Here is a 136948-nt window from a genome sequence, read left to right on the forward strand (position 1 = left end):
CCTTTTTTTAACTGTCTTTATTCATTTTTAACATGTCTGAAGATTTGCAATTACCCAGCACTCAGCTCTAGATTTCAGAAAGAAGAAATAAATAAATGTCAGGTTGGTGGAAGTTGGGGAGGGGGCGCGCATGGGAGAGAGAGAGAACCACGTTGATAGTTTAGAATCAACAAGGTGGCAATTCTCTCCTCAGCGTCTGTTTACTACCACCATCCCGCTGTATTAACCCAGTTTGCAAATGCAGCAGAAACCACGGGCCTCTCCCATTGGCTGCCTCCACCTGCCACTCAAAGTGCCGGGCATCTTTGAGTCCGGCAATATGCTATATATGCGAGTGAGCCGGAGACGGAGGGGGGGCAGTGTGTGAATGAGAGCGAGAGAGTGAGAGAGAGCGCGCGCAAGAGAGGAGAGAGGACCAGAGCATCTTTCTTGGAGCATCCTTAGGGTACCATCCCGGCGCCATGAGTAAGGTGAGGGGATGCGGGAATCCGGAAGGAGATGGGATGCAGAGGGTCTTCTGAGGAGGGTTTGTGCCAGGAGGGGGTTTTTTGGGGGGTGCCTGCCCCCCAAGGGATGCCCATTTGGAGGAGGAGGCTTCTCGCCGCTCGGCATCCCCTGGGCAGACTGCGTGGCGGAGGTGATCCCCGGGCACTGGAGGCTGGGGGTGGGGTGGGGGGAGCGTGGACCAAAGTGGAGAGAGACAGAGAGACAGACAGCTTCACTGTGTGATGCATTTGGGGTGCAGGGAGGAAGGAGGGGGTATATACAGAGAGAGGAAGACAGGCTCTGCTGTCACCGTCTAATCCATCTGGCTGCGTGTGACCCGCACACTCTATCCTCTTGTGCAAACAGCTGATTGCGTCTGGAAAGAAAAGGAGAGAGTGTGTTTGTTCAGAAAGGTTAGCAACCTGCATGGCTAAGGGGTGTGTGTGTGTGTGTGTGTGTGTGAGAGAGAGAGAGAGAGAGAGAGAGAGAGAGAGAGAGAGAGAGAGTATAAGAGAGAGAGAGAACTCACTTGTATGTTGATTTTCGTAAGTTTGGTGTGTTTGGTGTGTGTGTGTATATGGGATGCCTCTTCTTCTTCTTCTTCTTCTTCTTCTTCTTCTTCACCATCATCATCATCTTCTTCTTCCTCTTATTCCTGTAACCTGCCCAGATAGGGACAAACCGCTAAAATAAACAGAGAAGTAAGCAAACGGTTCTCCAGCAAAGGGAATTTCAGAGAGTGCAGGATTTTTAATCCACCCTGAATGAAAAGATGGGGGGAATCTCCTCTTCCACACAACAGTCAGAGATACAACAAGCAACCCATTCCCGTTTTGCATCTGGTTCGCCATATAGAAGGGTGCCTATGTGAGAGAGTGACAGGGGTGCAAAGAAGACCCCTATCCTGTATTTATGCCAAAGTGAGATACAGCTCTGTGCATGCAGGAAATCGTGTGCGTGTATGAGATAGAGAAGACTATAAAGTGTGTGTCTAATACAACCCCATGTCTGTTAATCCACAAATTCTATCTCTGGGTGGAACATAGGAAGCTGCCTTATACCGAATCAGACTGTTGGTCCATCTGTCTAGCTTTGTATTGCTTACACTGACTGGCAGAGTCTCTCTAGGGTTTCCGACCGGGGAAATTCCCAGCCCCACCTGGAGAGGCCAGGGATTGAACCTGGGACTGTGTGCGTGCAAAGCAGATCCTCCAAGCACTGGGCTACCTCTTCCCCCAACCCATCTCTCTCTTTCTCTGCACACATACACAAACACACACACCGATCCGAATGCATGTGCATGTGTTAACTCTGAAGCCTGAATTAGTACCTACCGTGTGTGTAAGATCCAAATCTGGAAGGAGGAATCCCCAGGTCTGGAGCGGGGTTGGGGGGGAACCCTGACAAAAGCCATGGGATTGTGTGCGATGCGTAAACACACTGTGAGCTGTGAGAAGTGGGCATGTGCTTATTTATTTTCTCCCTCCTTCTGTGATATAAGGACTCGGGGTGGGGTGGGGTGGTCACCCCACAAAACTGATGAGCAGTACTTTAGGCATTGTCTGACAAGGAGCCACTTCTCTCAAGCAATCTGGCATTCATGTAGGGAATTCTCTGCCCTGCGAAGCGCTGATGGCTTAATAAATAAATTAGGCAGATTTAGGAAGGCTCGCTCCCTCGACAATCCTCAAGGGTATTTACTTGGAAATAAGCCCCAGCTGCATTCAGCGAGGCTTACTCCCTAGCAGATGCGTTTGGGATTTGCAGCCTCGAGGTGGTGGCTAATCTGGCTAGCCTCCACCTTCAGGAATAGCCTATCTGTGATTATCAGTCGCTGGGGGAGCTAATGACTGTTTGCCTCTGTTGCTCATGGGCATCTGGAAGACAACCATTTGGCCTTACCTAAGGTAAAGGTAAAGGGACCCCTGACCATTAGGTCCAGTCGTGGCCGACTCTGGGGTTGCGGCGCTCATCTCGCTTTATTGGCTGAGGGAGCCAGCGTACAGCTTCCGGGTCATGTGGCCAGCATGACTAAGCCGCTTCTGGCGAACCAGAGCAGCACACGGAAATGGCGTTTACATTCCCGCTGGAGCGGTACCTACTTATCTACTTGCACTTTGACGTGCTTTTGAACTGCTAGGTTGCCAGGAGCAGGGACCGAGCAACGGGAGCTCACCACATCGCAGGGATTCGAACTGCCGACCTTCTGATCAGCAAGTCCTAGGCATTGTGGTTTAACCCACAGCACCACCTGCGTCCCCATTGACCTTACCTAGCTGCTCTTATATTTGTGTCAGCTACGATAGACTGCCTCTGCCTATGGAGTTTCCGTTTAGCCATTGCATACATTGTGTAAATACTTTTTGTATTCGTAAAGAACTGCCTTGCAGGATCAAACCAAAGGTAGCCCAGCCTCGCGACTGCAGTGCCAGAGAACCTGACAGAGAGGGTGTTGATGTTGTGGTTAGTGTTGGACTGGGGACAAGGGTTCAGAGCCCCACTCAGCCATTAACCTCCCTTGGTTCCCAGCTTCGGCTGGGGAGGGCGGGATATAAATAAAATTTATTATATATTATTATTATTATTATTGGGGTGTGTGTGATCTTGGGAAGGGGTAAGACAATCATACTCTCTTGGTGTGGCCTACCTCACAAGGCTGTTATGGGGATGAAATGAAGGAAATGGGGAGCTTTGCGTACCCCCCCCCCCTTGAACTCCTTGGGATAGAATTGTAATCATAAATAACATTAATAATCTCTGGGAAGCCCACAAGCGGGGCAGGGAAGGAGGCGGCGGGCGGCACCCGATATCAGTAGACAGACTGTCAATCTCTTTAAGCTGTCTCTGAAGGCATCACAAGTGTGCACCAGAGGAGCGATGGGCCAGACAGACTGTGAGCCTCATCCTATGAGCTCCTCTCCTTAGCAAACTCATTCTGCAAGCGCCACTTGTGAAGACCTCCCAGCTGTTCTGGGGCACTCTGGGCTACAACCCCTATTGGAGGCAGTATGTTTAGGAAGACCAATTTCTGGAACCCCTGGGAGTGAAGTCCTGTTTGCGAGCTTCCCATAAGCACCTGGGTGGCCGCTGTGAGAAACAGGATGTTGGTCTAGATGGGCCACTGGCCTGATTCTGATGTTCTCCTCTTTGTGTGGTCGCCAGGGCAAGGCCTCTGGCTAGCCCAGGTGCTCGCGATACTTGCCTCCAGCCACGGACCTCTTTTCCTGAGGAGGAAGAGGAGCAGGAGGAGGAAGAAGAAGACGCAGTTCGTGGAGAGAGCCGTTGAGGCGCTCTGTGCCTAAGCGGGGTTGACAGGAGCTATTTAGGCGTGAGCAGGCAAGGGCTGATTCTCTTAATCATGGTTAATTGCCTCAGAGAGCCCGGCAAGAACCGTAGCTGGTGCTTTGGGCTCAAGGCCGGGAATTGGCACCGCCGCCCCATCCGTCCAGATGGACACAGCCGATTAAACCGGCTCACGCCAGGCTCTGCCAACTCCTCACACCCTCCCACAGCCTGATCGTCCTCGGGTGGGAATGCGTCTTCCACCACTGCAGTTCCTGCTGTAGACCAGTTCATTTCACACCAGCAAGGCGCCAGGCCCAGACTTGGAAATCGCCGGTCGCCTGTGGCGAGTCGGAATCTCCTCGTGGCGACTAGGGAAGAAAGCTTTTTTTTATTTTTTCCCCTTTTACCAAACAAGAGTTCTTCCTTCCTACCTTGAAGGCTGTGAATATGTCACAACTGACTGGTGTTTGTGTGTGTGTGTAAGCGATAACCTTTTTGTGTAGGTGTATGCACTAGTGGCTCGGCCGACTTAACTGCAGGAGTGCACCAGCTGCTGTGCAACGCGTACAGAATTAATGCATTTAAGTTGGGGGGGGCTAGTAATCTATTCTGATGAACATGGCTAAGGGGAAGAGAATGGGTTAGGCTTTGGTAAAGGACTAAATTTGGTAAAGGCAGAGATATGCAGAAGAAGTTCTCTCTACCACAAGCAACATCTACAGTTGTAATTTGTCCGCTGTGCAGGAGACCTTGAACCCCTACTACCCTGAGACCAGGTGGTTTGTAATCCTGTTAAGGGAGTCCCTCCTCGACTTTCCAGTTGAGGGTTCACAACTTGGAGGCCCTCCAGATCCGTACTGAACTACAACTCCCATCAGCCCCCAACCCACATGGTCAACAGTCAGGGAGGATGGGAGTTGTAGTCCAGCAACATCAGGGAGTGCACAAGTTTCCCTCCCCCTGGAAAGAACAAACAAGCAGATGAACACTTAACCGGAGGATAAAGCATTGCTGGCATGCTGGCAGTTTCATACAATGGTTAGCGTGCTTGGGTTCATTGTGGGAAACTCAAGAGTCCATTCCCTGCTCAGTTTGATGCTCACAGGGTAGCCTTTGGAGAGATGTCGTTCCCAGACTTAGTTGCCCCTTAAGGTTGCTGTTGAGATTAAATATTTGAGGAGGAGCAAGGTATAAAAATGGAGACACGAAGACAGAGGCAACTCTCTTGAGATGAGAGATATTGGCTGCATACAGACCATACATCTAAAGTACATTCTCCCGTCCCAAGGAACCCTGAGAACATTAATTTGTCAAGGGTGCTGGGAATCGTAGCTCTGTGAGGGATAAAGTACAATTCCCAGGATTCCTTTTTAAGGGTGTGTGTGCTTTAAATGTATGCTGTGTACGCAGCCTAAGTCTGCATCTAGAGAAGAGTTATGCGTAAACTGTAAGCCTACTACAGGCCTCTGTCCATTTCCCTCACTTCCTCCTCCTTCCATCTATTAGGTTGGTTTATTTTATTTTATTGCCTCAGCAAGTGCTGGATTTGCAGAATTAATTGTCCTTCAGCATGCATGCATGCCCCAGGAAACTGGATCCACTTTGCAAAACTCGAACACTAAAGCTGTTCCCCCCCACCCAAAAAACCCCCCCGTCCCAACAACATGAAGGATTGAGAAGAGAGAGAGGGAGGGAGGGAGGGAGGGAGGGAGGGAGAATACAAAGGCAAATACAAAAAAGGCACAGTTTTGTTTCTCTGCAAAGAAAGTAGCAGATGAAATTTGCAAAGGTATAAATATTCAGTTTTGAGGGAGGCGGGTGCAATGAAACAAGCAGCGTGAGACAATATCGGAGAAGAGGGACAATGAGAAATCTCTTTTCAGACCAGAATAGAAAGTTCATATCTTTTGAATGACTTCTCAGATTTTGCACAAGGACAGCTTTCTCCAGACTTGGTGCCACTCCAGATGTTTTGGGCTACAATTCTCATCACCCCTAACCATTGGCCAGGCAGGCTGGGGCTGATGGGAATTGGAGGCCAACAACATCTAGCAGTTGGGGGGCCATTTGGGGAAGACTGTCCTGGGGACTGAGCACAAACTAGGATGTATCACATGGTGGTTTTGGGAAATGTCAATCCTACTAAAACCTGCCAGGTGGTACCTGTGTACAGCTCTCCCCACTTTTGATTCCCAGAAACTCTTATTAGAACAGGGTAGAGATGATAATACCAATAATTTTCGCAGCATTTATGCAGTGATTTTCTTTATCTTTCTAAAGTATTCATGTACATATAATATTTCAACAAAATCTGAACTGAGGACTTCATATTTCCACCAGGCAAAGAACTTCAGTCATTTCACGTCAGAGTTGTCTATAGGGGTACTGAGTCAGCGTGAGATTGTGTCCAAGCAAGACTTCCATTTGGGGGGTAGAGTTGGATATTGTTATGTTTTTGCCTTATTAGGTGTTGAGAAAGAATGATCTCTGCCTTGCCTCCATCTCCATTCCAATTGGAACACGCAGCTTGGCTTACTTGCCTGAGTTGCCTGGAGAGGCAACTCCCGGTGTTGATTGACTACAACTCCCATCATTCCTGACCACTGGCTGTGCTGACTGGGGCTGATGGGAAATGGAGTCCAAATGTCCAGAGGACCACAGGAGTCCCTGGTTTAGGAGCTTCCATTGTGTTCACACACTTGGCCTCCTGTTAGCTTCCTGCAATTTCATGCAGTGCCTGTTTTTTTCTCAGTGGCTAATCTTGTAGCCACCTTAGTATTTTACAACCCTTTTCCATCTCTGCCCCTCAGGCTGACTGGTTGAATATTAATAGACTTGTTTATGTGGCCCTATTATTCCTTTCAGTCCTTTTTTAAGGCTTGTGTATAAGATTTGGACACAGTGCTGCTTCTGTTTTAATCAAGGCCTGGAGGGGCCTGACCTTGAACAGGAGTTATCTGGCCCTGCAAAGGAGTGTGTGTGTAGAACAGGGGTGGTTAACCTCCAGATGATGGTGGACTACAACTCCCATCAGCCTCAGCTATCATGGCCAATGGCCAGGGATGATGGGAGTTGTAGTTCAGCAACATCTGGAGTACCATAGTTTCCCCATCCCTGGTTTATGAACCATTGCAGGACCATGGAGAGCTCCCAACAAAGGCAGATGTTGCTCCAAGGCGGCCTCTGGCTCAACTGAGCTCCTTTTATACCTTGAGCAGCATCACATGACTAGCAGAGATCCACCCCTCATGCAAAGTTGCAGAGAATTTAAGGAGATTGTGTTGTGGTTTGGATCTTCTCAAGTGGTAGGACCATTGAGGAAACAAGCTTGGATGATGTATGGATTGCTCCTGGCTCCTCACTCTGGAGACATCCTTTTTATTGGGCATTTGTGATTATTTGTGCTCATGATGGTACAAAGGCAATTATATGCAAATTTTTCAATACTTGCTTGTGTCTGCAATAGTTTTGGGGTGGTTATACTGCTTTGTTTTATGTCAGTGCCTGTTTCTGTAACTTCTTGCTGAAGTCTTGTAACTTTTTATATCCTCAGTGTTCTCTGGGGAGGGAGAGATTATCCTGGTTTTGCTGTGCTGTAAGTTCAAAAGTGCCCCCCACCCGATGGAAATAATGCAGCAACATTGAGGTAGTCTTACAGAACAACGAATACAGAGGAATGGTGTGTGGACAGTCCAGCATCAATCCATCCCCCAAATGTGCTGCTATTACATCAGTGACATGTTGCAGCGTATGCCTGCAACACACCCGCAAAAAGCCCTGAGATCTGGAGACTTCCTCCTCCTCTGACAACATTTGCGGGACATCTCACTGAAACCCAGTGGATTTCAGGGCCAGGGCAAATTTAGTTCTACATTTTCAAAGCTGCCTCCTGGAAGGTGCTGGCCTTATTTTTAAAAATACTGATAGCACTATAAATCCGACCTGACCTCCTGTGTGCTTGTTCCTGCGCTGCTCTAAAATTGCACAGCTGAGGGAAAGAAAGGTAAAAAAAAAAAAAAATGAGTCTGTTTTCTTAGTTGGAAGTTAGGAGGTCTTGTGGCAAAGCTTGTGTTTCCTGTATATATCCTTATTTCTTTTGCCCTGGTGTCATGTCTGTTCAAGGTATTGAAAGCTTAATTTTCCTATTATCTATCTATTATCTATCTGCCTGCCTGCCTGCCTGCCTGCCTGCCTGCCTGTCTGTCTGTCTATCTATCTATCTATCTATCTATCTATCTATCTATCTATCTATCTCTATCTATCATTTATCTATCTTTTTTGGAACTGCCTAGCAGAAGCTGTTTGCTTGTGGCTGACCTGGTTACCAATCATGTCTACTGTTTACTTGTTGCTGTGCGATATCCCCCTTGTAAAATCAGCTAACTTGTGCAGCTGTAAATAAATAGATTTTTTTTAAAAAACCAAAACCCTAGCCTTCCGCAAAATCAACACTCCGCAGTGCTCCGTCATCCAAAACGAAGACGACACTGTAAGCGGCTGGGCTGGAATTTCCCACGGCCCAGAGGGAGCGGGGAGAGAGGAATCTGCGCCACTTTGCTTGAAGGCTCTGGTGCTGGATCGCTCTCTTACGTTTTGAGAGGGAAAGGACCGCATCTTGTGTGAGGCAGAAAGATTGGCAGCTATTCTGGAACACAAAGGAAAGAGAGAGGTGTTGTTTTTTTTCCTTGCGGTGCAGGTGCACCCTGCGAAGTGAAAGGGTCAAAGAGTCTTGTTTATGCCAGAGGGCCATGAGAAAAGAAGCAGGTGAGCTTCTGGCTGCCATTGGCTGGGCTGCTGTGATGCAAGAGAGGGTGACAGAGGAGCAGCCTGTGGAAACAAGGGAAGAAGACCGGGGAGGAAGGAGATGTGGAGGAGCAGGGCTATGAGAACTTTTTTCAGCTCAAGGGCTATATTCTCTCATGGGGACCTTCCAGGAGCCCCATGTCAACTGGGGTTGGGGCCAGAAGTTAAAGTTGTGGAACAACAAATGTAACATTCGTTTGGACAATCCAGCCACACAGAAGTCAGAGGTGTCTACACACACCAGGGCCGGATTTAGGTTTGATGAGGCCCTAAGCTACTGAAGGTAATGGGGCCCTTTATATGTCCAGCTGTCCTTTGTCAACAACAAATTGTTGCTGTTTTTTGTGTTGAATATGTGCTATAGGGTAATTTATGGACATAATAGGTATCTAAAACCATTTGCACATGTTGCCCTGCAACCAGTCCATGCAGAATGTAGGCACCCTATATGTGGAAAGGAGCAAACCAGTGATATTTTAGGGAGCAGGCTAGCAGGCAGGGGCCATGACTTACATCATAGGAGCCTACACAACACAAAACACTGTTGCTGTATGTAGGTTTTGTTTTATTTGTTTTTTATCCTATATTTTAGAAATGGACATCCAGTTTTTTCCACTTTAAATTTTTTTGGGGCCCCCAAGAGAGTGGTGCTCTAAGCTATAGTTTGTTTAGCTTATACGTAAATCCGGCACTGACACACACACACACACACACACACACACACACACACACCGTCTGTCATGGACATGTTGGATGCAGAGGGTGCGAGGCACCAGCTGGGGAATCCCAAAGGGAAGAAGGCTCAGAGACCAGGGATTGGTGGTGGGACAACAATGAGTGGGCAGAGGGAGAAGACTGGGAGAAGGTGTCAGGAGAGGAAGAGGCAACAGGGTTTAGTGAGCAGGAAGAGGCTGTGGCAAAGTCCAGAATCAGAAGCTGAAGCTGAAGCAAGAGAGGAGGGAGGCCAGGAGGCAGAGATAAGTCAGGCTGATGAGGAAGCCAGGTCTCTCCCTCTCCTGCTGCAACAAGCTCCCAGGACCAGAAGAGGTATGAAGAGAAAGGAGCAGAGACAAGCAAGTAGGCTGAGTGTCAGATTGCAGGGGAGATTTAGGCAGCTGTGGGAAGGCGATCTTCAGCCTCTGAAACTGCCTCATAGGGTGAAATATACTCGGAGTTGGTGAAATATACTCGGAGTCGAGAGTGGATTTCATGCTCTTTATTCAGCTCATAGTGGTGAGGAGGAATGGAATTTTCCCCAGAATGTCTGCCTTATATACATTATTTACACAATGGGCCCCACGTGATTGTCTAATTCCAGGATTCTCCTGTAAGCCAATCAGGTTGCTGATTCCCTTCCACCTGGAGCTGGATTGGGTGGCTCCTGCGGACCAATCAACTGCTGCATTCTGGATCCTATTGTTCTGTTGTTGTTTAGTCGTTTAGTTGTGTCCGACTCTTCGTGACCCCATGGACCAGAGCACGCCAGGCACTCCTGTCTTCCACTGCCTCCCGCAGTTTGGTCAGGCTCATGTTTGTAGCTTCGAGAACACTATCCAACCATCTCATCCTCTGTCGTCCCCTTCTCCTTGTGCCCTCCATCTTTCCCAACATCAGGGTCTTTTCCAGGGAGTCTTCTCTTCTCATGAGGTGGCCAAAGTACTGGAGCCTCAACTTCACGATCTGTCCTTCCAGTGACCACTCAGGTCTGATTTCCTTAAGAATGAATGCGTTTGATCTTCTTGCAGTCCATGGGACTCTCAAGAGTCTCCTCCAGCACCATAATTCAAAAGCATCAATTCTTCGGCGATCAGCCTTCTTTATGGTCCAGCTCTCACTTCCATACATCACTACTGGGAAAACCATGGCTTTAACTATACGGACCTTTGTTGGTAAGGTGATGTCTCTACTTTTTAAGATGTTGTCTAGATTTGCCATCGCCTTTCTCCCAAGGAGCAGGCGTCTTTTAATTTCGTGACTGCTGTCACCATCTGCAGTGATCATGGAGCCCAAGAACATAAAATCTCTCACTGCCTCCATTTTTATTGTTCTAGGACCAATCAAACTGCTGCATTCTGGATCCTATTGTTCTAGGACCAATCAGACTGCAGCATTCTGAATCCTATTATTCAACTCAGTACATAACATAGGGGCAAGACCTACCGAGAAGAGTCGCTGTGCTCAGTAGGCCTGGCTTCCCTGAGCAAGCCTTGTTTCTTCTAACAAAGAAGTGGTTTATTCCTGACATCCACTCCTGACCCTCTCTGTCCTCCATCCAGACAAGCATGAGGCATTGTCACAGTTCAAGAACACTTTGCAGTCAAGCAAAATCACTTGAGGAGGAGGAGGAGGTGGTCAGGGCTGGCGAGGGTCGCAAAGCTGGGCAGTGGAGTCTGGGAAGAAAGATGTTATTTATGATAGTTATATTTTGACTTTCCTCCAAGAAGCTCAAAGCTGTAGCCCCCCCCCCCCCCGCAATGCTGAACAACCCTGAAAGGTGGGTTAAAGAAGGAGGGAGACTGGCCCAGGCTGCCCAGTAAACATTGATGGCCGAATGTCAGTTTGGGTCTCCCCAGTTCTTAATTCAAGGCCAGGTACCTCACTGCGTTGGGACACGGGTGGCGCTGTGGGTTAAACCACAGAGCCTAGGCCTTGTCGATCAGAAGGTCGACGGTTCAAATCCCCGCGACGGGGTGAGCTCCCGTCTTTCGGTCCCAGCTCCTGCCCACCTAGCAGTTCGAAGGCACGTCAAAGTGCAAGTAGAAAAATAGGGACTGCTTTCTAGCAGGAAGGTAAACGGCATTTCTGTGTGCTGCGCTGGTGCTGGCTCGCCAGATGCAGCTTCATCACGCTGGCCATGTGACCCGGAAGTGTCTTCGGACAGCGCTGGCTCCCGGCCTCTTGAGCGAGATGAGCGCGCAACCCTAGAGTCGGTCATGACTGGCCCTGACGGGCAGGGGTACCTTTACCTTTACCTCACTGCACTGTCTCTGTAATAGTCCTAAGATAGAAGCAGAGGAGAAATCTCCAAGGACAAATGAGAGAGAAAATGAGAGAGTGAGGTTGCATATACACCATACATTTAAAGTCCACCGCCTCCCACCCCAATAATATTGAGAACTGTAGTTTTTTTGTTTTTGTTTTAAGGGTCCTGAGAACTGTAGCTCTGTGAGAATTGAATTACTGTTCCCCGGATTGTTTTGGACGGCATATGCTTTAAATGTGCTGTAAAAGTACAGTATGTACGCAGGCTGGATGAATGAATGGAAGCGCACAGAGTCGACAGCTGCAGACGACTTAAGTTCCATATATTGATCAGGAATAACCAGCCGCATTTTTGGCTGCCAGCCCTCCGAGACTGCAAGATCATGCATATTTATCTGGGAGTCTAAGCCCCACTGAAGTCAGTGGGACCTGGGACAGCTCCAGGCTGGGGGTGGGGGGCTGAGGCAAAGTGCCCTCTGCTGGGGGGGGTGGGGGGCTGGCTGAGAAGTAGCCATAATTCATGAGTCATTGTCAGTTCCCACCTTGTTACAGTGGTACCTCAGGTTAAGTACTTAATTCATTCCGGAGATCCATTCTTAACCTGAAACTGTTCTTAACCTGAAGCACCACTTTAGCTAATGGGGCTTCCTGCTGCTGCTGCGCCGCCAGAGCACGATTTCTGTTCTCATCCTGAAGCAAAGTACTTATCCTGAGGTAATATTTCTGGGTTAGCAGAATCTGTAACTTGAAGCGTATGTAACCTGAAGCGTATGTAACCTGAGGTACCACTGTATTATGCCTTTTCTCTTCACCCGTGTGCAAACATAGCAAATTCCCAGAATGCCCCTGGTGGTGCTGTCGCTTGGGGGCATTGTGGGAAAGCAAGAGGGAACCTGGAACCAGTTGCTCAGAGGGGCTGGATTAGTGGTAGGCACTGCCAAGGCCCCGTCCATTGCCCACGGGTGCCAGGGCTTGGTGCAGGCCCTAAAATAACTTTACCTCCTAAACCATTTGGGTAGAACCAGGGTGTCTGTCAGTTTGAACGGCAAATGCAGTCACCCGACAGACTCCTTTGCTTTTAACAGGTAGAAATCCACCAGGTGCAGTTCCCTTATCACCGCTTCTCCACGCTAGAGGGGAAGAAATGTGCCGGCACCTGTTGAATTTCTGTTATGCAGCAGCTCAGAGCACAAGAGCCCTACTCTGGGTGGGGAAAAGTCAAGTTGGGCAACGACTCCTAAATTGTATAGGACCTTTGTGTACTCTCCTTTTCCCTGCCCCCCCCCCCTTTTAATTTTTTTGGTTCCATGAGCTCTGATTCCTATTGAATTCTCTGATATATATATATATATATATATATATATATATATATATATATATTGCTGTGCTGATCCAATCCTTGTGAACAAAAACGGGAAAAAGCTTCTCAGCCCCCTAATAGCTTTCTATTATATTATCTCCCCCCGCAGCCTGCTGTTTCTTCCTTGGGAGATTACCCAGAGCATATGCCTCTTCTTTTCTTCTTCGTCTTCGTGTGTGTCTGCATGCAATTGAGATCATTATGGGATGGGCTGCAGTTGCCTCGGCAACAGCAAATGCAGAAGACCCACAGCCCCAAGCAGAAATATTCAAAACAGCGATAGCTTCCAAGACAATTGGTGCGGGTGGGGAGGAGAGAGGGAGCGTGGCACAACTGCGGTCTCGCCACCTGGGGGTGCTACAGAGAGCAAGCAGGAGGGGGGCAAAGGAGGAGATTTGGCTGTGATCATTTCCAGGTAGGGATGAGCGAACAGGTCCATTGTGTTTCCATTCCTTTTCTCATTCTTCCAGTCTTAAGGTCTGTTATCCACGTTTCCACAGTTCCTGAGATCTAATCCTCATAGAAATTCATCGGCATTTAAGTGTAAACTTCTAAAACACACATTTTGGGGATGCTGTTTTGCCTAATATAGACATTTTTGCAAAGCATGTTTTCCCTGATTCTTATATTTCCCCTAACATAATGCATTTTTGAGTGTCGTTTTCGCTAATAGATGTGTTCTTCCACACATTTTGTTTGCAATTTTGCCCATTAGATGCATTTCCTGCAAAGCTACTTTCCCTCACACGATACATTTTTTTGCCTGTTATTTTCGCCATCCTATGCTTCTATGCACAGTTTATTCTAGTATATATATTTTTGTCCATGTTACTTGACTGGAAAACTGCATTGCAGAATTCGGAGATGTGCAGATTGCGAAGGATGAAACTGCATTTCAGTTCTCATATTGATTCAGAGAATGAGAATTTGTCAGGTTTGCCTTTAAATGCAAACTTGAATTGATTTTCTCCCCTATCACTAGTGGGAATCCCAACATCTGGAAGGTCGCGGGTTCCCCGCCTCTGCTCTCAGTTCCTGGTGATAACAGAGTTTGGGGAGACCTTGTTAAAGTGTCACTTGAAGGAGTTCATGGACTTGGGTTCTTTTTTTTAAAAAAAGTTTATTATTACATTTATATTCCACCTTTTCTCCAAAGAGCTCAATATGGCGTACAAACTTCTTCCCAGTGCTATTTTTCTAGAAATAGAGGGGCCTGAACTCACCACGGACACCTCCCTCATTCTCTTAGAATGGCAATGGCGCCCACCTGAGAGGTGCGGAACTGAGTTCTGGCAAATTCTGCCTGGGAAGAAAGCCCTGTGTGCACAGTGTGAAGGAGTCTTCCCTCCTGTCTGTCCCGGATCTTCCAGATTTCATTGGCTGACCCCTCTGGGAGTTTTTAGTTCAGGTGGCGGCCATTTTGTGTGCGTTCAACTGACGCATGGCCGCTGATGTCCTGGTCCTTTTGGACCTGGAAGAGGGCAAAACAGGGGAGTAGTGGGGCATGGCGGGCTTATGCGCACTCCGCCAACGAGTGGGGGGCCCCTGCGCAAAGTGGTCACTTTACTGTATTACTGCAGTGGGGTTGCAGAGAGAAATACCCGCATACTACTAGTATCCTCCCTTGTGCCTGGGACAATTTAGGGGCCTGGATCAGTCTGTGTGGCATGGGGGGGGGCTTGTCGAATACACATGACATCACATTACACATGTGATGTCACATGGCATGAGTGATGCCACATTGCACGTCTGATGTCACATTGCATGTGTGATGTCACACATCTGATGTCACATTGCATCTTTGGAGCCCCAACTCTTAGTGTATGTGCTGCCGAAGCAAGCGCATGACCCAAACTCTTTATTCCTTGAGTGCGTCTCCCTCATGCCTGGTGCAGAAAAGCGGAGCGAGGGAGTTTTAGCAAAACCGCTTCCCTCTCTGCTTTCCGTTTCTCTGCACAGGCTCCAGCACTCTTTGTCTGCGCAGGGGCCCCCAGGCACTGCTGCCTGTCAAGCGGAAGATAATTTATCTTTCCGCAAGATGGAGTGCTCCAGTTGTACACTGCGCTCTCTCTCTCTCTCTCTCTCTCTCTCTCTCTCTCTCTCTCACACACACACACACACACAAAAGCCACACACACAGGAGCACATCGTAGCAGCCTCTCAACCCCCTCTTTCCTTTCTGGCATTTCCCACTTTGAGTTCATCTTCGTACCCCTGAGCATAGTGGAAGGACAGTATCAAGATGGGGAGGTCAACCCCCCACACCCAAGCCTTGTCTCCACCTGTTTTCTTTTTCCCTTTGCTGCTTATCTCCTAAGTAGGGATGTGCTAATCTCTCAATTTCAGTTTTCACCAGTTTCTAAATTTCCCCGAGTCTTAAGACTATTCTTCCACATTATTGCATCAGTTTGTGATTTATTTATTTTTAAGTCCTTGGAAGTATGGACCAGAATTTTAGTGCAAATTTCACTTAGTATTCAAATCTTCGTGTGCTGCGTTGCCAGATATATCCATTTTTGCAATGCAGTTTCCCCCAAAATAATGCATTCTTGTTATGTTATTTTTCACGAATCCATGGGGTTTTTTTTATTCGTTCTTTAACCCCAGTAGATGCATTTTTGTCCACAATACTTGACTTGGAGATCTTGCGTGGCAAAATTCGGAGTAGTGCGAATTCCGAAGCATATGCCTGGTTTTCAATTCGCACATTGTTCCAAAAAGTGCAAACTGAATCATATTTCTCCCCCTTTGCTCCTCCTAAGGCTGCAATCTGACACACACTTCCCTGGTGAAAGGAAATCCCATTGAATACAGGGGGTCTTATCCCACGGAGCTCAGCCGGAAGACCACAGCCATTGCACACTGGTGCAATTTGCTCCATCATACAGCTGTTTCAGCCCGAGGGCCACATTCCCTCCCGGGGGCTGCAGGTCATTGGGGGGCAGGGCCAGAAGCAAAAGTGAGAACAGCTAATTGCATGTGTTTTAGTTGCCCGATTGATTCAGTCAGCACAAACATACCTATAATCTGAATTTGCACTCATGGTGGTATTGGTGTAACTGTTTGAGATCAGGGTTAGGGTTTGCTTCCAATCGATCTGTAACTTTGTGCTGCAATCCTGTAACTTTTTCTACCACACATGTTCTGGTAGGATGGGTGGGTGTTGTCCTGTCTTTGCGGCAAGTGCCTCCTCCAGCTGCAGTAAATCTTGAGGACACATCGCAGAGCAATGAATAAAGTAAACCGTCTATTATAAATGCACCACTTATGCACTATTATTGCATCAATGGTACTATTGCATCAACAACAGGATACACCTGTTAAACAAACACACACAAGTCTGGGGGGGGGGAGTGTTCTTAAAAATGTTTCCCTGCTAGCATCGCTTTCCTGTGGAAATGGGAGCTTCCCACGAACCCAAAGAGTGCTCCCTCCTAGTACCTCACCATCCTGAAGAAAAGTGACAAATGGAGCGCCACAGGGTTCTGTCCTGGGCCCGTTGTTGTTCAACGTCTTTATAAACGACTTGGATGAAGGAATTGAGGTGATGCTCATCAAATTTGCAGATGACACCAAACTGGGAAGGGTAGGTACAGTGGTACCTCTGGTTATGAACTTAATTCGTTCCGGAGATCCGTTCTTAACCTGAAACTGTTCTTAACCTGAGGCACCACTTTAGCTAATGGGGCCTCCTGCTGCCGCCGCACAGCCGCCACGTGATTTCTGTTCTCATCCTGAGGTAAAGTTCTTAACTTGAGGTACTACTTCCGGGTTAGCGGAGTCTGTAACCTGAAGTGTTTGTAACCTGAGGTGTTTGTAACCCGAGGTACCACTGTAATGCAGAAGGAGACAGAATCAGATTGGAGAAAGGTGCCAAAACCAACAAAATTAATTTCAGTAGTGACAGGTGTAAGGTTCTGCACTTAGGAAGGAAAAACCAGCTGCACAAATATAAGACGGGGGACACCTGGCTTGCCAGTAGCACATGTGAAAAGGGTCTAGGGGTCTTAATGGACCACAAGCTTAACACAAGTCAATAGTATGATGCAGCAACAACAACAAAAGCTAAGGGTATTCTAGGCTTTCAGAAGTACAGTGTCCAGGCTTTCAGAAGTAAGACTATTCAGAAGTACAGTGTCCAAATCAAGGGAAGTAATAGTATCGCTCTATTCTGCCTTGGTCAGACCGCACATGGAATACTGTGTCCAGTTCTGAGGGCCACAATTTAAGAAGGATATTGACAAGATTCCTGCATTGCAGGGGGTTGGACTAGATGACCCTCGGAACCCTAGGGGTCCCTTCCAACTTTACAAAGCTATGCTCATGTCCTATTTTATTCTTCTGCCGGTGGACAGTCATAGTTATATAATGAAATATTTAGCACTGTTTGGTTCTGGCCAGTTGTGATTTCATGGCTGTAGTTGCATTACAGGGTTGGGGAATCTGCGGCCCTCCATACATTGTTGGACTACAGTTCCCATCAACTCCCGGCAGTAGGCTGTCCAAGCTGACACTGATGTGAGTTGGAAATCCAGAACATTTGGAAGGCCCCATGTCTGCTGTAAAAAGGTAAAGGGACCCCTGACCATTAAGTCCAGTCGTGGCCGACTCTGGGGTTGCGGCGCTCATCTCGCTTTATTGGCCGAGGGAGCCGGCGTACAGCTTCCGGGTCATGTGGCCAGCATGACTAAGCCACTTCTGGCAAACCAGAGCAGCGCACAGAAACGCCGTTTACCTTCCCGCCGGAGTGGTACCTATTTATCTACTTGCACTTTGATGTGCTTTCAAACTGCTAGGTTGGCAGGAGCAGGGACCGAGCAACGGGAGCTCACCCCATCGCAGGGATTCGAACCGCCGACCTTCTGATCGGCAAGTCCTAGGCTCTGTGGTTTAACCCACAGCGCCACCCACGTCTCTATCTCTGCTGTAGTCTATTCTATTTAGTTTATAGGCCACCCTGAGAGGTCTTCACCCTCTCAAGGCAGCCTAGAAGCAAATAACAACAACAACAACAACAACAACAACAACAACAACAACAACAACAACAATAATAATAATAATAATATAATAATAATAATAATAATAATAATAATAATAATAATAATAATAATAATATAGGCAGCAATGTTGGCTGCCTATGGCTGCAGCAGCAAGTCAGGCAGAAATTAAGAGAAGTTCCAGCGACTATCTGCAGGGTGCGGAGATGGAGGCAATGGCCCATGTTTCCCCCTCCCTCTCCATCGCTAAGCCCTCTCCTTCCCCTCAGCCCACGGCTCGCCTGTCCTTGACTGACGGCTACAGGATGATGGGTGATGTTATCGCAGCAGGGGTCCAGCCTCTGCAACAGTCAAACAGACACACAAAAAAAGTGAAGAGAAAACAGCTGGTTCTCAGTGCTGCGTACAGCCCATGGGTGACCCAGTGGGGAGGAAACACATTGTGGCAGAATGAAAACTAAGATGATAATACGAGCTATTTCTGGAAAGGAGCAGGCATGGAAAACAAGACGTGTTTGGAAAACAAAAGGGAGACCCTTTGCTCAACAGAGAAAAGCAGGAAAACTCTTTCCTGTGGGGCTGTGGTTTCGCTCCCTCCCACAGCTGCGTGCTGAGGAATTATTGGGGTTCCTTGCTAGCATGTCCAGGGGTTCCACAATTAGTAGTGCGGCCAGGGATTCCTACACAAGCAGTCCGCAGCAGATCCTGTGGCCCTGTGGAAGTACAGTGGTACCTCGGGCTACAAACACCTCGGGCTACAGACTCCGCTAACCCGGAAGTAGTACCTTGGGTTAAGAACTTTACCTCAGGATGAGAACAGAAATTGCGCGTTCGCAGCAGCAGGAGGCCCCATTAGCTAAAGTGGTACCTCAGGTTAAGAACGGTTTCAGGTTAAGAACGGACCTCCAGAACGAATTAAGTTCGTAACCCGAGGTACCACTGTAATTGGACTACAACTCCCATCATCCTTGCCCCTTCACCAGACTGGCTGGGGATACTGGAAACTGGAGTTGTCCAGAGGACCACATGCTCCCCATCCTTCTGTTGGAGTGACAGATAGCCTGAGCTTCCTTTTCGTTAAGACTGGAAAGAGAGTCTGGGCCTGAATGCTGAACGGGTACGATGTCCTTTGGCATCTTAGCGCTGAAACTTTGCATTCATTTGTTGTGTAAAAAAAAATTTTTTTTTTATTGTCGTTTCCCCTACAGAATGGTTACTGACATAAGCAGACACAAAGTGCAGTGAGAATGATGAGTGTAACAAATAAAATTTAAAAATTAAAAAGTGGGAATGCAACAGAAAGGACGCAGCATGGAGGACTGCTGCTAAGGATCCCAGCTGCTCTGTTTCATTTCCCCTCAGCCATCCTTCTAAATTTGAACTTCTCCAAACTTTGGCAATGCAGTCCTTCTGCCACGCTGCTGAGCTAGCCCAACAAACTCTTCTGACTTTCTTAAGTGTTCTGGAACACTTCTGACATGGAGAAACCAGCCTATTTCTCACTTTCCAATACAATACACAGACTGAAACTTGCCCTTTGGAATTCCCCGTTCTCCGGATTTGGCATCGCAGTTGTCCAGCCACGTCGGGCGTACTCAAGTGCACACAAAATACAGTCAACTATGCAGGAAAGGGGATATAATGAAAACAATGTTCAGAAATGCCATCTATTTGCAAAAAAAGGAAGAAGTGCCCATAAAGCAAACTCACATTGAAAAATGTGAAATTTGCACTAAAATGCTGGTGGCTTTTTGTGAAGATTTAAAGACGCAAAATTGCAAATTGGTGCCCTGATGTGGAAAACTGAATTTAAGAGTGGGGAAAGCAGAGAAAGAAATGGACAGCTCCTTCCATCTACATTTCTTCTTCCTTTCTCGCTCTGTGTGCTTTCTTGCCACTCCCAGTCGTCTCCCTCGCCACACAGAGCCACAGGGGAAGCAGCAGGCGTGTTCTTGGGGCCCACATGCTAATTACAGTGTTACCTCGGGTTACATATGCTTCAGGGTACAGACGCTTCAGGTTACAGACTCCGCTAACCCAGAAATATTACCTCGGGTTAAGAACTTTGCTTCAGGATGAGAACAAAAATCATGCTCCAGCAGCGCGGCAGCAGCAAGAGGCCCCATTAGCTAAAGTGGTGCTTCAGGTTAAGAACAGTTTCAGGTTAAGAATGGACCTCCGGAAAGGAATTAAGTACTTAACCTGAGGTACCTCTGTACACAGAACGGCGGTGCAGCCGGGGAAATCCCCTGCGAGGCTCAGGGGCTTTGCAGCAGAATTTGGGAGGCTTATCAGCATATAGCTCAACAGGGAGCCTGGCCTCTAAAGGGTGGAAGTTTGGAAACTGCCATCGCAGAGCCTTGGCTAGGCAGTTGGTTGGGCTTAGTGCTTATTTTCAAAACAAGCTGGGCCTGCAACAAAATGTTGCAGTGCAAAGTGCTCCTCTTCTGGATTTGTGACAGCCAGCCGGCCACGCCAACTCCTCACTTACACCATTCCGTTCCCCCTCCTCTACAGTTAGAATTTAGCGAATTGTAGGGTTGGAAGGGACCTTGAGGGTCATCTAGTCCGCTCAGCTCCTGTTCCTGAGGTTCTGGCGCAGCTGATACGGCGCTCGATGGACCACTGGCCTGACTCCTAAGGGTGCTGTGAGGAGGCTTGGCCAGGCATAGCCTTTGGGTGCCAGCTGGAACGAGAAGACGGGATCCTGGGCAGATAACGAGATTTGGGAGGCTCGGCTGAGCAATAGCAAGGCAAAGTTAAGCAGATTAAGAGATTGCTGATCTGCCTTGGAATAATGGAGAGTTTCTGCGTGTCCACGTGACCTCGGAAAGTAGTTCTCGGAGTGGCAGGCGATGGAGGAACCTGTGGTTGTGGACTCCATAATAGCCCCAGGTACAGGAATGCTTTTTTGCGGCTCTTCTCGGAGAGCCGTGGTCCAGAGCTGTGGTCAGCAGACGGACCCAGCCCCATGGAAGCCTCTTTGACTCAGCTCCCTGGGGTCAGTGCGGGTGGCTGCTTAGCTGTAGGGAGTCAGCCCTGCAGCTATAAATATGCAGCTTTGAATTACATGTGCATATATGCCTTTACTTATTAAAGCGCTTTATTTTTTTGCCCTGCTCTGGAGCCAAAAAGGCTTCCAGAGCTGCTTGCAAAATATGACAGTCTCTGCCAGCAAGCTTACAAGCCAAAAGACATGACACAAACAGAAGCCTAGTGTCCAGATCAAGGGAAGTCATGGTACCACTCTATTCTGCCTTGGTCAGGCCACACACCTGGAATATTGTGTCCGGTTCTGGGCACCACAGTTTAAGAAGGATGTTGCCAAGCTGGAAGCTGTGCAGAGGAGGGCAACCAAGATGATCAAGAAGGTCTGGAAACCAAGCCTTATGAGGAACGGCTGAAGCAGCTGGTTATGTTTGGCCAGGAAAAGAAGAGACTGAGAGGAGATATGATAGACATCGTCAAATATTTGAAGGGCTGCCACATGGACGATGTAGCCAGCTTGTTTTCTCCTGCTCTGGAGGGTAGGACTCGAACCAACGGCTTCAAGTTGCAAGAAAGGAGATTCCGACTAAACATTTGGAAGAACTTTCAGGCAGCAAGAGCTGTTCAACAGTGGAACCTTCCTTGGAGGTTTCCAAGCAGAGGTTGGGTGGCCATCTTGGACAGGGCCGTCTTAAGTATATCTGGTGCTGTGGTGCAAAGATCCCTCCGGTACCCCGCTCCCCATTTCCCAGAGTTGCTGACCTTTTTACGGCGCTGCCGGCAGCTTTGCAGAGCTGGAGGAGGCGGGGGCAGCAGCTGGAGGGCAGCTCCTCCGGTGGGGAGGAGGCAGAGGCTCCGGGCGTGGCGCTGCTTCGGCGAAGCGGGCAAGGGCGGCAAGCTGATGCCGGGAGGCGCTGCACCCAGCCTCCGCCTCTTCCCTGGCGCCTGTGCCGCAGTGGCCATGGCACTGGCCACTGTGCCACACTGCTTTGGTGTGGGATGGCGGAGGCGGGCGAGGGCAGTGAGCTAATGCTGGGAGGCGCCACGTCCAGCTTCCACTTCTTCCCTGGCGCCGTCCAGAACTTGGCGCCCTGGCGCCCTGTACCACTTACCTCTATGGGCAAGACGCCCCTGGTCATGGATGCTTTAGCTGAGATTCCTGCCTTGAAGTGGGTTGGACTAGATGACCCTTGGGGTCCCTTTCCAACTCTATGATTCTATGATTCTAAAACACTATTAACAAAAGAGCCACTAAAAAAAATAAGTTGTCCATTGTGTGTTTGTATCATTGTTGGAGACAATGGAGGACTGGACCTTTGAGGGTGAAGTCAAACTGTTGGAAGGTTGCAGCATCTGATCAGCTTTGACGACCACACACTTGAGGTGGTAGAAAAGTTTGTCTTCCTGCTTTCCACCATGACCAGCAGCCTCTCCATTGACCAGCTTATTGGCAAGGCCTTCTCCTTCTATGGCGATCCCTCATAACTGAGTAAGATTGTCTTCCATAAACACGGTTTTAACAATGAGTCCATCAGTGACTGTGGAGGCCAATTCTGGATCCACACATCCTTCCACAGTGGGGACATTGGTTCCCGGGTGGGAGTTGATCACGGTGTGGATTTGCCAAGCGTACCTTCCTCTTAGCACGTTTCTCCCTTGCGTCCTGAGTTCGAGTGTCTTCAAAGCCCATGACACCTTTGGTAAAGGCTGTTCTCTAACAGGAGCGCTTGCAGGCCAGTGTTTCCCAATTGTTGGTGTTTATAAAAGGTAAACGTACCCCTGCCCGTACGGGCCAGTCTTGACAGACTCTAGGGTTGTGCGCCCATCTCACTCAAGAAGCCGGGGGCCAGCGCTGTCCGCAGACACTTCCGGGTCACGTGGCCAGCGTGACAAAGCTGCATCTGGCGAGCCAGCTCAGCACACGGAACGCCGTTTACCTTCCCGCTGGTAAGCGGTCCCTATTTATCTACTTGCACCCGGGGGTGCTTTCGAACTGCTAGGTTGGCAGGCGCTGGGACCGAGCAGCGGGAGCGCACCCCGCCGCGGGGATTTGAACCGCCGACCTTTCGTTTATACTATATTTTTAAAGATTTTTTAGATTTGCCTTGAGACAGCCTTTAAACCTCTTTTGTTGACCACCAGCAAGGCCGCTGGGGTAATGGCTCACCTCTCCAAAAGGCCGTGGGAGAATGCAGTGCTAACGTCCGATCCCAAGATGAAGGGCCGCCATGCTTCTGTGTTGAGCATGCTGCGTTACGGAAGCGAGTCACGGGCAACTGACAACCATCAGTAGCAACGCCAAATACACTGCGTCAGGAAGATTTTGGGGGTCACATGGCAGGACAGAGTTTCCAATACAGGCCAAGTTCCCAGCATGTTTGCATACGAACATCACAAAGGATTTGTTTAGGAAGGAACGTTGCTCAGAGGCACGACACAGGTTGCAAATGCACATGGTCCAGCTTTCAATCTCTTGCATTTCCAGTTAAGAGTTGGATAACACTCCAAAGAGGGATGCATAGTTAGAGCAAGCAGCACTGTGCTCAACAAACCAATGGTATATCCCAGGGGTGGGGGACTTCCTACCCATGGGGTTATATTTGGTCTACCAGACCTCTGCATTTGACCCTCCTGCTGCCATACGTGACATCAGTTCTGGGGCAGGAGCAGACATGTAGCCACTTCCTCCACAGTAAGCAGGCTGCACCCGGTGCTATCTCGAAACAGCTGCATGCTTCCGTCGCTGGGCACTGTTGAAAACTTGAAAACCAGGAAGTGACCTCTCTAGACAATGGAACAATTCTTATTTTCTTATTTCGGAGGCTGTGATCTCCTGGGTTAGGCAGCTGAATGCACATGCATACTCCGGCCATTTCCCTCTCTCTGCGCCATGGGCTCTGGCAACCTACGCAACACCACTGCCTTGCAGGAGCCGGACTGAACAGGCCACGCACCACCCACCAGTTGATGCGTGGGGGAGCTCAGTCTGGCTTGGTGACCATCTCCCTACACCCACCTGTGAAAGCTGACCCCCCTCCCCGGGTCCCTCCACGTGTCAGTTTCCCCACTGGGTGCAGGGATATAGGAATCTGGCCTCACCCCTGGAATAGCCACCGATGGCTTGTCTCGTTTGGGGAGGCCTCATTATATCAGCTACAGAACAGAGGCTTAAAGCAGAGCAGCTGGAACAATAATGCCATTATATAAATCCAACAAGTTGCGGCTATAACCTAGATTACAGCATGCGGAGACCGGTTTTAAAAGGGGACACAGCAGAGCTCAGAAAGGGGCAGGCGAGGACATCCCAAACCATCAAGGGGTGGAGGAAAGTCTCTTCCTTGCGAGGAAAGGATAATGTTTTTTTCTTGTGGCTATTTGTCTAGAGTGGGTTTTGGGAAGAGGGAGGTTTGTAAAATTATGGATGATGGATAGAGAGCAAATAGAGATCAATTCCCGCTCACGTTACACTACAGTGTGGGCCTGCCAATTATAAGTAACTGGTCGGCAGCAGATTCAGGAACGTGCAACAAATTGGCTTTTTCACACCGACATAATAATGTACGGGATTTGATGCCGCGCTACTGTGACTGTCACAGGCTTTATTAGACGGCTCTCAAAATGGGACTGGATATGTTTGGTGAGCTCCCGTTGCTCGGTCCCTGCTCCTGCCAACCTAGCAGTTCGAAAGCACGTCAATGTGCAAGTAGATAAATAGGTACCACTCCAGCGGGAAGGTAAACGGTGTTTCCGTGCGCTGCTCTGGTTCGCCAGAAGTGGCTTAGTCATGCTGGCCACATGACCCGGAAGCTGTACGCCGGCTCCCTCGGCCAGTAAAGCGAGATGAGCGCCACAACCCCAGAGTCGGTCACGACTGGACCTAATGGTCAGGGGTCCCTTTACCTTTACCTTTGTGGAGGAGGGAGATAAATTGAGAGTTAGCAGCCAAGGTTGTGAAATGGATCCTGCATAGTCAGGGGCAGTCTACAGTATACCATGGGTAGGCAAACTAAGGGCCAGGGGCCAGATCTGGCCCAATCGTCTTCTAAATCCAGCCCGCGGACGGTCCGGGAATCAGCGTGTTTTTACATGAGTAGAATGTGTCCTTTGATTTAAAATGGATCTCTGGGCTATTTGTGGGGCCTGCCTAGTGTTTTTACACGAGTAGAATGTGTGCTTTTATTTAAAATGCATCTCTAAAAATGGGTTATTTGTGGGGCATAGGAATTCATTCATTCCCCCCCAAAATATAGTCCGCCCCCCCCAAGGTCTGAGGGACACTGGACCGACCCCCTGCTGAAAAAGTTTGCTGACCCCGGTCTATACCAGTCAATGGGGTGGCAGCCACAGGGGAGAGCTGTTGGTTTCCTGGCCTTGCCTTTGAAAGCAGGATGCTGAGATGGGCTAGAAACCTCTGGAAGGCCCCAGGTTGGCAAAGCTTGCTCTGTGAGGATGTCCCTGAAGAGCAGAAGTCTTGAGGGGCCTGGAAACCCGACAGCTGCCCTTCCGTGAACCATTTCCCCTTCTCTCGGCCCCCCCTTACTAGTTGTCCCTTGTCCTGCAGCCTTCTAGCTTCTCCACCCCTCCACCCCCAGTTCATTTCCCTGCTGCGCTTCTCCCCAGGACTGCTGAGGTTTGCATAGCAGGGGCTTAATTGCTGCTTGAGAGTTTAATCACCCACTAGGGTGTAATAAAGAAACAGATGCTGCAATGCTGCAACCTCCCCGCACGCACAACCGCAATCCCTCCACAAGCCATGCAAAAAAAGGGGGGGTGAAAAAGAGTTGCCAGCTTGCGTTGTGATGCTCAGTCCCAGCCAAAGAGCTGCCCAGCCTGGGGCACGGACTGTTCCTCTTCCCCCTCCCCAAAGCTGCACCCTCGCGCTCAAACGCCTCGTCTTCTCATTCATTTCCTTTGTTAGTTACAATTCCGTCTATTGCCGATGTTCGGTTGGCGAGCGCCGGTGTTTTACATAGCCCAAACCGCACCATCTGCGCTCAGGAGGGACATTATCAGCAGACTCAGAGGTGGGATCCCTGGGTTTGCGAAAGCACAAATAAAATCCCCCAAGGGGGAAGGGGGGACCCCAAAACAACCCAGTGAGGACTGAGCATGAACAGTCACCCAAAGAATGCAGATTTACTGGGGGTCTTTTGGAGGAGGGGAAGCAGAGAGATGAAGGGGACGTGGCTGAAGGGGAACGCTCCACACACCGACACATCATTGCGAGTCCCACTTCTTCCCCATGTTCTATGAATGTGCTTCATTATTATTATTATTATTAAAAGCTGCCTAAACTAGGGTTAAGGGACGCGGGTGGCACTGTGGGTTAAACCACAGAACCTAGGACTTGCTGATCAGAAGGTTGGAGGTTCGAATCCCCGTGGCTGGGTGAGCTCCCGTTGCTCGGTCCCGGCTCCTGCCAACCTAGCAGTTCAAAAGCACGTCAAAGTGCAAATAGATAAATAGGTACCAATCCGGCGGGAAGGTAAATGGCGTTTCCGTGCACTGCTCTGGTTCGCCAGAAGCGGCTTAGTCATGCTGGCCACATGACCCGGAAGCTGTACGCCGGCTCCCTCGGCCAATAAAGCGAGATGAGCGCCGCAGCCCCAGAGTCGGCCACGACTGGACCTAATGGTCAGGGGTCCCTTTACCCTTTACCTAAACTAGGGTTACAGGCTCACACCCATGCCGTACATTCAAATGACATGAATTTTCTCCAAAGCATCCTTGGAAGCTGCGGTCTACCCCTCACAAAGCTACAGTTCTCAGCCTTGCTTAGTGAACTAGTGCTCCCAGGATTCTTGGTGGGGGAAGCTATGTGCTTTTAAAGTGTGTTAAATGTGCAGGTGTCACCTGTGGCCACATCTTGTGGCAGTGAGCTCCACAGGCTAAGTGACGCATGGAATGAAGAACCACTGGCTTTTCGACCACACCAGCTCAATTTCCCATCGTTTGGCTTGGGCAAGTCTTGGTATTTCAAGGCCCAAACTACACATTACATGCCAATGTGTGCAAGAGCTGCCCAACAGCCCATTCAGATCTGCTTTCGTTTGGGGCACTCAAATGTGGAGAAGAGGCAGCAGGAGGAGGCACTTAAACCTTGCCCCCCCAAATCACCCCCCCCCCAAGTGACTTTCTCTTGTCCTCCCACTGTGGAGATTTGAAAGCATCCCCGTCAGGGAGGATTAATTTAAGTTGAGGCAATTGAACTAATAATTTAGAACACCAGAGGGGAGGGAAACCAATGATTAAATCAGGTTCCGTATTTTTGTAAACCATGCGTTTTCTGAAATAAAGACTGCATACCCGTCGGCTGCGATGACAAATTCAAGAGATAATGGTTTGCAACCAGATTAAGTAGCTGGACTTTCCTGGAGCCAAATGCAAAACCACTCCAATGAATGCAGCTCACAAGTCTGTTGCGCAAACCAGTTTTGTCTGTTTTGAGAAACCCGAGGCAATTGTGAGATTAACAGATCTGTGCAATTTCACTGTACAAATGCAAGTTCAGTGAGCAAGATCACTTATGTGAAGACAAAAGAATCTGAAGAAGTGTGCATGCACACGAAAGCTCATACCAATAACAAACTTAGTTGGTCTCTAAAGGTGCTACTGGAAGGAATTTTTTTATTTTGTGAAGACAAAAAACAGCAAAGTATTGTTGTTTAGTCGTTTAGTCATGTCCGCCTCTTCGTGACCCACTGGACCAGAGCACGTCAGGCACTTCTGTCTTCCACTGCCTCCCACAGTTTGGTCAGACTCATGTTTGTAGCTTCGAGAACAGTGTCCCACCATCTCGTCCTCTGTTGTCCCCCTCTCCTTGTGCGCTCCATTTTTCCCAACATCAGGGTCTTTTCCAGGGAGTCTTCTCTTCTCATGAGGTGGCCAAAGTATTGGAGCCTCAGCTTCAGGATCTGTCCTTCCAGTGAGCACTCAGGGCTGATTTCCTTCAGAATGGAGAGGTTTGATCTTCTTGCAGTCCATGGGACTCTCAAGAGTCTCCTCCAGCACTATAATTCAAAAGCATCAATTCTTATTATAATTCTGATGGGAGCCGCCCAGAGTGGCTGGGGAAACCCAGTCAGATGGGTGGGGTATAAATAATAAATTTGTTGTTGATGATGTTATATCAAAACATAATAAAACATTAAAAACTTCCAGATACGGGGCTGCCTGTATTTAAGCTACATCACATTTTTTAAAGTGGCATTTAATATAACTGGTTTTTTAAAAAACTGATTTAATTGAAAACTATTTTGAGCATTTACTTTAATTTCACTTAAAATAATTTTTATCTAGTTGTCTGTGGAGTGTGGAGAGGATTTGGAATGGGGAAATGGCAGGAAGCGAAAGCACGGAGGGCACCTTCCTTGTTCCAGCTTCATCTAATAAAGCTGAACATTGGAAAATTCGGGACCAATAAGAGAAAGTCCTTCTTCACAAAGTGAATAGTTAAACTATGGAACTCACTCCCGCAGGAGACAATGAGGGCCGCCAATATGGCTTGCTTTAGAAGTAAAAGGTAAAGGTAAAGGTACCCCTGCCCGTAAGGGCCAGTCTTGACAGACTCTAGGGTTGTGCGCCCATCTCACTCAAGAGGCCGGGGGCCAGCGCTGTCCGGAGACACTTCCGGGTCACGTGGCCAGTGTGACAAGCTGCATCTGGCGAGCCAGAGCCGCACACGGAACGCCGTTTAGCTACCCGCCAGTAAGCGGTCCCTATTTATCTACTTGCACCTGGGGGTGCTTTCGAACTGCTAGGTTGGCAGGCGCTGGGACCGAACAACGGGAGCGCACCCCGCCACGGGGATTCGAACCGCCGACCTTTCGATCGGCAAGCCCTAGGCGCTGAGGCTTTTACCCACAGCGCCACCCGCATCCCAATTGCTTTAGAAGAGGACTGGGTAAATTCACGAAGGCTATTGATGGCTACTAGCCATGCAGGCTATGCTTTGGATGCAATAATGCTTCTGAATACCAGTTGCTGACACCATAGGATGAGAAAGTGCTCTTGTTCTCAGGTCCTGCTTGCGAATTTCCCACAGGCTTCTGGTTGGCCCCTGTGAGTACAGGATGCTGGACCGGGGGGGCCATGGGCTGGATCCAGCAAGCTCTTCTCACATTCTCATCTTTCGAAACCACCCAAAGAGACTTTGCCGGGTGTAGGTCACCTGCTGGACTTTTATATTACACACATTTGCGGAACAGGCCGCAGCAGAGCCAGTGTGGTGTAGTGGTTAAAAGCGGTAGACTTGTAATCTGGTGAACTGGGTTCGCGTCTCCGCTCCTCCACCTGCAGCTGCTGGGTGACCTTGGGCCAGTCACACTTCTCTGAAGTCTCTCAGCCCCACTCACCTCACAGAGTGTTTGTTGTGGGGGAGGAAGGGAAAGGAGGTTGTTGGCCGCTTTGAGACTCCTTTGGGTAGTGATAAAGCGGGATATCAAATCCAAAATGATCAAGGGGCTGAAGCAAATCCCATACAAGGAAGAAAGGTTTGGGATTTTTCATTGGGACAAACTTGGCGCACAACAGAAAAGTGTTTCAGGGTTAAATCATTTCAAAGAGGAACAAAAGATGTGCAGAGAGAGGTCAGCACATCCCTAGTGGTGCCTGTGAGACACCCACCCTATATAAAGTTCCTCTCTTTCCCTGGTAGCTATTCCGGAAGCTTCTCCTTGCGTGATGTTGACAGGCAAACACGCACACAGGGATGTCTGAATGACAAGGGAGCTTGGAGGCAAATGAGGCCATGTGCCCGAAAATACAGTACGTTCTAATGGAGTGCCCTTCTCTCTCTCTCTCTCTCTCTCTCTCTCTCTCTCTCTCTCTCTCTCTCTCTCTCTCTGCCTGTCTCTCTGCAGCTCAGCTCCAATGAGTCACCGTCCCCCAGTGAGATTCCAGGCCAGGAAGAAAAAGGTGAGTGAAAGCAGCTGGCGCGCACACACACACACACACACACACACACACTCTTCATCGTCTCCTCCTCTTTGTTCCAGGCTGCCAACTTCTCTGCCAGTCTCAGGGGCATCATCCCCACGCAGCCCCATCCTGGGAAAAAACAAGGCTATTTACCGTATTTTTCGCTCTATAACACGCACCCGACCATAACACGCACATAGTTTTTAGAGGAGGAAAATCCGTAGGCATGCCACCCGTAGGCATTTCCTCCATAACACGCACAGACATTTCCCCTTACTTTCTAGGAGGAAAAAAGTGAGTGTTATGGTGCAAAAAATATGGTATTTATGTCGCCTTCCACACACGTTTCAAGGCAATGCAAAACATGCAATTAAAAACAGCTGGAAAATAGTTTTGTTTTTTTTAATGATGCAGAAAATAACAGCAGATAAATCTGAAAACAATAGCAAGTAGAAACCCATGGAAGAGACTTAGACCTCCAGCTGGGAAAGTTTTAAGAACAAAAAATGTCTTCTGTTGTTTCCAGAGAGCACAGATAGTGGGGTACTTATGGTATCTCGACAGGAATGGTGTTCTACAGTACGGGGGGAGGGAGTCCCATTGTAGTTTAGTATAGGGTGGGCTTCTGAGATATTTGGGTCTCGAAGGCGACGTTGTCCAGCAGCCCATTGGGTATCAAACATTAGTCCTATTTCGAGCAGAGCCACTGAAAATAATGGACATGGTTCACTTAGGCCACATTCATGCCATACATTTAAAGCAGCAAAATCGAAAGCAACATGATGGCCAGAAACAATTACAGTATAGTAAACTTTATGGAATAGTGCAAAACATCAAAACTATCAAACTGAAGTCTCTGAAAGTCCTTGAATAAGTCACGGTGCCAGACTTTAGCCGGAGGAGATCAAGTTTGTAAAGGTTTGTATAACTGGCAAATGTCCAATTCTGATGTCCAACTCTGAACTCTGCTAAACAGTGTTTCCGGATAGCAACTACTGTTTCGTTCAGTTCTTCATCAGCCAGTTAGTTCAACAAACACTCGTAAGTAGAAAGATGTGTAATTTCTTCATTAACCAATCTTTTTTCGAATTTATATAATATACATGAAAATGAAAAGTACTCTGGAACAGTGCTCATGCGATTATATAGTCTCCGCCGTGTTAAAGTCTGGCACCGTGACTTCAGTGTGATAGTTTTGATGTTTTGCATTATTCCATAAAGTTTTCTATACTGTAATTGTTTCTGGCCATCGTGTTGCTTTCGATTTTGCTGAGTCATATTTTGCAACAGGGGTTTGTTTGTTGATTGGTTGGTTTATACATTTAAAGCAGTCATGGCTTCCCACAAATAATTATGTTGTTGTTGTTGTTTAGATTTATATAGTGCCCTTCATCACAGGATAAAAATACAAGGTGAAAACACAAGTAAATAGTTAAAACAACAAAAAACAAAAGCCTCCCCACACATTTAGACAGCTGTAGAATTAGTTAATGGTGCTGAGAGTCATTAGGCGCACACACACACACACACACACACACAATTCTGCTCACAGGGCTACAATTCCCAGAGTGGTTTAACACCCACTCCCAAATAATTTTGGGAATAGTAGTTCTGTAAGGAGAGTTGGGGTCTCCTAACACCTCTCTGCATCCCTAACAAACTGCAGCTCCCAGCATTTTGGGGAGAATCCATGGCTGCTTGATGTGGCAAGATAATGCTTTAAATGGATGGCGCGAATGTGGCCTTAGCCTCATTATTTTGAATGGGTCTACTCTGTGTATAATAGGAGACAACCCATAAGACAGACTCCGTAGAAGGCAGCTTCCTCTGTTCTGATGAGTCTCCATTAAGCCTTCATTAAAGGGAGCTGCTGCTGCTCTAACCATGGAAATGCGACTCGACAAGGTCTGACCGAGGGCACTCAATGCCACTTGGGCAAATTGCTGTAACGAGAGAGCGGACAAAAAAGGGCAGGCGATGGCATCCCGGAGTGCTGGAGAGGAAGGGAAGGCTCAGAGGAGAATGACACTCTGCAGCTGCTAGCAGATCCCCTTTGCTGAGCATGACAGCTTATTCCTCTAGGGTGCTCTTGCCAGACACTCAACTGCAAAGGAGAAGGGCCTTGATCGCTTGGGGGCAGAACATCTGCTTTGCAGAAGGTCGCCGGATCAATCCCAGGCATCACTGTGTAGAGTTTATCATTGCCCCCTGTTTGCAACCCTAGAGAGCTGTTGCCAGCCAGAGTAGACAATACTGAGCTGCATAGACTCGGTATAAGGCAGCTTCTCCTGTTGGGGAAGGGTCACAGTTCCGCAACTGATCATCTGCTTTAGTAAAGGGACTCCTGACCATTAGGTCCAGTCGTGACCGACTCTGGGGTTACACCGCTCATCTCGCTTTATTGGCCGAGGGAGCCGGCGTACAGCTTCCGGGTCATGTGGCCAGCATGACTAAGCCGCTTCTGGCGAACCGGAGCAGCACACAGAAATGCCGTTTACCTTCCCGCCAGAGTGGTACCTATTTATCTACTTGCATGTTGATGTGCTTTTGAACTGCTAGGTTGGGAGAAGCAGGGACAGAGCAACGGGAGCTCACTCCGTTGCGGGGATTCGAACCGCCGACCTTCTGATCGGCAAGTCCTAGGCTCTGTGGTTTAACCCAAAACACCACCCGTATTATCAGGTACACCCAGGAGAAGGCTCCTTTCTGAAACTTTGGAGAGCTGCTGCCAGTCAGTGCTGAGCTAGATGGACCAATCATCTGTCTTGGTAAGAAGCAGCTGCCATTAACTCTCTCTCCCCTTCTCTACTGGCTTGTTGCTTGAGAGTTAGTGCTGTTAGCTCCTACCTTTTCTCCAGGGCACTCAAGGTGCTGCGTGTGGTTCTCCCTCTTCCCATGTCATCCGCACAACAATCCTGCAAGGTGCTTCATGGCTGAGTGCGGCGTTTGAACCCTGGTCTCCATCTCTTGCTCCAGGCCAGCAGTCAGGTCTGGCAAAATGTAGAGCAAATGTCATCAGGACCGTGGAGGTTTCCTTTAAGGGCCAGATGCAGGAAGAGGCTCAGTACTGAGAAGCAGGAAGTTTGGGACATTGTTGCTCCAACGTTTGAAATTCTGAATGTTCTGCAAAAATTTGAGAGGTGGGGGTTACATCAGAACAAGGAAGGGGAGAAAGCATCCCTCTATTGTATTTTATTTTGAGTGGGGAGCGGGAGTCGGAGGAGTATGTGTGAAACTCGTCGGTCGTCTTCTTCCCTGCATGATGGGGAATTAGGCTTGGCAGCAAGAATAGCAGTAAGGAATGCTGGCAAAATCTGCACACACCCCCAAAATCTCCCCTCCAACTTTCCACAGAGATCCAGCTTCCTTTTGAAATTCATTTGCATTAGAGGCCTGTGTATATCATCATCATCATCTTACTTGTATGGCACCTTTTCATAGCTAAAACCATGATCTAGGCGGCTTTGTTGTTGTTTAGTCGTGTGCGACTCTTCGTGACCCCTGGACCAGAGCACGCCGGGCACTCCTGTCTTCCACTGCCTCCTGCAGTTTGGTCAAACTCATGTTTGTAGCTTCGAGAACACTGTCCAACCATCTCGTCCTCTGTCGTCCCCTTCTCCTTGCGCCCTCCATCTTTCCCAACATCAGGGTCTTTTCCAGGGAGTCTTCTCTTCTCATGAGGTAGCCAAAGTCTTGGAGCCTCAGCTTCAAGATCTGTCCTTCCAGTGAGCACTCAGGGCTGATTTCCTTCAGAATGGAGAGGTTTGATCTTCTTGCAGTCCATGGGACTCTCAAGAGTCTCCTCCAGCACCATAATTCAAAAGCATCAATTCTTCAGCGATCAGCCTTCTTTATGGTCCAGCTCTCACTTCCATACATCACTACTGGGAAATCTAGGCGACTTACAACATGTAAAAAAAAGTTTACATATTTACAAACATAACAAAAGTAGTCATGAACAATAAATAAAGCACATCAGGAAGCGCACAACCAAACTGAACAATTTCGACAGAAATCATATGTATAGCGTCGTAAGATCTAAAAATAAAGATGCAAAAAATTAAAATCAGTAACACAAAACCACATAAACAATGCCCCAGCCCAAGAGTGTGTTCAATGTCCTCACCTTTTCCAGGTGGAGTGGGTTGTCTTCCTTTCCATCCACTTCCATTTACTCTGAATTCAGTGCTCTCCCATCGCTGGTTTGGAAGTAGTGCACAGAAAACATGAGCCAAAATCCATATCGATCCTGTCATTTTTTTAAAATGAAATATTGCATACTGGTGTGTTTCCGCCCAGACTGGCTTTGATCCAAATTGAGAAAAAGAACAACCCAGATGCATGCTAAGCCTGTAATATGTTCTCAGACTTAATTAAGGGCAAGAGAGTTAATGACTAAGCAGCCCATAAAAACTTAAGAACGTACAACTGATTTTTTTCATTATTAAACTTGACCGTATGCCTTTGCTTTGGGTCAGGTAACATAATCAAAACAATGTTTTTCCTACATGCACACACACTCTTTTTAAGAGTCGGAATCAAACATGGATTACCTCAGGAACATAGGGAGACGCTTTATACGAAGTGAAAACATCAGCCCAACTGGTTCTGTATTGTCCACACTGACTGGCAGCAACTGACTGGGTTTCAGAGATGGGTCTCTCAGTCCTACCTGCAGATTCTGAGGATTGAACCAGGGACCTTTTTCTACTTGAGAGTAGACAGCAGCCCAAAGTGTGAATATCTATTAATAATAATAATAATAATAATAATAATAATAATACAAAAATCCTTAATATGAAATGATGGTGGGGTTTTTGTTTTTCATATATTAGCTCCCTTTCATTCCTTTTTTTAAAGAAATGTTTTAGATAGATAAGATAGATAGATAGATAGATAGATAGATAGATAGATAGATAGATAGAGATATAGATATATATTGTCCTTACCCCCCCCCCACTTAGTTATATTTGTGAATAAAATATTAACTTTTTAAAAAAAGGTTCTATCAACTGATAGCGGGGGGTGGAATTATGTTCAACTAGAAGGGAGAAGAACCTGTGACCCTCTAGATGTTGCTGGACTTAAGACTCCTATCCTCCCAAACAACTGGCCATGACGTTTGGAGCTAATGGGATAGATAAAAACGTGAGGAAGTTAATGTGTGAGCACACACCTCCCTTCCAACTTCCACGCCCACCCTCCACACACTTTGTCCCCCTTCTAGACAGTGATTGTGGCCTGAGTAAGGCGGGCTGTCATTCACAGAACGCCAAAGGAAGAAAGGGTGGGAGGAATAGAGGCAGTGGTACTTAGGCCCCGTCAGCTAACAGTTGCTAGGCAACCTGGAGGCTGCGATGCTTTCTGCCCATGCAGCTCTCTGCCTGTGGTTGCTAGGCAACCCAATATCCATGCTGCCCTGCCCACCTCCAGGGCAGGGCAGGGCTAGGCCGTGAAGGTCAGCACCCTCACAGGGCCGGCTCAAAGAGTAGACTGTGCTCTGGCACCGATGTCCTGAGTTCAAAATGCAGGCAGGCCGCACCCCTGGTGGAGGGCAGGCATAAATGGCTACTTCAAATGTCCTGAAGAGTCTTGATCCTTTTTTATTTTATTTTTTATGTGCTGGAAGCCACCCAGAGTGGCTGGGAAAACCCAGATAGGTGGGGTATAAATAATAAAAGTGTTCTTTTATTTTTACAACTGAAAATTGGCACATGTACATGTTCTCCTAAATCAGGGGACACCAAGGTGGTGCCCTCCTGGACGCTAACTCCCATTACCCCAGCCAGCATGGCCAGTGGTCAGGGATGATGGGAATTGTAGTCCACCAATATCTGAGGGCATCACATTCAATACCCTCATCCAAGGTTCTTGCCTACCAGCCGCTGCCTATTCAGGGCTGGATTAAGGCCCTAAGCACTGAAAAGATATGGTTCCCCCAATATGTAATTCAAAATGAAAGCAATGCTAAACCATACAATAAAAAATTGTTTTTCAAAATCACACAAAACTGAGATGCATGCTGAAATGAAAGCAGCTACTTCTAGATGACGACTTTGATGCTTTTTTAAATATCAAATGTCAAATTCTTCAATAATTTTTTCTTTCGCTGCTGCTCTTGGCTGACACCCTAAGCACGCGCCGAGCCTGTTTATTGGGTAATCAAGCACTCTCTGTCGATTTGATTTAAATATACTGACCCTGTGGAGTGGGAGGAGGAGCAGATCCAGGGCAGGATTTGGGTGGTTGGGACGGATCATCAAAAATGGGGGCAGAGTGAAGACTGAACATGACAGCTTATGTGGGTGAAGGCTGGCAGCATCCCGAGTTTATTGGCTCTTAAGAACCACAACTAACTACCGTAGTTGCTGGCAAAGGACTGTTATATTGTTCGGGCCTGTGAAACAGGGGCAGGATAACCTGTGGTCCTTCAGATTCTGTAGGACTGCAGCTCCCTCCATCCCTAGCCAATGGGCCATACTTGTTGGGTTAATGGGAGCTGCAGTCTGACACACTTACCTAACCAATGGCTGATTGGCTGAGAGGGATCTGTACTCCTCTTTGTAGTGGTGTCTGCTGCCGGGGGACACAGAAGCCGTGGTCCTCTGTCTCCTTCAAACAACAGCTGCTGAGTTATACGGTCATTTCAGTCATGTCAGGGGTCGCCAATGTGGTGACCTCCAGCTGTTGTTGGACTCCGATCCCCATCAGCCTCAGCCAGCGTGACCAATGTTCAGCGTTGATGGGAGTTGTAGTCCAGCGAGAAGGTTGTTAGCATCCATTTGTCTTGAAAGACCATGGAGCACACCTCTGGGGGCCAAGTCAAACTGTTGTAAGCCAAAAATAGCTTATCTCCTGAGATTTTTGGCTTACAACAAAACCGCTTGATAACTGCAGTGCCAGCTGTGACCATAACTCATAACTGCTGCCTTCTGCATGGGTTTTGCTGCATTAGAAGAACCAAAATGACCTCTCTGGGGCGCATGTCTGGGCAGTGTGTGTGGAGGTCCTGGGCTGCCCAGATGACAAGACCCCCTTCTTGGCATCGCTGATGTGGTCCAAAGGAAAGCAGAGCAAGACATTTGGCAGGAGTTGCCAGAAGGAGGGGTACTGTACAAGGTGCCAGCCAACCGTCTTAGGGACTCCACTCTGTTTTTGTATAGGGTTTACTCTTCTTTTCCCAATGATGTCCCGCAAGACAGCGGGTATGGATTTTTCCTCAGTGTTTACTCCCGAAGCCTTCCTCACGGATTAGTACAGCCGCAAGGCAGTGAAGGTTTAGGATGAGCGTTTTCCTCCTCCTAGATGAGCTACCTTCCCAGGTGACGAGTCCCACCTGCCCCTCACTTTCCTGTACAACACATGCAGAAACTGCCTTCCTGACCATTGGACCCACTATAGTGGTACCTCTGGTTAAGAACTTAATTCGTTCCGGAGGTCCGTTCTTAACCTGAAACTGTTCTTAACCTGAGGTACCACTTTAGCTAATGCCGCCGCGCTATTTCTGTTCTCATCCTGAAGCAAAGTTCTTAACCCGAGGTACTACTTCCGGGTTAGCAGAGTCTGTAACCTGAAGCGTTTGTAACCTGAAGTGTTTGTAACCTGAGGTACCACTGTATTGGTCTTGTCCACTCAACCCACCAGAGCCTGTCTTCACGTTCAGGGGAAGCCCCTAACTCATTGAGGGTTTGAGACCCATCAGCTCCCCTCACCTGGTTTATTCTTTTATCTGCCTGAGCCATCCGTTTTCTTGGGTGTCCACAAATTCTAGAATTATGAGGGAGAAAAACTCTATATCCACTTTCTCCTTGCCTGGCATAACTTTATAAACTTCTATCATGTTGCCTCTTTTTTGCCTTTTCTCTGAGCTAAGAAGTCCGAAACGCTGCAACTTTCCCTTGCAGCAGAGTCGCTCCACCCTTTCGATCACTTTTGTGCAAATGTCCGCTACGGTGCCATTCCCTTCTGTGTTTTCAATGCGTGCACCTGTCGATTCTCCACACAGACAAAGCGGGGAGTGCCAAGAAGGTGGTAGAAGCAGAAGAAGAGGAAGTAGACATTGACCTGAATGCGCCCGAGACGGAGAAGGCCGCCCTCGCCATCCAGGGGAAGTTCCGGCGCTTCCAGAAACGGAAAAAGGACCCCAGTCCCTGAACGGCAGCAGCTGCAGCGGCACCAAACCCACCTCTCCCGTCTCCCATGCCACCCCCCACCCCTCCGCCACGACACACAGCCTGCCTTACCCTAACGTCCCCTTATCCTACCCATATTAGGTGGGGCTAGTGGTATTTATTTTTTTGCACGTACTGTAATATATTCAAAGCAAGGGTGGGGCTTGGACCCTCTCCGGAGTTTGGGGAGGGGGGTAACAAACAAAGCAGGGGGCTACCCTCAAGCTCACGTGCCACTCACCCACAGGAGGGCGCTCCCACTTTCCAATAGCCATGATGATAGCCAACGTCCCTTCACTGAAAGCCATTGAGAAAGCGCTAGGTTGCAGTGGGCAGGGTGGGGAGAAGCAGGGAAGAGAAGGGGGCAAGGCCAGCCTTGGGACAGAGGTAGAGAAGATAGCCATTGCTAGACTTGTAATATTTTAATGCGTTTTAAAAAAATGTCTGCACTTTGAAAAATTAGCCTGCTGCTATCCCCCACTGTGGTTTGGCGGGTCAGGTCAGACTTGCCCACTGCCCAATTCAGGGTTTGTTTGTTTCTTTGCTAGTAAACAAAATGAAAAGCCTTATAGCTGCTCTTCCCCCACCCCCTCCAATATATAGAGATATATAGATATATAATTATAATAATAGTTTTTTATTTATATGCTACCCATCTGACACTGGGTGGCTTCCATCAAAATATAAAAACACCATAAAACATTAAAAACTTCCATATACAGGGCTGCCTTCAGGTGTCTTCTACAAGTCATGTATGTTTGGCATCTGATGAGAGGGCGTTCCACATATATTTGGGACCAGGAAAGCAATTCCTATTAGAAATGGCAAATTAAAAAGCCATTCTGAGAACATTCATAGAGGGAAAAGATAAGATTTATAGGTTTTGTGCTCCGAAACTGAACACCATAGTATTAGATCCAAACATTAATGGCATGAACGCCACCATTGAGACACGATCCACAGCCCCCCCCCCCGCCCCAGTGTGCAAAACACAACCTCATGTGAAATCCTTAAGAGCAAATGTTCAGATTTCAAAATCATCAATACTGAGATAGCCAAACTTATCAGGTTTTAAATCTCTCATTTTTAAAATATTATTGCATATTTATCCCACCTGTTCCTCCAGAGAGCTCAAGGTGGCTTAAAATGGCTCTCCCCTTCTCCTTATTATCCTCACAACAACCCAGATAATTTTAACATACGCAATTAAGATATGATCTGCCAGAGGTCAGCTGCAAGCCGGTGAAAGAATGTACCAAGAGAGCAAATTCCATCCAGCTTTGTGCTACTTGAGCGTTCCCCAAAATTCTAATAGACTTAATAGGCATCTGATCTCTTGCATACTATATCTTTCCCCCCCAGAATATACTCAATTCCTGCAGACGTGACAAAAAAAAACACCCTTTGTGGATTCCTTAAACCATTACCACAACAGCTACTAATTCAGAGCCAGTTGCTAAGACTCAGAAGTAGTGAGAAGGGAGTAAAAGATCTGAACTAAGAATGGAAATTTACTGGTCCAGATAGCTGGATTAAAACTGGGGCTGCATATTCACCATACATTTAAACACCCCCCCCAAAAAGAATCCTGGGAACTGTAGTTTAAGGGTGCTGGGAATTGTAGCTCGGGGTGGGGACAGCAAACTACAGTTCCCAGGATTATTTGAGGAAAGCAATGTGCTTTAAATCTATGGTGCATAGATTTAACTGAAACAGATCTGCTCCCACAAGACGGGGAGAGAGAAGGGGCAAATCCTTAGACCATCGCCAGTTTTTAATTCCAGCGGGTCTCATTTCCCTATTACCAAGCCCTGAGCTCAACCTACAGCCCAATGACAAGGGCCCCGCAATCCCACCGACGGGAAAGGACTGTCCTTCGCGAGATCCACGCGCCCTCTGCTCCAGGGCCAGCCTGCTGTTGGGCCAGAACCCGCTACAAAGATGGCCGCCACGTAACTCTCGAGCACTGGCAAGCCGCTCCACCACCCCTACTCTGGTTGCGGAAAACCTCCAACGGGCCCCTCTGCAAATGGCAATCAGCGTCACCACGGGGCACTGACAGAAGCTGCTTTGTGGACTGACTTTTAGCATGTTAATAAAATAATCAGGGGGGAAATGGTTGTGCCTGGTTTTTATTCTATCTATCTATCATCTATCTATCTATCTATCTATCTATCTATCTATCTATCCTCACACACACACATACAATCTCTCTCTCTCTTATTTGTGGAGTCCATTTGAGTCCAAAGATGGGCTGCTATGTGGAGCACCCCAAAACCTTCTCAGGTCCACAGATGATCTCAAGAAGCTTTTGAAGAAGCCAGGCGGTTATCACATGACCTGCTCTGGCCTGGTGTTGGCCAGACTCCAAACCTATTTGACCCCCACCCCCAGCCTGAGGTTCCCCACCTCTGCCCTATACTGGGCCAAACAGTAGTACAGTCAAACCTCGGTTGTCAAACGTAATCGAAGACCGTTCGACTTCCGAAACGTTCCGACAACCAAAAGCGGAAGCCTTGATACAATAGGGAGACTCAAAACAGAAGGCGCACAGCACGTTCGGCTTCCGAAAATCGTTCGAAAACCGGAGCAGTTACTTTCGGCATTCGGGAACCGAGGTTTGACTGTAGAGGCCCAGAACTTAAAGCCCTCCTTCAGTGGTTCCCAATCTTCCCCGCCGCTTTAAAATTGCTGAGGGCCTCGGCAAGTCACTTAATGGTTTTCCTCTCCCAGTTGTAGCCTCTGATTTACTGCGCTAGACGCCATGTAGTTTTTAATTGCATCTGTATCGCTTCCTTTCCTACACTGGATTTTGTGGCATAAACATTCGAATCCCATAGAAAACAACCTGAGACACAATAAACAAATGATCCAATGCAATATGAGAAACTGAAAGAAGCAATGCAAATGTAATTGAAAAACAGGATCTGATTGTTTCATGAGCTGTGCCCATTCACAACCTCTGCTCCCCTATCTGCTGACCCCTAGCCAGTCGCTGGAAGGATTAGCACAACCTGCTTTGCAGCATGCTTTGGGCAAAGGACTTTAAAGCAACCCCTGCTCTCTTGTTTGAGGCTGAAACCCAGCACTAAGCATCCAGCAGCATTGTCTCCCACCCCCACTGGCTGATGTGACAGGATGGTGATCCTGCTGGTTCTGGGTGTGCAAGAGCGCTCTCCTGCGCATCTGAAACTGCTCAGTTCAACCACACAGGGCAGACAGCAAAAAGCTGATAATGAAGAGGCTCTTTCCTTTGAAAGGAAGCAAAAAAAAAATCTCTTCCCATTATCAGCATCTTGCTGCCTGCTGTGAGCTTTGAAGTCCTGACACATGGAGCCAAAAAAATTCTACACTGCTGATGTATAAAGATACATGGTGCGCTGTGCTATAATCGGGAACTAGGCGTAACTCAGTGGCAGAGCGCAGGCAGGCAGAAGGTTCCAGATTCAATCTCCAGTGTCTCCCTCCAGGTAGGGCAGAGATTATCCGATCTGAAACCTGTGGCAGCTGCTGCCAGCCAGTGTAGTAACACTGTGCCAGGTGAACCAATAGCCTAATTCAGTATAAAAAAGCTTCCTGTTTCAAGGGCTGCTAACTCAGTGGCAAAGCATCTGCTTTGAACCGGGACCTTCTGCATGCAATAATTGCTAGGACCAGGAATTATGCTTGCCTGCAACCTTGGGAAGCTGCTGCCAGCCAGAGTCGACAATAATAATAAGAAGAAGAGTTTGGATTTGATATCCCGCTTTATCACTACCCGAAGGAGTCTCAAAGCGGCTAACATTCTCCTTTCCCTTCCTCCCTCACAACAAACACTCTGTGAGGTGAGTGGAGCTGAGAGACTTCAAAGAAGTGTGACTAGCCCAAGGTCACCCAGCAGCGGCATGTGGAGGAGCCAGTGGCGTAGCGTGGGTTGTCAGCACCCGGGGCAAGGCAAGTAATTTGTGCCCCCCAACCCGTGGATTTGCACCCCCTAACCCGTGGATTTGCACCCCTAACCCGTGGATTTGTGCCCCCTAACCCTAACCCCCAGATGTTGCGCCCGGCCCCCCCTGCACCCCCCACGCTACGCCACTGGGAGGAGCGGAGACGCGAACCCGGTTCACCATATTACGAGACTACTGCTCTTAACCACTACAGCATACTGAGCATGATGGGCTAACAGTCCCGACTCCACACAAGACAGCTTCCTAATCATGTGAGACTGCAGTGCTCAATACAGAGCGCTCATAAAGCAAGTGAGAGACATTAAAATTATCATTGGCAGAAATGCTACTGAAACAGCAATGCACACAGATTTGGACCAGGCTCCAATGAAAATGCCTATTTTCGCTGTCTTTTCTTCTCTTTCTTTGGCCCCCACCCCAAAATACAGTCCCCCTCTCCACAAGCGTGCTAATTTAAATACAGTGGTACCTCGGGTTAAGTACTTAATTCGTTCCGGAGGTCCGCTCTTAACATGAAACTGTTCTTAACCTGAAGCACCACTTTAGCTAATGGGGCCTCCTGCTCGTGGGAGCACGATTTCTGTTCTCATCCTGAAGCAAAGTTCTTAACCTGAAGCACTATGTCTGGGTTAGCGGAGTCTGTAACCTGAAGCGTATGTAACCTGAAACATATGTAACCCGAGGTACCACTGTATGCAACATCAGAGCAACTGATATGAACAACTTTGGCTGTGATGTTATTCCAAAGGAAAGACTGAAATTTGGTTGTCGCTACGATACCCTCCACAGTTCAGGAACGACACAAGTAGCCGGCTGGTTCGTTGCGTGCAGATCCGCAGCTCTTATGAAGAAGCACTTCGTGTGACAGAGAAAATTAAGGCGAGCCATCTCTTCCGCGGCCCCCTCTGGGACACAGCCCTGCTGCAGAACACATGCTCTGCGAAACCCCAAACCCCCTTTGCCAATCTGCTCACGCAGATGGGTATTTTTACTCGGGAAGGAGAAAACATCAAAATATTGTCAAGGCCCGCCTGGCGCATTCCGCAGGATGCCAGCCATCTTGATACTGCGAAGCGAGGAGAATCTCCCACCGGAGGCCCGGAGTCAAGGAAAAATACAGAAGCATATGGGTGCCCCCACCTCACAGAAACAGTTAGTGTGGGTTAACAAAAACTATAAGGGGTGTTCAGTGTTGGTTCTACTCAAAGTAGCCATTGACTAACCAGTAAAAAGGTAAAGGGACCCCTGACCATCAGGTCCAGTCGTGGCTGATTCTGGGTTGCGGCGCTCATCTCGCTTTATTGGCCGAGGGAGCCAGCGTACAGCTTCCGGGTCATGTGGCCAGCAGGACTAAGCCGCTTCTGGCGAACCAGAGCAGCGCACGGAAATGCTGTTTACCTTCCCACTATTTATCTACTTGCACTTTGTCGTGCTTTCGAACTGCTAGGTTGGCAGAAGCAGGGAGGGAGCAACGGGAGCTCACCCCATTGTGGGGATTTGAACCGCCAACCTTCTGATCGGCAAGTCCTAGGCTCTGTGGTTTAACCCACAGCGCCACCCACGTCCCAGTAACTGGCCACTAATCATTTGCAATCACCTTGGCTAATATTACTAATAATATTATCACAACTTTGAAGACAACCAGCCCCTCCTCCTCCCTGCATTCTCTCAAGCAAACCAAATAATCTCTGCCTCTGCAGGGGCACCCCCCCCCCTCAGGTCTTGTATTGTAGCGTCAATGTGCTGGCTTGGAAACAATTGTTTGTTGATTAAAAATACTCTGATTAAACTACGTGACTTTAAAAACGACGCCGGACGTTTCTAGTCCTTATGGAATTTCCCTCCTGGGTGGCGGTGAATCAATTAGCTGCCTAGCTACTGTACGGTACTGGGGAAAGAAAATGCCCCTGTGCAGCGCAGCCAGGGGATTTTATCTGAACTAACGGAGGCTAAATCCTGGGAACTATTTTGGGTACCTGCGATCGTCAGCCCTGCAGCATAGGAAATGAGTGTATCTGAGCAAATACAGTGTTTATCCTTCAATGGAAATAGGCAGTTACTGCACAGTAACTTCCAGACAAGCGTAAAGGAAAGTAGCCCTCGATCTGGTGCGGATCATACTAACCCCAATGCCTTTATAGCTTACGGTGCTTGCATTGTGCACATTTGTTTCTCAAATCTGTTTATTTGATCTATAATTCGATAATTATGATACACTGTTCTCAAAAATCTCTTTTTAATGCTTTTTAATGGCTATTTTATATCATCTATGTTATTTTTATTAAACGGCATACAGGCCTCCCTAAAAAAACCGTAATAAATATCGCCACCATGTACAGCTCTTCCAAAGGCGGCTGCCACAACCCTAGACAGCCCCAAATCCCCAGGAGGCTGCAGCGCAACTCTAGACAGCAATTTCTCCAGGAGCGAAATCGATCACGCGCTCTGACGCGTCTTACAAATATCCCAACCCGATCGATGGCGCCCTATTCCGGAGGAGTGATAAATCCCGCCGGGATCGATAGGCGGGAGTAAACAGGGCCTGGATCCAGCCGCAAAACCGCGACTTGCAGGCTCGGTAAATCCAAGGTCCTCTTCATCCGATGCCCTTGCCTGCCTCCGCCCTGGCGCGCTTTTTCAAATTTCTCGTCTCCAAACCGAGCACCCAGAGCGCTAGATCGCCTGCTTGGCATGCAGAAATCGCCGGCATCTCCGGGTAGGGCAGGGAGAAGACCCCCGCCTGGAACCCCGGGGAGCGCTGCTGCTGCTGCCAGTCAGTGTGGACAATACTGGACCAGATGCAGCAACAGCCCGACTCGGTACAAATCCACCTTCCTAATCCACACGGCGCACGATGTGCTCAGCTGCGTCCCGTGGCGCACAATTCGGGGAAGAAAGACACCCCCCCCCAAACAAAGCTCATATATATTGCACTGGGGTGTCAGCAGGGGTGGGGGAAACCAGCTTACCTTGCATGGCTCTTCTAGCCAAGCTGAGAGCGCAGAGTGGGCACAAGCGACCTCTCCAAAATCCCCCTGCACTAAAAAAAAACCCAACGATCGGTAGCAAGGACTATCCGGAACAAGAAATAAGGGCGAAGGCCGGATGTGGAGGTGAAGGGGGCCTCGCCTGGGCAGCTTTGCAGGGCGGAGCAGGGTGGGATCTGAGTTGGCAAGGTGATCAGCGAGCGGAGGAAGCGCTAAACGTGATCCAGCCTTTTAAAACTGGGGTCTTCCTAAGTTTGCAGCTGTGTTGGAAATTGTTTGGGGGTTTTTTGTATGTATAAAAATTGACTTTATTCAAACAATTTGTTAACAATTAGAGGAATATACATTTTTACAGTTAACATCCCCCACAAAATCCTACTTTTAACAACGCCACATACATGTTGCAATCAAGTGTTCAGGTGAACTGGCACCACCAGACCATTCTACTGTCAAAATGCCACAAAGCTGGGGAGAATTGCAGGCTCCCTTTTCAGGCCTGCTCCGTCAGGCCTTCTCCATGCATGGCAGCCACCAGAGGCATGGCTAGGCCTGGAGAGGACGTGGTTGGCTCCTGTCTCCAATATGCTTCACACAGCAGGAGGTTGTTGGTGTCACACAGACTGTAGCCGGAAGAGTAATATTCTTCCTCCAGCACATAGAGGTCTATGGAGATCTGATCACGCAGGGCAATCAGCTTCTTGTCGCATTCCTCCTGAAGGCTGCGCAACTGCTGGTTCCACTGGTTGATGGCTTCGTTGATGGCAGGGAAGTCATTGAGGATCAGGAACTGTTTTAGGTCAGAGACAAGCTTCATAAGAGACTCACCAGCCCGAACAATATTTGCAGCTCTGACATGCATCTCGTAGTTGTCCTGCTCGCCTTGGGTTGCCCGAGAAACTTGGGTTTCTTCCTCAATCTTTGCAGTTTTGATTATCTCTCTGAAGTTATCCATGACCGACTTGATGTCATCTTTCAGCCTCTTGTTTTTTTTTTTTGTTTTTTTTTGTTTTTTTTTTAAAATATTTTATTAAGGATTTTCTTGTTTTACAGAAGTGTAGTGCCTCATATATATTTTTCCCCATGTAACATTTTTACAAATCCGTTTCATTTGTTGAGGCATTAGGGGGAGAAGAAAATAAAAATAAAAATAAAAAAAGGAGAGAAAAGAGAAAGGGGGGTGGAGAGAGGGAAGATGGATAAGGGTGGGATTGGGTGGCGGTGTTTCTATTATGTTTAATGTGTGTAGAGTTTGGTGTCAGCGTGCTTGTGTTGTTCACTTGTGTTCCTTTGGTGGTGAGAGAGGTTGGGGTTGGCCTAGGGTGTGATTGTTTGCTTGTGATTGGCTGTGGTGATCTTTGTTTTCGTGTGTGAGTGAGGTGGGTGGGTGTTTTGGATCAGGTTAGCCATATTGATTTGTATGCTGTTGGTGGATTATTGTCATTGTCCTGTTGGGCTGTGTGTGTGATAAAGGGGAGCCATACCGGGGTGAAGGCATCTTCTTCTGTTTGTCCCCGTGTCAGTTTCAGTTTATTAGTTAATTTTTCTAGTAGGGCTGTTTCCCATACTATTTGATACCATTGGTCCATGCTTACTCCTGACAGGTCTCTCCAGTGTCTGGTTATGGTGTTTCTGGCTGCTGAGAGCAGGTGGGTTATGAGTTCTTTGTGGTGTAAATGGGCATTGTTGTCTTGGAAGATGTTTAGTAGGGCCAATTCTGGGGTGGTGTCTATTACTTGCTTAGTTATTTTACAAATTTCTTGTATGGCTGTTGTCCAGAATAGTTGGATTTTGGGACACTCCCACCACATGTGGAAGTATGTGCCTGTGGAGGTGCACCCTCTCCAGCATTTTGGTGAGGTTCCTGGGTGTATTAGCGCTAGTTTCCTTGGTGTTAGGTACCACCTGTAGGTGAGTTTCAGTGTGAGTTCTTTTCTTTTCGTTGATATGGATTTAAAGGGGGGTTTAGACCACATTCTGGTCCATTGAGTGGGGTTTATCTCATAGCCTATGTCATTCTCCCATTGATTTTTGATTGCGTCTAGGGGATTTGCGAGATTTTGGAGTAGTATTTTGTATATTGCGGATACCATCCCTTTACCGTTTCCCTTTGTTGTTAGGAGGAGGTTTTCGAAGGTTGTCAGGGGCCTAGTTGCTGCTGATTTTACTGTTGGGTTGTTTAAGAGGGCATGTAGTTGGTGTTGTGTTAACCAGGGCATTTGGGTGTCTTCTAGTTTGTCTTGTATTTCTTGTGTTGACAAGGGTTTGTTATTTTTGTAAAAGTCTATTAGGCGATACAAGCCTTTGGTTCGCCAGGTTTTTATCTGGAGGTTTTGTGCTGCATGGTGGAATAATGGGTGGTATGCCAGGGGGATTAGTGGGGATGGGGTTGGGGATAGTTTGCCTATTTGTGTTTTCCATGCTTTGAGCATGGTCTGTGTGTACCTGTTAAGTGTTGTGGGAATTTTCTTTAGTTTGTTTGGGAGGAGTGGGTATGTTGTGGTGCAGGTGTTTTCAATTGTGTCCTTCTCTAGGTGTACCCATTGTTTTGTCTCATCTTCTAGTATATATGGGATTATATGGCGTATTTGGTTGGCGTTGTAATATGCTTCTATGTTGGGGATTCCCCATCCTCCTTCTGAGGTGGGGAGGTGCAGGTATTTGGGGCTTATTCTTGGTTTTTTATGTGAGAAGATGAAAGAGTGTAGTTTTCTCTGCCAACTGTGAAGTTGGGTTGAGGGGATCCAGATTGGGAGGGTTTGGAATAGGTAGGTTAGTTTTGGGAGTGTGATCATTTTGATCATGGCTATTTTGTCTGAGAGAGTGAGGTTCATGTTATTCCATCTCTTTAGGTCTTTGTTAATTTGTCGCCACAGGGGCTTGTAGTTGTGGAGGTATAATTTATTGAGGTTTCTGGTTATTTGTACCCCTAGGTATCTGAACTTGGTGTGGCAAAGTTTTATTTTGGTGACCTTCGTGAGTTCTTTTTGGGTGTGAGGAGGGGTGTTGAAGCACATAGCTTCTGACTTTGTGAAATTTACCTGTAGGCCCGACACCATTGCAAATGCGTTGAGTTCTCTGATTAGGGAGGTTGCTGTGCTTATGGGGTCTGGTGTTGTGACCATTAGGTCATCTGCAAAGAGCCCTAATTTATAGGTCCTGCCTTTTATTTCCACTCCCTTGATGTCTGTGGCTGCTCGGATGCGGATTGCTAGGGGTTCCAGAGCCAGGATAAATAAGAAGGGAGACAGTGGGCATCCTTGTTTCGTGCCTCTTTGGATAGCTATAGTGTTAGAATCCATATTGTTAGTTCTGCATTTTGCTGAGGCTTGGGAGTATATTTGTTTGAGGATTTGTAGGAAGTTGGGGCCAAATTTCATGTTAGTTAGTACTGCTAATATGTATTTCCACTCCAAGCAATCAAAGGCTTTGAGTATGTCTAGGGACATAATTGTCAATGGGAGTTTGGTTGCCTTGCTGTGTTCGATCAGGTTCAGTAGTTTCCTGATGGGGTCTGTTATATTGCGGCCAGGGACAAAGCCAGTCTGGTCTGGGGCTATTAACTTGTGTAGGAAGATTTTTAGGCGGTTGGCCAAGATTGATGTGAATATCTTGTAGTCTTGGTTTATTAATGAGATTGGGCGGTATGATTCTACTTTGAGGCTGTCTTTTAGTGGTTTTGGGATGGAGACTATTTTGGAGTGGGTCCAGGTTTTGGGGATGGGGCCTCCTTTTATGATGTCGTTGAATAGGCGGGTCATGTAGGGCATCAAGGGTTCTTTGAATTTCTTATAGAATTCTGCTGTGAAGCCGTCTGGGCCTGGGGCTTTGTGTGGTTTCAAGTTTTTGAGGACCGCATCTATTTCCTCTGGGGTGATAGGGCTATCCATGAATTCCTGTTCCTCATCAGTTAGGGTAGGCATGGTCAGTCCTGCTAGAAATTTTTTGATTTCCCTCTCTGGTGGGTTATGGGAGGTGTATAGGTTGGAGTAAAATTCTGCAAATTCTGAAATTATTTCTTTGGGGGAGAATGTTATGTTGCCGTCTTTTTTGGTGATGCAGTGTATTCTTGTTTTGAGTGCTTTTTTCCTACATCTATTTGCTAGTATTCTGGAGTTTTTCCCTCCATATTCATAGAAACGTTGTTTAGAGTATAGAATGTTGATCATTGTTTTGTTGATTTCTAAGGAGTCTAGTTCTCTCCTTTTCTGTTCTATAAGTTTGAGGAGTTTTTTAGATCCTGTTTGTTTGTAGCGTGATGAGAGGGCTGTGATGTCTTGTTCTATTTTGCTAATTTTTGAGGAGGTTTGTTTTTTAAGGAATGTTTTCTCTTTTATGCAAGCTCCTCTGGTGACCGCTTTCATTGCGTCCCATAGGAGGGGGGTTGTTGTATTGTTTACATCGTTTTCTTTGAAGTAGTTTTGGAGGGTTTTTGTGAGACTCTCTCTAATTTGTTTGTTTGTAGTTAGGATGGGACTGAAGGACCAGGATGGGGTGGTTTGTGTTCCTTCTCCTATTTTAACAGTGACTTCTACTGGGGCGTGATCTGTGATTTTAATGTTACCTATGTTTGTTGATTCTACTGAGGGAATCAGACCCTGTGTGAGTAGAATGCTGTCCAGTCTGGACACTGTATCATGGCGTCCCGATTGGAATGTATGGCTGATGTCTCCCGGGTTTTGCTCACCCCAAATGTCATAGAGACCCCTGTTTTTTAGCATTTTTAGTAACTTGTAAGAGTTCCTGGTTGTTGGGGGTTTCCTTCGGAGGAAGGTTGCCCATGGGGTTGTGGGGTGGATATCTTTCAGGGATATACCTTTCATATTTAGATTGAGGTCCCCTCCTAGGATTGCTTCCCCTTCAGAGAAGGAGAGGAATTTGTTTAGTGTTTTCTGGAAGAATTCTAGTTGTTTCGTGTTTGGGGCATATATGGAGCCGATTGTCAGTTTGATTTTGCCATCTAGTGTCCCTTTAGCGAAAATGAATCTGCCTTTTTTGTCCTTGAGGACTGTTGTGGCAGTGAAGTTCAGGTCCCTACTGAGTATTATGGCTACACCACGGGCTTTCCCTGAGCCTTGTGCGACCCACTGTTGACTAAAGCGGGGGTCGCTCAGGAGTTTGCTGCCTTTGGGTGGATTGTGTATTTCTTGTAGGAAGGTGATGTGTGGTTTCATGGTGTTTATGTATGAGGTGATGCGTTTTCTTTTGATGGGGTTTCCCAGCCCCCTCACGTTTAATGTAATTGCTTTTAGGTTAGCCATTTTGTTTATCTATTATGTGGGGCGATTCCATGCCAACCCGTTCGGGTTGTCTTGTGTCTCTCTCTTCGTGTTGTTTAAAGAACCAGTGGGGTTGCGCTGACCTAGGGTGTGGTGGATGGGGGGCTAGTAGGATTAGAGTGAGATTTGGGTTAAAGAGTAGGGGGTAAGTTGTAGGGAGTTTCCTATATGTAGTCATATAGGTGTTTGTTTGGGGTATTTTGGGCCATCTGGCATTTAGCCAGTTGGTCCTAGGTCTCAGCTGGTGTGGAAGGCCGTGTTCAAGGACAGGCCGTCCCCCCTGTTGTCTGCGATAGGGGGTGATCAGCGAGACAGTGTGAAGTGACTTTGTAACGTCGCTGTCAGGTATAAGGTTTGTAAGCAGTGTTGCCAGTATTATGAGCAACATTGTTGGTGTGTTGGGGTGGGGATGTGGGTGCTGGTACGCTCTGGTGCCACCATAGTGCTGGTTGGGTATCAGATTTTAGCCTGATTGTGGGTTGTGTTATTAAGGTTGGAGTTGTTTTTCCTTAGTATGGAGTATGAGGATGTTGAAGGTGTGGGTGATGGGGAATGTGGTTGAGGTCGTATGGACTGGTGTTGGGGTGGGGATTTCTGTGGGGGTGCGGGGCTGGGGGGGGTGTTGATGGTGTTAACTAAATCTATGTTTTGGGGGGGAGGGGGGAAAAAGGGGGGGGAAATCACCAGTCCTTCAGTTTGTGGTTTTTTCCTGGTTGCTTCTTTCAGCCGGGGTTGTTGTTGTTGTAGGGTTGTCCATCTGCGATGAGTTGGTTTGGTTGATCTTGGTCTGGTTTCTTGTGTCGTATGGTCGGCGGGACGGTTCTGAGCATGATGCTTGCTTGTATTGGTTTGCGTTGTTGCGCCGCTTCTGTTGTATCTTTTTCTTCTGTACCATTGTCCAGTTGTTTGCTGTTGTTTCCTCATGGTTGGGGCTGTCGCTTGGTGGGTTTGTCGGTTTCCATTCCGGCGGGAGGTCGAGTTCAAGGTTCTTTAGTAGTTGCAGGGCCTCGGGTATGTTGGTAGCCATGTGTTGTGTTGTGTTCGTTGTTACAATGAGGCGGAAGGGGAAGCCCCATCGGTATTTGATCCCTGCTTGTTGGAGACGCTGGGTGCATGGGCGCAGGCTTTTCCTCCGGTTTAGGGTATCCTGCGATAGGTCCTGTAAGGCCAGAATGGGGGTTTCTCCATATCGAAGGTTGCTTGAGTTTCTGAGTTGATGCCATATTTCTTCCTTCTTTCGGTAGCGTGTGAAACATACAATGATGTCTCTTGGGGGGGCGCTGGGTTTTGGCATAGGTTTTAGGGCTCTGTGAGCCCTCTCCAAGTCCTCTGCCTCAAGTTTCAGGCTTGGGATTGTGTTTTTCAGCCAGCGTATAATTAGGTCCGCTGGGCTTTTCTCCTCTGTTTTTTCAGGAAAGTTGCGGAAGCGGATGTTACAACGTCTATTGCGGTCTTCAAGGTCGGCTTGCTTAATTTTCATCTCGTTGTGTTCTGCTTCCATTTGGTTTACCAGTTCGTCCAGTTTCTTGTTCACACGTGCGTTCTCCTCCCGGTATTGTTCTATTATTCTTTCTTGCATTTGGTTCTTGTTCTCTAGAGCTTCCACTTTGGAGGTTAGATTGTTGATTAGTACCTGCATGGGAGCCATTGTGGCCTTCAGTGCTTCTTCTAATCGTGCTTCCATTTCCCTCAGATCTCGTTTCGTTATTGGGTGGTCATCATCTTGAAGGGGAGCTACCATCTTAGCATTGTTTGCCATCTCCCTGGTTGGTGTCATCTCGGTCTCCCTGATGGTTTTGGTTTGAGGTTGGCTTGGCGTCCTCTTGGGGTTGGGCGTGTGATGGTTAGGAGTTGTGGCAGTGGTGATTCCTGGGTATTGTTGGGTTGCTGAGCTGATCAGGCTTTGTTGGCTGGTGGCTTTTACAGAGCGTTTCGATTAGGTGGTCATTTGTGTCACTTCTAGCCTGTGTTTTAAGAACTTCTCTAGGGCTTCTGTAGATGCCTCAGCGGTGCCGCCGAGGCGGGGGGGGGGCAGGTAAGCAGAGATGGGTAGACTAATGGACAGACAGTTCATATAAAGGGAAGGGGGTTAGCAGGTAGAGATGCAAGAGATTAGAGGGTATATGTTTAATTTTCCTCCATTTTTAATTACTTTCCCACAAGCAAAAAATAACAACAATAACCAGGGGGAAATATTATTCTTAAGAAAAACAAATCAAACAAAACCATGCAGTTATTTTTTGTTCTCCAAATGGGTATATGGAGGAAATTTTTGTTTTAAAAGAGAGTGGTGGTCGTAGCTGGGGGCGAAAGATTCCCCCCTCAGGAGCAGGCGAACAAGAGCTTTAAAAAGAGAAAGAAAAGAAGAATAATTGTATGGCTCTGCTCTGTCTTTTAAAAAATAATAATAATATGTCCCCCCAACCACCGCCACCACTCTCCGTCTGCAGAAAAGCAACCAAAAATGTACGGGTAAAAGATAAAAATGAGAATTAAAGGTAAAAAAAAAAAAAAGGGGGGGGGTGTCTTTAAATAGAGCTTTTTATTTATTTATTTATTTATTTTTAATGAGTAAAGTATAGGTAAAAGAGGGTAGGTAAAAGAGAGTGGAAAGTCTGGGGCGGAGTGGCAGTCCCAGGAAATGGCCTGTGATGGTTCAGGGCTGTTTTCTGGATACTGCCATTTTAAATCTTAAGAGGGGGGTTTGAGGTGGAAATAAAATGAGGTTTAAATTGAGGATGTGTGTGTGGAAAAGTGTGTCTTTAAATAGTGAGTAGAAAAGATAGAAATAAAAGTAAAGATTCAAATAAAGGGTGGCTGCAGCAGCAGTGGCCCCTCTTTTAAAAAGAAAAGTGGTAAAAGTAGGTATATGGGGGGGGAGGGATAAGAAAGATGTATATATATATTTTCTTTAAAGGGAGGGAGGGAGGGGGAGGAAGGGGTTAAAAAAAAGGGGGTGTTAAAAAAAAAAAAAAAAAAAGGGGGGGGGGGAAGGTTGTTTTTTCTTTTCTGTGGTCTCCTTTGTTATGCAGCTTCTCTGTGTTCTCCTTGCCGCTGGAGCTCCCGGTAGGGCTCAGCCACGTGCGTTGTGTTTTTTTTCCCTTCCTCCCCGAAGCCTATTTTGCCTTCACCGTGCTCACCTACCTCTCCTCTGCTTTCCCGTCGGCAGAGATGGGGGCAGCAACGGTAAATTTGGGGCTCCTTTTTCTTTCTTTCTTCTTCTTCCTCTCTCCCTTTCTTTCTCCCTCTTTGCGTTAGTTCCACTGTCCTCCGGGTTTTGGAGCTCCTCTCGGCTGTTGGGGGGGGGGGTCGGGTGCCTTTCCGGCTCAATCAAGGTCGTGGGGGGGTGTTTTGGCTCCTTTGATAGATGCCCGGGCACCCCCAATTCCTCTCCGTTGGCAGTGCTGGCAGCAGCAGTTCTGGGGGGTCCGGGAATCGGTCACCAGAGCCTTTTACTCTGGCTGGCTTCAGGAGCTCTTTTCTTCTGCTGCTGCCGCCATGCTGCCTCGCCGGAAGTCCAGGGCTCATCCTTCTCCTTTCAGCCTCTTGTTGTAAGACTGAAGGAAGGTTTCCTTGCTCTGGGGGAGCAGTCGCTGCTGCGACATTGTGGTGGCAAGGAGACAATCTTAAGTGTTATAGAAAAAAACGCTCCTTTTCCCTTATGGGGTATCCAAGAGCCCGTATAGAGTCCTTGAGTAGGTTCCCTGAACAATGGTGTGCAAGCCCTTATATAGATTTTTGAAATTGCCCATCCTGTAGCTCAAGACCACCCCCCTCCCAAACATCATACATACATCACAAGGAGGCGGTCTACAACAGAAATCCTGTTTATCAAGATAGCTGACAATCATCACTGATTGCTCCACCTGGGCAGCCCAGCCATGCCTTTTGAGATGCTAAATGCTTAGTTCTTGAATCCAGGTCACAAGCTCACCCAATTCATACACAAATACACCCTTAAGATAGGATTTTAGTAAAGAGACAATAAGGAGGCTTTTCCATTTCCTTCCTCACTGCAGAGGAATATTTGAGGTCACTGGCAGAGTCAAAATGGCTTCAGGATTGCTCTCCTGTACTATTACAGACACATGGTTTATATACTTATGTGTTTGCCTTGTACATTTATGAATATTTATTTTATATTTGGGACCTTTGAATTCGTTTAACATTCGCTTACTCAATACATGTAATCCTCTTGAAGACAGGCTGCCATTTTTCCTTTTACTCTTGCGAATAAGTCCTCCTTCATTGGCTACGTCCAATCCATGGGGCGGGGAAAAGGAAAAGGAAAAAAAAGAAAGATGGCCAGTAAACAGGAGTGAAAAGGATTGGGAACACCATGCAGGTGTTAAAATTGTAGAATTGAAAGGGACCCTGAGGACCATCTAGCCCAAGCCCTGCATTGCAGGAATATGCAGCTGTCCCATACAAGGATCGAACCTGCAACCTTGGCATTTATCAGCACCATGCTCTAGCCAGCTAAGATATCCAGTCTTATGCTACTCAAAAAATAATAATTGATTTTTAGGGTGTGAGACCCCAGAAGCAGAGACTGGTCTTTTAGCTCTTCATACTTGGGATTCTTAAAAAGCAGAGACATCACCTTGCCAACAAAGGTCCGTATAGTTAAAGCTATGGTTTTCCCAGTAGTGATGTATGGAAGTGAGAGCTGGACCATAAAAAAGGCTGATCGCCGAAGAATTGATGCTTTTGAATTATGGTGCTGGAGGAGACTCTTGAGAGTCCCAGCAACTGCAAGAAGATCAAACCGATCCATTCTGAAGGAAATCAGCCCTGAGTGCTCACTGGAAGGACAGATCCTGAAGCTGAGACTCCAGTATTTTGGCCACCTCATGAGAAGAGAAGACTCCCTGGAAAAGACCCTGATGTTGGGAAAGATGAAGGGCACAAGGAGAAGGGGACGACAGAGGACGAGATGGTTGGACAGTGTTCTCAAAGCTACGAACATGAGTTTGACCAAACTGCAGGAGGCAGTGGAAGACAGGATTGCCTGGCATGCTCTGGTCCATGGGGTCACGAAGAGTCGGACACGACTAAATGACTAAAGGATTGGTTTTCCCCTTGGGTGTTGGTACTGTCAGAACCCCAAGGAAATGCTGTCTGGGTTTTGGTGTTGGGTTTACTGGTTTACATACCTGGTGGGGTGTGTTGGAATTTTGATAATCTGTACTTCTTTCCAGTCAAGCTGGATTCTGGCACATAAGAAATAAAGACATCATCCGGAGTGGACTTTAGGGCAGAAGTCTAAACCCCCTTGCAGGAGAGCAAGCAGGAGTGGCCCCCAGACATTGCAGGGCTGAAGTACCACAAGTAAAGTTATACACATTATAATATAAATTTTGGGGTTCCGCTAAGACCAGGTGTTGCCTAAAGCATTACCAATTAGTAGCAGACTAAGGTCAGGAGAACATGACTGAATACCTTTTATCTCCCTGCTTTCTCCTGACAGGCTGCTGAGATAGTAAGAGTGCAGTGCCTCTTATCTCCTGGTTCCTTTGAAATGAAAAGTAAAAACAAAACAAATGGAGAGTGTCATACAGGCTCTTTTGACCACTTTACATTTCCAGCAAGGAGAGAGCAAAAAAACCCCCACCTATCAGCCTCTGTAGATGTTATGCCCTGATCTTAAGTGAGTCAAAATGAAGGATAAATAAAATAAGAAAATTCTCCAGTAGCACCTTTGTTGTTGTTGTTGTTTAGTCGTTTAGTCGTGTCCGACTCTTCGTGACCCCCTGGACCAGAGCACGCCAGGCACCTCTGTCCTCCACTACTTCCCGCAGTTTGGTCAAACTCATGCTGGTAGCTTTGAGAACACTGTCCAACCATCTCGTCCTCTGTCGTCCCCTTCTCCTTGTGCCCTCCATCTTTCCCAGCATCAGTGTCTTCTCCAGGGAGTCTTCTCTTCTCATGAGGTGGCCAAAGTACTGGAGCCTCAGCTTCACGATCTGTCCTTCCAGTGAGCACTCAGGGCTGATTTCCTTAAGAATGGATGCATTTGATCTTCTTGAGAGTCCCAAGGACTGCAAGAAGATCAAATGCATCCATTCTTAAGGAAATCACCTTAGAGACCAGCTAAGTTTGTTACGGGTATAAGCTTTCATTGTGCATGCACACTTCTTCAGATACACTGAATGAAGGATGTTTCAGATTGTTGCTATTCTGCAGATCAATCACATACAGACCAGTTAGTTAATTAAAGTGGATTTTTCGCTGGTGTGCAACAAACCTCCTTTCAGTCCCCCCCCCTTTTGCATGCAGGATGTCCCAGTTTCAATCCCCACCATCTCCAGGTAGATCTGGGAATGTCGCCTGGCTGAAGCCGTGGAGAAGCCGCTGCCAGTCAGTGTAGACAGTACTGAGCTGGAATAATAGAATCGTAGAGTTGGAAGGGACCCCAAGGGTTATCTAGTCCAACCCACTTCAATGCAGGAATCTCAGCTAAAGCATCCATGACAGATGGCCACCCAACCTCTGCTTGGAAACCTCCAAGGAAGGCGAGTCCACCACCTTCCAAGGAAGTCTGTTCCATTGCTGAACAGCTCTTGCTGTCTGAAAGTTCTTCCTGATGTTTAGTTAAAGTCTCCTCTCTTGTAACTTGAAGCCATTGGCTTGAGTTCCTACCCTCCAGAGCAGGAGAAAACAAGGTTGCTCCAACTTCCATGTGAGAGCTGTGATAGGAATTTTGAGGTATTAGATATATGTTAAATGTTCATAAGTGTACCAACCAAGCACGTACATAGATCAGCACAGGAAGACTAACCTGAAACCATTTTTGATTCCCAAACTGAAATGAAACCATTTTGATTCCCAAACTGAGCAAATGTTTTCTCTGCAAGGTCAAAGGAAGATGAAAAAGCCTCCCCATTGTCTTTTCCTTCACAAATCCTGTCTTAAGGGTATGTCTGTGTTTGAATAGGGTGAACCTGTGACCTGACTCAGGAACTAAGTATTTATTATTACAAAAGACTGGACAGGCTCCCCAGGGTATCCAATCAAGTAAGCAGGCAGTCCAATCAAGTGACCATTAAACAGGTAACCTGTCAGACGAGATAAACAAGTCACTCAGATATCTGTTTTAGACCACCTTTTCTGTGATGTAGGTATGATGTATCTGGGGGGGTGGTCTTGAGCTCCAGGGCAGGGAATTTAAATTGTCTATATAAGGCCTTGCGTGCCATTGTTCTGGGTTCCTCCTCCTTTCCTGCATGTGAGGGGAGCACCCTGTTGCAACAGATCAATAAAGATCAGGCTTACTAGCTGCTTTGCTTCTCAAAATTCTCTGGTTGGCCTCTGTTATTTTCTCCTACCAATAGGGAACCTACGTAAGGACTCTATATGGGCTCTTGGATACCCCATAAGGGTAAAAGGGCAGGTTTTGTTTACAACACAGCCCTTAAGATATTTGTAAATGGCTGTCATATCTCCTCTCAGTATCCTCTTTTCCAGGCTAAACATACCCAGTTCCTTCAAGCATTCCTCGCAAGGCTAGATGGACCAGTGCTCTGACTCAATATAAGGCAGCTTCCTATATTATTATTTGTATCAGCCATTCATCTGGAACCATGAAGACTGGAATCTTACTTTATTTTAGGAGAAGGACCCTAACTCAGCAGAAGAGCAACTGTCCTGCATGCAGAAAGTTCCAGGCTCAGTCTCCGGCATCTCCATGTAGGCCTGGGAAAAGATTTCAGTCTGCAATGCTGGAGAACCACTGCTGTTCAAGTCTAATACCGAGCTGAGAGGACCAATCCTCTGGCTTGCTATAAGGCAGCTTCCCATGCGTAGCTTCATGGCTTGTTAAAAGAGAAGTTGGTGTCTCTGGTTGGAATCGTTCCAGCTCCCAGGAGCGAGAGGATCTCCCCGTCTTGCTGAGCTTGTTTTCCGGTGACTGCCTTCCGACTGAAGCCAGCTAGCAAGCGCATTTAGATGTGCTAATAGGACGCTCTTGGGGGTTGCAATGTAATCAAGTTGGTGTCCGTAATTGCATTAACTAGCCTGAGCTAATTGGACAAGCCCCTAGTTGGTGATGATGTAGGAGTGACTCAACCTGGGTTTCCATTTCTTAAGTGGAGAGCTTGCACTGCAGCTAGGAGAGTGCAGAACAGCACCGACTGTTTCCAGTCCCCTGTATAAAATCTTTACATTTTTGTGTCAATGATCAAAATGTTCTGACAGCCCTCCCTTAAGTCCTCTTCTTTCACCTGTCAGTTCTTCCTGGGTCTTGTTTCAGCCTGTTGCCCCTTTCCTATACAACGTTTGACAATCTGCTGGGGGGTCAATCACACAAGCTTAACTGCTATTTTCTAGCCCTTGTGGCAAGATTATGCTTGCCAGGCAACACTGAGTGCAGTATTTGCTGGGAGATGGAGGGACAGCTCTCCCAATGATGGGCTTCAGCCAACATCTGATATAGCCCTTTACCACTCTGACTTTTTAAGTGGAGAGATCAAAATTGCTTTGTTGGAAGACTCCAGCCTTAACCCTTTTCAGTTCGCCCCAGACCACACACCCTCTTGCTAAATTGCACCCCTCACCAGCTCTCCACCACACCTTGAACGATTTAGCATGACTGGAATATGGTATAATAATTCCAAGGGGCCATAAATAAAACGAATGTTCAGAAGTGCACACAAAAACCACATGCCTGAAATAGTACAGGAGAGCAACCCTGAAGCCATCTTGACTCTTCATGACCCCAAATATTTATTCTGCAGAAGGAAGTATCTTGGAAAAATCTCTCCAAATGGTTCTTTTCACTTACAAATCCTGTTTTAAGGGCATATTTTGTGTGTGAATAGGGTAGTCCTATGACCTGGATTCAAAAACTAAGGTATTAACATTTCAAAAGAATGGCCCAGACTGCCCAGTAATGCAATCTGTGACCATTATCAAGTATCTTGACAGGAGATAAGCCACTCTCTTAAATGTCTCTTTCTGTGATATATGCATGATGCTTTAGGGTGGTCTTTGGCTAAGGGGTTGGGCAATTTCTGAAGTTTAAAAAGTTATGCACACCTTTGTTCTGGGTCCTCACCTCCTTGCAAGGGGTGGGGAGCTCTTATGCAACAGAAAAATAAAGATCTGCCTTTCTTTCACGAAATCCTGTCTCTATCCGTTCTTGTCTGACTGATAATGGACTTAGGGGATACTGAGTCCCTTGATGGAGAGCTGGGCTGTAAAAGCAAGCCCCATTTTTTTCTATAACATCTTGAACCTAAAGGCACACTCCATTGTCTTCCGAGACATGAATGCCAGCACATTTGCCTTTGGATCTGCCCCTGCTGGCATGCAACCCCTGGAAGGGAATGTGGTCCTCAGTCTGAAAATAGTTCCCGATCCTAACCCACCCACCCCCCAACTGCATGGGATAGATCTTTCTTGGCCTGGGGGCACTAGAGAGCTACTGCCAGTCACAGGTCCAGCCCTACCATTAGGCAAAGTGAGGCGGTCACCCCAGGCAGTTGGCAACCTTAGTTGGAACTGATTCTCTTGGAGCTTGTTTTCTGCTAATTGCCTCCTAATTGAAGCTACCTAGCAAATGCATTTAGATGTGCTAATCGGACACTCCTGGGGGTTTCAATGTAATCAAGTCAGTGTCCATAATTGTGTTAACTAACTAGTTTGAGCTAATTGGATGAGCACTTAAGGGTGGCTCAAGCCTGCTTGCTAGCTACTGCTTTTAATACTGGGACTCATCTCTCATAAAACCAGAACTCTGGGCCAGAACCAATGGAGCTGAATGTTGAAAGATTCAGGACAGACAAAAGGAACAACTTTTTCACACAGTGCATAGTTGAACTATGAAATTGGCTTCCAGAAAATATAGTGGTGGCCGTCAGATTAGAGGGCTTTAAAACAGGGGGAATAAACAAATTCATGAAGCATAGCACTAGCCACAATAGCTATATCCTCCCTCCACTGTCAGAGGAAGCAATGTGCCTCTGAATATCCCTGAAATGCAAGCAGGGAGAGTTGTTATTGTGGTCAGGTCCTGCTTTAATCACATTTCAGCTGCCGATATGGATCCTAGAACAGAAAGGAGACCATCTCTGTATAGAAATGTCAGTCTTTTTATTAACTTCCCATCTTTTTTTTTTAATTGTGTCATGTATCGTTTTTGGTTGTTGCTGCTGATTTTGAGAGAATGTACACAAAGTTGAGAAAGCCCCACTAACCCCCCCCAAAAAGGAAATGAAATACACCATCTTACATAACATTTAAAAACAAGAAAACCAAAACACAAAGGCGGTTGACTGCTACGCAGAAAGTGTGTGTGTGTTTGTGGTTGGCTATATACATATCTATGGAGACGAATCTATTTGCTAGGCCCTACCACACGCCAGTGTTGTTAGATTCCTTGCTCACAACTGAAAAGGAAGAATCTGAAGCATTGTGGGGGGAAAGTGTGCATATATGATATAGCAGAGGATGCAATAATATGTCCAAATGCAAGTACGAGTTTGGTATGGCGTTTTCCTGGCCTAGCAGAACGACTGGCCTCCAGATCTTTTTTTTGTGTGTTGTTCACTTGGTGGCCGTTGGGCCTACTAAGTTACGGAGCATGTTGTCATAGGTAACAAGAGTTAATCTGAAAACAGAGGAGGACACATCATAAAAAAGAAATGAGGACATAGAAGGTGAAAGACTGAGGCCTCAATATGAAGAGGTATTAACCGTGTGACGTCATGTGGCGTTCGGTCACCGGGGAAAGAGAAGAGGAAAGAGAGACTAACGGAAATATATCAGTGGTTAATAATAACTAATAACAACCCTCCTGTGGGTTGGGGATCACACTGTAAGGTTGAACCACCGTTGAGAAGGCTTGTTTCCAGGATGGCTTAATTCCCCTCAAGGGGATTAGTGAAGATGCAGAATGAACCAGAATATCAATGATAAAGGCAGGGAAGGAGAAGGGGATTCGGCATAAGGATGCGTGGGAATCTGCCTGAGGCATTTTTCTTATCAAAACCCCTCATCATTGTTTCCCCCCCCCTCCCTCAAACCTTCACCCTTTGCCTAGAATTCAGCTTTGGGCAAAATCTGGTGACAACCTGGAGATGGGCGAAACCCCCTCCCTGAGGAAATTCGGGAGTGCTTTGTTTTTCTCACTACTCCAGAAATTCCTCAGATGCTTCGCTCAAAGCAGGAGCCCCTGACTGCGTCTAAAGCGAAATTCTGTGGCAAATGCATTGTGCCTTATTCCGTTGATAATCCCCCTGTGGTGTGGTTTTGCAAGGATTGGGGCAAAAGAGAGCGAAGGTTAGGCAGAGATGGAGCACCAGCAAAATACTATCTTGCCTTCCGGAAAATTAGCATTTTCACCTATATGCAGCCAAACAGGGGCTGAAGTGAACAGACAATGGTGGGGTTGGGTGACCTGCAACTGGGGAAGGGAGCTAAACCATCCTTCTGAATCTCAGAGACACGTATGTGTATATATATATATATTTGATCCTTAGATTAAAAGGGGGTGGGGAATAGGAAAAAAAATACACCTGTGCTCGAAAAACACCAAGCGGAAGAGGGTTGTGTCACAGCCGTTTGGGCAGTAGAAGGTACCCCTGTCTGGGGAGGTTGCATGTCTTTCTTGCCAATGTTTTGGGGGATTTTGAGGAAAACTAGAAGTAGGACACCTGTCTATCCAGGCCTCAAGGCATCGTATCGGGCCTAGTGACTGATGGGAATTGGAGCCCTGTAGTTCAGGGTGAAATTTCACCCTAAACAGAAGGCCAGGTTCCCATTAGAAAACCAGAAAATAAGCCCGGTCTGTTATTGTCCATCTACAGCTTTCGCATGGAGGTCTTGAAGTTGACAGTGGCGAGACTGGGTCACTCAGGAGAGTCGCCTGTGCCTCAGAAAAAAAAGTATCTGCATGGTATTCAACTCAGAGTAAATCTGTTGAAATGAATGAACCTAACTTATCCAGGGTCATTAATTTCAGTGGGTCTACTCTGAGTAGCAAAGCATGGGTGTGATGGTGTTCCAAGATGCTGAACCAGCCTGTTTCTAGACTTAAAAGAGAAGAAGAGGCACCTCATAATGGGGAGGGGGCATAGTTTGTTCCCTAGGATTACCCTGCCTCAGTTTGCCTCATGGTTTTAATGTGCACACAACGTCCTAGGAGTTATTAATAATGTTAAGTCACTTAGGTGGGTGCAAATTCCCTATGCTTTGGATATACATCTATGATGCGAAAGGCTCTCCATCAATATCTTAATAGGGGACAGAGACTGGGCAGGAATATGCCCAAATCCCATCAGCCCCGGACTAGATGGGCTATAATGAAGAGTGTAAGAACATGGCGGGATACAAAACCAAGAGGGTTGGATGTAGGGGAGACTATCCCAGGCCTCTCTCCTCAGGACGGAGGGCTGGGATCATCGCCACCTTTTCAGTATCCAATCACTTTTCCGAATCGCTTTTGATGATGTTCATGAGGGCGTTTTTGAGGCTGTTCTTGCTTGGGGACTTGACGGCGGGCTTGAGGCCTCCGGCCTCGAGTTGGTCCCTCTTCAGTTCCATCTCGATGGTCATGACGACCTTCTTCTCGCCCACCTTCTTCTGGGTACCTTCCCTGCCGGCTAACCGCTATTTCTTGGACCTCTTATCGCTTGCCGACTTGGTGAGGCGGCTGTGGTCCAGCATGGCGTACAGGACGGGTTGCTACAGGAGCAGAGGGGAAAATTCAGCAGGAGAGGGGAAACAGGGAGGGAAAAGAGAGTCTTGTCACCAAACAGGAAGCCAAAAAATGTGGGCCTGCTTGCCTATGCCTGCATCCTTTTCCGCAGAGGCCAGGTGCCTTTGAGAAGCCAAGAAGCTGGAGGATATCAGTGGCTACTAGCCAAGAGGGCTATGCTCTGCATCCACTGTCAGAGGCAGTAATACCTCTGCATGTGGAAGCCACAGGGCAGGAGATACCTTATTTTTCGCTCTATTAGACGCACCAGACCATAAGACACACCTAGTTTTTGGAGGAGGAAAACAAGAAAAAAAATATTCTGAATCCCAGAAGCCAGAACAGCAAGAGGGATCATTGCTTTCGCTGCGCAGCGATCCCTCTTGCTGTTCTGGCTTCTGCGAAAGCAACGCAAAGCCTCTTCAGGGCAGGGGGAACGCTCCCTCTGCCCTGAAGAGGCTTCGCGTGGCTATCCCAGAAGCCAGAATAGCAAGAGGGATCACTGCACAGCGAAAGCAATGATCCCTCTTGCTGTTCTGGCTTCTGGGATAGCTGCACAGCCTGCATTTGCTCCATAAGACACACACACGTTTCCCCTTACTTTTTAGGAGGGGAAAAGTGCGTCTTATAGAGCGAAAAATACGGTAGTTCTTGTTTTTGAGTCCTGTTTTTGAGTTTCCCTCAGGCATCTGGTTGGCCGCTGTGAGAACAGGATGCTGGACTCGATGGGCCACTGGCCTGATCCATGAGGTTATTATGCCCTTATCATTGGTGTTACATTGAAACATATATTTAAAGCACATGGTTTCCCACAAAAAAACCTGGGAACTGTAGCTTACCCCTGTTGAAACTACAACTCCCAGCACCCTTAACAAACTAAGGTTCCCAGGATTGTTTGGAGGAAGCCATGCTCTTTTAATGTTTGGTGTGGTTGTGGCACAGGTTTCTTAAACCAGCATAATATATTATGCCTCCCACTCATTCCCCCCCCCCGACACATTTCCTCTCCTCCCTCTCTCCCCCCCCCCTCTCTCACACTCACACACTCACCTGACGGCCTCTTTTTGAAGAATCCTTGCCCAGCCTCAACTTCCCTTTCTCCATAGCGCTGAAATGAAATGGAAACAGAAACAAGTCATGCCCTCTGTGCTTACTGGAATGCATGAATGGTCCCTCACATTGGATATGTTTCTGTGCAAGCGAGGGAAGGGCTACATATTGCCAAAGGGAAAAAAGGAGAATTCAGGATTTCCTAAATTTTTCACATGCTTATTTATATGCATAGATGCAGCTTTAGAAATAATTAATGTTATTTAATTAGAAATACATCTCCCCGGAGAGGTGCAAGCCTGTGTGACCAGGGCCACATTCACACCAAACATATAAAGTGCTATGGCACCACTTCTAACATTCATAGCTTCCCCCAAATAATTCTGGGAGCTGTAGTTCGTTAAGGGAGTTGTTAGCAGACCCCTTATTCCCCTTGCAGATATAGAATTACCATAGTTCCATGGTAAGAGGGAATGATTGTTAAACCATTCTGGGAATTGTATCTCTGCAAGGGGCCTAAGGAGTCTCCTAAAAGCTCTCAGGATTTTGGGAGGGAAGCCATGACTGTTTAAGTGGTATTATAGTGGTTTAAATGTATGGTGTAAATGCGGCTTAGGTGACTTGTGTGCTTGCCTGCTTGCTCAGTCTGCTGCTCAAGGGTTGATGGGCAGCATCAGACTTCATGTTTAGACTGGACTTGTGCCAGACTTCCTCTATGAATGAGGGCACACAGCTGCCCTCAATCTCAACTGCTGAGGTCTTGCTCTCAGGGCAATTTTGGCTGTCCCCCATGCCCCTGAGGTCCGGCTGGCCTTTACCAAGGGCTAATAATAATAATAATAATAATAATAATATATTATTTATACCCCGCCCATCCCAAGACTTTAGTGTGGCAGGCCTTGCCCTGTGGAACTCCTTGCCAATAGAAATTTGTTCAGGAGTCATCCTTCCTCTCTCTCAGATATCTTCTGGAAACTGTACTATTTGGACAGGACTTTTGAACCTGAGATTCTCTGCCAACCAGATTTCCCTGTGATGTTTCACTTTTAAAATTGTTTTTACTGTAGCATTATGTGCTTTTAGGTTGCCTACTGCCTCGCAATATAATGCGCTCTATAAATATTTAAATAAATGGGCGTAACAAATGTCATAGATCCCTGTGACTACAGCTCCTGGCACTGTAGTGGAGGGAAGTCTCTGAACGAAGCATTCTCCGTGCCCTTAAAAATCTAACAAGTAAGGAGTGTGTGTATATAGCAGCCAGAGCGACACTCATGGTTTCTGCCCTTCTATGACATGTCCATCCTCCTGGGCGCTTTACCTGAGTCTCCGCTGCAGAGTGGCTTGTCTCCTCAGCCAGCAATACCGGATGAGATAGGCGATCACCAACACAACAAAGACCACGAGCAGAACACCTCCAATGACAGCTCCCAACACAACACCATACCTGGTAGGCACTACGAAGCAGAAGAAGGGAGAACTTTGCTGTTAAACATTAAAAAGACCTTGAACTGGAGCTTCCAGCCCACAAGCACCACCTGGCCTCTGGGATGGGGAGCCTCCAAACACCGGGGCTAACACTCCTGGCCTCTCTTGGGCTGAGTTTTTTGGTTCTCTAGGGGGTCACCTGAGTCATCAGTCAGCTGACCTCACAAGAGCCAATCACTGTCCTCCAGGCCCTATAAAGCCCTGGCCGCAGGGTTTTCTCTTCAGACAGAGCAATGTGTCTTTAGCATAAGATCTTTGCTTAAGTTTCTGCTGCTGCCTAAGCTGCTGAGGAGAAGGGCTTTTGCATCTGCTTTGCAGGCAGCAGGTCCCAGGTTCAGTTCCTAGCATCCATGCGGTGTTTGTATAACTCTAGTTTTCTGACTTCATATACTGTGTTTTAATTCCTTAGCAAGTATTCAGACTCTTTTGTATGCATTCATCTCTCTCCTGGGTGCCCCCTAACTCTATCCCACCCCTGGGCCAACTCCTAATTTAAAAGTGGGAAACTTATGTTGCTGTACTCCAACACCCATCAGCCCCAGCCACCATGGTAAGGAATTATGGGAGTTGTAGTCCAGCTACAATTGGTGCCTCTTAGGTTGCATCCTGCTTACAACATCTTCCTCCTCACACTTCTCTCAGAAAGAGAAGCTGCTGAATTGCAACTCATTACCAAACTTAAAACCATGGAGAGACCTGGTCTGAACAAAGACATTGGATTCTTATCTCATTATACATGACAAAGCCATTTTTCACCTTCTCACCCCTTGCTTTTTCCTGTAAGACCTATTGCAGTCGTTAAGAGTTGTCAACAGGCTCATCACAGCTATCTGCCAATCACCCATTCCCACCACCCTTCTGAGTAACACCCCTCCCCACCTTCTCACTATATAGAAGGATTGGCAACTTCTGTTTCAGTGTATCTGAAGAAGTGTGCATGCACACGAAAGCTCATACCAAGAACTAACTTAGTTGGTCTTTAAGGTGCTACTGGAAGGAATTTTTTTGTTTTGACTACGGCAGACCAACACGGCTACCTATCTGTAATACTTCTCTCAGACTTAAAGATGATGGGGTCACCTTGGATCTACCATCTGAGAGAGAAAAAGGAAGCATGGTTGCCCTTGCATTCTCTAGATTAGTCATTTTGGAACTAGAAACTTTTCTATCCAAGCTTTGTACTTCCTATCATAAGCAGCTGTGTTGTTTTCTTACCCTACAAGCATCTGTGTGTGTGTGTGAGCGCAGCAGGTAAAGTCTGCTCTCTTAACCAGATTCACAAGCTGTGCTCTGCATACCAATATGAGCAGACCTTTCACCTGGAAGGGAAAGCTTACCATTTTCAAAGACGTAGAGCAAGACCTGAGACGACTTCCCCACGATGTCAGGGGGGTTCTTGACATCACATGTATAGGTGCCATTGTCTATGTAATCCAGGTTATGGATGACGATGGAACCATCTTTCCAGCGAGGGTTACCAATCCACTCAATGCGCTCCTTGAAGCGTCCAATGTCATCTATGTAAGGCTGGCCTTTGGCATAGTGGAATATCTAAGGTGGGATGAGATACGGTCAGGAGGTGTGGATGTGCCCTTGAGGAACGGATGCAGCTCAGTGATAGAATGGCTGCTTTGCATTCAGAAGGTCCCAGCTCTCCAGGTAAGGCTGGGAAGGACTCCTGAAGCCTGGAGCCCTGCCAATTAGATCATAGCTACAGCATATATTTAAAACACTCTGATGCTGCTTTAACAGTTATGGCTCCCTGCCTCCAAAAGAATCCCGGGAACTGACATTTTTTTAAGGGTGCTGGGAACTGTAGCTCTGTGAGGAGGGGGGGGTGTCTTATAGCTGTCAACTTACAGATTTGAAAATAAGGGACCAGCAGCCTCGAAAATAAGGGATCAGCAGCCAAAATAAGGGATCGACAATTACTTTGATAAAATACATATTTTGTTGCGTGCAAATGGCTTTAGATACAGTGGTGCCTCGCAAGACGAAATTAATTCGTTCCGCAAGTTTATTCTTCTTGCGAGTTTTTCGTCTTGCGAAGCACAGTTTCCCATAGGAATGCATTGAAAATCAATTAATGCGTTCCTAGGGAAACCGCTTGCCAGGCTGGCGGTGCGGAGAAGGGCTTTTCTCCCCACCGCAGGCCTTCAGGACAGGTACGGGAACAGAGGGGAAGGCGCGCAGCGCTTTCCCTCTGTTCCCGGGGCTTGCGTGGGAGGAGGGTTTTTCCTCCCCACTGCCAACATTCAGAACAGCATTCTGAATGTTGGCGGTGGGAAGGAAAACCCTCCTCCCACCCCAAGTCTTCAGGAAAGCCATCCGAAGCCGGGCGGCGGGAGAAGGTGTCCCCGCCCCCCCGCCCGGCATCGGAGCTTCGTTCCGATGGCAGGCGGCGGGAGGAGGTGTCCCCGCCCCCCCGCCCGGCATCGGAGCTTCGTTCCGATGGCGGGCGGCGGGAGAACGCGTCCCCGCCCCCCCGCCCGGCATCGGAGCTTCGTTCCAATGGCGGGCGGCGGGAGAACGCGTTCCCGCCCCCCCGCCCGGCATCGGAGCTTCGTTCCGATGGCGGGCGGCGGGAGGAGGTGTCCCCGCCCCCCCGCCCGGCATCGGAGCTTCGTTCCGATGGCGGGCGGCGGGAGAACGCGTTCCCGCCCCCCCGCCCGGCATCGGAGCTTCGTTCCGATGGCGGGCGGCGGGAGGAGGTCCGAGGACAGTGGGGAAGACACGCTGCGCTTCCCCGCTGTCCCGGAGATTTCCCTATGGGCTTTCGTCTTGCGAAGCAAGCCCATAGGGAAAATCGTCTTGCGAAGCAACTCGCAAATGGAAAACCCTTTCGTCTAGCGGGTTTTCCGTCTTGCGAGGCGTTCGTCTTGCGGGGTACCACTGTACTTATTAGGTCCATAAATTACCATATAGCACATATTCAACACAAAAAAACAGCAACAATTTGTTATTGACAAAGGACAGCTGGACACAGAAAGGGCCCCATTACCTTCAGTAGCTTATTTAAGGGACATCATCAATAAGGGACAGCAGCGGAACATGGCGCTGGGATAAGGGACTGTCCCGCCAAATAAGGGACGCTTGACGGCTATGGGGTGTCTCCTGACAACTCTCAGCACCCATGGCAAACTAGACGTCATAAATTGCATCAGGATGCTTCATTGGAAGCAATTAATAATATTAATAAGAGGAACAGTAAATTGTGCATAAGATGCAGTACTAGTAAACCTAACGTACAAAAATGCAATATATTAATGAAAATTGCATTGCAAAAATGTGTCAGGGGAAATGGTGGGAAAGCATGTAAAGAGTGGGAAAATAAGAAACAGAAAACCTGAAAAAGAGAGCTTTGCTCATCTCTAAACATGATGACACAGGAGGGAGAGGAAGATGGGATTTCAGGGCCCCTGTCAGACCACAAATGTTTAGCTCCTCTCCTTTCATCTTCCAATTCCATCTGGCCATTACAATCATTCTGTATTTCGGATCTAGTGCCTGGGTTTGCTCTTTTCCCCTCCTCCTTTTCATTCCCTTTTTCTTCGTAGATCTATGGGCAGCGACAGTCTTACACCAATATTTTGGTTCTCCCTTCCCCACCTTTTATTTTTATTGGAAATGTTCAGCAATGCACAACATGGGAATATATGCATGTATATAATGCCGTAATAATCTAATTTGTTGAGTTTATGGTGTATATAATCAAAAGGCATAAGGGGAAAGAGCTTATCTCTTAAAGTCCCTAACAAAATGTACAGGACAACATTATCTTGTACTGTACTTTGTTGCAACAATAATTAATAAAAAGGCACTTCTCTCTCTCTCTCTCTCTCTCTCTCTCTCCCAATTGATTGTTGTGTTGTATTCCTTCTTGGATCCGGATTTGTCCGTTTCCATTTTTAAGCTACCACTGATATTTGCAAGCTGTTCCAGGAGGCTTCTCCCTCTTAAACTGAAGAGCAAAATGAATGAGCTAAAAATGCTTCAGATAAAGGCTTCAAAAGCTTACCGAAACAGAGTCTCTGCCATTTTCTGGCTGAAAATGCCAAGTGATGGAGATGTCATCGGAGATCCATTCCCTAGACCAAAAGGAGCAGGAAAGCGTAACTTTGGAGCCCACCGTGCCATGGACTTCTCGGTCTGTGTAAACGTGGATGGCCAAAGTTGGAGTTAGCACTGCAAAGGAGAGAAAATAAGAGACATGTATTGTGCTCTTTCGCCGTCATTCGTCCTCCCTTCCCACCCCTTTTTCCTTTTGTGCCATGTCTTTTAGATTGTAAACACAGTGGCAGGGACTGCTTTACCACTGACATTTGTAAGCTGCTTTGGGAGCCTCTCCTCTTCATTTCAGCTACCGGTAAGTGTTTTAGTTGTTTTAAATTATTTTTAATTGTGTTTTCATTTTGTAACCCATTTTGTAACCCACCTTGGGACCTTAAGGTGAAGTGCAGGTAATTATTATTATTATTATTAATGGCTATGTACACACTAGGTATGGGGAACATTTGGCCATCCAGGTGTTGCTGAAGTACAACTTACAGTCCTAGCAAGCATGGCCAATGGCCAGGAATGATGGTAGCTGAGCGAATAGACTATTATCTTCCTTTCATGTCATAGATTTTTAGGTGGAAAGGGCAGGAGACATAGCTGTTTAAGACACACTGAGATCCTTGAGACACACTGTGGTCCTCTACTCATTCACTGAGCAAAAACAAAACAAAACCCTGTTGTACTTGTACAACCATATAAAGCAGAGAGAACAATTATAAGAACAGATTAAAAGTAAAATAAAAAAACCAAAACTATAAAATATGCACATAGAGTGAGTGTAGTTGCATATGGGTTAAAGTCCAAGTAAAGACTATCAGCGTTATCAGATTATTAGAGCTGCCATACAACCGGATTTTCCTGGACATTACTGGGATTTCAAAGTCGGAAGTGACATCCGGGGAGAATTTCCGGAAGGCAGCAGCTTGTCCTGAATCTTACTTTTTCTTTTTGAAATATGGCAGCTCTGTGATTATCAAGTGTTGCTCCAGATTTGCCAGGCTTGTGACATGGGTTGTCTTTAAAACAATGGTTTCGCTATACACTATGCCATAAAAGAATGCCAAAGCATATGAAAAGTGTCTGGAGGTTCAAGTCCCAGTTGAAATCGCAAGTTACGCATAATTTTCTCCATTATAGCTATATTTCAGAGTGAGTGATTCCTTGACAAACTGCAGTCATGTGGTTTAAATGTGTGGTGCAGATGTGAGCACAGAGAGAGACTGGTTTCATCAAAACTTTTCCTAGCAACTGATATTTTCCCTTCCTGTAAGGAAAGTCATTTGCTACCCAAGACCAGTCAAATTATTTTTGTACCAGAGCCAGTAAGGGACTTGTCCCCCACCCTGGCAGTAAAAAAACAACAACCACACACCAATAATAATGAATACAATACCCACTAATATTTTGCCATCTTTTCATGACATTCGAAATCAGCCGTCACCAGTGAGTTCACTCTCCCTAATGGTAGGACCGGCCCTCTTAAATCACTGCAGAAACAAGGTGACCTGGAGCGATGCCCAGGGATGTCATATGCTTCCTCTGGCCTGGAGTGTGAGAGGCAGACCTACGTGGGGTAGTGGAGGTGTACACAGCTCCCTTGTTTGGAAGGAAGAATATGCAAGGCTCTGACTCATGAGACTGGCCCAGTGTGACCGCTCTCTGTAAGACTTTGTTCCTGTCTCCACACCCCCTCGCCCATCCATCTGTAGTGTAGGAGGTTCCTTCTGCAGAACCTTGCTGTGGTCCACCATCGCCACCGAAAGGGGCTGTGGAACATTGCTGATCTACCCAGAAGCCTCCAGGGCGACATTTGGAATCAAAGAGGGCATTGTACGCCACACAATCCCGTCTTTTTGTCGTTCCACCCCCGGAAACAAATTCCAACATGTCGGGCAATTTCCCTGAGCCAGGAGATTTTGTCCCTGTTCTTTTTCTTCTCTCCCGCATGGCCAATAAAACAGGCCTGCATATTGTGCGAACGCATCCGATCCGGGCCAAGGCATTTTGCTGCCTGAGGCAAAGGGGCGAGATGGCTCCTCTCTCTCTCTTTCCATGTACTGATCCTGGCTGGAAGGGGAGTTCAATCTTAGGCCACTTTCTGACTGTCGCTATTTTAGGAGTGGGATTCAATCACAGACCAGCAAGTCCAAGTCACGCAGTTATCGTTGACTGGCAGGCCTTGCGCCACTGACCTGCTTCCCTCAAAAATTGGACTTTCTGCCATAAGGAAAGTGAGCAGGAAAAGGTGGGACAACACTTGTTTTTGGCACAACACCCTCCACAAACAACTCAGGACAGATGCTCGATGGACAGGTTGTCCAAAAGAGCCTATGTTTTGACAGAGGTGGGGGCACAATGTTTTCCACCAGACCTGCCACCCCATCAGGGCCGTTGGGTAAATTCAGGAAATTCTTACTTACTTCCTGAAGTGGCCATCTAACTCCACCTGGTCGTGGAGCCATCCTTGCAACACACCAAACCGAACACAGGCCGTCAGCCTTGAGTATTATGGCCTGACAGGCTTCCTGGTGGGTTTTGTGTTCTGTTTTGTTTTTGCAGTCCCAGGCAGGCGGGATAGAAATAATTATCAAGAGAGCCTAGCAGACCACTGTACACAGCTTGTGTGTTTGCTGCATTTTCCTTGGAGGCCTGTAATTTGGGATTAACTTTACACTGTGTAAGGGATGCGGGTGGCGCTGTGGGTTAAACCACAGAGCCTAGGACTTGCCAATCAGAAGGTCAGCGGTTCGAATCCCCGCGACGGGATGAGCTCTCGTTGCTCGGTCCCTGCTCCTGCCAACCTAGCAGTTCGAAAGCACGTCAAAGTGCAAGTAGATAAATAAGTACCGCTCTGGCGGGAAGGTAAATAGCGTTTCCGTGTGCTGCTCTGGTTCGCCAGAAGTTTAGTCATGCTGGCCACATGACCCGGAAGCTGTATGCTGGCTCCCTCAGCCTATAGAGCGAGATGAGCGCCGCAACCCCAGAGTCAGCCACGACTGGACCTAATGGTCAGGGGTCCCTTTACCTTTACCTCACACTGTGTAGAGAAATACAGTGGTACCTCGGTGGTTGAACACCTTAGTTGTCGAACAAATCGGCTCCCGAATGTTGTAAACCTGGAAGTGAGTGTTCTGGTTTGCAAAAATTTTTGGAAGCCAAATGTCCAAAGCAGCTTCCAGAAGCCAGGCCTTGATTTTCGAACCGTTTCGGGAGTCAAATGGACTCCCGGAACGGATTAAATTCAAGAACCAAGGTACGACTGTACCTTCCTTTGTATTGAGCTTACTGCTGCTCAGGATTTTACTGCAAGCAAAACTTTCCTGCTACTTGTATGTGAGGAAAACGTGGTTGCTTATTTCTTAAAACCAAGCTGGAAACGGCTGACTCCAAAATTTCATTGGGTACGGTCCATAAAACTCTGTCTCTTTACAAATACTGCATTAAACTGGCATGGGTTGGGGAACCCATAAATTTGGCAAAGCTTAATGACTCAGCAACTATAATTTTGGTGGAAACTTGTTTGGATTGTTGTGGTACCTTTCCAAATGGCCTTGCTTTAAAATGCACAATAAATTCTCACTGTAAAAAAACCAACAAGAAGTAAAGTGAATTAAAGCCCCTAATTCTACATTTTGAAATTATTTGCACAACATGTCTCGATTGGCACATCCCAGATGGTATCATTAAGAAGCCCGTAATTGCTATGCTTAGAATACTGAATCTAGAAAGATAAGGGTATTTGTACAAAATAGTCCTGGGCTGCATACACACCATACATTGAAAGCATACCCACCTCACTCCCAAATAAGCTTTATTTTCCAATTTATTTTTTACGGCTTTTTAACAGAATGGGATTGCAAAAGCAGAAGCTAGCCATATCTAGTGTTTCCATATGGTAAGTAAGTATGTACGTAAATAAATACAAAAGTTGTACGAAGCATATCCACTAAAGAAGAAAGAAGCAAAACACACAAAAGGGCTAGAGTAGAAATTGAAACTTGCATGGTATTAGTAGGTAAATTGAGGACCAGGTTCCCAGTATTTCCACAGAAATGCATAATCCACAGTTCCACAGTTGCATTGTGCATTTCTTGTTGCTCTGTCCCAGCTCCTGCCAACCTAGCAGTTCGAAAGCACGCCAGTGCAAGTAGATAAATTGGTACCGCTGTGGCGGGAAGGTAAACGGCATTTCCGTGCGCTCTGGCTTCCGTCACGGTGTCCCGTTGCGCTAGAAGCGGTTTAGTCATGCTGGCCACATGACCCGGAAAGCTGTCTGTGGACAAACTCCGGCTCCCTTGGCCTGAAAGCGAGATGAGTGCCACAACCCCATAGTCGCCTTTGACAGGACTTAAACGTCCAGGGGTCCTTTACCTTTTACCTTCTTGCACAGTTGTTGCTTCCACAGTTGGAGGCAGCAATGCTTCTGAATTACTCCTGAAACTACAGGAGGGGAGAGTTGCTCTTGCGTTCGGGTCCTGCTTGCGGCTTTCCCACAGGCATCTGGTTGGCCACTGTGAAAACAGGATGCTGGACCAGTTGGGCCATTGGCCTGATCCACCAGGCTCTGCTTATCTTCATAACGTTTTGGGATATGCGATTTGTAAGATTCATTCATCAAATGGGTTAGAATGACCAGCAGAGAGCCTCAAAGTCTTATGGGTCAGCCTCTTTTCTCTCTGCCTTTAGACAGTGCTTTAACTTTTCTGATACAGTGGTACCTCGGGTTACATATGCTTCAGGTTACAGACTCCGCTAACCCAGAAAAAGGGCTTCAGGTTAAGAACTTTGCTTCAGGATGAGAACAGAAGTCGTGCTCCGGCAGCGTGGCAGCAGCAGGAAGCCCCATTAGATAAAGTGGTGCTTCAGGTTAAGAACAGTTTCAGGTTAAGTATGGACCTCCGGAACAAATTAAGTACTTAACCCGAGGTACCACTGTACTGCTATGAATAAAAGCGCCGCCACTCAAAGCTTCTTGGGTACTGTAGTTTACCCCTCACAGAACTACAATTCCCAGCATCCTTAACAAAGTGCGATTCCCAGGGTTCTTTGTCGGGAGAAGTGTCCTTTAAATCAGCGTTTCCCAACCTTTTTTGGGTAAAGGCACACTTGTTTCATGAAAAAAATCTCGAGGCACACCACCATGCCAGATGGGGAAAGGCCACTTTTTACTTATGTAAAAAAAAAAAAAAAAAAATTAGTAACAGCATAGAAGGTAATGGTTAGGCTAGCATCCCTCTTCCAAATATGCTAGGTTTTTATTTGCAGGGACTGTTCTACATGGGAAAGCATTCAGCACTGTCATTCTCCCATCTGCCATCTGAATTGGTACTATTCTGGGTCAACTTACTCTGCTGCATGTGTAGATGAAAATGGCACCAAGTGTGGGGGAGGGGGCAGAACAGGTTTCAGATACAGGATATTAAGCATACACGTACTTCAGATTGAACTGGTTGCTTGCTTTGCAAGTTTTCATTTCCCAAATGACTGCCTTGGCAAGCGCAATACCTACCAGATAGGTAGTTACAGATAGGTAGCCGTGTTGGTCTGCCATAGTCAAAACAAAACAAAATTCCTTCCAGTAGCACCTTAAAGACCAACTAAGTTAGTTCTTGGTGCATGCACACGAAAGCTCATACCAAGAACTACGTAACTTAGTTGGTCTTTAAGGTGCTACTGGAAGGAATTTTGTTTTGAAATAACAACAAAATGTAATTAAATTTGCAGAACTATGCAATATATATGAAAGCAGATAATTATTTCCCAGTTGTTGTTAGTCTTTATATCCCACCTTCCTTCCAAGCTGGGAGTCAAGGGAAAGTCTGCCATTATGCAACCTGATCTTTACACAAACAACACAATCAGAACTCAGGACATGGAATTTTGGAGACCAGCTTGAGACCCCTCCTGTCTGGCTCAATGCAGTGACTGCTTAAAGCTGCAGCCTCCAAGATGGTCCCTTCAGAGTCCTTCCCTGCCTCTTCCCACCTCGAAATTAGACTGAAAAAAGTGTTCTATTGTAACCAATAGCTACTGTAGATTGGATGCCCTCAATGGTAGCTATTGAACCTTTGGGACTTTCAGGGCAGAAAGCAGGGAGCCCAACAGTAGGTGGCGCCAGAGCCAACGGCAGGCAGAGATTGCTAATTCTAGGCAGTCTACACATTGCCACTTAACTCCATTTCCAGCGCACTCACACTGCTAGCCTTCCGAAGCTGCTGACATGTGACGTTTGCCACAAATCCATATTGAGCCTGTTGTTTCCCAAGAAGTACTGTCGCTTGATGCGTTTTCCCTCTCAAACCCTTTTCCCGGCCAAGCAGCTGCCTGAGTCCTTGCAGTGCAGCTGCCAGTCAGAGTAGACAATATGGGGATAGATGGAGAAAGAAACCAACTCGGGAAAAGGCAAGCTTCTTATGTCCCCTTGATCTCTCACATCCCCATTCTGAAGGAACAGCCATGTAGCTGGGTGGCAAGGCTACCGCTTGACGTGCAGGAGGTCCCAATCCTCAGCATCTCCACGTTGGACTGGGAAAGACTCCCTACACAAAAGCTGTTGCCAGTCAGTGCAGACGGTACAGTGGTACCTCAGGTTAAGTACTTAATTCATTCCGGAGGTCCGTTCTTAACCTGAAACTGTTCTTAACCTGAAGCACCACTTTAGCTAATGGGGCCTCCTCCTGCTGCCGTGCCGCCGGAGCACGATTTCTGTTCTCATCCTAAAGCAAAGTTCTTAACCTGAAGCACTATTTCTGGCTTAGCAGAGTCTGTAACCTGAAACGTAGGTAACCTGAAGCATATGTAACCTGAGGTACCACTGTAATGAGCAAAATGGACAGGGACAAGCCAGCTTCCTATATTTCTGTTGATGTCTGCGTACCCCCTACATTTAAAGCATGCACATACACACATATGCAAGAATTCTGGAAACTAGTTTCTTAAGGGTGCTGGGAATTTAAACTCTGTCGGGGTAAACTACAATTCCCAGGATTATGATTCCTCTCTCACCACATTTTCTGTTTCTTGATTCCACTGCTGTGTTTAGACTGCATTGCGTTGTATGTTTTTTCTAATTTCCTTATTTTTAAATTTTCATAACTGTAAACCACATTGGGGGGTTGGGGAGGCAGCAGAGGCACATTCCCAATGAACCAAAGGGCAGGATATTGCATTTTATTAAATAAAAAGTCCTAGGGGCCTTCTGCACACCCTCGTCACCCTGCAAAGTCTTGCTCAGGCAGCAAAAAAAAAAAAAAAAGAAAAAAAAAGAGGGGCATTCTTAGAGCTCCATCCAACTGGAGACTGGGGGAAAAACGAGAAAGCATGGGAGGCCACGATCACATATAAATTGAACTTGCCAGGTTAGGAGTACCTGGTGGTTTCAGGGTCCAGTCCTGAGACCTAGGGAGGGCTTCTGGTGATGTCACAGGGGCTGGCCCTGGAGACGGAGGTTAATTGGGAAAGGGGAGCAAAGGAGGGTAGACCCCCCCCCAACAGAGTCTCTGCTATAATTTGCAGCCAGCTCCTTCTGGGCTGAAGCTTGCAAGCTGCATGCACAGCGCAAACATGTTTTATTATTAAAGGCACGCCACTCTCACACACCTGGAGATTCAGTCTCTCCACCTGCCACATGAAGGCCAGGCAACCCTGGAGACTTCAGGTCAGACATGGAAGTCTGGCCATCCTCCTTGTCAGGAGGTCGGGGACAGTTAAAGGACATGTATTTCCTAATGGCTTGCTTTCCTTGCACTCACTCTCTCATGCACACACTATCGATTTTCCAAAAGAGAATGGAAAGAGGTCCCAGAGCAATATAAAATGCACCGCTTTGTTCTTCTAACACACTTCTCAGCTGAGATGGAAGCAATTTAAGTTACGACTGCAATAGGTCTTTGTGGCTGTTTTTAAAAAAGAAGGAAAACGATTGGTATTTGGGCAATTTTTGTCCCTGTGCCAAATCACAGAATTGTAAATGACCCACGAGGGTCATCCAGGCCAACCCTCTGAAACACAGGAATATACCACCTCGTCTATCCACCCTGAAAACAAATCAGGGTGTTTGTTCAATGAACAGGTAATCTGAAAGCAGCCTGGGATTTTAGGCTTCAAAGTATAGTTACAAAACATATAACCATAACCCTGCGGAAAGCCATCTAATTAGACTTTAATTTGATTTTGACCTGTTTTTAGGAAGTAATTTAATTATTGTTTGGTTTTATACTAATGTTATACAGTGGTGCCTCGCAAGATGAAATTAATTCGTTCCGCGGGTTTTGTCGTCTTGCGATTTTTTTCGTCTTGCGAAGCACGGTGTCGGGAAAGTTTTGGAAAAGCTTCAAAAATCACCAAAGTCTTCAAAAACCTCAAAAAAGGCTACCACACCGCGTTCTATGAGTTGCTCCTCGAAGTCAAGTCGCAACTGTATTAACGGTGTTAAGAAAAAGGAAACAAACTTGCAAGACGTTTCCGTCTTGCAAAGCAAGCCCATAGGGAAAATCGTCTTGCGAAGCAGCTCAAAAAACCAAAAACCCTTTTGTCTTGCGGGTTTTCCGTCTTGCGAGGCATTCGTCTTGCAAGGTACCACTGTATATCTGATGTTAGCCACCCTGAGCCTGACTTTGGCCGGGGAGGGCGGGATATAAATAAAAGATGATGATGATGATGATGATGATATCTCATGCTAATACTGAGTCACCATCCTGGACTTCGAGGGCTGCAACTTTGGCATCCCTGGAAGACCCAAAATCACAGGGTTGGGTAGGATCCAGAAAGCCACTATTGTCAACTCCTTTCCTAGATAACGAGATCATCTCCGGATCACTCCAGCACCCCACCATTGCTGCTCAGATCAAACCACATTATAGACTACCACTATGAGGCGCAAGTAACAATAAATATGGGGCACCCAGAACAGGATTCCACCCCCTTCCCCCCCCAAAAAAGAAAAGATGAACAGTAGTTTCAGGTTAGATATAATACATAATTTGCTTGTGGAACTCTTTGCGACATGATTATGATTATTGGTTGGTATCCAGCTAAGTTCCTACTCAGATTAGACCTATTAAAACCAATTAGGTTAGCCATGGTCATTGATTTCAGTGGGTCTACTCTGAGTTGGGTTTAGTTATTATCATTGGGCTGTATCTAAGTCCTGCTCAGAGCAACCCCACTGAAATGAATGAGTTTTAGTTAGTCAGTCAGTTCACTTCAATGAGTCTACCCTGAGGACTAGCCTTGGATGAAACCTATTACTTTTGCTGTTACACACATTACTGTTTTGGTTACCGATTACATCAAGATAAAAATATAAGCTTAAAATCACTTAAATATTTTCCCCCCCAAGTGCCGCAAACATTTTCAACAACAGAAAAAAAAAATATGAAAAGGATGAGAGAAAATCACAGAGAATACACAGATCTACTTAGCCTGATAAATAGGTGCTCCATGTACAGAATCAGAATTAGCAGGAACAATTATAGCTAATGGTGAAACCTCCAGGATCAGGGGCAGTCTACCTCTGAATAGCATGTGGGGGGGGGAGAAGGGAAACCCATTGCCTCAATGCCCTTCCATGGTCACATCTGGCTGGCTGTTCTTGGGAGCACAGTTCTAGTGTGCAGAAGCTGTGAGCATCCAGATGTTGTTATCAGCAGCTCTCATCAGCCCCAGCAAGCATGGCCGATGGTCAGGAATGATGGGTGCGTGAACTGACAAGGCAGCCCGTATGTTCATAAGGAGCGACTATTCTGCACAACAGCCACGGTGGAATTTGAACGCAGGTCCAGCGGCCCACACTAAATTAAATCACAATCACAGGGGGCAGGACCCTTGCGATAGCAAAATGGAGCCTCCTCACTCACAAGCAGTCTACCTCTGAACGCCTCGTCATTTGAGTTCTCCTGATGACCACCACCTTCTCCCTCCTTCCCCATGGTTATTAAGAGGTGTTGCGAAGGGGACTGTCCAACATCTCTGAATACATAAAAGACTTGTTGTCTGTTGCTCAGTCCCCGGGAGTGTCCCGATGCCTGCAGCCCTGGAGAGACTCTGCCAGTCAGTGTAGACTGCACTGAGTTAGATGGAACAGTGTTTTGGCTCGCTATAAGGCAGCCGCCTTCCTATGTTTCCTAACAAGCGGCAAACACTCCTTCGCCGGAGGTACAGAAGCAGTGGTCCAGCGGCCACCTGCCAGAGACACTTCACCCCGGCACCGATCTGCTGGGGTCAGACTAGATGACCCCCAGGACCCCTTCCCATCGAAACACCGACTTACCCATTGTCGAAACCAGCACCGTGAGCAGAAGAAGGGCTCTCTCCCTCCCTGAGCTGCCTGGGGTCCCCATGGCTTTCCCCCCCTCTTCTTTCTTTCTTTTTTGGTTACTGTACAATCCCTACAGCCACATGGAGGGGAAGAGATGGCGATGGCGGAGACGGCAGTTCCTTGGCGATGGGTGCCTCGGAGGGTGGCACCCTTGGTTTAAGAACCTGGCCGGCCTGGGAAGGATGCCGTCTCGGCAGAAACGCCGAGCCAATGGGAGCCTGGCATTCGGTTTCGTGGGGTGGGGTGGGGTGCTTTGGAGCCAAGAAGGGGGAAGAACAAGCCAGAGCGGAACAAAAGTGAAAAGGGGGCATTTATGCCCGCTGGCTCGTTAAATGTTGCTCCACACGCTCCGGCGACATAGCTGGGCAAAAGAGCGGCCATTGTCAAGCCGCATTCTCGGCTGAGGTGTAGGCGATGTCACAGCCTCCAGAAGGAATGCCAGAGGAGACGAGGCCTCAGGGCAAGAGCGGTGGAACAGCCTGGTCCAAGGCCTGCATCCCTCTCTTCAGCCTCCCAATGGGTCGTTCTCATTATTCTCCTTAATACGGATTAAATTTATTGGTCACCTTTTTAATTGAAGCGGCTTACAGTGGTACCTCAGGTTAAGAACTTACTGTACAGTGGTACCTCGGGTTACATACACTTCAGGTTACAGACTCCGCTAACCCAGAAATATTATATCGGTTTAAAAACTTTGCTTCAGGACGAGAACAGAAATTGTGCTCCAGCAGCGCAGCAGCAGGAGGCCCCATTAGCTAAAGTGGTGCTTCAGGTTAATAACAGTTTCAGGTTAAGAACAGACCTCGAGAACGAATTAAGTTCTTAACCCGAGGTACCACTGCAATTCATTCTGGAGGTCCGTTCTTAACCTGAAACTGTTCTTAACCTGAGGTACCACTTTAGCTAATGGGGCCTCCCGCTGCTGCCGTGCCGCTGATGCGCGATTTCTGTTCGCATCCTGAAGTTCTTAACCCGAGGTACTATTTCTGGGTTAGCTGAGTCTGTAACCTGAAGCGTCTGTAACCTGAAACATCTGTAACCCGAGGTGCCACTGTACAATGTGAAAAACAAATGAGCACATGCGTTCAAACGAAAAAGACAAAGACAACCCTATTTCTAAACGGCAAGTTTAAAACATCCCCACCCACTCAAAGAGGCCACAGACGATTACAAACCGAAGGCCTGGCACAAAACAACATCCCCTCCAGCATTTCTCCAATTAAAATAGCGACATCCTAAGGGAAAGCAGGACATTCCGTGATCAAATCAGAAACTGGGACAGCTTCTGTAAATACGGGACAGTCCTGGGAAAATAGGGACACTTGGAGGGTCTGAAATAAATGTTTTTGCTGCGCACCTAAAGGCGTCTAATGACGGCACCAGGCAAACTCCCTGGAGAGGCCATTGCATAGGCAGGGAGCCACCACAGAAAAGGCCCGTTCTCATGTTGTCACCCTCCAGACCTCTCACAGAGGAAGCACACAAAGAAGGGCCTCAGATGATGAGGTCCGGGTCAGTTCATATGGGATGGGGCTGTCTCTGAGGTATTGGGAGACCTGAGCCACATAGGTCAAAACCAGCCCTTTGAACTGGGCCTGGAAACTGGCAGCCAATGCAGCCAGGCCATGAATGGTGCTGATTCTACAACCCAGTTTGCTGAGGAGAGCAGCAGTGAGGGCTCGGATTATTCACCCCGAGGGCCACATTCCCTTGTGCGGGGCCACATGTCCCTGGTGGGTGGAGCTGGAGGCAGAACTGGGTGTAGCAGCAAATGCAAAATTTACATTAAATATACTGTAAGAACAATAATTTAGTATTTATGCAGTCTAGCTTCCAACATAATAATACCACAGCAAAAAGTCAAACACTAAAAACTTCATGATACAGGGCTGCCTTCGGACATCTTCGGAAAGTTGCACAGTTGCTCATCTGATTGATATCTGCTAGACATTGATCTGTTTGACATTTGTTCAGCAGTTACTTCAAAATTAATCCCACAAAATTTGGCTAGTTTTGGCACATGCTCACCCGCCCACCTACTTTCCCAGGGCCCTTTTAAGACACGTTTAAAATACATTCCACAAAAATCCTGAGTCCTGGAGTATACCCCCAAAGAGAGCTACAATTCCCAGCACCCATAACAAACTACAGTTCCCAGGATTCTTTGGAGAGGTGGAATATGCTTTAAATATATGGTGTTTACAGTGGTCCTGGAAGCTTTTAGACTTATTGTGGGGAAGATAGATGGGTCGGGGCTCACCAGGACAGGCTCAACCCTGAAGCGTATGATCACTCCCAGATCCCTCAAAGCCTTGATCCTGAGCCGTGCTTTCCATGTGATCTGGATCCCTTGCCTGTGCTTGTAGGCACAACATTCCACAAAGCTGGGGCGACTGAGTTTGGGCTGACAAAGGAAACTTTGATCCCCCCCCCCCAGCTGGGCTAAGCAGTCCAAAGTGGGCGGAGGCTCGGTGCTGCAGCGAGGACTGCTGGGTCCAAGGCAGGACACCAGAGAGGCAAGGGAACGAGACAGGCTAGGAACGTTGGAAGCTGTCAAGCCATTGCTCCATTTAGCTCAGTATTTTCCACACACTGACAGGCTGTGGTTTTCCAGGATTTCCATTAGAGATCTCTCCCAACCCTACCCAGAGTTGCTGGGGATTGAACCTGGGACCTTCTGCATGCTCCACTAAGCCCTGGCTACAGGAACAATGGTATCCCAGCCTGCAGGGGGTGTTTACGGCAAACCGCAGTTCCCAGGATTCTTGCTTAGAGCGTTTAGCCTCAGAATGTCCATGATCTTGGAGGGCAGGTGGAGGCTTGTCACCTCTCCCTTCTCCCCCTTGATGGAGAAAACTGGGATGAAAGTTGTAAAAATTGACTAAAGATGCAGCACTCCCTGCTTGGTTAAACAGTGGAATTATTCAACCTGGGGTGCCAGCATAGCAATAGTGGTGAAAGTGTTGGATTGGGATCTGGGAGACCAGGGTTCAAATCCCACTTGGCTATGAAACTCACTGGGTGACCTTGGGCCAGTCCTTATCTTTCAACCTAACCTACCTCACAGGGTTGTTGTGTGAATAGATAAAACAGGAGGACCATGTACTCTGCCCTGGGCTCCTTGGAAGAAAGGTGGGATTTAAATGTAATACATAATACGTGAACTGAAGCTTCTCATGTCATAATCTGAGGCACTCAGTAAGAGATGCCAGAACAGAACACACTCTGCACTTTCTCAGAGGTACTCAGAGTAGTGTAAAGGTAAAGGGACCCCTGACCATTAGGTCCAGTTGTGACCGACTCTGGGGTTGCGGCGCTCATTTCGATCTATGGGCCGAGGGAGCCAGCGTTTGTCCGCAGACAGCTTCCAGGTCATGTGGCCAGCATGACTAAGCCGCTTCTGGCGAACCAGAGCAGCGCACGGAAACGCCATTTACCTTCCTGCCAGAGCAGTACCTATTTATCTACTTGCACTGGTGTGCTTTTGAAGTGCTAGATTGGCAGGAGCAGGGACCGAGCAACGGGAACTCACCATGTCATGGGGATTCAAACCGCCGACCTTCTGATCGGCAAGTCCTAGGCTCAGTGGTTTAACCCACAGCGCCACCTGCGTCCCCCAGAGTAGTGTAGTTAGCATAATTCTACTCAACCACAAAGCTTGCTTACTGACCTTGACTTGATCACTCACTTCTCTCATTCTCAGTCTAACTTACCTCACAGGGTTGTTGTGAAGATCTAGTGGCAGTGAACCATTTACTCTGCCTCAGGCCCCTTGAGGAAGAAGCAAGGATATATCATTTCATCATTTTACTTCGACAATCTGGCTTTCAGCATTTGGATCCCTGTTGCCCTTGTATTTTGGAAGTTGCTTTGAGAAACTCCTTCATAGATGTGGAAAAACAGCACAATAAATGTTTGAAATAATAAATAAAAGACTGTAAATGGAAATAACCCAGCAGACGTTGAATGCCAGCAGGGTGGCGGTATGAGGTGTCTGAATTTGAAAGAGTTCAACACATGCTCAGAAAAACAAAGTGTGCAATCTCTAAACTTGTAGGTGCCAACCCTCAAACATATTTGGCTTAAAATTCAAGTGTTGCTGGCCTGCTCACTCACAAACGGCTGCATACGATGTGATTTTTCTCTCTGGGAAGATACAGTGGAAGATCAGCTGTACCTAACTAAATTCTACTAGATATGAGAACCGGTGTGTTGTAGTGGTTAGAGTGTTGGACTAGGATTTGGTGGGGGTACGGATGGTCCAGGGCTCTAATCCTCACTCGGCCATGAATGAAGAACATTAGGGTTAGGGTAACCATGAACAGCACTTTTGAGCTCCTTGGAGGAAATATGGGACAGAAATCTAATAAATGAATATCCCGAGACCCGTTGAAATGAATGAACCTGAGTTAAGCCATGCCCATTCATTTCAATGGGTCTACCCTGAACAGTGAATGCACCTCTAATTTACTGGTGTGGATCTGATAAATTGTATATATGTACATAGTTTTAATTCTATCAATGTTTAATTTTTTTTAAAACGATTGTCTTTTTCTAGCTGTTCTTATTTTTATCTGTAAGCCGCCTTGAGAAAAAAGGCGGGGTGTAATATAAATGTGCACATATTATAAATATATCAAATTCCCAGTCCTCCTTTGAAGTAAGGAGCCCCATGCAAATCAATAATCCTAGCTCCCGAATAAAAAACAAAAAGAGCACAGGATCTCAGCCTGCGGGAACCGAGAGTGGACGGGAAACCCTTAAGGTCTTAAGCAGACGCACCTTGCCCCTCTCCTCCACTGCCTGCTGAAAAGCGCCCTTCCGCCCTTGCTTGCCTTTGACGACGGAAGTAGGGCAGTGACGTCACCCTGCGCCCTCTTCCTGCTTGGGGTTGGGCGGGGGGACATTGGAGCGAGTGGCGCCTCGGCAAGATGGCGGTGTCTCTATTAAGGTGACTGCGGGGGAGAGAAGTCGGGAGCGAAGCGCTGGGAGGGAAGAGAAGGAGTGGGAGGTGGGGTGGGGGTCATTCCTGGCTGTCTGGGAAATGGGGTGTGTTCTGTGAGGGGGCCCTTTGTGGGGGGACACCTGTGCCCTTGGGTGCGACTGGGTGACATTGGTTTTTACCCTGAAGGTGTGGTTTTTTTAGCGCCGTTCCGTTATCCTCTTGCAGAAGCTGAAATGCAAACCTAAAGAGTTTTGTTATCCTGCTGCATGTACAAAGTGCGTTTTCACGTGCGCCAGCAGGCTGTGCCTGCCTTTCTGCTTGCATGCACACGCCCCACACCTGTCAGCACATGGGTACATAATGTTTTTGCGGTGCCACATATCTCTGTGCGCATGTAAACTTGTATGTGCAGAGAGATGTAATCTGTGTCTGTATGCGCTCACTCACAAGCCCCGCAGATGTCAGATGCACGCATTCAAGCATTATGTGCATAGCTAAGTATATAAGTATATGCATATAAGTATATAAGTATATGCTGTTGTTCATATTATTATTTAATTTATTACCCACCCTTCACCTTAAGGTCCCAGGGTGCATTACGGCATTAGAACACAAAATTGCAACACCACGTTAAAACAGTTTGATACTGCTTAGGTAGTTTCAAACATAGTTAATGACAAAGTTCAGTTGGTGTAGCATGAGGCTCTTAATCTCAGGGTTGTGGGTTCGAGCCCCACAGGAGGTGAAAGATTCCTGCATTGCAGGGGGTTGGACTAGATGACCCTCAGGGTCCCTTCCAGCTCCACAATTCTATGATTGCATGTCAGTGTTATGTGCCTATGCACGTTTCTGCAAATGCATTTATTTGTGACACACCCACCCATAAACCCCCACAGCTGTGTTATGCTTATGCATTCAGTACACGTCCATAGGCATTTCCACAAACTGAGACATGTGTTTGCACACAAGCAGACATGCTGGTGGGCCTTCTCCACACACACAAGCCATGGACACAGAAGGGGGCAATGAGACTGCACCCCTGACCCTGCCTCTAATGTCCTATTCTGTGTCAGCCCTGCCCCATGGACATTTGTGTGCTGTTATAGGTACCTGCACCAGGAAAGCCTATGTGTGAACAACTTTTCACCCGTTGGTGTTCCCATGATCAGAACCCCTGATCATGCATGGGTTCAGATCACATGCAAGCCTATGCATGACCTGTCATTTGCCTGTTGATTTTCCCAGTATAGATACCAGTGTCAGTGTGCCAGTGTTCAAGGCATAGGGCTGGTGCCATGCATGATGTCAGCAATGCAGTCCCACCAGCCTCTTCTCCATGTGGGCAAAGCTTCTACATGTAAAGTACATGTAGGTTTTCTGTTTCCTCCGATGCATGAAGCATAATATTAGATTATGGCAGCTGTGTGAATGTGCTTTGATGGGCAGGGATGAAGAGGAGTGAGGCCAAATGGAAAGGAAATCCGTGAAAAACAGACACCAATAAAAGCAGAATAGTTACTATTACTGTCACCAAGGCAATGTTGGTGCGAACACAAATATCCTGGCACTGGTAACCTAATGAATACCATGTAGTGCGATTAAAAACCCATTATCTTGATTCAGTCACAGGTTTTCGTTTGATTGAATTTCTTCATCAGTTGTGATTTAATTTCACACTGGAGTTTTACCTGAAAGCTCTTTGTTTCAGAATGGCTACTTGTAAGTTCAGTAGGCAGGTGTCCAGTGAGGCTGAAATATTCTCCAACTAGTTTCTAAATGCTGCCCTTTCTGAAGCCTGGTGTGTGTTCATCTATTCTTTTGTGTACATGTGCTTGTTGCACTGCAAACATGGGTCTCTGTGCATAAGCTGAAATGCATGCATGAGTTTGTGAGAGTGTTTGCCTTGCATGCGTATGCTTACGTGTGTGCTTCATTGAAGTCAGATGTGCATAAGCTGAAATGCACGAATAATATATTTGTGGCACTTGTGAGCATGTGTGCAGTTGTACATCTCATGTGTGTCCATAAGTTTAAATACATATACTGGCTTGTGGTATTGTGAATACGTCTTAGTGTATGCATGCTTTATTGTATGGAAGTGTGCAGTAGCCGTAAAGCATATGTAACCATTTTGTAGAACTATGCACAGGTTGTGTATATGCATCTCTGAACACCTGAACTTAAATTCATGTGCAGGTTTATGGTATTGTAGTCATATATGCCCATTCTTTATCAATGTGGGTTTAGATGCGCACATCTAAATTTAACATTTGTAGGTTGGTGAAATTGCAAATATCTGTAAGAGCACTTATCTGTGTGCATATGTGTATACAATATGAAAGGTGTGCATACATGTGCAACATTGAACACATGCGCCTGTATGTGTGAGTTGGTTCCCACATGTATGTGCGTCACTTATCAAGTGGCAACTTATGTGTGAATGAGCTGTCACGATTCTGCCACTATGCTAAAGAGAAAGAGTTTTCTTTTCACCCAGTGCCAGTTCAGAAGCAATGCTTTTCTATGGAACCACTTCTCAACCGCCCTGCAGAAAATAATAATGGAAAACATCCTAGTTTCAGAAAAATAACCATCACACTTTGCAACTCGCTTCCTACAAAACGTGGTCATCACCAGGCTTTTAGTTGGTCTCAATTCTTATTTCTTTGCTCCTCTTTCCTGCCTCATTTTGACCTGCCTGTATCTAATTTCTAGGGAAAATCGGCAAAATTGGCACTGTCGACATGGGCTGTCATATGTCTGGATTTCTGCCCAGACGCTGCTGACAAATGCAGGATTCTGGATATGTCTGGGAAATTCCGGACATATGGCAACCCTAATTTTACCCAAACTTCCCAGAATTCTTGGAAGGAACCTGATAGGGCAAAGTGGGGTAACTGGAAACCAAAGAGAAAGTCCTTCACACAGTGCATTGTTAAATTAGAGTGTGCTCCCACGGGAGGTCAGAATGGCCACCAACTTGGATGGCTTTAGATAAGAGGAATAGACAAATTCATGAAGGAGAGAAGGCTACCAGCTGCAGTGGCTATATTCTGTCTCCACTGACAGAGGCAGCCACAGAGGCAGTTGCAAGGAATCTCAAGAGAAGAGAGTACATATTGCACCCAGGTCCTGTTTGTGGGCTTCTCACAATAATCCGGAAGACCACTGTAAGAACAGGATTCTGGGCTAGGTGGGCCTTTGGCCTGATCCAGCAGTCCTCTTCTTATAAACAAGTTTCCTTTTTTATGTGTCAATTATCTCCAACACTAGTGTGTCCTTTAGACAAAGTCCACTCCAGTCCCCATCTCTAAACTCCTTGAGCTATGACCGGCTGCCTTGTGAATCGCTGGTTTTTTTGCTGGTGTGTCACCTTTGAATGTCAGCCTGACAACATCTTGACAGGATCTGTCTAGAATACCTAGCTCCTGTAGCTTTCAGGGGTGGGTGTGTGCCTGTAATAAAAAAAGAAATTGAAACCCTTAATTTACCTCTTGCTCATGGTGTCAGTTTGCAACTGAAATGTGATGCTCACTGCACTGAAACAATGACCTGCTATTTTGCTAGCACTTCAGGTGTGACAAATGGTATCTGCAGAATGAAATGAAAGTTTTCTTTCTCGCTTTCGCCCCACCAGAAGCCTGCAAACCTTTACCCTTTAGGGGTCCAGGCATGAAATAACTGCTTTTTGTTATTGGCAGGGCTGGTTTTTCTCGCCCATCTTGGATATTTTGTGTTTAGTGAGCAAATTAAAATGAGCTGCATTTCAAGGATGGAGATGTGAAGGACTGTACGTTTGATTTTGTGTGTGTGGTGCACATATGGACACGAATATATTCCCCCTTTCATTAATTTTTAAAAGAAGATTTAACGTACTGATAGACAAATACATAGCAAGCATTCATCTTTCAAAATTATGTACACACATTCCTTCAGCTCAATATACATAGATTTATATTAAATCTGTAATAAGTCACTGTTAGATCGATAAATATTTAAAGCCTTTTATGAAATCCATATACTGTCTAGCATCTCTTCGGATGGATCTGTGAGAGTTTTGCAGCGGAAGTTGGGGAATTGCAACCAACTGCATTTCTGTCCCTTAATGGTTTGAATGGGTGGTTTCACATTTTATTTAAAAGCCTGGGCAGCCGGAACCTAGATGTAAGCAGACCTGAAATATAATCCATTTCAGACTCATCCATCTAATAGCTGTTATTGTTTGCCACTGAAGAAGACTGCCTGGTCAAAATGCTTTTGGCAAAATTGGATTGTGATTTACTTAAACCAATGGGAAGCTCGTGATATATTTCTCTGGCTGTGTAGTGCACACCATATATTTAAAGTACATTCTTCCCCCTCCCAATTTTTTTTACCCCTTAAAGAACTATAGTTCCCAGCACCCTTGGCAAACTACAGTTCACAGAACTCGGGGGGGGGGCAGGCGGGCCTGTGCTTTAAATGTATGCTGTGTACACAGCCTTAGCTGCAGTGCCAACATTTTATTTCGTTATTGTGTCGGAAGGTTTTAGACACATACACACCCCAGTATAATAACAATAATGGTTTCTGTGTGGTTATCGAGCAAAACGTGTTGTGTTTTCATGTTTCCTGCCTTGCACTGTGTCTTGGTGGGAAGAATAAGGCTTCAGTTGTAAATTCAAAGAGCACTTTTGTCTTTCAGATTAGCCAGCCGGCGATGCCTCTGTGTTCGTCTCGGACCGGGACTCTCCACGCGGCAGTGAGTTTATGACAGTAAAAAAAATGGGCTTTTGTTAATTCTCCTCCTGCTGTTTGGATCTTTGCAAGATTCACTCCTCTGCCAGTTTGTTCTCCCATAATTCATGGGCCATTAAAACGGCTGGCTAGCTGTTAATGCTGTGATTGGCACTTTATAGAATCTGCAGGTGCTGCTCTCAGGAAATATAAATCAAAGGACGTTCGCTGGTTTACTTGCCAACGACTTGGCTTCAGATGGTCCTTTCCATTCACCCTCTGTCTCTGTGCCCCTCCACCACACCCTTATTTATTGCAAACAAAAGTTGTCCCTAAACAAACTTCCGTTCAGAGCCCTACAGGAGAGGAAGTTGGTGCATCAATTTTATTTTATTATTTAAATAATTTTCCTCTTTTTTAAAAAATAACCCTGCTCTTCACCTCCACAAAACTCCTTACAGAAAACAAATGAGGTTGATCCCATCCTCAGACTTACAGTGTCCTATTTTAGAAGACCAAAAAAAGGAAGAAGGGTGGAGAGGAAGGAGGAATAATAACAGCAAAAGTTATGCACCTCCGGTTTGAGGCATTGTTCGTTTAACAAACCATGAGCCGCTCATGAGTCACCCATGAGATGATCAAACCATGGCTTTTCCTCCCATTTTAGGACCCACCCTGTTCTCTTGATTGCAATGCAGTATCTTCCCATGTTCCTAAGCACGGCACAGGCCCCAGCGCCATTCTTCTCTCTTGTATTTTCTTTTCCAGCGTGGTCCCCATGGCAACGACGGCAAAGGAGGAGATGGCCCAGTTTTGGGAGAAGAACACCCGGTCCAACCGTCCTCTGTCCCCTCATGTCACCATCTACCAGTAAGAGCTGGCTTTGTTTAAGAAAGGAGGCGTTCACATTTCCAATTAATTGAGATAAAGAGCAAGATTTAGGACTGGCACTGGGACGGAATTGGTGGGTGTTTTTTGCAGCACGTCGTCAACACAATTTATACTGGGCCGACCAGACATCGTTCCACTTTATTAGATGTTCTGCAAGGCTTCCCCAAGGCTTACCGCATTATTGCCAGCTTCTGCTACAGGTTCAGAGTTCCTGTGTTATATATACAAAGCCCCAAGCAGCTTTGGCTCAGGATACCTTAAGGACCACCTGAGCCTTCGTATCCCAGCTGGATCACTGAGATAACCCAGAGGAACCCTTTGCCACGTTGGCAGGAATCCTGAAAGGGCAGTCGACGAAAGAGCGGCTTACTTAAAGGGAAAGGGGTGGACATTTGGATTTGATGCTGTTGCACACTACAGGGGAAGCGTTGCCCCTCGGTGGGTAGAGCATCAGTTTTGCATGCAAGTTCAATCCCCGGCTTCTCCAGGTAGGGCTAAGTCTCCCTGTCTGAAACCTTGGCTCACTATAAAGCAGCTTCCTTTATTCCATTGGCTCCCCGGATGCGGAATTCGCACCCTGTTCCCCTTGCAGCATCCTATTCCTTTTTTCTTCACAGTGGCGCTCGGAAGGTCCGCTGCTTTCCCTTTAAGCTGGTCTCTCTTCCACCGCCCCTCCAGGATTCCTGCCATTGTGGCAAAGTCATTCCTCAGCCACCTCCGTAGATTCCTCCATCCCTTCTCCTCATCTGGCTGGATTCCTGGCATAATTCTGGGTACAGGCACAGAATGAGCTGGAACAGTTTCTCCATCCTAAGTGATTTACACTTGGAGAGTCACCGATTCTCCCCCTCCTTCTCCAAATCAGTTCTGTTTTGAGTTTATTAATAGCCCACATACACAAACAAGACCCCAAACTCAATATTTGACTCCATATAGTGAGGGGGAAATAAAATAAAAAGTACAAGCAATTCCACTAACTGCAACAATGCATTGCAGCTAAGGAGAGGGCCTTCTCTGTGGTGGCCCCTAAATGGAGGAATTCTGTCCCCACCACAGAGGTGCATTTGGCACACCTTCATTCTGCAGTTTCTGTCATATGCTGAAGATACCTCTTTAGCCTGGTCTTTGACACCTGAGAGATGTACATACCGTATTTTTTGCCCTATAGGATGCACTTTTTCCCCTCCAAAAATGAAGGGAAAATGTGTGTGCGTCCTATGGGGCGAATGCAGGCTTTCGCTGAAGCCTGGAGAGCGAGAGGGGTCGATGCGCACCCACCCCTCTCACTCTCCAGGCTTCGCGGACCTCTCCGCAAGCAGCGGGATCTGGCGATGGGCTCCCACGGCTTGCAGAGAGCTTCCTGTTTGGGGGCTGGGGTCGGGGGAAGCCCCGTGCCTGGGGGAAAAATAATTTCCCCCCCTTTATTTCCCCCCCTAAAAACTAGGTACGCCTTATGGGACGGTGCGTCCTATAGGGTGAAAAATACGGTATATGCTTTAGGACCTGCTTCCAGCTGTTGTGGCCGTTAATAGCCATGGATTTGTCTAGCCCTCATTTAAAGCCACCCTAGCTGGTGGCCATCGCTGCTTCTTATGGGAACAAACTGCATCACTTTTTGCACTGGGTGACTACATTGTCAGCATTGAGAGACCTCTTCCCTCTCTCAGCCTCTTTTATTTTTTTCTTCTGGTGCAGTTAGATCTGTGCAAAATGTTGTTTTTTGGGGTTTTACTTTATGCTGATCTGTGTTTTTGGTGCTGTCTGAATGCTGGGTTGTGAAGGTTTTATGTCGTTTACATAGGGATTTATTTATTTTTGGTGTGTCTTACTGGTTTCTGAAAACAGCCCAGGGACTTCGGTTGATAGGCAATATAGAAATGGAGTAGTTGAATAATCAGTTGAACAAAGGCTTTAAGACCAGAGTGGGGAGCCATTTTGCCCCCTCGTTATCTCCTTCTACTCTGTGTGCCAACTTTGACAGGTGGGTGGGGTCACCCACCAGTCAATCACCTGATGCTATGATGATGTCAGGTGACCAAAGGGTGGCTTCTCCCGCTTCCATCTGCCAAAGTTCTAGGGCAGAGAGAGGGGTCTGCTTTGCCGGTACATTCCCTGTGAGGGAACATGCCAACTCTCCGTTCATCAGCTGATGAGCAGAGGGCTCAATCCTGCTCTCTGCAGGGGTCTGCTTCACCAGTGTGTTTCTCATGGGGAATATGCTGGGGAATCTGCAGCCAGCAGGACTTAACCCACCTATCAGTTTACATCAGCCAGCGACACCAGCTGATTAGCCAGGTGGGTGTGGTTTGGAGGAAAGGGACTGGTGGGCCAAATAAGAACCCGCTGGCAGGCCAGAATGGGCCCATTGGCTGCAGGTTCCTCACCCCTTTTTAAAGAGAGTTTGGTGGGATGGGGTGGGGGAAGAAAGAGCTGTTGTGAACTGAATGTTGGTGGCAGTCTGGCTAGACTCTGGTGCCTTGCTTTGTGCCCCGTCTCACTGGCCTCTGTTTCTTCTTCTTTCAGCTGGTCCCTGCCCATGATGATGTCCATTTCTCACCGTGGCACAGGAGCTGCAATGAGCCTAGGTACTTTGGGGGTCTGTCCTTTGTCACTTTCCTCTGGACCCCACTCAGCGCCCTCCTTACAGCTGCAGCTCCCTCCGTGCAGAACGGCCTGTAGCCTTTCTGCTGTGTTTGGGCTTCCCAGAGGCGCCTGGAGCAATGGGAGAATGCTGCTGAATTTCAGGAAATGTGTTTTTTGCCTTAACATGGGGGCATGCGTATGTGTCTTGCATTTAAAAAGTGCTACCCCCTGCCCTTTGCAGTCTCAAGTGGTACAGCCCGCTCTCATGCCTGTCAACCAAGAGGCACCTCGCCAGATTCATCTCAAGCAGCCAGGGGAGATGGGGGAGCAGAAGAAGATTTTATTTTTTTAATGCCCTGGGCAAGTTTGGGCATGCAACAAAATGAGAAGCATGACCACTGGGAAACAGCAAGACAGCTTGCGCCATGTTGGTCCTGCGCTTTGCAGCATGCTCCTTTGGCCGGGGTGGCGGGTGAAGTGTCCTGGGAGGGTTTTGCTGACCAGTGATGGGCAGGTGGGCAGGAAGGGAGCAGATCTAAGAGCAGCTTGGCGGTCTTCGCTCTTGCTGGCTCCGCCTGCCCTTCCCCACTGCCCCTGCCATCCATTATGGCAGTGCCATCTGGAAACAGCAAGGAGAAGCCTTGAGGCTTAAAAGGAAGGAGCTGCCACCACCGCCACTCTTCCAGCCAACCCAGGCGCTCTTCTCAAGCTGTCCTTATTGCGTATCAGCTGTCCCCGGCGCATGTCAATCCAGCTCTGAGTCCCAGCTCTCGCCCACGGGGTTTGCCTCTCTTTGCTCAGCTAGCTGAGGTTGCCTGTGCATTGGTAGCTGATCTGTAATTTGCCTGGAAAGGAAACTTTCCTCCAGAAGCTTTAAGGGGCTTTGTCAAAGCTCGAGCCACTGCTAATTCAGCCTTGCTTGTAGCTGTTCTGTGTCTCGCCCTGATGGATGCTCCTTACTCTAGTTGGTGGCCTTTTAAGCTGAGCAGAGCCGTGGTATTAAGCCACTTGGATTGAATTCGTCATTTTACTGTATTGTGGTGTCTGATGGTTGGCATTGGCAGAGCGCTCTGTCCAGGGCTGTCCAGGGCTGATCGGTGCCTGCAAAATGCCCCTTTTGCTCAGCTGCCTCTTTACCTGCCGCACACTAGAGGTCATATACTGTATGGCTTGTCTTAGGGGGGGTGTTCTGGGCGTAGGTTCTCCTGCAGCATGTAACTTGCATAGCACAGGTAGCAAATGTGAGAGGTTTTTCAGGGGCCTGAGAGTGGTATGTCTGCCTCCCATATCCTTAGCATCCCTGGGTGCCCCCAGACAGCCAGAATTTCACAGGAGGGGCTCAAGCTCAAACTGAAATCGGAGGTTTTTGTAAATAAAGCAGATAAAAGTGCTCTGGTGCCATTGCACACCATTGCACAACAAATCCACTCCCCCCCCCCCAAGATAAGGTCTTTTTACATATGAACATAAAAAGAATGTGTTGGTTCATGCCCTTGTCACATCTAGTCCAGCATCCTGTTCTCCCAGGGGCTAAACAGATGTCTCAGTGGCCTGGCCTTGAGCTGGATCCCTTCACAAGAGGACTCTACCTTCCTGCGGCTTCCAGAAATTGATTTCTGTCTCCAGCTGTGGAGGCAGAGTATAGCCTATCAATGGCCTTCTCCTACATGAATTAATCTAATCCTCTTTGTGGGTTGCCATTACTGCCTCCTGTGAGAGTAGGTTTGCAGTTTGCAAAGCAAAAAGGTGGGCAACACGTTGAAAAGTGGGACAAATGAATGATTTAATGGGAAAACAGCTAAACACCCTGCAAAAAGTTCACAGTGGCTGTAGGGCGAATGGGCATTGCTGTATAACTACCTTATGAACGGTGCTACTCACCATAAAGTTGTTACAGTAAGTGCCACACTTTTCACATGGGGGGGGGGGTTTAAGGTGCCAGTACTGCATATCTTTGAGTACCCCCAGAAAAAAGCACTGCCTATGAACAAACCGGAATGAATGCGCAGACAAAAATCAGGCATAGTCCAGCCTCCGCATCAGCTTTGTGCAGAAGATTGCTTGATAAACAGGTTGCCCAAAGGAGCCCATTTCTCTTGTGCTTTTCTCCCCAGGAGTGTCGCTCTTTGGCTTAAGCGCTCTGATCCTCCCGGGACACTTTGCTGACCACTTGGATCTGATCAGGTCCCTCAGCCTGGGGCCTGCCCTCATCTACTCTGCAAAGTTTGCCCTGGCTTTCCCCTTGACCTTCCACACCTGGAACGGAATCAGGCATCTAGTGAGTAGCCCCTTTGGAATATGGATGCAGCTGGGGAGCCTCTCAGCATAAAAGAGGCAGTGGTGGTGTGGCGGTTAGAGCACTAGACTGGGAGCTACAGACCAGGGTTTCAGATCCCAACTCAGCCATGGAACTCACTGGTTGACCGTGTCCTAATCTTCCTTGCACCGTTGCTGTTGTCGTTAATATTAACCATTGATTTCATTCATTATTTTATTTATTTAATGTATTTGTTGCTTTTTATTTTTTTTACCACCGTTACAATTTGGAAGCAAACAAACAGATTGAAGCCAGCATAAAATAAAGCAAAAAATATATATTCTATTTTTAAAAAAAAGATATTTATTGGTTTTTTCACAAATTCATATAACATAAAAATCACAAAAAAAGACAAAAATGCATACAAAAAACACAAAACCACATGTATAACTTCATTCCCTCATGTTCATAAAACTTACTTTCCCGACCTCCTCATACCTCCCCTTACTGCATTCCACTCTCTAATCAATTCTCTTCAACAAATCCTTCCCCTAATTTCTATTAAAATTTTAACCTTTCTTTTCATATTTGCATAATCATTACAGCAAACAACCACTTAATTTCAGAATCAACATCGTCCTAACATTCAACAATTTTACAATATTTCTTAAGATAGTCTTTAAATTTCTTCCAATCTTCTTCCGCCGTCTCTTTTCCCTGGTCTCGGATTCTGCCGGTCATCTCTGCCAGTCCCATATAGTCTATAACTTTCATCTGCCATTCTTCTACGGAAAAAAAAAATCTAAAGGGCAACCCTATTTTTAAAAAGGCAGGAATAAAACATTCCAACAAGTTATGAAGCCCACAGAGAATTATAAGCCAAAGGCCTGGCTAAATGTTTTTGCCTGGTACCTAAATATATATGTATATATATGAATTCTTTCCATGATGCATCCTAGAGCCATTTGCAATATAATGACATAAATGTTCACTGAGGTCTTGGGAGGCGTCGCTGTTTATGTGTTCAGGTTTGCAGGCCCATTTTTATGGAGCTCCCTCCCAGTTGAGGTCAGACAGTCCCCGTCCCCCCCGTTGAAATTCTAGCCCTTACCAAAGACTTTTTTTTTTGCTAGCAGGCATTTTAACTAAATTCTGATTTTATAGTTTCAGCTCAGTTTTATTTTCACTCTACTGAGTCTGCAGTGCACCGCTTAGAGGCGACTGTGATTTAAATGGCATACGAGCTGCTGAAGTAAACATTTGAAAATAATTATAACAATAGCACAATATAAAAAAAATTGTAATAAATATTTTTTTAAAACAGATTAAAGCAACAGCACATGCACAAAATCAATTCAAACCGAAAGCAGGTGCCGACCGGGATAGAGATTTTCGAAGGCTTGTTGAAAGAAGAACTTTTTAAGTGCGTATCAGAAAGGCAGTAGAGAAGCACCTGTCTGAAAGTGCTGTGGGAGGGAGTTCCAAATAATAATAATAATTTTTTATTTATACCCCGCCCTCCCCAGCCAAGGCCGGGCTCAGGGCGGCTAACAAGCAATAATAAAAACAAGTTGAATGAATACAACTTAAAAACAAGATTAGAATACAACATTAAAATATTAAAATGCAGCCTCATCACAGGAGGAGAAAGGAAAAGGAAAAAAGAAAGAGGAGGAGGGAATCAAATTGGCTCCAAGCCAAAGGCCAGGCGGAACAACTCTGTCTTACAGGCCCTGCGGAAAGAAATCAGATCCTGCAGGGCGCTGGTCTCATGAGGCAGAGCGTTCCACCAGTGTTGAAAAGGCCCTGGCTCTGGTTTAGGCTAATCTAACTTCCTTAGGGCCTGGGACCTCTAGGGTGTTGCTGTTTATGGACCTTGAGGCTCTCCGTGGGGCATATCGGGAGAGGCAGTCCCATAGGTACGAGGGTCCTAGGCCGTGAAGGGCTTTAAAGGTCAAAACCAGCACCTTAAATCTGACCCTGTACTCCACCGGGAGCCAGTGCAGCTGGAAAAGCACTGGGGGCTGCCAGGCTGAAGACATAAAGTGTGAAGATAAATTGGGGAGACCCTTAGATGCCACCTGGAGCTCCTTGGAGGAAAAGCAGGATAGAAATGTAATAGTAATAAATAAGAAGGTGCCTGTCCTGGTATTCAGTGGTATACTGTCTCTGTACATGGAAGCTTTGCATTGGGGATTCTGCCAGAGGAACATTGCTTGCCCACACATTCAGCAGACAAAAGGGGGAGGTTTGCGCTAGTGGCAGGATTTCTCCGTGTGGGTAGCAGTCTGAGCTAGGATTAACTCGTGCAACTCTGACCAACAGCTTAAAAAAAACCAGCCAGGAGCCTAAAAGCAAAGGGATGGAAAGAGTTGACTTCCTTACCGTATTTTTCGCTCTATAGGACACACTTTTCCCCCTCCAAAAATTAAGGGGAAATGTGTGTGCGTCCTATGGAGCGAATGCAGGCTCTTTGGCTTCAGCAATAGCAATGTGAAGCCTCCAAAGCGCAGAGGGAGCGCTCCCTCCGCGCTCCGGAGGCTACGCGTTGCTTTTGCTGAAGCCTGGAGAGCAAGAGGGGTCGGTGCGCACCTACCCCTCTCGCTCTCCAGGCTTCAGCGATAGCCGCCTAAAGCCTGTGGAGCGCAGCGGGACCTCGCGCTGTGCTCCAAAGGCTTTGGGTTCCTTTTGCTGAAGCCGGGAGAGCAAGACTCCTGGCTTCAGCAGAGAGGGAGAGCTGCGCAGCGCCCCTTCAGCAAGGCGGGAGGAGAAATGGAAGGGGCTCCGTTTCTCCTGCCGCTTCGCTGAAGGGGCGCTGAGCAGAGGGGGGGGATTTTTTTTTCTTGTTCTCCCCCTCTAAAACAAGGTGCGTCCTATGGTCAGGTGCGTCCTATAGAGCGAAAAATACGGTATTTTCTTCCTATATTTATGACCCACCTATCCTTTGAAGAGTTCAAGGTGCCACACAAGGTTCTCCCTCCTCGTTTTATCGTCACAACAACCTTGAGAGGTGGGTCAGGCTGGGGGGCAGGGAGTGGCCCAGGGTCACCCAGTGAGCTCAAAGCTGAGGGGATTTGAACTGTGGCCTCCCAGGTCTTGGTCCAGCACTCTAACCACTACGCTACACATCCTGCACCCCCGGAGAAAGGAGCAATCATATTGCATGTTTGCATCCTTCTCTGCCATTTGCAGTGCTGCGAAGTGGCACTTCTTTTCAAAGCAATTAGATCTGTCAGCGTGTTTTCTCTCTGGGAGGGGGGGGGAGAGGACAACTGCTCTGATTGCTCACTTCTGGGACTCTGCAACCTTCCCTTGAAAGCAACTGACTCTTCAGTACTTACCCGGGGCTGAGATTTGGGACAGACGGTTCTCTCTGGGAGAAGTGTGAGCTCTGTGTGTATGTGTGTGTGTGTGTGTGTGTCTGTTTTTCTCTTTAGAGGGAAAAAAAACCCTTATAAAGGCCAACCCACTGACTCCCTTGCCCAGCTCCTGGGCATCTTATGCCTCTCCGAATGAGCATCTTCTCTTCCTCTTGACTCCAGATAGTATGCATGGATTCCTCTGCCTGCCCACGCCTCCCTTTGCTTTTGGAAAATAAGATCTGGAGGGCCTTCTGGTTTACTGAGAGTCACAATCAGTGGCTGCCCCTTGGGGCAGGGGATGCCGATTGGTGGGCGCTGGGCTTGACAAATGGATTTTGCTCCCTGCGCATCAAGTGTGCCCTTGTACATTATTAGGGAGGCATAGAAGCTGCTGTCACTCGATACAAACGGCTGTCATCAGAAGCTGCCACAGCTAGAGAGAAGAATATTGCCAGGAGAAAGAAAAGAGTGATGTGTGCACTTCTCTCTCTCTCTCTCTCTCTCTCTCTCTCTCTCTCTCTCCACACATGCACACACACACATCAGCATACAGTTGCAGAAAGCAAGAGTGATCTGGGAGAAAACCCCACAAATTTGCAACACTGCACCCCAATATCATACACCTGTCAATTCTAGCACAGCAGTTTGGACCTGCCTGCATGCAGAGGAACTAATCTGTGAGCTGGGAAATCGTAGGTAATAACACTTCCCTGGACGCCTCTGGGGAGTAGGAACCCTTTCCAGGGGACTAGGCAAGAGAGGTCTACAAACATTACTTGTATTTCTCTCTGAAGTCACAAATTACTGGACAAGACAGGCTAGGGATGGCTGCAGACATGGGTGTGCGTATTCATTTATGCATAGATGTATGCTGATTGTATGTCTAGTGTAAATTATGCAAATTACACCACCTACTTTGCATAACGACTTGCGCATAGCTCTTCCAAGTGTTCACGGAGCTTCAGATGCATTCTTGAGAGGCAATCCTTGCAACAAGGGAACCTCCGACTCCATCAGCTGTCATTATGGTGGTGAAAGTGGGAGTGCAGCACTGTCCAGAGGGGTCCAGGTTGAGGAAATCTAGCGTACATGGTTTCTTACCCACCCACCCCACATTATTCTCCAAAGAACCTTGTGAGGTAGGCTAGTTTGAGATGCAGTGACCAGGCCGGGGTTACCCTGTGAGCTTCAGGGCTGAGTGGGGATTAGAAACTGGGTCTCCCTGGTACTAACTCAACACAGGGGTGTCTAGTTTTGGGCTCTCCAGATACTGTTGGGACTACAATTCCCATCATCCCTGACCATTGGCCATGCTGGCTGGGACAGATGGGAGTTTATTATTTATTTCATAAAATGTATGGTTTGCTAAAAGAATAAACCAGTGAAATAATCAGTTAAAAACGGCTATTTAAAACAACACTTTTGCTCTCCCCCCCCCCCTCTCTCTTGTAGGCATGGGACCTGGGCAAAGGATTCAAAATACCCCAGGTCTACCAATCCGGAGTCCTCGTCCTTATCCTGACAGTATTGTCCTCCATTGGGATTGCAGCAATGTGAAGCTGGGTGGAGCAGTCCTCCTCTTGTCCTCTACCACTCCTGAAATCCTGTTCTCTTCCATCTCTTGAACGGTTTAGTTCATCAAAATCTCCGGAGCAGTAGAAGTTGAGGGGCAGCTTTTTGGCTAGGGAAACAGTCTGGGGTTGGGGGCAAATGGTTCACAAATCATCACATAGTTTAATAGTAAATGGTAATGAGATGATTCTTTCCTCCCTTCTCAGATCCTCCCAGATTATTGCAGAACCACTCTTTTTCTGTTTTTATTTTAATGTCCCACATTATCACCAGAAATCCCCCGTCCCGTTGCCCCTGAGGTAAAGCCTAGGGCTGGATGCGCCAACAGCAGCTGAGTCCTGATTGGCTAAGAAGCTAGCATACCCACAATGCACTGCTTGAGCCACTGCTTTCCTCGGCCGCATGCTTCTTTTCGTTTCTCCCACCCCCACCCCCCAGTCTTCCCCCCAAAAAAGGCTTGAGACAATACCAGCCTTTGTCCCCCGCCTAGGGGCTGAGGGAGCTCCATTAGCACACTGTGTGAGCGAGCGTGTGGGTATATTTTTCACGAGGACAAGGGCGCCCATTGATAAGCGAGGCTCGCAGGCAAGAGCAGCACATTCAGCCGAAGCCACCTCCAGCGGCTGTCCTGCGCCTCACCCCTTTATCCCCAGAATGATGGCAGCGGCCGTGAGGCTTCGGGCCCTATGGCCTGTGGCTGCCTCTGCTGAGGTTGCTATGGCAACGTGCTGAAATGCTGCATTGCTCTCTTTGTAGGTGTGGGCCGCCAACATGGGCCAGGGGAAAAGAAAACAATGTCATCTTGGGCAAGGCCTGGTCTCATTGCTGCAAGTGTGAGGGGAGCCTTTGGCCCTCCGGCCAGTCTCTGCCAAACTACAGCTCCCATCAGCCCCAACAAGCATGGCCGGTGGCCAAGGATGATGGGAGTTGTAGTTTAGCAACGCCTGGAGGGAAAAAGCTTCCCCACACTGGCTCTACTTGGGTGGAAGAACTCCGGTGGTGTAATTTCAGGCCACTTTATCCTGCTCGCCGTCTTTGCAGATGGATCCGTCCTGATAATGGGGAAGCTGCAGCCCTCCAGATGGTGTGGGACTACAACTCCCATCACCGTTTGCCATGCTCACTGGGAACGATGGGCATTGTAGGCCTCACATCTGCAAAGGCCACATGTTTCTCCAACCCTGTCGCAGACGAACTATCCTCTCGGACTCCGTAAATACAAGCCCATACTGTACTACCACCTCTTGAAATGTTAAAGCCAGACAGCTTTCCCTCCCCATGAATGAAGCTGGGTTGCCTCTCTCCACCCTCTGTTCTCCACAAATGAAGCAACTTACTTCTCTGCGATCAGAACCATTGTTTGGGTTTTGTAAAGTTTCCACCTGTTTCTACTACTAATAAATTGTCCTCAGCCTTTCGTGGGGCACGTGAAGTTACTGGTGCTATTTATTCGACATGTTTCTGAATAATCAGGGTTTGTCACAGTGGGTCTCGTCTCACTCGGCTGTTGTATGTCTTGGGTGCAGAACCTGGCCTGGTTTAAAAATACATAGGCAGTTCCAAGGTCCCCTACCGCCCAAGTTTTCAGGAAGAGATTGGTAGCTTCCAGTTTTTCCTCCTCAGGTGGAATCCATAAACCCAGATCTTCTGTATGCAAGAAATGTTCTCTGTTGCTGAGCAGAACTGGTGTGGTTCAGCTGTTGCACTAGGACCTGGGAGACCAGGGTTCACATCCTCACTTTGCCATGAAGCTCACTGGGTAACCTTGGGCTAGTCACTGCTTCTCAGCCTAACCTACCTAGCAGGCTTGTTGTGAGGACACAATGGAGCGGAGAACCATGTACATCACCTTGAGCTCCAGGAAGGAAAGCTGGGGTTTAAAAGTTAATATTAATAAATTGTAAGGGTGTACAGCCCACCTGCCCTGGGTTATTTGAATTCAACCCCTCCATGACCATCTATCATAAAGGTAAAGGGACCCCTGACCATTAGGTCCAGTTGTGACTGACTCTGGGGTTGCGGCGCACATCTCGCTTTATTGGCCAAGGGAGCCGGCGTACAGCTTCCGGGTCATGTGGCCAGCATGACTAAGCCGCTTCTGGAGAACCAGAGCAGCGCACGGAAACGCCGTTTACCTTCCCGCCGGAGTGGTACCTATTTATCTACTTGCACTTTGACATGCTTTCGAACTGCTAGGTGGGCAGGAGCAGGGATCGAGCAACGGGAGCTCATCCCGTCGCGGAGATTCAAACCACTGACCTTCTGATCGGCAAGTCCTAGGCTCAGTGGTTTAACCCACAGCGCCACCCGTGTCCCTTACCATCTATCATAGGTGTGCGGCATTTTTGGCCCTCTGGATGCGCCTGAACTACGATTCCCATCATCCCTTGCTGCTAGCTATGCTTCATAGGGCTGATGAGAGTTGTACTTCGATAAGACTTGGCCAAAGATTCCCCAGTCCTGATCTCCCACAATGATAGGGATTTTTGCCCATATCAGGTGAGGTTGGTTGATCAGGGTGCAAAACCAGAAGGCAGCCTGCTCCAAAGCACATCTGGACATGTACCTGGTTAAATTAAAACAAAACGAGTGGGTCCCATAAATGGCTTTCAACTGTGACCCAGCTCCAAAAAAGGGCTGGTGACAATGAGGACCTGCAAAAAATAATAATAATAATGTTGAGAAAGTGTTCCAGCTGGCTGTGCCTTCTTCCAGGATACAGTACTATATTCCATTTTACCTCCACCCGATTCCACATGTTTTCTCTCACACAAAGACACACACACTCCTATTTCACCAGGGTCTCCCCTCCCTTTTCTGCATTTCATGATTGAACAAAATGGGCCCACACTGATCATTTCGGGGTGTGTTGCCCCCCCTCCAAGCCTTAGAAGTTCTTTCCCAAGATGGTTTTGTACATCTGCAAACCTTGGGATTCCTGCCCCCACAAGCCTGCTGTTATCTCCCCCTTGCTGGAGGCCACATCAATCCGGTTTATGTCCATCTTCCTCAGACGCACACAATATATTCCCAAGCGTTCCCTGCAGTCTTGTATCCTGGTACGCTTCAAAACTAAATCTGCAGTAAAGCATTAATGCTGAGCATAGATGAAGAACCCCCCACCTGCCTGGCAGTGCCTGAATATCTGATTCTAAAAAAACGGGTTGGTGGTGGGTGGTGGGAAAGAAAATTTAACCTGTCTGTCTGTCTCTCTCTCTCTCTCCACACTTCACAGTCTATTAAAAAGGGGAGACGAGTCCCAGATCTCCCGTGTGTTTTCTGAAAGCCTTCTCTTAAAAGCCTGGCTGCTTTGATGATCAAAAAAAGATGATCTAAGACTTTCCTAAGGAACAGGAGCTGTGACGGCTTTGCTTCTGTTAAATCAACTGTGCGTATCTATTACTGGGAAGAGTTTTACTGTCTAAATTTGCCCCCCACACAAAAAATACTTTTTTATAAAAAAGAAATAATCTTCTGTACGTGCAGGGCGTTAATGAGGGTGGAAGCCTTTCGAGTCCCAGAACCAGCAGCTTTCAAGTCAACCAATTAGCTTGGTTTCTCCCACACACACATACATCCCTTTTTAAAATGGGCTTGGCATTAACAGATGAGGTCGCTGGGTTTATCTGTTGCTTTCTGCAGAGGTGGTTTCAGGGTGACACGACCGGCGTGACCGCGCTGCAGGGGGTGCCACAACAATGCCGTTGCTTTCAGGATGCTGTGTGTTGGGTGTGGGTCTTCCACTTCCCCTTCTCCAAATGGCATTTCCCAAAAAGATCCCTCAAAAGCTCATTGGGGAGTTGCGCAATGGGGAAAGGTTAATGATGGCAGGCATTTCCTGAAGGGACAGCAATCTTCTGTGACTGTGGTTGCCAGACTGTGAAGTCTCCAGGTTTCTCTGACCACCCTCAGGTGGCAAGGGTGGGCCTTGAATCTCCAGGTGAGCAAGAGCACCATATACAATGGTACCTCGGATTGCAAACACCTCGGGTTACAAACACTTCGGGTTACAGACTCCGCTAACCCGGAGGTAGTACCTCGGGTTAAGAACTTTACCTCAGGATGAGAGCAGAAATCGTGCACTGGCAGCAGCGGGAGGCCCCATTAGCTAAAGTGGTGGTTAAGAAAGGTTAAGAATGGTTTCAGGTTAAGAACGGACCTCCGGAACGAATTAAGAATGTAACCAGAGGTACCACTGTATAGCAAGCTTCATCCCAACAGAAGTTGACTGTATAGATAGGATATATAGACAGGACACTCGGGAAAGGGGAGCTGTGCTTCTCCCCTCCCTCCTCCCCTCTCCCATTTAATCTTCACATCTGAAATTATTGTATAGACTTAATGATGTCATAGGGGAGGTCAAACCTCCCCCCCCCCCATGGCATCACTGCATCCCTCCACTTAGTCTCAGGTTTGAGTCTCAGGGTCTGGGATGCTGCTCCTGAGCTGGCAACGCTGTCTGTGGTAGAATGTAGCTTAGGGGGCTCCTTTCACACCTTCCAAGGGGGTGCTCTTAATCTGCATCAGGGCTTTGCTCTCACAAGGCAGGGCAAGATTTCATGCGTTTATCTTAGGCGAGGGTACGTTTCTGTTGAACGTTGGGAGAAGATTCTCGTAGAGAGCAAGAACCAGCAGACAAATCAACGACCTAGAGCGGAAGTGGATAACCTCAGATCTGGGAGCTGAATGTGGTCCCCGAGGTGCCTCTGTTTGGCCCTCAAGACTCTCCCCAGGCAACATGCCTCACTAGCCCTGTTTTGCACCTCCTTGCCTGCCTGGAATTATGTCCTTGAACTCTGATGCCTCTCGCTTGCTGGATCAAAGACAGGGGTGGGTGGTGTGGAATCACCTAGCCTAGATAGAAAGGTAAACTTTGCATCCATTGCTCCACCCACTTTTGCCTCTGGCCCCGCCCCCACCTGCATATGCCCCCCTCCCCCCAGAAGGGAATGTGACCTCTTTTCATTCCATCTTGGAAAAGACACTCCTTCTCTTGCAGGAGATAATGCTAAAATACCATCCTGGAAGAGGCCTCATCTCCTCTCACACCCAGGAGGCAAGGCCTCTTATCCAAGACACTGCCGGCTCTGTCCGGAAACAGATATTTTTCTCTTCAGACCAATAACTTCTTTGCTTGTCCACAAATGGGCAGCTTATCCTATCCTTGTCGACTCCGAAGAAAGCCCAATGGAGCTTCTGCCTGGATAAATCTGTACAGAGGAAGACGGCCTGAATGAAATCAAAGTGCACACGACAAATTGATTTGACATTCCTTCAAGCTGCCGGCAGCCCTCGTGTTTTCCTTTAAATAAAAATAAAAATCAAGAAGAAGAGTTTGGATTTGATATCCCGCTTTATCACTACCCGAAGGAGTCTCAAAGCGGCTAACCTTCTCCTTTCCTTTCCTCCCCCACAACAAACACTCTGTGGGGTGAGTGGGGCTGAGAGACTTCAGAGAAGTGTGACTGGCCCAAGGTCACCCAGCAGCTGCATGTGGAGGAGCGGAGACCCGAACCCGGTTCCCCAGATTACGAGTCCACTGCTCTTAACCACTACACCACACAAGCAGGCAATCAAGACCTATTGAGAAACTGTGGTTTTTGGGTTTAGCTTTATTTAGTGTCTATTACCATGAAAACACCCATTCCATCATCAGCGGCCCCTGTGGTTGTAATTATTTAATTTTCTGATTGGCAAAGCTCGGGTTGGTTGTCTTGCTGCCCGCTTGTTGGGGCAGGTCATCTCCTGGGCAGTGTCTCAGGCAGGGCTTTAACTCCCTTCCTTTTTCCGTTTTTCCTGAGGTTCAGGCGAGTGGAGAAATGGATGGGTCTCACTTGTCTGGGCTGACCGGATGGAAGGTGTTTCTTGGTAGGTGGAACAGAGAAAGGGAACTGGGGGGGGAATGGGGAGAGGGCAGGGGGGTGGAGAGAAGCCCCAAGGTGGGGCGAGGTGAGAGGGTAGGAGAGGGGAAAGAAACACATGCAGGCCCCCCAGGACGTCTCGACCAGACTGAGCAGAATGGCTTGTTTTCAACTTTCAACTCATTGGTAATAGAATTTTTCCATTTCCAGGCGGACTGGTTCTAACTGGAGGGCTCCTCCAGGCCGTGGAGGGGTCGGGGAGAGGCTCCCTTCTCCCGCCAATCCGCGCCCATGTCTAGCGGGGTCTTCCGGACATCTGGTGCTGCAAGGCTGCCCTTCGTGGTGGGCCGGCTGGAGGCCAGGGCTTCGGCCAAAGGCGGGCTCCGGGGATTGGCTTCCATGGAGCCCGGGCGACAGGAAGCCAAGAGCTCAGGGGTGCTGACCCCTTTGGGCTTCCCTTCAAGCGACCGGGGCCAGCCTGAAGCAGGGGCCTCTGCCGAGGCCGCCCTCCTGGCGGCAGGCTCCCTGGAGCTGGGGCGGCTGGGGGATGGGATTTTGGGGCTCCCGTTTTCTTTCATGCGGACATCCATGGAACCGGGCTGGCGCGAGACCGGGATTTCGCTGGTGGCTGGAGGTCTGGGTTCCTTGGGCTCCATCTGCTGGGCATCCGGCAAGTCGTCTTTCATGCGGACGTCAATGCAGCCGGGCTGGCGGGAGAGGGGGCCCTTGGGGGTGGCGGATCCTCTGGATGCTGCGTCTTCCTGAGCAGGCATCTTCCCCACCGAGCCGGGACGCTCCGAGGCTTTTCTTGACAATGGGCCGCCTTTGACAGGTTTGCAAACGCGTGGTGGAGGGTCGCTTGGCTGTAGGGATTTGGGAGGGAGAGAATAGGGGGTTGCCCATCACTGCATAAGTCACTAATAAATAAATCTAATAAAATAATTAATTAAACACATCGTCCTGCAACAGTGAGTTCCATCGTTTAAATACACTGGGAGTGAAGCAGTCCACCTGTCTGTACTTGTATCTCCTGCCAATCGGATTCGGTGGAGGATCACTGTTGGTCCATCTATCTCAATATTGTCTGCACTGTCTGGCAGCAGCTCTTTCAGAAAGAGAGTCTTTCCCCAGCCTTCTGCGTAGAAAGAAGATGCTCTACAGCCCTTCCCCAATTCTCCAAAGGCTGCCTGGTTTCCTAAACATTTCTTGTGCCCTCCATCCTCCTTAGCTATCTAAAAAAACTTCCCTATACATGTATCCGGGCAGAGTACAGCGATATACAAACAGGGGGAAAAACCCATTAAAAGCAGTACAGATCAATCATTAAAATGACTGGCAACTCAAGAAAATGTCAAAACAACTGCATAAGTCTGTCAGGATAAAACTGCATCACTCTAGCATTTCCTTTCAACAGTTTTAAGGAACATTTTACAGTTAACCTTTCTGTGATCTCACAGCTATCAGTATGGCAAGCATGAGATTTGGGTCGCATCCACACCGTATACATTTAAAGCACACTTGGGCAAACATTTAAAGCACATGGCTCTCCCCCCAGAGAATCCTGGCAACTCTCGTGTGTTAAGGGTGCTGGGAATGGTAGCACTCTGCGCAGTGAACTACAGTTCCCAGGATTCTTTGGGAGGAGTCATGCCTTGCAGTTGACCAGAAAGAGAAGCCTGTCTATGGCCAGCTTCCCTAACCTCACGTCCTCCAGTTTGTTTGTTGGGACTACAACTCCCATCATGCCCGGCCATTGATTACGCTGCCTGCTGCTGATAGGGGCACAGGAAGGGGATTTCCACAATGACTCAACTATTGCTCCATCTATCGCAGCATTGCCAACAGTGACTGGCAGCAGCTCGCTACCTGGAGATCCTGGGGATTGAACCTGGGAGCAACAGCCCTTCAGCAAAGATACAAATACAGGAAACTACAGCTCAGAATTATCTAAACTGCCTGGCAGCCGCTCTCCAGGAATTCAACTGCTGTTTCGTACCCTCCAAGATTCCTCCAATGAAAAGAGGGATGTCCTAAGGAGAAACGGAACATGCCAGGATTGGAACAGAAGGCTTCTGTAGATCCAGGACTGTCCCTGGAAAATGGGGACACTTGGTCTGCTGTTTGTTAAGGTTGCTGCCATGCCAGGAACGGCTGCTCTTTGCAGCGTGCAGCCTGTGATTTACATGTGCATTAAGTGCGCTTCAAATGAATGGTGCAGCAGAGGTGGCCCTGGATTCTGCAAAGGCTCCCTGGCTGCAGTGGCGTAGCGTGAGGGGTGCAGGGGGGGCCGGCCGCACCGGGCGCAACATCTGGGGTTAGGGCAAATCCACAGGTTAGGGGGCACAAATCCACGGGTTAGGGGGCGCAAATCCACGGGTTAGGGGGCGCAAATTACTTGCCTTGCCCCGGGTGCTGACAACCCACGCTACGCCACTGCCTGGCTGTCCCACTTGACCTACAGGTGTTATGTACTGAAGTTCTCATCCTGGGCCAGCAGGGGGAGTGTAGATAGTTATGCAAATAAGGGATCGAAAGTGACGTTCAGTGATTGGATAGTTTTAGAAAATTGTTACAGTTAAGTTGTACTGGAGCTCTATATAAGCAGGCTGACTGAACCCTTCAGTTCAGTTCTGTTCTGGCCTGTGAATAAACAAGAGCTGTTTGAAGAATCGCTGTGTCGTCTGATATGTTCACCCACAACTTAACAACAGGTGTGTCCAAGAGGGGGACTCCAAACACCAACCCCTACCCCCCAGCCCAGCCCATTTTACCTTGCCGGTGACTTCTGGGCAGAACCCGTTACAGGCGTTGTTCAAGGCCGTGGACTTGCTGATCCACTCGGTGAGATGGGCGGCTGCGTTCACCGAGCGGGACGTGAGGTTGACTTTGGCCGGGGGTATCTTCAGGGGCATATCCCATGTGCCCATGTATGTTCCCCAAGGGGAGGCCTATAGGGGGGCGAGGAAGGAGAGGGTTCAAGCACACATGTGGGACACAAGGACGCAAGCCGAGAGCCCAGTGGCTGGGTCAGGCCAAGAGGCCCATCGGGTCCAGCATCCTGTTCTTGCAGTGGCCAGCCAGGTGACTATGGGGGAAGCCGCCAAGCAGGGCCTGAGCACCAAAGGACCCTCTTTCCCAGTGGAAGAAGAATGGATTTTGAAGTTAATGGACTAGGCAGAGATGGCAAAGTTGACAGCAGAAATAAGAGGTCAAAAAGATGAGAAGTTGGTCCAAGAGTTGGAGGTACTAGTCGGACTATTTGATCAAAAACACTACAGCCAAGTGAAATTGCGAGTGGGATTCGAATAACAGGCGAGGGAAGGAGAATAAATGAACGATGGTAAAGTAAGTAGAAAATAAATAGCAGCTATGGCAGCAGATAAAGAAATAACAACAGGACCATCGCGGACATACGGATGGGAAGGCAAAATGTAATTATGCATTATGTCCAAAGGAATACAGTGGTACCTCAGGTTAAGTACTTAATTCGTTCCGGAGGTCCGTTCTTAACCTGAAACTGTTCTTAACCTGAAGCACCATTTTAGCTAATGGGGCCTCCCGCTGCCGCCGCACCGCCGGAGCACGATTTCTGTTCTCATCCCGAAGCAAAGTTCTTAACCTGAAGCACTATTTCTGGGTTAGCAGAGTCTGTAACCTGAAGCGTATGTAACCTGAAGCGTATGTAACCTGAAGTACCACTGTAACGTCAAATTTTGTGTAAAAAACTAATAAAATTATATTTTAAAACTAAAAAAGTGCAACAGCAAATCTCTGGTGTTTGTGATTCCCAGAAACTCAGTGGCTCATTGCTGCCTCCCACAGTGAAGGGAGAACATAGCCATTGTAGCTACTAGCTATTGATGGAGTCGAGCATCCTTTTCTCTCAGCGGACAGCCAGCTGCTCCAAAGCGCAGCCAACAAGCGGGACTTGAGAGCCACAGCAACTCTGCCCACTTGTGAGACCCAGAAACTGGTATTCAGAGGGTGAACACTGGCGAGTGAACATCGCCATCACGACTTGTAGCTGTTGATAGCCTTATCCTCCAGGCATTCGCCTAATCCCCCTTTTAAATCCATCTAAGTGGGTGGCTATCACTACCTCTCGCGGGAACAAATCCCACTGTTTAACCATGCTCTATGTGGCAGGGTGGGATGCGGGTGGCACTGTGGGTTAAACCACAGAGCCTAGGACTTGCTGATCAGAAGGTCAGCGGTTCGAATCCCCGCAACGGGGTGAGCTCCCGTTGCTCGGTCCCTGCTCCTGCCAACCTAGCAGTTCAAAAGCACATCAAAGTGCAAGTAGATAAATAGGTACCGCTCCAGCGGGAAGGTAAACGGCATTTCTGTGTGCTGCTCTGGTTCGCCAGAAGCAGCTTAGTCATGCTGGCCACATGACCCGGAAGCTGTACACCGGCTCCCTCGGCCCGTAAGGCGAGATGAGTGCTGCAACCCCAGAGTCAGCCACGACTGGACCTAATGGTCAGGGGTCCCTTTAGCTTTACCTATGTGGCAGAGCTCCAGCGCCCACCATCCCTGCCCATTGGCACGCCAATTGGGGTTGACTAGGAGGGCATCCATCCAGGCAAATCAGAGGAATTATCAGGGTTTAAGGAGTGTGGCAGGCAGTCCGTAAGGAGCGTGGCCTAGAGAGAGTCCTGAGGGCCACACAAAAGCCCTGAAGGGCCGCATTCAGCCCCCCAGGCCTGAGATTTCCCCATCCCTGGAGCAGAGCCTCACCTTGGAGCGTGGGACTGTCGGAAGCAGGTGTCCTCGGTCATTGGCTATAAACTGTGTGTAACCTTCCCGGGCAGAGGGGTGCTGCAGAGAAGATGGGAGGAGAATGAAGGCAGAAGGAAGGCCAAATGGAGCAGCATTCTATTTACTAAGGGTTGTATCCAACCAAGTTTCCCTGAGGTGGCAAGGCTCCTTTGACAACAACAAGGAACCGAGCTTTTAATGTCATCAGCCTGTCTTGTGGAACTCTCCGCCACTAGATATTCAGGAGGCACCTGCTGAAAATATTTCCATTCTGTCAGGCTTATGCAGGCAATTAAGAATACAGCTTTTCACAATAGTTAACTGATTTTATTTTTTTTATATGGCTTTTATTGTATGGTTTAATGTACAGATGTTGTGGAACTGCTTTGATATTTTCTGTATGATTTAGCAGCATTAAAAAAAAAAGTTCTACTCAGAGAATTTAACTGAATGTAATGGTCCCATGTTATTAATGTACATTAATTTTATTATGAGCATGGATTGCATTTATATATATCCCCATTTTTTTCCTTCAATGAACTCAAGGTGGCATACAAGGCTCTCCTCCTCCTCTCCTAACCCCCACAACAACCTTGAGAGGTAGGTTAGGCTGAGGGGCAGGGATTGGCCTAAGGTCACCCAGTGAGTTTCATGGCTGAGAGGGGATTTGAACCCTGGTCTCTTCCAGGTCCTAGCCCGACGCTCTAACCACTGCACCACACCAATTAGTATCACCAATGTTGGATACAACCCACGATTTATATAAATATGCAGCAGAAGATGATGGTGACAAGAAATGTGCCCTTAATTGGATTTTACTATAATCATTTATTAATTTTTATCGCACTTAATGCCAAAATCGGCTTCTTAGAGGTTAACATGTTATAAAAACCACAACACAAACCTTAAAATATATAAGCGTCCATAACAAAGATACAATAAAGTGATCCTCTGAAAACATTAAAAGGTCAACCTCCATAATCAAAATATGCAATAAACCGATCAAAGCAAACATAAGCGTTTCCCCAACACTGGGAAAAGGGTGAGGCTCATTCTGTTGTTAGGAGTGCACCAGAACTCAACCTATCTCCAAAGTCCGCTCATTCCACACTTGCTTCCAGAGGAAACTCACCTCCTTAGCAAGTCTGGGAAGGTTCCAGTTCTGCAAATTCTTAGGATTGTACGCATCTTCATACTGCAAAACAAGGGGGGGGGGGCATATTTGAGATGGGGCAACAAAACCTCAAGACAGCAGAGCTGAGATGCGGCAGCTTTAGTGCTGGTCCCAGAATACCGAGCAGTAAAAAAGAAGTGTGCATATGTGGAAGGGAACCTTGTCTTTCACTTTTAAAGAGATCCAGTAAGTTCCTAGTCCTCATGGTCATGAAATGAAATATATGAGCAAAATGGGGCAGAAATGTCATTGGCGGAAAGGGGGTGGGCTGCTGTAGAGCTCATTACCCCTCCTCAGGAAGCAGAATATATTATGCCAAAAGCAGCGGGGGCGGGGGAAAGACATAGCTGTCAACCTTCCCTTTTTTTGCGGGAAATTCCCTTATTCCAGCACTGTTTCCCGCTGCTTCCTGCTGCTATCCTGGATTGTTAGCTATCCCGTAGACTGTCCCTGGGACAAGTGAGGCTGCTGATCCCTTATTTTCAAATCTGCAAGTTGACAGCTATGGGGAGAGAGAAGGGAAGGAGCAGTTGGAAAACGAGAGGAGGGGGTGGCTCATTGCAACCAGGTCTTGCTTGCAGGCTTCCCATGGGTGCATTTGGTTGGCCACTTTGAGAAGAGGGTGAGAGGATTTTTCTTCCTGGGGGAGGGAGGGAGAGCAGGTAGGTAGGTACCCAGATGTGAGGAAGTGGAAAGCTTGTGACTAATAGACCCTGGAGGAGAGTTTAAACGGGGCAAGGGGCGGGCGAGCTGCAGAGTCCTCTCCAAAATGAGATGGGGGGGTCTCACTCCAAGGGAGGGGGCAAATAACTCCTCCATGAGGGCATTATTAAAGATGGTTGTTTGGGGGATACGTTGAAAGTGGGGAGGTTTGCCTCTTCGTAGGAGTTTCGGCGCAAATAGCAAAGAAGGGCTGCCTCTGACCTAAGGAGGGGAAATGGAACTCCTCACAGTAGGGAGGAAAGGGGATTATTATTTTTATTTATTTATTTATTTATTTATTTATATTTATACCCCGCCTATCTGACTGGGTTTCCCCAGCCACTCTGGGCGGCTTTATTAAAATATTAAATACAATATTAAAAATAAAAATATATTAAAATACAATAATTCGCCAAATATTAAAAGCTTCCCTAAACAATTTCTCCTTGCCCTGAGCAATCCCATCCTCCCCTCCCCCTTTAATTCAAGCGTCTTATTTTGGAAATATAAGGGGTGGTTTCAATGGGGGGGCAGCCCCTCTTCTCTCCCCCCCCCCCCCGCCCGCCCTCACCTGGCCAGAACTGTAGTGCGTTGCCATGCTGGCTGCTCTGCGTCTTTTGTTTGGGAAGTATCCTAGCAACGGGATGTGTGGGCGTGGCCGGAAGGAGAAGAAGAAAAAGCTCGCCAGCCAATGGGAAACCAGGCTCATAAGCCACGCCCAATCTCCTCCCTCCTTCCTTTCCTCCGTTTTCGTCATTCAAACCAGAGTTCTAAGCCACGCCTCCCTAGTCAAACTCCGCCCCCCCGCCTTTCCTGCGCTGCTGGGATCCACATTAGGAACTAGAAACTTGTGTTAAGCAAACTTTTTCAGCAGGGGGCCGGTCCACTGTCCCTCAGACCTTGTGGGGGGCCGGACTATATTTTGGGGGGGAAATATGAACGAATTCCTATGCCCCACAAATAACCCAGAGATGCATTTTAAATAAAAGGACACCTTCTACTCATGTAAAAACACGCTGATTCCCAGACCATCCACGGGCCGGATTGAGAAGGCGATTAGGCCGGATCCGGCCCCTGTGCCTTAGTTTGGCTACCCGTATGTGTTAAGGACTAGAAACTTCTTATTACTTTTTAAGGAAAAAGATCGTCGATATTTTCAGGATACTGGATATCTCACATGGCGGCATAATGTGTATTGGAGAAGGACTGCAAGGAGACTAAGGTTCAAATCCCTGCTCACACTGACCTTCCCTACAGGGTTGTTGCGGGGATAAAATCCCCCTGGAGCACTCATTAGAAGAAAGATGGGTTGGTGTGAAGAAGAAGAAGAAGAAGAAGAAGAAGAAGAAGAAGAAGGAGAAGGAGAAGAAGAAGAATGCCACATTCTGTATTTCTTTTCCTGCATGTCTGTAGAATTTCGGTGCATTTGTAACTCCGGTCCTGACTTAATCCTGCAAACGCTGCCAGTCGTGATTTCTATCGGTAATATCCAAAGCAACACGATGACCAAGTACAACAATACGATGTCAATATAAACTCTTTCTATAATCTATACAGAACATTGAACAGTATGAAATATATGAAATGCACTCTCTGCAAAACCAAATAAACAGAAATCTTATAAATCTCTGAAAGTCACAAAATAGACACTCTGGATGGATTCTCTTGAAAACATAGAACCAAATGAAAGTCTTATGAGTCTCTGAAAGTCTTTGTAGGCTATGCAAGTCTCTGAAAGAAGCAGCGGGTCAGATTCTTATTGTGGTTTCTAAGCAGTTGTGATTTCTAAGCAGTCACAAGCAGCCCTCTCTACCAGCCAGGGCTTGCCACAGCACCGGGTGAGTTGTGTTTGTTGTGGGGGATACGCAGAAACGACCAAGAAATGCGTCTCCTGAGCATGGGCAGAGTAGTCACTTCTTGCTACTGAATAACTACAGCCAGGCAGGACAGGGAAATACCAATACCTGAAGCCCTGGAGTGCTGCTGCCAGTCAGTGTAGCCAATACTAGGTGGACCAATAGACTCCGATTCACTATAAAGCAGCATCTTATGTTCCTGTTTAAATCCGATCACTACTCAAAATCAGAACTGGAAACTCACTTTAATGTTAGAAGAAGGGCCGTAAAGCGTGTTCTCCTTCATGGAGAGCACGTGCTGCGGTGGGGGCCGCCAGGACACTCCAAAGTTGGGGGCACGAAGCAAGGGCTTCCTCTTTTCGACCGTGCATCGGATTGCCCGTCCCCCCCCCCCCCTAGAATTAGGGTTGTTCGCTTTGACCTTGCTATGCCTGTCATGGGGTCGCCTGCTCTTGGGGCAGGGGCCCGGTAGGAATTTTGTCCATCTGGCTGATTGGCTGGGGCCATTTGGTTTTTGCCTACTGCGTAGCAAATCGTCACAACTTGTAAGGTTGCGGTTAGGCATTGGTTTATGGTTTGGTTAGCTGAGGGGCAGTGGTTGAGTGCCTGCCCTTGGTAGGTTGAGTGCCTGCCCCTCTAATGCTGTTGCTGCAAGGGATTCCGTTAAAGGAATTGGGGGCTAACTATTGCTTGTCCACTCTGTCAAGGGGGCTCGGGCCATAGCAATGAGCTCCTGGTTGCATTTGGGGTGAGGGCAGGTTCCCTGCTCCGTCGTTACCCCCAAGTGTATTCCCCTATTCTGACTTTCGCATCGTGCGGAATGTCAGTCTGTCTCCCATGGTGGGGGCAGATAGTCGCAACCAATGCCTAAGCAACCACTCACAAATTTGTATTTTAATAAATTAATTATGCCAATAATCTTAAACAAAAAATTCTGTGTGGTGTGTGAGTTATTGGGGTGGCCCTGGGGACCTTGACACACAACTCAGTGACAGAGCAGCGGAGGGCCTCGGGTTCATATCTCCAGCGTCACCGCCAGGTAGGGCTGGGCCAGGCCTGACGAGCTGCTGCCAATCCATGCAGACAGTACTAGCTTAGATGGAGCAATGGCTTCTGACGCACTATAAGGCAGCTTCCTTTGGACCTAACCAGGCTTTCCTGGAGGTCACCTAGCCCAGCCGACGCTCTCCGAAAGCCTGCGGCCGCTACATCACCTCTTAATTTCATTATTGCATTTAATTAATCACTGCCTGCAGCGGCACACAGAGTCGGATCTGTGCTGTATAAATCAGCGTCTCCTTTTCCTTCCCCACGTTCCCCAGGGACGCCTGTTGCTGATTTCCCTAATCAGTTTGTGCCATATTTCTTGGAAGCCTCGCTCTCTGGGGAGATGAGCCGGCAACCCGTGGCCTCTCTTTCGCAGGGAGCGAGGCTGAGCTGTGTGCATTCCCTCCGCCTCAGTGAGCTTCTGCTGCCAATAATTAAATTGCATTTGCATGCACTGAACGAGAGCGACGGATTAATTTACAAGGATAATTAAAGCGGGCCAGACGCGGCCTGTGTTTTTTGTGTGTGTGTGGGTCCCTCTCCCCCCTCCAGCACTGGCTGCCTGCGTTTTATGGGAAGACACGTCAAGCAAACAGGCTTCACTTGCTAATGACTTGGACGGTGAAGCTGCCAGCCTTGCATCTCCTGAGCTGGGAAGCCAGGAGAGGCGCCCGCAAAACCCTGCATAGCTAGACCGGGCCTGGCTCAACCCATCCATTAGGAGAGCCCTGCAGGATTAGGCCCATGGGCCACCTAGTCCAGCACCCTGTTCATCCTGCAGCCAAAACCCACAGGCAGGGTTTGTTAGAATTCCTGCTCCGTGATTGCAGTCATGGGATTGTTGTCTTTCACATGACGGTGTATGTTTTGACTCCACAGAGTGGGAAGTGACGGAGACAGGATGTTTGTGTTACTGTGTTCCGTGAAGTGGGACTGTTGTCCTTTGTTCCTTTTCCCTTTGCTGTCTGATGCTAGAGAGAGAGGGAGCCATGTTGCAGTGCTCTGTGTGTTATGTACTGAGTTGAATAGGATCCAAAATGCAGCAGTCTGATTGGTCCTAGAACAATAGGATCCAAAATGCAGCAATCTGATTGGTCCTAGAACAAGAGGATTCAGAATGCAGCAGTCTGATTGGTCCTAGAACAATAGGATCCAAAATGCAGCAGTCTGATTGGTCCTAGAACAAGAGGATTCAGAATGCAGCAGTCTGATTGGTCCTAGAACAAGCAGCAGTATGATTGGTCTGCAGGAGCCACCCAATCCAGCTCCAGATGGAAGAGAATCCACAACCTGATTGGCCTACAGGAGAATTCCAGAATTAGCCAATCACGCGCAGCCCGTTGTGTAAATAATGTATATAAAGCAGACACTTTGGGGGAACTTTCATTCCTCCTCCCACTATGAGCTGAATAAAGAGCATGAAATCCACTCTCGACTCTGAGTATATTTCACCATGTGTGTTTATATGTAAATAAAGTAGATTAGCCAAAATGCTGAGTTGCTGAGTTCTGTCATGCGAACAGCGCAGACTGCGGATCCCTAAGAGTGCCAGTGTCTGTTGGCATCGGTCGCTGTGATGTTCGGGCTGAAGAAAGCTTTTGAAGCTCCCAAAAGATTGACCAGGAGGGAGGGAACATGCCAGTCGGGCATGTGTCTCTGCCAGGGTCCTACTCGAGTGTAGACCGAACTCCTGACAGGGTTGCCATATTCCAAAAAAGTAAAAAACAGGAGGACCCCCAAATTGCTGAGCTATTTTTTTTTTAAGGAAACTACTGAAATACTTAAGTATTTTTTGCACAATCCCCAGAACCACCTTAAGCCACCCAAGCCAGACACATGGCAACCGTAAATGACAAGCAAGACCTGAATGCAAGAGGAACTCTTGCATTCAACTCAAGAGGAACTCTTCCCTCCTGTGTTTTTCAGAAAGGGGGTTCAGACCTTGGATGGCAGAGCATCGCCCTCGGGGACAGTAGCCATCAATAGCCCTCTCCTCCATGAACTTGTCTAATACTCTTTTAAAGCCATCTGAGTTGATGACTGTTTCTGCATCCTGAGGCAGTGAGTTCCATAGGTCCGCTCTGTGCTGCGTGAATTAGGACTTCTTTTTGTCGCTCAGCTTCACTGGATGTTCCCGTGTTATGAAAGAAGGAAAGAAGGTTATGGTGTTATGAAAGAAGGAGAAATGTGTTTCCCTACCCAATTGCTCAATGCCTGATTTTATGAAGTTATTTAATTATAAATAATGGTAATAACTGAAATCTTAAAAATTATATTACTTAGTGGTTGGAAGGTTACACAGCCTACCTCACAAGGTTGGCAGGAGGTTAAAATTAAGGGGAGGATTTTTACCACTGCCATGAGTTCCTTGCAAGAAGAGTGAGAATTTTAAAAAGGTCATAAATAAATTAAGCCTCAACCCCACTTATGGGTGGGGACGGGAAATGCCTAGCCTTAGATTAATCAACTTGAAACTTTAGTTGATTAATCTACTGCTGAAAGCTTAAGGGCTGAATGAAAACATGAAAAACAGCTGTTGTTGTTTTTTAAGAGTTTGTTTCACCATTAAAACACACAGACACAATTTTCTAAAACAAGTTATACATCATTCTATAGAACAGATCATTTTAAGTTTTGGTTTTTTTCGAGGGAGGCAGAGAAATTGGCACACGAAGCCACAGAAATTAGGACCAGCACCTCCTCTTCTAAACAGCATCCCGCATCCCCCCGCAAAAATTTTATTGGTTTTCATGTAAATACAAGAACTGCAGTACTAATACAGCATTTTTTTTGACAGCAGTGTTTCCTATCAACTGCAGCTGGTATAGCCACCAGCCAGTGATGCCCAGCAGAGAAGAAGAAGGATGGCATGGAGCTACAGAGGTTGCAATCAAATCATCTGGCGAGTTTCCAGCTTTCCTGGACCCCAGCAAGGCCAAAGGGAAGGGCGCTGAGTTCCTGCAGAGAGAAAGGAGGAAATAGATCTGCAAGGATTGTTTTCTGAAGCAGCGCAACAGTGCCCCCCGGTGGCCACTTGGGGTTATTCCAAGCGTAACATTTACAAGAACGGATGCGATTTAGGATCCTGAATAAACCCTAGCCCGTTATTATTTTTAATCATTAAGATGCAAAATCAAGCATGCAACAAAGTCATCACAGAAAACAGGTGTGAAATCTTGAAGCAGAGAGGAAAGGAGAGCAGGGGCAGTAATAAATGCCAGACTTTTGGTGCGATAGAAATTATAGCAAGTCTATAAAAACACCATTAACACGGATAACCCTTATTTCCAGGGGGAAATATCTGCACAGATATTATGCTTCCAGAGAACAGAAAGCTATCGAGCAAGGGAAATCCTTATGAACAAACATTGCTGTATAGATCGCATGGAAAACTTGTCCCGGGAAGCAAATGTTCTTCCGATTGCTCAAGTACTGCTAAGTAAATACCTGTCAAATTATGTTAGCACCACCCACAAGCAAAATCCTTCCACCCCATTTCAAATATATTTGCTGGTTGGGACGAACGTGCTTAAAGCAGGCTGAGTTAATGTGCAAGACAGAGTCGCCTCAAATTTATTTAAAGAAAACCAATAAAAATGAAACTGTGTTCATAATAATTCAGGGCATGGCTGTACATTTCGGGCTCAAAGCTGAAATGGCAGAAGCAAGGTGATGTTAAAAGGATCTGGGTTTATAGGTAAAAAGCTATGAAAAACCAGACAAAGATGGACCGTCTGCAGTCATTATATGCTGGCAATTCCTTTTGCAGCCTTTAAGGGTTTTACAGGAAATATTGTTCTTGCAAACACCCCTTTGCTAAGGAGCACTAATGTTAACGTCAGCACGAATGGTCGCCTTGCACACGTGCGTTTGCAGGATGCTCTCGAGTGAACAAGAAAGGGAAACATTTGCGACCTCTGCTGCCGCGTAGTGACTTAACAATAGCGGAAGCACTGATGGGGAAATGGGCGGGTTTATGCAGATTTAGCACCAATGGCCATCAAGCAACCGGGCAGAGGGCTGAGAAATTGGCAAGATAGACAAAATCCACTATTTTTGAGGTTAGGTTGTCGATCTAGAGGGTGCTGAGTTGGACAACAGAAGTAGAAATGTTGTCACAGTGTATTTGCGGAATTGGAAACGGTGCTGATTCCGAGGCGGCGGTGAGAGGTTTGCAGCACCCAGGTTCCCACCGACAGCTGAAATAGCATCGGGAAAGGAGACCCGCTTAATTTTTGTTTCCTTTGGTATCGCTTCTCGGCCTTTTGGCTAAGATCAAGTGTAGTATCTGTTCTTATCAGTTTAATATCTGATATGTCCTCTATTTGAGGACTATATATTAAATGGATTTTTGGAGCTGGGAGATGGAATAGGGGCTTGCTCCGTCCACTCCATGCATCGACCTGGTATTGCAGTACCTCCAGGAACGGTGCACCTCCCTCTGGGGGGAATATTATTGGTGCAAAAAATAGATTGAAATTTTTTGCTTGTTTTTGGTCGTCAGAGCTCTGTGCATTCTGTTGGGAGAATTTGCTTGCAAAAATGTGCACGATACTCAAAGACTGCGTACAAAATATCCTGCATCAGCCTGGGATTGGAGTATCTCTGCAGGAGAATATTGTTGCTTCGAAAACACATAAACGTGATTGTAATCTCTCTGCAATATTGTTACAATATCGCTAATAACAAGGCCAGTGGATGTGATGATATTCCAGCTGAACTATTTAAAATTTTAAAAGATGATGCTGTTAAGGTGCTACACTCAATATGCCAGCAGATTTGGAAAACTCAGCAGTGGCCAGAGGACTGGAGAAGATCAGTCTACATCCCAATACCAAAGAAGGGAAGTGCCAAAGAATGCTCCAACTACCGCACAATTGCACTCATTTCACACGCTAGCAAGGTTATGCTTAAAATTCTACAAGGCAGTCTCAAGAAGTATGTGGACCGAGAACTCCCAGAAGTGCAAGCTGGATTTAGAAGAGGCAGAGGAACCAAAGACCAAATTGCAAACATGCGCTGGATTATGGAGAAAGCTAGAGAGTTCCAGAAAGACATCTACTTCTGCTTCATTGACTATGCAAAAGCCTTTGACTGTGTCGACCACAGCAAACTATGGCAAGTTCTTAAAGAAATGGGAGTGCCTGATCACCTCGTCTGTCTCCTGAGAAATCTCTATGTGGGACAAGAAGCTACAGTTAGAACTGGATATGGAACAACTGATTGGTTCAAAATTGGGAAAGGAGTACGACAAGGCTGTATATTGTCCCCCTGCTTATTTAACTTATATGCAGAATTCATCATGCGAAAGGCTGGGCTGGATGAATCCCAAGCCGGAATTAAGATCGCCGGAAGAAATATCAACAACCTCAGATATGCAGATGACACAACCTTGATAGCAGAAAGTGAGGAGGAATTAAAGAACCTTTTAATGAGGGTGAAAGAGGAGAGTGCAAAATATGGTCTGAAGCTCAACATCAAAAAAACGAAGATCATGGCCACTGGTCCCATCACCTCCTGGCAAATAGAAGGGGAAGAAATGGAGGCAGTGAGAGATTTTATTTTCTTGGGCTCCATGATCACTGCAGATGGTGACAGCAGTCACGAAATTAAAAGACGCCTGCTCCTTGGGAGAAAGGCGATGGCACATCTAGACAACATCTTAAAAAGTAGAGACATCACCTTACCAACAAAGGTCCGTATAGTTAAAGCCATGGTTTTCCCAGTAGTGATGTATGGAAGTGAGAGCTGGACCATAAAGAAGGCTGATCGCCAAAGAATTGATGCTTTTGAATTATGGTGCTGGAGGAGACTCTTGAGAGTCCCATGGACTGCAAGAAGATCAAACGCATCCATTCTTAAGGAAATCAGACCTGAGTGCTCACTGGAAGGACAGATCGTGAAGTTGAGGCTCCAATACTTTGGCCACCTCATGAGAAGAGAAGACTCCCTGGAAAAGACCCTGATGTTGGGAAAGATGGAGGGCACAAGGAGAAGGGGATGGCAGAGGACGAGATGGTAGGATAGTGTTCTTGAAGCTACAAACATGAGCCTGACCAAACTGCGGAAGGCGGTGGAAGACAGGAGTGCCTGGCGTGCTCTGGTCCATGGGGTCACGAAGAGTCGGACATGACTAAACGACTAAACAACACTCAAAGACTGCGTACAAAATATCCTGCATCAGCCTGGGATTGGAGTATCTCTGCGGGAGAGTATTGTTGCTTCGAAAAGCACATAAACGTGATTGTAATCTCTCTGCAATATTGTTACAAAGGTTGTGCGTCTCCCTCAATCTCTGCCGAGTGGTAGCAAAATTCCAGCGAGCTCCATGCACCCCTCCAGGTCGTGCTTCCTTTGGGAAATCAAGGCACAGGAGACCCTAGGGTCCTCCCCACCCCCAGCCCAGCTCACCTATACACTACAGACAAACCACACTGCTACGAAGCAAGCTCTGGGGCCTCCAATCTCTCGCAAACGCAATGCAAGAGAAGAAAATATCATTATCCCCATCTCTCTCACTCTCTCCCCTCTCTTTCCCCCCAGTTGCACAATGTCCATTACAATAGTGCCCTATACCGAATGTAAACGAACTGTGAAAAAGACTCTATGAAATGAATGTGGAGGCGCTATATGTACTTTTCCTTTTTTATTATTTGTTTACTTTGTAGCACAAGAAATCATTTAATAAAAATTAATTTGGAAACATATAGATGATTGTACATATATTTACATCTGGGTCTACTTTGGATACAGTTCACAGCCTTCATACTTCAGGAGAAGCCCATCCTTCACAGTAGCCCAGGCATCTCTGGGTCTCTCCCGCAGCCTTTGAGACATGTTTAGTGACAGCCTCCCAGGGGAGAGACTCCATCAGGCAAGGCCTCCTTCCACCTGCCTTGCTCTATCCTCTAGTCTCTGCTTCTCAATGTGTATTGTATTGTTTTATGTAATGTGACTTGCCGTTGTTTTATTGATTATAGTTTAGATATTATTTATTATAACTGTTGAGTGGATTTCTGTTTAATTTTTATATGTTGATGTTATTATTTTATATTTTCTAATGATTGTTGAATGTTACTTTTTTAATGTAGGTTGCCTATTTTAAAGCTACGTTTTATTCTCACACTTTCGTATTGCATTAGATTGTTATAAGATGTACCTTTTGTACCGATTGGCCGACTATGCCCAGGAGAAAGGCCTCTGGTTTCTTCAAGAAGGTATATTTAAATACCTTTTCCAGAAAGCCTTAATCCTTGGGCACGTCCACCAAAGGTGAAAGAATGTACCTTCAGTTTCTTTACATTTCCAACATTTATTATCGGGCAAATGATAGATTTTTGCAAGCTTGACTGGGGTCATGTACCACCTGTATATCATCTTCATAATATTCTCTCTTAGGGCATTGCATGCCGTAAACTTCATACCTGTGGTCCATAACTGTTCCCAGTCAGCAAACATAATATTGTGTCCAACATCTTGTGCCCATTTAATCATAACAGAAGATGTACCTTTTTTTGTTTCTTCAGCTTGTAAACTGCCTTGAGTATTGTAAGTTAGAAAGACGGTATACAAATTAAAAATGATGATGATGATGCCATTCCAACACTTCACACCTCAACTCACAACTCACTTCTTGTCCCCAGGTGTCTTCACAATCTTTAGCCTGATCTCATCGACTTGCTGGAGGAAACAGACAACGCAAGGCTGCGCTCAGTGGTTGGTTGGTGCTTGTCGGGGACTGGTAGGGTGGAAGGCAGGGAGCTCAACAGTAGGTGGCGCCAGAGCCAGTGACAAGCAGAGCCAAACAATTCTAGTTTTGCTCCCATCCTCCTCCTCCCTTCTGTGACAGGAGAACGAAGCTGATATAGGCAGGTGCTGTATCCTACACTAGTTGATTGTTAGAAAGACTGCAGGCAGAGACTGGCTGAGGTTAGTGGACCCCTGACTCCTTTGCCCAAATTATAGATCAGCCCCCAACCAAGTTTCAAATCTTTCTGGCAAAACCAGATAGATTTCCTATAGGCATTAAAGGTAAAGGTAAAGGGACCCCTGACCATTAGGTCCAGTCGTGGCCAACTCTGGGGTTGCGGCGCTCATCTCGCTTTATCGGCCGAGGGAGCCGGCGTACAGCTTCCGGGTCATGTGGCCAGCATGACTAAGCCCCTTCTGGCCAACCAGAGCAGCGCACGGAAACACTGTTTACCTTCCCGCCGGAGCGGTACCTATTTATCTACTTGCACTTTGACGTGCTTTCGAACTGCTAGGTTGGCAGGAGCTGGGACCGAACAACAGGCGCTCACCCCATCATGGGGATTCGAACCGCCGACCTTCTGATCGGCAAGTCCTAGGCTCTGTGGTTTAACCCACAGCATCACCCGCGTCCCTTTTTCCTACAGGCATTACATAAATTCCTTTTTGCGGCATTTCAGTGTTTTATGGGAAACATTTCTCCTGCAAACACGCCTTGGCTCACATGCTCAAACGTCGATGTCAGCATGAATGTTTGGTTTGCACAGCTGTGTTTTCACAGACTGATGTTGAAAGAACAGGAAGCTGTGACAGGAGAACTTTGGGGACTTTCCAGGCCCACAGTTGCGCAGCGGGCAAATGGGCAGCTTTGTGCAGATTGTGCACCAAAGGTCGTCGAGCAACCGGGTAGATGGCTGAGAAATTGGGAAGGTGGGAAGGATCCGCAATTCTGGAGAATAAACTGTGCGTCAAGAGGCTGCTTAGCTGGACAACAGAAGCAGAAACGCTGCCAGAGTGCAATTTGAGGAATTTGAAACGGTGCTCATTCCAAAGGGGCCGTGAACATTTTGCAGCATCCATGTGCTCTCCAACAGCTCAAATGCATCCAAATTCTGCGCCGGGAGAAGCAGATGTGAAAAGAATTATTATTATTATTTTTCTGAAGCAGCGCTACAGTGACCCTTGGTTGACACTTGGGGTTATTCCACGCGGACCATTTACAAGAACAGTGACGTCTGAAAACCGAAAACTCAAAGCGGAAGCTGTGTTTCCGGTGAGTCAGCGCAGGCGGTGCTCAATAGAAAAGCCCCTTTTACAGTGAAAACTGAAGGATTTCCTCAACGGAGACACAGACAGTACAGTGGTACCTCGGGTTAAGAACTTAATTCGTTCTGGGGGTCCATTCTTAACCTGAAACTATTCTTAACCTGAAGCACCACTTTAGCTAATGGGGCCTCCTGCCTCCACCACGCCGCTGCTGCGCGATTTCTGTTCTTATCCTGAAGCACAGTTCTTAACCCGAGGTACTATTTCTGGATTAGCGGAGTCTGTAACCTGAAGCATCAGTAACCTGAAGCGTCTGTAACCCGAAGTACCACTGTATTGTTCCTTCCTTCGTTTTGGTAAGCAGCTCTTCTACTTGTCTCTGATACATCTTCTTTTCCCTGAACTGTTATTGTTTTATGTTGCTCTGACCTTCTCTCTTATTATAATAATATCTGATACAGCACATAATGGGAGGCCAGCAGAACCTTGCAATGGGAAGTTGGAGGGTGCCTGGCTGCTAGGAACAAGGGGAGGCAAGGTTTCCCTCCCGGATGCCAGCACCCCAACCCTCCCTCACCCCACACCCCCACCCCACCCTCTCACCCCAACCCTCACCCTAGCCCTAAACTTAGCCCTAGCTCTAACTTTAAGCATAAACCTTGTTGTTTAGTTGTGTCTGACTCTTCGTGACCCCATGGACCAGAGCACGCCAGGCACTCCTGTCTTCCACTGCCTCCCGCAGATTGGTCAGACTCATGTTTGTAGCTTCGAGAACACTGTCCAACCATCTCCTCCTCTGATGTCCCCTTCTCCTTGTGCCCTCCATCTTTCCCAACATCAGGGTCTTGTCCAGAGTGTCTTCTCTTTTCATGAGGTGGCCAAAGTACTGGAGCCTCAGCTTCACGATCTGTCCTTCCAGTGAGCACTCAGGGCTGATTTCCTTCAGAATGGAGAAGTTTGATCTTCTTGCAGTCCACGGGACTCTCAAGAGCCTCTAACCCATTGGCGGAGGAAGGGGGTGCTGGGGGCCCACCCCACACCGCGCCGGGTGCCATCCCTGAGCGGCGGTGCCAGTCGGTGCGCCGCCCGCCCGCGACTCGGACTCCCTCGCTTGCCGCGACCCGTCGGGGGAAAGGGGACGGGAGCTGCTGCGCTGCTTTGCCGGTTCCTTCCTCTCCCCTTCCCGCTCGCCTGCCTCCTTCCCGTCCTCTCCCCTGCCTGCCTGCCTGCCTCCTCCAGCCGGAGCGCAGCGCAGCCGCTTCCCCTGGCGGCCGGCAGGAGGCGCGGGAGTCCAGGGCGCCGTTGCCCCGCGCTCCCGGCTGGAGGAGGCAGGCAGGCAGGCAGGCAGGGGAGAGCGAGGAAGAGGGATCGGTGGGTACGCGCGCGCGCGGCTATCCCGCGCCCGGGAGGGCACCCTTCGAGCCCCTCGGGAACGCGCCCGCCTTGGGCAGCGCGGGCATATGCTCCGCCAGTGCTCTAACCCTAAGCCTTACCCTAAACTTAGCCCTAGCCCCAGCCCTAACTTTAGACATAAACCTTGATCTAACTCTAAGCATTCCTCCTCCTCCTCCTCCTCCTCCTCCTCCTCCTCCTCCTCCTCCTCCTCCTCCTCCTCCTCCTCCTCCTCCTCTTCTTCTTCTTCTTCTTCTTCTTCTTCTTCTTCTTTGGTTATCACTCGTAGTGGTTGTGGGGAGTTTCCCTTCGACAAAGTGTAGAATCATGTCAATGAAAATAATGAATAGAGTTGGGGCAATAACACAACCCTGTTTCACACCTGGTCTCACTGGGAATGGTTAACTTTGAGAGCCATTGTTATCTGCGATTGTTGCTGTCATCTGATCATGGAGGAGCCGAATGATGTTCAGAAATTTACCTGGGCAGCCAATTTTCAGAAGGACAGTCCACAGGCAGTGGCGTAGCGTGGGGGGTGCAGGGGGGGCCGGCCGCACCGGGCGCAACATCTGGGGTTAGGGCAAATCCATGGGTTAGGGGGCACAAATCCACAGGTTAGGGGGCGCAAATTACTTGCCTTGCCCCGGGTGCTGACAACCCACGCTACGCCACTGTCCACAGGGCATTATGATTTACAGTGTCAAAAGCCTTAGGTCAATAAATGCTATATACAGGGGTTGGTTTTGCTCTCTGCACCACTGTTGAGCGGTGAAAATCACGTCCCCTGTCCCCCGAGAAGGTCGAAAACCATTTTGGGATTCAGGGAGGGACACCTCAGATATTGTTAAGAGACGGTTTGCTAAGATCCTTGAAAGAATTTTGCCGCCGCAGCTAATAGAGAGATGCCTCGATAGTTTCCACTGTCAGTTCTGTCACCTGTTTTAAAAAGATTGATAATTTTGGCATCCCTAAAGTTTGCTGGGATCTCTTCTCTCTCCCATATTTTTTTGATGAGCCTGTGAAGTTGTTGTGTAAGTTCAGTCCCACCCACTTTGAAGACTTTGGCAGGTATACCATCAGGTCTGCTGGCTTTGTTGTTTTTCATTTGGTTAATAGCTGTACACAGCTCTCCCAGATTTGGAGATACTGCAAGCTCATCTCTAACTTGTTTTTGTGGAATTTATGAGAGGACCTCAGCCGCTATGGGGGAGTTGCGGTTAAGGAGATGTTGGTAATGTTCTTTCCACCTCAGTGCAATAGCTTCTTTATCTATTGAGGTTGAATCCTGACAAGACAGAAGTACTGTTTTGGGGGGACAGGAGGTGGGCAGTTGTGGAGGACTCCTTGGTCCTGAATGGGGTAACTGTGCCCCTGAAGGACCAGGTGCACAGCCTGGGAGTCATTTTGGACTCACAGCTGTCCATGGAGGCACAGGTCAATTCTGTGTCCAGGGCAGCTGTTTACCAGCTCCACCTGGTACACAGGCTGAGACCCTACCTGCCCGCAGACTGTCTCACCAGAGTGGTGCATGCTCTGGTTATCTCCCACTTGGACTACTGCAATGCGCTCTACGTGGAGCTACCTTTGAAGGTGACCCAGAAACTACAACTAATCCAGAATGCGGCAGCTAGACTGGTGACTGGGAGTGGCCGCCGAGACCACATAACACTAGTCTTGAAAGACCTACATTGGCTCCCAGTATGTTTCCAAGCACAATTCAAAGTGTTGGTACTGACCTTTAAAGCTCTAAACGACATCGGTCCAGTATACCTGAAGGAGCATCTCTACCCCCATTATTCTGCCCAGACACTGAGGTCCAGCGCCGAGGGCCTTCTGGCAGTTCCCTCACTGCGAGAAGCCAAGTTACAGGGAACCAGGCAGAGGGTCTTCTCAGTAGTAGCAGCGTCCTGTGGAATGCCCTCCCACCAGATGTCGAAGAGAACAACTATCAGACTTTTAGAAGGCATCTGAAGGCAGCCCTGCTTAGGGAAGCTTTTAATGCTTGATGGACTGCTGTATTTTAATATTTTGTTAGAAGCCACTCAGAGTGGCTGGGGAAACCCAGCTAGATGGGCAGGGTATAAATGAATTATTATTATTATTATTATTATTATTATTATTATTATTATTATCACAGTGGTACCTTGGGTTCAGAACTTAATTCATTCCAGAGGTCTGTTCTTAACCTGAAACTGTTCTCAACGTGAGGTACCACTTTAGCTAATGAACCTCCTGCTGCCTCCGCAGCAAAGTTCTTAACCCGAGGTACTATTTCTGGGTTAGCGGAGTCTGTAACCTGAAGTGTCTGTAACCCGAGGTACCACTGTATTATCTTTTAGAAGTGTGGCACCGTCTGCTGAGCCTAGGGGGCATATGCCATGATTTATTGGCCCATAGATGGTCTTTGTGGCTTTAAAGAAACTCGGTCTATCATGAGTGTCAGCTAAATGCTGGATCTCTTGAACTTTTTTTTATCCACCAGGTGTTTTTTAGTTCTCTGATTCTTCTTTGAACCTCAGCCTTAGTGTTGGCATAGGGTTTTTTCTTAGTGGCACAGTTTCTGTCTCTTTGCCAGATCTGAAAGGCCTTCCTTTTCTTGTCAATCATGCATTCAATCCCTCCGTCTTTCTCATCAAAACAGTCCTGGTGTTTCTTGGTTTGGTATCCAATAGTTTGTTCACAGGCTGCAATAATGGATGTTTTTAGCTTGGTCCAGTGCTCCTTTATCAGGGAATTCTGAAGGCAGATGCTCCTTTAGGGTCATTTGGAAGCAATCCCACTTAATGGGATCTTGAAGGGCTTGTGTGTTCATTTTGCGCCTTGGTTTCCTTCCTTGAAGCCTGCGTTGAGGTATAATCTTGATAGCCATCATGGAGCGTGTTAGTCTGTGATCTGTCCAGCAGTCGTCATAGCTCTGGTAAGAAGCACGTCACGGCCATCTTTAGCACGGACATTAACATAGTCCAAGAGGTGCCAGTGGTTTGATCAAGGGTGCCTCCATGAAGTTTTTAATTTATTTTTCTGTCGAAAGAGTGTGTTGGTAATAACAAGGTTGTGCGCTGCACATATCAGTCAATAGTAAGATTCTGTTCTGATTGCTGTTGCCAATTCCTTCTTTCCCAATAGTCCCAGGCTATTAAATAGAATAGAATAAAAGAGAACAAAAGAGAACAAAATACAACAATATAGAAAAGAATAGAATAGAATAATTCAATAAACTAAAAGAGAATAGAACAGAATTTAAATTGAATTACATTAAATTAAATTAAATAGAATAATAGAATAAAATAAAATAGATTAAAATTAAATAGAATGGAATAAAAGAGAATAAAAAAATAGAACAGAACAGAATAGATTAAAATTAAATAGAATAGAACAGAATAATAGATTAAAATTAATAATAGAACAAAAGAGAACAAAATAGAATAGAACAGGATAGGGTAGGATAGTAGGATAGAATTAAACTGAATAGAATAACATAAAATATAATAGAATTAAAATAAAATAAAATTAAGTAATAGAATAGATTAAAATTATAATAGAATAAAATAGAACAAAATAGAATAGAATATAAAATAGAATAGACTAAAATTAAATAGAATAGAATAGATTAAAATCAAGCAGAATAGAACAAAATAGAAAAGAACAGAACAGAATAGAATAGAATAATTGAATAAACTAGAATAGAGTAGGATAGAATAGAGTAGGATAGAATAGAATAGAATAGAATAGAATTATATTAAATCAAATCAAATCAAATAATAGGATAGAATAGAATAGCTTAAAATTAAATAGAATAGAATAAAAGAGAATAGTACAAATTAGAATAGAATTAAATTAGATTAGATTAAATAATAGAATAGAATAAAATTATAGTAGAATAAAAGAGAATAAAAGAATAGGATAGGCTAAAATAGGATAAAATAGAATAGAATAGATTAAAATTAAATACAATAGAAGAGAAGAGAATAAAATATAACAAAATAGATTAGGAATAGAATAGAATAAGATAAGATAAAATAGAATAGATTAAAATTAAATAGAATAGAGTAACATAAAATAGAATGGAATAGAATAGAATTAAATTAAATTAAATTAAATAGAATAATAGAATAAAGTAAAATAAAACAGATTAAAATTAGAATAAAATAAAAGAGAATAGGATAGGATAGGATAGGATAGGATAGAATAGATTAAAATTAAATAGAATAGAATAAAAGAGATAAGAATAACATAGAATAGAATTAAATTAAATTAAATTAAATAATAATAGAATAGGATAGGATAGGATAGGATAGAATTGAATAGAATAGAATAGGATAAAATAGAATAGAATATAATATGATAGAATAGAATAGAACAGAATAGATTAAAATTAAATAGAATAGAAAAAAGAACAAAATAGAACAAAAGAAAAGAAAAGAAAAGAAGAGAATAAAATAGAACCAAATAGACTAGAATAGAATACAATAGAATAGATTAAAATTGAATAGAATAGAATAAAAGAGAACAAAATAAAATAGATTAAAATAGAATAGAGTAGAATAATTAACAGAATAGAATAGAATAGAACTGAATAGAATAGATTAAAATTAAATAGAATAAAAGAGAGCAAAATAGAATAGAATAGATTAAAATAGAATAGAATAGAGTAGAATAGAACAAAATGGAATAAAATAGAACCAAATAGAATACAATACAATAGAATAGGGATGGGATGCGATAGGATAGGATAGGATAGGATAGGATAGGATAGGATAGGATAGGATAAAAGAGAATAAAATAACATAAAATGGAATGGAATAGAATTAAATTAAATTAAATTAAATTAAATTAAATAATAGAATTGAATTGAATAGATTAAAATTAAATAGAAGAGAAGAGAACAAAATAGAAGAGAAGAGAATGAAATAGAACCAAATAGAATAGAATAAAACAGAATAGAACAGATTAAAATTAAATAGAAGAGAAGAGAAGAGAATAACATATATTAGAATGGAATGGAATAGAATAGAATAGAATTAAATTAAATTAAATTACCGGTAAATAATAGAATAGAACAGAACAGAACAGAACAGAACAGAACAGAATAGAATAGAATGAAATAGAATAGAATAGAATAAAAGTGAACAAAATAGAATAGAATAGATTAAAATTAGAATAGAATTTAATTTAAATTAAATAGACTAATAGAATAAAGTAAAATAAAACAGATTAAAATTAGAATAAAATAAAAGAGAATAGGATAGGATAGAATAGAATAGAATAGATTAAAATTAAATAGAATAGAATAAAATAAAAAATAGACTAGAATGGGATAGAATAAAATTGAATAGAATAGAATTAAATTAAATTAAAGAACAGAATAGAATAGAGTAGAATAGAATAGAATAGAATAGGATAAAATAGAATAGAACAGATTAAATTCAATAGAATAGTATAGAACAAAAGATAAAATAGAATAAAATAGAACCAAATAGAATAAAATAAAATATATTAAAATTGAATAGAATAGAATAAAAGAGAACAAAATAGAATAGAATAGAATAAAAGTTAACAAAATAGAATAAAATAGAACTGAATAGAAGAGAAGAGAACAAAATAGAATAGATTAAAATTAAATTGAATAGAATAGAACAAATGATAACAAAATAGAATAAAACAGAACCGAATAGAATTAGATAAAATAGAACAAAATAGAAGAGAAGAGAATAAAAGTGAACAAAATAATAGAATAGAACAGAACAGAATAGAATAGAATAGAATAGAATAGAATAGAATAGAATAGAATAGAATAGAATTACAGGTAAATTATAGAATAGAATAGAATAGAATAGAATAGAATGAAATAGAATGAAATAGAATAAAATATTATAATAAGGGATAGGATAGGATAAAATAGAATAGATTAAAATTTAATAGAATAGAATAGAATTTAGATTAAATAGAATAGAATAGAATAGAATTTAAATTAAATTAAATAGAATAATAGAATCAAGTAAAATATAACAGAATAAAATTAGAATAAAATAAAAGAGAATAGGATAGAATAGATTAAAATTAAATAGAATACAATAAAAGAGAAGAGAATAACATAAAATAGAATGGAATAGAATAGAATGAAATTAAATTAAATTATAGGATAGGATAAAATTGGATAGGAATAGAATAGAATAGAATTAAATTAAATTAAATTAAATTAAATTATAGGACAAAATAGAATTGAATAGAATTAAAATAAAGAACAGAACAGAATAGAGTAGAATTGAATAGATTAAAATTAAATAGAATAAAAGTGAACAAAATAGAATAAAATAGACTGAATAGAAGAGAACAAAATAGAATAGAATAAAAGTGAACAAATTAGAATAAAATAGACTGAATAGAAGAGAACAAAATAGAATAGAATAAAAGTGAACAAATTAGAATAAAATAGACTGAATAGAACAAAATAGAATAGAATAGAAGTGAACAAAATAGAATAAAATAGACTGAATAGAAGAGAACAAAATAGAATAAAATAGACTGAATAGAAGAGAACAAAATAGAATAAAATAGACTGAATAGAAGAGAACAAAATAGAATAGAACAAGCAGAACAGAAGAGAACAAAATAGAACAAAATAGAACAGAATCGATAATCAATAATCAATAATCGATAATAGAACAGAATAGACAAAAATTAAATAGAATAGAATAAAAGAGAACAAAATAGAAGAGAAGAGAATAAAATAGAATACAATAGACTGAATTGAAGAGAAAGAAATAGAATAGAATAAAAGTGAACAAAATAGAATAAAATAGACTGAATAGAACAAAATAGAATAGAATAGAATAGAAGTGAACAAAATAGAATAAAATAGGCTGAATAAAAGAGAACAAAATAGAATAAAATAGGCTGAATAAAAGAGAACAAAATAGAATAAAATAGACTGAATAGAAGAGAACAAAATAGAATAAAATAGACTGAATAGAAGAGAACAAAATAGAATAAAATAGACTGAATAGAAGAGAACAAAATAGAATAGAACAAGCAGAACAGAAGAGAACAAAATAGAACAGAATCGATAATCGATAATCGATAATAGAACAGAATAGATAAAAATTAAATAGAATAGAATAAAAGAGAACAAAATAGAATAGAATAGAATAGAAGTGAACAAAATAGAATAAAATAGGCTGAATAAAAGAGAACAAAATCGAATAGAATAGAAGTGAACAAAATACAATAAAATAGAATTAACTTAAATTAAATAATAGAATATAATAGAATTAATTAAAATTAATCAGAATACAATAAAAGAGAACCAAATAGAATGAAATACAACCAAATAGAATAGAATAAAAGAGAACAAAATATAATAGAATAGATTAAAAGAGAATAGAATAAAAGAGAACAAAACAGAATAAAATAGAGCCAAATAGAATAGAATAAAATTAAATAGGAATGGAATAGAATGGAATGCAATGGAATAGAATAAATACATTATTCTATGGAACAGGTCATTTTAGTTTATTTTTTGGAGGGCGGCAGAGGAATTGGCACAGGAAGCCACAGAGATTAGAACCAGCACCTCCCCTTCTAAACAGCCAATCATCCATTCCCACCACCCTTCTGAGTAATACTCCGCCCCATCCTCTCACTATATATAGAAGGGTCCGGTGACTTCTGTTTCAGTGTATCTGAAGAAGTCTGCATGCACAAGAAAGCTCATACCACTAACAAACTTAGTTGGTGAAAACGGAAGGATTTTTTCAAAGGAGACCGGGTTTCTGGAGATTCAACCACGACCAGACTTGTTAGAACAACTGCCTTTAAAAATTGGAAACGGAAGGATTTCTTCAACGGGGTGGAAACTGAAGGATTTATTCAACGGAGACCGTAAATATTACAACAACCACATTTTTAAAGTGAAAACTGAACGATTTCTTCAACGGAGAGCGTAAATATTACAAAAACCACATAGTTAAAGTGAAAACTGAACGATTTCTTCAACGGAGACCGTAAATATTACAAAACTCACATAGTTAAAGTGAAAACTGAACGATTTCTTCAACAGAGACCATAAATATTACAACAACCACATTTTAAAGGGAAAACTGAACGATTTCTTCAACGGAGACAATAAATATTACAACAACCACATTTTTAAAGTGAAAACTGAACGATTTCTTCAACGGAGACCGTAGTCGATAGAAAAGCCGCGTTTACAGTGAAAACCGAAGAATTTAGTCGAGACGCAGACAGCAACACCATATTCTGCCTCCACCATTTTGGTCAGCGGCTCTTGTACTTGTTTCTGATCCATCCTCTTTGACCCACAATGTTATTGTTTTATGTTGTTCTGTTGTTCTCTCTTATTATACTATCTGATACACCACGTATTGGGATGCCTGCAGAACCTTGCAATGGGAAGTCGGAGGATGCCTTGCTGCTAGGAACAAGGGGTGGCAACGTCTCCCTTCCAGATGCCAGCACGCCAACCCCAACCCTCACACCAACCGCCATCCTAACCCTAAACTTAGTTCTAGACCTAGCCCAAGCCTTAGCCCAAGCCCGAGCCTTAACCCAAGCCTTAGCCCGAGCCTTAACCCAAGCCTTAGCCCAAGCCTTAGCCCAAGCCTTAGCCCAAGCCTTAGTCCAAGCCTTAACCCAAGCCTTAGTCCAAGCCTTAGCCCAAGCCTTAACCCAAGCCTTAGCCCAAGCCTTAGCCCAAGCCTTAGCCCAAGCCTTAGTCCAAGCCTTAGCCCAAGCCTTAACCCAAGCCTTAACCCAAGCCTTAGCCCAAGCCTTAGCCCAAGCCTTAGCCCAAGCCTTAACCCAAGCCTTAGCCCAAGCCTTAGCCCAAGCCTTAGTCCAAGCTTTAGCTCAAGCCTTAACCCAAGCCTTAACCCAAGCCTTAACCCAAGCCTTAGCCCAAGCCTTAGCCCAAGCCTTAGTCCAAGCTTTAGCCCAAGCCTTAACCCAAGCCTTAGCCCAAGCCTTAGCCCAAGCCTTAACCCAAGCCTTAGCCCAAGCCTTAACCCAAGCCTTAGCCCAAGCCTTAACCCAAGCCTTAACCCAAGCCTTAACCCAAGCCTTAGTCCAAGCCTTAGCCCAAGCCTTAACCCAAGCCTTAGCCCAAGCCTTAGCCCAAGCCTTAGTCCAAGCTTTAGCCCAAGCCTTAACCCAAGCCTTAACCCAAGCCTTAACCCAAGCCTTAGCCCAAGCCTTAGCCCAAGCCTTAGTCCAAGCTTTAGCCCAAGCCTTAGTCCAAGCTTTAGCCCAAGCCTTAGCCCAAGCCTTAACCCAAGCCTTAGCCCAAGCCTTAACCCAAGCCTTAACCCAACCCTTAACCCAAGCCTTAACCCAAGCCGTAACCCAAGCCTTAACCCAAGCCTTAGCCCAAGCCTTAACCCAAGCCTTAGCCCAAGCCTTAGCCCAAGCCTTAGCCCAAGCCTTAGCCCAAGCCTTAACCCAAGCTTTAGCTCAAGCCTTAACCCAAGCCTTAGCCCAAGCCTTAGTCCAAGCCTTAGCCCAAGCCTTAGCCCAAGCTTTAGCTCAAGCCTTAGCCCAAGCCCAAGCCCCAACACTAACCCTATCCCGAACCCTAACTCTACCCCCAACCCTAACCCTAACACTAACCCTTACGCCAACCCCCACTCTCACCCTAAACCCCACAATAACTCTAGATTTAGCTCTAGAACAAACTGTACTCCTCAGAATAAAGTTTATCTAACGCTATACCTAACCCTAAACCTAAACCTACACGCATTCTAAGGCAAGGAAATCCTAATGGCAGACTTCAGCATTCCCTTTGAGAACAGAAAAACAGCCCAAGGAAGCCAAGAAGATAAGCTCTGCAGGTTTTGGACGCAATTAAACAAGGAAATATAAGAAAATCACCAGGACCCCGTGGCCTAACAGCAGAATATTATAAAAATTAAAGGAGTTTGAAGGATTTAGAGAAAAGGTTGTAGACTGGTTACAATATTTTCAACTAAATAAAACTTTTAAAAGTGACAAAAAGAAAGGATTTAGTCATGAAGCATCAAGATTTCAAAGAGAGCTATGAGAAGACAATACTAAATTATTGTCAAAAATGTATACTCTGCCAAAGAAGACTGGCAGACCAAGTTAATGGACGATCCTGAAATGGCATAATCAACGCAGAAGCTCAGAAGTCAAGATGACAAGATATTTGAAGCAGAATGGAAAATGTTCATTATGTATTTACAAAAGTATTGTAAGCAGATTGAAACATTGGCAGGATTTTAAGAACTCTTGTAGTTTTAGAGATTGTATAAATAATTTAGGAAAAGAAATTTTGGAGTACTAATGATATGCAGCTGAAAATTGATGGGACCCAGGGAGGCTGTGGAGGGAAGTCCGGGCATCAGAGAATCCCATTTTACAGATTTGATATTGTTTTTGTGTAAATACTTTTTCTTTTTTGCTTTCGCTTTATCATTTATCTTATGTTTGTTGAAAACCAAATAAAAATATATTATAAAAAAAGACGGCCAGCTCTGCAAAAGTCCTTTGCCAGCAAATGCACTCAGGGAAAGAGGTTGAGTCCTGACTGTGATGTCCACAATGCCGATATGCTGCCCTTTCCACTATAGATGGCCATGTGCCCAACTGAGGAAGTGACTCCTGCTCCTGTTCTCAACTGTTCTTTGGCAATAAAGATACTTCTCTGCTAAGCATCCCTTTTTGGCCTGGCTTCTTCTCTGAAATAACCACACCCTAAGAAAGAGTGCTGAATATAATGCCAGGGGATTTCACGTCTGGAAACCAAGGCACCCCTTTGGTTTCAGATAGTACATGCGCAGGCAAGTCTAAGAAGCCTGGGCCGCCCATTTTCACAGCCCTCTAGCTGCTACAGTGGCTCTTTTACCAGAAGGAATGCATTTCACATTAACTCTGGAAGTGGAGACTCAATTGTGACCAAACTAAGCCTCCTAGAGCAAAATGTGTACATCAGGCTGAGTTGGGTCAGAATCAAGCCTACACTTCCAGAGT

The 136948-nt window shown here is 46.5% G+C and overlaps 4 protein-coding genes, 1 long non-coding RNA gene, 1 other non-coding gene and 1 pseudogene across 8 annotated transcripts in view; 4 read left to right on the forward strand and 3 right to left on the reverse strand.

Annotated features, from left to right (window-relative positions):
- The first annotated feature begins 333 nt into the window (after positions 1 to 333).
- On the forward strand, positions 334 to 40107 carry PCP4L1 (Purkinje cell protein 4 like 1). The gene is made up of 3 exons (XM_028710730.2): positions 334 to 470; positions 29763 to 29817; positions 37826 to 40107. The coding sequence occupies exons 1-3, from the start codon at positions 462 to 464 to the stop codon at positions 37972 to 37974; spliced, it is 213 nt and encodes a 70-aa protein (XP_028566563.2). The 5' UTR covers positions 334 to 461; the 3' UTR covers positions 37975 to 40107.
- Positions 40108 to 45389: 5282 nt separating this feature from the next.
- On the reverse strand, positions 45390 to 45896 carry LOC114587026 (mediator of RNA polymerase II transcription subunit 22 pseudogene; annotated as a pseudogene).
- Positions 45897 to 60272: 14376 nt separating this feature from the next.
- Positions 60273 to 79955, reverse strand: MPZ (myelin protein zero). Its single transcript, XM_028710803.2, is given in 6 exon segments — positions 60273 to 62885; positions 63949 to 64006; positions 65270 to 65405; positions 66774 to 66987; positions 69455 to 69621; positions 79766 to 79955. Coding segments are annotated over 6 exon segments (906 nt in total). The 5' UTR covers positions 79836 to 79955; the 3' UTR covers positions 60273 to 62624.
- Positions 79956 to 84678: 4723 nt separating this feature from the next.
- On the forward strand, positions 84679 to 101575 carry SDHC (succinate dehydrogenase complex subunit C). The gene is made up of 6 exons (XM_028710175.2): positions 84679 to 84764; positions 89443 to 89499; positions 90243 to 90344; positions 92889 to 92950; positions 95063 to 95226; positions 100020 to 101575. The coding sequence occupies exons 1-6, from the start codon at positions 84745 to 84747 to the stop codon at positions 100122 to 100124; spliced, it is 510 nt and encodes a 169-aa protein (XP_028566008.2). The 5' UTR covers positions 84679 to 84744; the 3' UTR covers positions 100125 to 101575.
- Positions 101576 to 105731: 4156 nt separating this feature from the next.
- On the reverse strand, positions 105732 to 114405 carry CFAP126 (cilia and flagella associated protein 126). 3 transcript variants are annotated; one of them, XM_077920726.1, is made up of 5 exons: positions 113881 to 114405; positions 111891 to 111953; positions 110738 to 110818; positions 108772 to 108948; positions 105732 to 106863 (listed from the first exon to the last, which is right to left on the reverse strand). In XM_077920726.1, exons 1-5 carry the CDS (start codon positions 114058 to 114060, stop codon positions 106222 to 106224), a joined length of 1143 nt encoding a protein of 380 aa, XP_077776852.1. In that variant the 5' UTR covers positions 114061 to 114405; the 3' UTR covers positions 105732 to 106221. The 3 variants fall into 3 exon arrangements, with proteins under 3 accessions (XP_077776852.1, XP_028566716.2, XP_028566717.2); XM_028710883.2 differs by lacking the exon at positions 113881 to 114405 and adding an exon at positions 113206 to 113374; XM_028710884.2 differs by lacking the exons at positions 110738 to 110818; positions 113881 to 114405 and adding an exon at positions 113206 to 113803.
- Positions 114406 to 119786: 5381 nt separating this feature from the next.
- Positions 119787 to 119977, forward strand: LOC114587247 (U2 spliceosomal RNA). Its single transcript, XR_003704253.2, has one exon. It is a non-coding gene; the product is annotated as a U2 spliceosomal RNA (small nuclear RNA).
- A 4309-nt stretch (positions 119978 to 124286) lies between these two features.
- The window catches only part of LOC144325898 (uncharacterized), a 14229-nt gene continuing 1567 nt past the window's right edge, over positions 124287 to 136948 (forward strand). Inside the window, exon 1 of the long non-coding RNA XR_013391056.1 lies at positions 124287 to 124908. This is a non-coding gene — a long non-coding RNA (uncharacterized LOC144325898). The remainder of the gene's footprint in view (positions 124909 to 136948) is intronic.

Source organism: Podarcis muralis, chromosome 16 (assembly GCF_964188315.1).
Source record: "Podarcis muralis chromosome 16, rPodMur119.hap1.1, whole genome shotgun sequence".
Classification (NCBI taxonomy): domain Eukaryota; kingdom Metazoa; phylum Chordata; class Lepidosauria; order Squamata; family Lacertidae; genus Podarcis; species Podarcis muralis.

Excerpts from the sequence above, each read along its gene's own strand:
- PCP4L1 (XM_028710730.2), top strand. Across the intron at positions 29,818-37,825 it reads TCCAGGCCAGGAAGAAAAAG|ACAAAGCGGGGAGTGCCAAG; the intron begins GTGAGTGAAAGC and ends TTCTCCACACAG.
- SDHC (XM_028710175.2), top strand. The coding sequence starts at position 84,745 with ATGGCGGTGTCTCTATTAAG. Across the intron at positions 92,951-95,062 it reads AGGAGCTGCAATGAGCCTAG|GAGTGTCGCTCTTTGGCTTA; the intron begins GTACTTTGGGGG and ends TTTTCTCCCCAG. Across the intron at positions 95,227-100,019 it reads GGAACGGAATCAGGCATCTA|GCATGGGACCTGGGCAAAGG; the intron begins GTGAGTAGCCCC and ends TCTCTCTTGTAG.
- CFAP126 (XM_077920726.1), bottom strand. The coding sequence starts at position 114,060 with ATGCACCGAAATTCTACAGACATGCAGGAAAAGAAATACAGAATGTGG. Across the intron at positions 111,954-113,880 it reads GCAACAACCCTGTAGGGAAG|TATGAAGATGCGTACAATCC; the intron begins GTCAGTGTGAGC and ends CTTGTTTTGCAG. Across the intron at positions 106,864-108,771 it reads GCCCAGAAGTCACCGGCAAG|CCAAGCGACCCTCCACCACG; the intron begins GTAAAATGGGCT and ends AAATCCCTACAG.